The sequence below is a fragment of the Cryptomeria japonica genome, chromosome 5 (assembly GCF_030272615.1).
Source record: "Cryptomeria japonica chromosome 5, Sugi_1.0, whole genome shotgun sequence".
Taxonomy (NCBI): Eukaryota; Viridiplantae; Streptophyta; class Pinopsida; order Cupressales; family Cupressaceae; genus Cryptomeria; species Cryptomeria japonica.
In genome coordinates, this window is record NC_081409.1 from 477,775,322 (window position 1) to 477,919,500 (window position 144,179).

Here is a 144,179-nt window from a genome sequence, read left to right on the forward strand (position 1 = left end):
CCAAGTTGTTAGTCCAGCTCAGTCAAGCTCAAATTGTAGTGACAAGTGTGCATTAGAATTTCCTCTTCAATTATGTACTTTGTGTCTCAGTTTCAGTTTTGTATTTCTCTCCAATTGTAGTTTACATAGTCAGTTCCATTCATTTCACTAGCTTAGTTCATCATTATTGCATATTTAATGAACTTCCCTTTCATAGCAGCAAAGGAATAGAAACCCTAAGAATATTCCTTGACTCTCTTTCACAAGAGTTAGTCAAAGTGAATCACTTCCTTAGGCTCTTTTATATTCAAATGTGTGGAGGAAAGTGGGGTTAGGTCCTAAAACCACCCGATCCCATTTTTCACCATCACAACACCAAAATCCCCCTTTTGGTGTAAATTAGGTTTATAAACCCGAATTGCACCAAAGTCATCCTTTTTGTGTAAATCAGGTTTATAAACCCGAATTGCACCAAAGTCACCCTTCTCGGTGTAAATCGGGTTTATAAACCCGAATGGCATCAAAATCCCCCTTTTAGTGTAAATCGGGTTTATAAACCCAAATTTTTACCAAAGTCATCCTTTTTGGTGTAAATTGGGTTTCTAAACTAGAATTGCACCAAAGTCACCCTTTTTGGTGTAAATCAGGTTTATAAACCCAAATTGCACCAAAATCCCCATCCTTGGTGTAAATTGGGTTTATAAACCCAAATTGCACCAAAGTCATCATTTTGGTGTAAATCGAGCTTATAAACCTGAATTACACCAAAGTAACCCCTATTTGCAATTTTTGGTATTTTTTGTCCAACTCTGGGAATTCTTCAAATCAGTATTGCACTCCACTCCACTCAAGATGCCAGATTCCAAACACTGCGACTAGATGACTCTAAAATACAGGCTACCTTGCAACAATATGAAGATTTCCTAAAGAAAAATGGAGATCCAAAAACTTAGTCCTTTTTATGCATTCCTAGTTTAATGTCCATTTGTAATTCCAATTGACACTTCAGGTGTCATTTTGTATATACAATTTTGCATGTAGGATTGCACAAGTCCTAAGTCAAATAGAACTCTAATTTTGACTCACTCATAATTAGTTGAGTTTTTTCCTAATTTTACTCATTGCCCCTCTCCTGTATATATGATGTTGCTCATTGTAATTTTTATCTTTAATCTTATGCAAAGAAACTCTGTCGAAGTGAAGAGAAAAGTGAAACTTTGAGTTCATATTGTTATTTTGCAAATTTAATCAAATAAGAAGGAAGCTTTGGTGTTAATACTTTGTGTTGAATACATTGCAGTTTATGGTGAAAGTGTTCTTATGTCATTCTTCTTATAAAGTCTTGTTTTTATATCAAGTAAAAGCATTGTGGAAAGATATTATTAAGATTAGAGAAAGTTTTGTTTTGTAAACTTTATGTTACATTTCAGCGCTTGTTAAATAGAATTAGCAATTAGTACAAGAAGTAGTGATTTGAAGACTTTGAGCTTCATTTTGTTAATTTTGAGAAAAGATTATCAAAATTGCAATTAGATATCAATACAAAGACTTTGTGCTTTGCTTTGTTATCTTGGTCAAATATCGTGGGTTACAGAAGTTATTTGTAGAAGGTAGATAAGATTATAGTGATTGTAAGACTTTGTGCTTGAAAACTATTTTCTCGTCCCAGAGAAACAATGGAGGACTTTGCACCTTTATGGAAACTTTGTTTCTCTTTATTTGTATTGTTCATCAGTATGCTTGGATTTATTTTTTAGTAACTTCGAAGTTGTATTAATGATTACTGCTCCAGATTGAAACTTCTTTTTTGAAAAAAAAAAAAAAAAAAGAACAACATATATTCTAAAAGAGAGAATAAGATGATGTAACACCCAAATTTAGATAAGGATTCATAGATTAATTCTGTTTTCTAATAATAAAGAGTAGTAAGCAAAAGGGGGAGAGTTCTCTTATAATTAAGAGAGATTTAATCTTGCATATTGTGGTTGAAACCACAATTTTGTAAACTTCCCAAGTTTACAAAATTTTCACCCAGCACATCTTATAATAGATAGGTCCTTATTAACCATTACTCATTAAGTAAAATAAATAATTAAAAAATTACACAATTAAAACATAATAATCTATCGAATAATTTAAGATTTACACACATATTGTAGCAATTAGATCAAACAATGATGACATTGATAAGCACACACACACTGAAAGGGGGTGAGTTGGTATAAAATAAGCTTGCACTTATTTTAAAATCCAATAACCATGAAAAGAAATCACATAAGATCTACCAACAGATACAAGATTTATGTGAAATCCCTTTCAAGAGAAAATCAAAGAGTAATGACTTCTTGGATCTACTATCCAAATCCAGCCAATAATAAACTTCTATTTATAAATATTCATAGACACCAACCCACTAGAGACACCAATCCTCACCACTAAGCACCAACTTAAGAAGAGAAACCAATCTCTTCTATTGAGGGGCACAAACCTCCAAAATTTTGCCTTCTAGATAGAGATTCTTCAATGAGTGACCTTAATGAAATATGCTTTAAATCCGCTCCAAAAATCTAATTATCACTTGCTTAAATCTGCTCCATAATTTTGATTAAAACTTTTTCAAATATGCTACATAAATCTAATTACAATCTTCTTCAAATTTTCTCCATAACTATGATTACAATCTTCAAATCTGTTGGTAAAATGGTTCGTCTACTCTCAAAATCTTCTATTATATGGAATGATATTGCATTAATTTATTACTTTTCATATCTCCCTTTATACCTCACCAATATGCCCCTTCTCAATTTGTTCCTTTTTGGAAATGTACTCCAATTATTCTCTTTTGTTATATGTTCTCTTAAGAAATGATATTTGATAGGAATATGCTTTGTTCTAGAGTGCATAATAGGATCGTTTAAAATATTGATTGCACTAGTGTTGTCATGAAGTATGAAGATGGGATGATCATATTCAACCTTGATGTTCCTCAACATCTACTCTATCTTAAGAACTTGTGTGAAGCAAGATGTTGTCACTATATACCCAACCCTATTATGGATAGTGAAACTGAAGGATGTTTCTTGCTTAGCCAAGACACCAAACTATTACCAAAAATAATATCTCCTCCACTTGTACTTATCATCAATATTGCCTACCCATTCTATATATATATATATATATATATATATATATATATATATTGATATATATATATATATTGATATTGTTGGGAAGAAATATTCATCTCTCAAATGCCATATAATGTCCCTTTTCTAAAATAGGATTTAATAATAATAGAATTAAAACATTAATAAATAAATAAAATATAATTACAAGTTAATTAAGTTTAATGAAAGGTCAAGAGGCATGCCATGAAGAGTTATAACTCCCCCAAACATGAGATATAAAAGGGGGAAGAATTCATTTGATAAAGGGATAAGGAGGAAGGAGAAAAAAGAGTGAAGCACAAGAATTAAGAAAAGATAAATGGAAGAAGGAATGGGAAGGAAATGAGAAAATGACTCTCTCAAAGGGCAGAAATAATGAAGGGTTCTGACCCTCTCAAAGGGTAGAAATGATGAAAGGTTGTGACTCTTTCAAAGGGTGATAAATATGAAAGGTTGTGACTCTTTCGAAGAGTAACAATTATGAAAGGTTGTAACCCTTGCAAAGGGAAAACATGATGAATAGGTGTGAATCTCTCTCACAATGGAAGTTATAAGGGGGATAAGGTTTCATTTGAGGAGGACATCCAAGGGAGATCAACTTTCGGAATGATATATTATTCTCAAAGGTAGCAACGAAGGGTGGTGACTCAAGACTTATGAAAGGTGGTGACCCTTTCACCAATGAAGTTTAAAAGAGAACATTCCAAATCATTCAAGGATTATTCTATCTCTAGAACTTGTGTGAAGCAAGATGTTGTCACTATATACTCAACCCTATTATGGATAATGAAACTAAAGGATTTTTCTTGCTTATCCAAGACACCAAACTATTACCAAAAATAATAACTCCTCCACTTGTACTTATCATCAATATTGCCTACCCATTCTACATCTGTATATATCATTGGGAAGAAATCTTCATCTCTCAAATGCCATATAACATCCCTTTTCTGAAATAGGATTTAGTAATAATAAAATTAAAACATAAATAAATAAATATAATATAATATAATTACAAGTTAATTAAGTTTAATGAAAGGTCAAGAGGCATGCCATGAAGAGTTATAACTCCCTCAAACATGAGATATAAAAGGGGGAAGAATTAATTTGAGAAAGGGATAAGGAGGAAGGGGAAAAAAGAGTGAAGCACAAGAATTAAGAAAAGATGAATGGAAGAAGGAATGGGAAGGAAATGAGAAAAAGACTCTCTCAAAGGGCAGAAATAATGAAGGGTTTTGACACTCTCAAAGGGCAGAAATGATGAAGGGTTATGACACTTTCAAAGGGTGATAAATATGAAAGGTTGTGACTCTTTCAAAGAGTGATAATTATGAAAGGTTGTAACCCTTACAAAGGGTACACATGATGAATAGGTGTGACTCTCTCACACATTGGAAGTTATAAGGGGGATAAGGTTTCATTTGAGGAGGACATCCAAGGGAGATCAACTTTGGGAATGATATATTATTCTCAAAGGTAGCAATGAAGGGTAGTGACTCAAGCCTTACGAAAGGTGGTGACCCTTTCACCAATGAAGTTTAAAAGAGATCATTCCAAATCATTCAAGGATTACTCTATCTTAAGAACTTGTGTGAAACAAGATGTTGTCGCTATATACTCAATCATATTATGGATAATGAAACTAAAGGATGTTTCTTGATTAGCCAAGACACCAAACTATTACCAAAAATAATAACTCCTCCACTTGTACTAATTATCATCAATATTGCCTACTCATTCTACATCTATATATATTGTTGGGAAGAAATCTTCATCTCTCAAATGCCATATAACGTCCCTTTTCTGAAATAGGATTTTTAAAACATAAATAAATTAATATAATATAATTACAAGTTAATTAAGTTTAATAAAAGGTCAAGACGCATGGCATGAAGAGTTATAACTCCCTCAAACATGAGATATAAAAGGGGGAAGAATTCATTTGAGAAAGGGATGAGGAGGAAGGGGAAAAAAGAGTAAAGCACAAGAATTAAGAAAAGATAAATGGAAGAAGGAATGGGAACGAAATGAGAAAAAGACTCTCTCAAATGGCGGAAATAATGAAGGGTTTTGACACTATCCAAGGGCAGAAATAATGAAGGGTTATGACTCTTTCAAAGGGTGATAAATATGAAAGGTTGTGACTCTTTTGAAGAGTGATAATTATGAAAGGTTGCAACCCTTACAAAGGCAAGACATGATGAATAGGTGTGACTCTCTCACACATTGCAAGTTATAAGGGGGATAAGGTTTCATTTCAAGAGGACATCCAAGGGAGATCAACTTTGGGAATGATATATTATTCTCAAAGGTAGCAACAAAGGGTAGCCACTCAAGCCATATGAAAGGTGGTGACCCTTTCACCAATGAAGTTTAAAAGAGATCATTCCAAATCATTCAAGATTACTCTATCTTAAGAACTTGTGTGAAGCAAGATGTTGTCGCTATATACTCAACCATATTCTGGATAATGAAACTAAAGGATGTTTCTTGATTAGCCAAGACACCAAACTATTACCAAAAATAATAACTCATCCACTTGTACTTATCATCAATATTGCCTACCCATTCTACATATATATATATATATATATATATATATATATATATATATATATATATATATATATATATATATATATATATATATATATATATATATATATATTGATATATATATATATTGATATATATATATATATATATTGATATATATATATATATATATATATATATATATATATATATATATATATATATTGTTGGGAATAAATCTTCGTCTCTCAAATGCCATATAATGTCCCTTTTTCTGAAATAGGATTTAATAATAACAGAATTAAAACATAAATAAATAAATATAATATAATGACAATTTAATTAAGTTTAATGAAAGGTCAAGAGGTATGCCATGAAGAGTTATAACTCCCTCAAACATGAGATATAAAAGGGGGAAGAATTCATTTGAGAAAGGGATGAGGAGGAAGTGGAAAAAAGAGTGAAGCACAAGAATTAAGAAAAGATAAATGGAAGAAAGGAATGGGAAGGAAATGAGAAAATGACTCTCTCAAAGGGCAGAAATAATGAAAGGTTTTGACCCTCTCAAAGGGCAGAAATGATGAATGGTTATGACTCTTTCAAAGGGTGATAAATATGAAAGGTTGTGACACTTTCGAAGAGTGATAATTATGAAAGGTTGTAACCCTTGCAAAGGGAAGACATGATGAATAGGTGTGACTCTCTCACATTGGAAGTTATAAGGGGGATAAGGTTTCATTTGAGGAGGACATCCAAGGGAGGTCAACTTTGGGAATGATATGTTATTCTCAAAGGTAGCAATGAAGGGTAGTGACTCAAGCCTTATGAAAGTTGGTGACCCTTTCACCAATAAAGTTTAAAAGAGATCATTCCAAATCATTCAAGGATTACTCTATCTTAAGAACTTGTGTGAAGAAAGGTTATGTCGCTATGTACTCAACCCTATTATAGATAATGAAACTAAAGTATGTTTCTTGCTTAGCCAAGACACCAAACTATTACCAAAAATAATAACTCCTCCACTTGTACTTATCATCAATATTTCCTACCCATTCTACATCTATATAAATTTTTGGGAAGAAATATTCATCTCTCAAATGTCATATAACGTCCCTTTTTCTGAAATAGGATTTAATAATAATAAAATTAAAACAGAAATAAATAAATATAATATAATTACAAGTTAATTAATTTTAATGAAAGTTCAAGAGGCATGCCATGAAGAGCTATAACTCCCTCAAACATGAGATATAAAAGGGGGAAGAATTCATTTGAGAAAGAAATAAGGAGGAAGGGGGGAACAAAGTGAAGCACAAGAATTAAGAAAAAATAAATGGAAGAAGGAACGGGAAGGAAATGAGAAAATGACTCTCTCAAAGGGCAGAAATAATGAAGGGTTTTGACCCTCTCAAAGAGCAAAAATGATGAAGGGTTGTGACTCTTTCAAAGGGTGATAAATATGAAAGGTTGTGACTCTTTTGAAGAATGATAATTATGAAAGGTTGTAACCCTTAAAAAAGGGCAGACATAATGAATATGTGTGACTCTCTCTCACAATGGAAGTGATAAGGGGGATAAGGTTTCATTTGAGGAGGACATCCAAGGGAGATCAACTTTGGGAATGATATATTATTCTCAAAGGTAGCAACAAAGGGTAGTGAATCAAGCCTTATGAAAGGTGGCGACCCTTTCACCAATGAAATTTAAAAGAGATCATTCCAAATCATTAAAGGATTACTCTATCTTAAGAACTTGTGTGAAGAAAGATGTTGTTGCTATATACTCAACCCTATTATGGATAATGAAACTAAAGGATGTTTCTTGCTTAGCCAAGACACCAAAATTTTACCAAAAATAATAACTCCTCCACTTGTACTTATCATCAATATTGCCTACCCATTCTACATCTATATATATTATTGGGAAGAAATCTTCGTCTCTTAAATGCCATATAATGTCCCTTTATTGAAATAGGATTTAATAATAATAAGATTAAAACATAAATAAATATAATATAATATAATTACAAGTTAATTAAGTTTAATGAAGGTTCAAGAGGCATGCCATGAAGAGTTATAACTCCCTCAAACATGAGATATAAAAGGGGGAAGAATTAATTTGAGAAAGGGATAAGGAGGAAGGGGAAAAAAGAGTGAAGCGCAAGAATTAAGAAAAGATAAATGGAAGAAGGAATGGGAAGGAAATGAGAAAATGACTCTCTCAAAGAGCAGAAATAATGAAGGGTTTTCACCCTCTCAAAGGGCAGAAATGATGAAGGGTTATGACTCTTTCAAAGGGTGATAAATATTAAAGGTTTTGACTCTTTCGAAGAGTGATAATTATGAAAGGTTGTAACCCTTGCAAAGGGAAGACATGATGAATAGGTGTGACTCTCTCTCACATTGGAATTTATAAGAGGGATAAGGTTTCATTTGAGAAGGACATCTAAGGGAGATCAACTTTGGGAATGATATATTATTCTCAAAGGTAGTAACAAAGGATAGTGACTCAAGCCTTATGAAAGGTGGTGACCCTTTCACCAATGAAGTTTAAAAGAGATCATTCCAAATCATTCAAGGATTACTTATCAATCATCATTCCAATCAATAAAATAATCAATCAGCAAATCATTCTATCAGATCAACATTCATTCCATCACCATTCTCCAATATATCAAACCAATGTGTCATTACATTATCACTCACCAATACCTCAAATCATCCAACCAAAGGAATTCATTCAATTGAACCTAGCATTGAATATATTTGATAAGGCAATGAATATACAACATAGGAATTAACTACGACAACTTGGTTCTCTATATGTACAAAGCAAGTACTATGACTGCATATTTATGTAATGCCCACCAAAATACCCAAGAGAAATAAAGCAACTAACACACTAATGGAGAAAAAAAATTAAAATTAGCATCTAATACAACACATAACATCATCTATAAATTACATCCATTAACATCTAATCATAACACATAAAATTAATTACGCAAGTGGAATAACATAGCATCACTTATCATCTCCCCAGGGTATCTCAACGTCACTACTTATATAACCGGCACGACAATAATAATCTACTCATTTCCATTACAACCCTTTAGATATGCATTACCAATGAAATACGCTTAATTCCTATATTTCATGATATGCAACTAATTAACATGATATGCTATACCATTAATGCAATCCCAATCCATATTCCTTAAGTTCATTTTATTATCCAATTCCAAAAGTTCCTAATCCCTTAACCATTTCTTCTACTATCATGAACATAAATATAAATGACATCTACATAAACATAATATCGTTTACCAACCATAATTCTTAAAATATGACAATTCCATCTACATGAATTCCTTTTAACATTAGTCCTACAACTCTTCCATTATTCAAAGATTCCTTTCTAGCCATTACATTTATCCAATAACACAAATCTACTTCTTTTCAAGATAAATCCATCATAAACATCTCATGACATGAGTATATTTCTTACGTAAATGTATAATACATCTCAATATTTATCTCTACAATCATATACCAAGTCCTAAGGCAATGTCCACTATGGCAAATACATGAACTATACATCAAGAGCACAACTCTCCTAATTCATAATCTCATCTACTTATTTTACTAGATACTTACATTACAAATGTCATGATATCAAATACATCCATCTGCTACAATAATCATCCATAAGCTAAAATGAAGAAGAATCCACATCCATGCATGAAGAATCCAAGAAGACATCCCAATGGAAGAAGGCATCAACCACCCAACCATGTGGAACCAAAGGAACCACCCCCCGTGCTAGGAGATGACACAAGGTCCCAACATACACTCTAGACCTAAGTTGGCACCTAACAACCAAAGAGACTCAACAACTCAAGCACTACAACAATACATAAACATACACCAATCACAAGGCAATCACAAATATAAACTCCCAGAGGTGTACCAACCAATCAAGATAGAAATGTAAACCAAACAAAGGACACATGAAGAAGTGGAGTGTCATCACATGTTATCCTCCAAAAACATAAGAGCACTTCCCTAAAAGGCATAATCTTGATAGACATGTGGAGCCATCTCAACCTATGAGAGAATCAAGGGAGATTGACTTGCCATCGCAATGGCCTTCCCAAGCTTATCCTAAAACATCCTCCCTAAGATCAAGTCTTGGGGCTCACAACTATTAATTATCTTGATTAGATGAATCCTAATTACCCAAGCCATGTAATTAATTATTAATTTTATCACTTGATTACAATAAGAAAAACTTGTCAGTGTTCCCTAGCAGTCTATACTATAAGCATCCTTACAAGGAACCTCTTAGTAGCCTATCTCTCATGACCCCGGTCATCACATGATATCCCACTCCCCCTAACATGTTCCCAAAAAAATAATAACACATGGAGGCTCAACAAAAATCCAAAGGAATCCATAACAACACATAAGAATCCATAGCCATCAATGTCAATCAAGAGCCTGAATGCAAAAAATCCATTGCATGAGCAAACAAATCTGCCAAAAACATGAAGCAAACCTAAACAACAAGGCTTATCAACTAGCTGGAGAAAAAGCAATAAATAAACCTCACAACACGGCTTATCAACATGTTGGAGAAGCATAAAACCTCTACGGAAAGGCATATCAACTCACCAAAGCATAAAACCAAATCAAATAACCAAATAAGTTAAAATACAATGCCGAAAAACATCAAAAAACCTCAACATAAGCCTTTGGTACAAGAATAGATTCGGAAAAACCATAATTGAATAACAAAACTAAGCGAACACTTAAACTGCACATATTAGCGCATATGATGGGCAGAGTAGCGCATTTGACTATCACCACAGTGCATATAATAATTCATTCAGTGCATATGATAGATAATTTAACATATACAAATAACAGAATACCGCATACGTAAAACAAACTAGCACATGTGATACAATAAGTAGCGCATATAACTCAGACATAAAAATTGCATGGAAAAGACCAGAATACGACTTCAAATTAAAATTCATGGAAAAATAGTTAAGTCCCAAAATCATACTCGCAAGAAACACCCAGATAAGACGAAGCAAATGGAACAAACGGAGTGTAAATCCATAGCCAAATAAGAGAGAAAAATGTAAAACATAACTTAATGGCTTCTGATTGAACTCCTACAGAAAACAACTCATAGAGCTCTATTCAAGGCCCGATAACTCAATTAGAGTAACAACAACTCCAATAAAGACTTCGGGAAAACAAACCCCAAGCAATATACACTCAAGGAAAAATCTCTGATATAGCAAAGCCACACCAATTACATTCTTGACTTCACAAAAACAATAAGGATCACAAGGAAAATCCCAGCCAAAGCAACCCAAACCTCACACAAACCATGGACAGAATCCACACACTATAAAATTCACACACATTTGCAGAGCTGTCCGTTCACGGCTACAATATCTCAAAACAATAAATCTCTTCCCAGAACTATAATAAGAACTATATGATATAAATTATTTCATGAAATATTTCAACCTCGACTATATAAAAACTATACAAATATTTTCCCATGTACGTAAGACAATCTTATTTGCAGACACGGAGAAGATAAAATCTGAAAATAAAATACAAAGGGCAAAATCCTCCAACCTGGAAATTTAAAAGTGATGGAAATGAAGCCCAACAATCCAAGCAAGCTCAAGCCAAAATCTTCAAGCTCCAAAATCCAAAATGTGGAAGAAATCAATCCAAATGGTAACCCAGCAAAATGCACAGGCTGCCATTCAAATAGAAAATCATTCAAATCATAGCCCCAAAACCGACCAATCAAAATAATCCAAAAACCAGTAAATCTTACCTACCCGTCCTCATATAATATTTTATTTTCCCAATACATGTTTAACCAATAACGATTAGCGGTAGGTAGAAAATATAATAAAACTATTTACCAAGAAACAAGTGAATATTAATAAAATAATATAAAGTATTATTCACCATGTGAATAAATAATAACCATTAAATAACCAAGGCTATTAATTAAAATAAAGCCGATTAAATAAATAAATACAAATAACCAAAGCATAAATAAATAAAAGCCATTAATAAAATATTAATCAACACTAAAATATAAAAGCACTAATAAAATTCAAAAGCGCTAATAAACAATATTTTTTTGCTATAGTAGAAATTCGACGGTGCCTTCAGCGGATTTTGGCATTTTTTGATTGGCCAGCTTCTGAAAGTTTTTTGCAACTAATATTTGTCGGCATCAATTGGGCTTACTTGGTATTCTATGATAATGACTGATTATCATCTTTGTAAAAGGGCCATTGGCCTTGTTTTGGGAATGACCCTTCATTTTATCTAGCCTCGATTTATAGATATTAGAATTTAGGCTTTAGTCTTTAGTTTTTTTAGGTCTTTGTTTTGTCGAGTCGAGCTATAACCAGAGGTTTTCTCCCTTGGCTCTTTCCTGCAGGTATGCTCGTCGAGCCAGGATTTTTTGTAACATATTTATTATTATATTAATATATAAGTGGTCTTCCACTTTTGCCAAAAAAATAAATAAATACCCAATAAACAATAAATCAATAATAATTAAATAAACATTAAATCCCAAATAAATAAATAATCAAATTAAACTATAACAATCCATCAATTAAATTAAATAAATAAATAAATGATTACATACTCACAACCAACAAGGAACCACACCTCACTGACTGACATGGCGAATCATGCCAAGACATCTGACAACCCAAGTAGACATCTTAAGCCTAGAGTATATGAAGGGAACTCGTGCCATCTCCGACAACTTGTCATTGGGATTTAAAGACACATTCCGACCTGTGAAGCCAGGTGGATTCGATGTCTGGTACCTACAAATCCTGCATCCACAAAGCCATGATACAACACATACAAATATATCATATACAAGCAAGTGACAGAGAATAGCAATGCCAAATCATGCTCGCAACGAGTGATGTGGCATTGTCCCTATCACGAAGATAGGCATAGAATGTATATACACAGCATAATACCATTCGTCACATACAATCATGAAATAGGGTTAGTATAACCAAAATGCCATCAAATCCATAAGCAATATAATCCATCCAACATAGCAAAACATATAGGATCCATCAACATATGTTCATCATATAGCATGATCATAAATAGCAAATATTATCATCCACGTAGGTTTTCAAGTAGCATATGTCCATATAGTGTCTAGCATCATCATAAACATCTGAAATATAAAATAGAGTCATAGTCCTAATCCAAAACATCATAAATAATTCTAGAGAAGTCTATCATGCATGAAACAAAAGATAAGTCGAGGAGGGACACTACAATTTATATTTTTTTATATCATTATTATTAGTGACTACTAGCATGATTGCTTATATACATGTCCAAATAATAGCCTGATTTAATGATATTTTGTAGTTAATATTATGTTACATTTTCTTTTATATTTTCTTAGTGCTACCAACCATGGTGGAAGGAGTGTGGGTCTACAAGAGGTGTATGGTGATGGGACACTAATCTATAGTACACCACCTCTATAAGGAGCTAGATGGTTCTATGAGGCCAAGGGGGTACAGAGGGTATTTCCCTTGGGCCTAGAGGAGGTGACATTCTAGGGAACCCTGTTGCAACCTCATTCCCCTACCATGGTGCAAGAATACCAATCATAGAGAGAGGGAAATGTTTGGCAAGATGAGGAATAATGGAAAAGTGGAAACCTCACTAGGTAGACCACCTCATATGGATGGCATGGGCCACATGAGGCCAAGAGGGATAGTATATCCACTCTTGGGCCTAGGCTATATCCCTTGTTCTCCAATGGTTGAGTACTCCAAAGATAAAATATTTTATGACTAAACTAATAATTCTGCTATGAATTTATTGATTATGATAGTCTAATTATTATTGTAATTTGATTTTTGGAATCATTGTTGTAAGGGGCTTCTAATTTGTTTGTAGGGTTCAAATTAGGGGAAAGGTATCCTCTAAACCTACCTAATTACTTAGAAATTGAGAATTAGGGTGTTCCCAATCAGGGGACATTACATGCCATAAACCAAAGTCCAAATTCCCTTTAAACTAATCGTAATTTTTTTTATATTGCTTACATGTAATTTTCTTTTGGTGCTACTTAAAATTATGCTACCATGTATATTTCTTCCATAATGTCTCGCCTTGATGTTGTCACACATACTAAGCACCCAATCATTGACCTATATACTATCTAATTTTCTTTAGGAGATTCATCATCCTTGCTTAATTTGCAACCAATCACCATGGGTGTGCTTAATTTTCAACATTTTCTTGATATACTTGGTTTATGAGATAAATATATATTTGTTGGATTGAGAAATTTGTAAACCAAGGAAAAATGATAATTCACCAAGCATAGACATCTCAAAATCCTTTTGCATGTCCCTTGCAAATTCTTCGAACAGTATTGTATTGTTGCCTCAAAATATAATGTCACCATTAACCAAAACAATCAACTGGTCCTCACCTTCAACTGTCTTAGTGTAGGCTATCCACAATTCCTCTTTTGAAGCCTTATTATTGTAGACATTTGTTGAATCTTGAATACTAGACTTTGGGGGTTTGCATTAGCCCATAAAGTGCTTTATTCAACCTGGACACATATTCCTCATTTTTTTTATAATAGAAATCCTTCTAGTTGTTCAATGTATACTTCTTCATTTAAACTGTCATTAAGAAATGTTGACTTGACATCCATTTGATAAAATTTGAAGTTGTTGAAACAAGCAAATGTCAAAACTTTTTGATAGCTTTAATCTTGCAACATGAGCAAAGGTTTCTTCAAAATCAATACCTTCAATTTGAGCATATGCTTTACAAACTAGTCTTCCTTTGTTCCTTACTTCTTAATTGTCTTCATTCAGCTTCTTTCTAAAGACCCACATGGTACATGTTACATTCTTGTCTTTTGGTCTTGGAACAAGTTCTCGTGTCTCAATCTTTTCAAATTAATTCAACTTTTCTTCCATAGCATCAATCCAATGCTTGTCCTTTCTATCTTCTACAAAGTCCTTAGGCTCTATTTTTTATAGCAAGGAGAAATTTGCATTTTTTTATGCACTTGCTAGTCTTATTCTATTCTATATCCCAATATCTTTCTCATCGAGAATTCAATTTTCTAAATCATGCTTCTGAAAAAAACTAGATGGTGTCTTTATATATCGTCCTATTCCTTCTTTGTAAACTTCTTCTTTGTAGATTGAGCCTTCACATTCTTCTTCCTTGTAGCTTGAATCTTCACATTATTCTTCCTTGTAGCTTGTACTTTATCCTTTTGATATATTTCTTCATCAACTATTGCATTGGCACTTTCTGCAATCTTTTACAAACTTTTATTATAACATCTATAAAACTTTCCTTTTGAAGAATAACCAAAAGAAAATTTCTTCTTCAAATTTTGAGGTAATTTTTTACAAATCTTCATTCATCTCTTCTTGTGTAGCACGCACTTCCAAAAAAATTGAAGTATTTCACTGTCATTGGTATTCCCTTTCATATTTCATAAGTTGTCTTTCTATCATTGACTTTGATTTTCCCTATGTTTAGAATGTACACTATTGTATTAATGTTTCTCTCCAAAACATGTCTGGTAGAGTAAATTCATTCATCATTGTTCTAGCCATCTCTTGCATAGTTCAATTCTTTCTTTCCACAACTCCATTCTATTGTGGAGTCCTTGCAACTAAAAAATGTTCTTTTATTCCATGATGCCAACAAAAATTCTCCAAATTTATTTGAGGTAAACTCGCCTCCTTCATCTAATCTGAAACACTTGATCTTTAACCCAATTTCATTTTCAACCAAAGCTTTGAAAGCTTTGAACTACTCGAATGCTTCATTTTTTTTCTTTTAGGAAGGTAACCCACGCCATCCTTGAGTAGTCATCAATAAGCAACATAAAATAACTCTCATCTTATAAACTATGTCCTTGTTGGCTCACAATGACCTATATGAACAAATTCCAAATGCTTTGTCATTGAGTACTACGTTGACTTGAAGCTAGCTCTTGTTTGTTTCTCATGTTGACATTGCTTGCAAAGAGTATTTGAGGGCTTAGTAATATTCTTGATATCTCTTACAGCTTCTTTGGTGTTGAACTTCACTAGATTATAAAAGTTCATATGGCTCATTCTTCTATGACATAACAAGATCTCATATGTTTGTCCCATGTAGCATTTTTCTCCCTTGATCTCATTAAGGATGTATATACATATTGTTTGTTGTTATATTTTCATCAGCATCAACTTTTCTTGTACTTGTTTTCCTTATCTCACAACCTCGGCATGAAAAGTAAGAGAGGATCCTTGATCACACATTTGACTCACACTAAGAAAGTTATGCTTTGAACCTTCAACATATAAGACATTTTTTGTCTTTATCTTCCCATTATCAAGACTAAGAGTTTATTTTCTTGTTATCCTTGTAGCAATGTCTCTAAATTTTACCATACCTCTACTCACTTCCTTCCAAGAGAGCAACTTACTCTTTCCCTTTATCATATGACTTGAGCATCCACTATCAATATGCATGTGACTGTAATTCCCTACTCTACAGGCTCTTCTAAACCTAGGCGGGTGTACCTTCCAATTAAACAGATTTAATCTTCCTTTAGTCTATCTTCTATCTTCTATCTCTATCTCAGAATGGCATGAACTTTTGTAATAGATTAATTTAACTCCTAACCCTACTCCTATCTCCTACTTGCATAAAACTAAAAATGAAATATAATTAACTATTTTTCTTGAGATTATAAATTTATGATTTTGACCAGTGACTTCTTTACCTATTGGGCTCAAAGTCTCATGAATTTCTTCCCCTATATTCTCCTTGTTAGACAATTTTTTTTTTAAAAACATCCACTATTATCTTCCTACACTCGGTGATTGAATTTCAATCCAATAACAACAATATTTCTTGATCATTCCACACAATTCAATGTGGTAGACTGAAAATAACAAAATAACCACTGTATGCAAAAATAGCTTAAACAGCCTTTGATTTCTCAACATCAAAATAACAAGCTCAAAATGAAAAGTACCCACAATAATATTTAACACAAGATAGAAATTAAATAGGCTAATGGCATTGCTTATACAGGATATTAAGTGTTGAAACCCTAAAAATATAGACACGGTCTTATGGAATATATTACAATGTTTTTATATAATCTTATTCTCTATCCCCCTAATGTTATCTTATATACACACTACAATTTTAGGGTTGTGACCTTTCACATTGTCTAGTGTAGCTTCACATCTAATTAACTATGATTAAAATATTTAATTTTAATCACTTTAGTCTTCACACTACAAAATAATAATACTCCTTTGGTGTTGGCAATCTTTGTGTTTGTATTTTTACCAAGAATAAATCTTTTTGATGAAAACGGCTTCAAAATTTTGATACTTCTTTAATCACTATGGTGAAAATGTTACAACTATTCGTTTGCATCTCCATAAGTGAAAATGTTACAAATATTCGTTTGCATCTCCATAAAATATTTTATTTGTTCTATCTCTTGATTCTCATGAGATAATTTTTATAACATATGTAGCTCCTTGTCCACATTATTGTTAAAATGATTTTCATGCAAAGTTTCTTGAAATGAAATAATTCTACTTGGATGAATTCAACTTCTTCCATCATAAAATAAAATAGGAATGAAATTTTCCCCTTTTGATTTTGATAGTTCTAAGTGTTGCACTTTTCTCTTTGAGAAAATAATTCATTTTTTTAATCATTTTTCCTTTCCCTATTGTCATCATTTTTCCCTTTGTGATTTACGAATCTTTACAAATCCTTTTTGCCTCTTTTTCCATAATAATTGGTGGATTAACAATCTCTCTTAATTTTGTGCTCTTATCTTGTACCTTACCTTGGAAACCCTAAAGCTAATATGAAGAAATCGCATTGTGTGAATCCTTTTGGACTATGAGGTTGGTATCTTGTTAAAAATCCTAGTTATATTTGTAGCACGTGGTCGAGCAGTCCATCATCCATGTTAGTTACCTCGCCATCATCGTCGTCATCATTTTCTTATACATTCCAACAATAATGTCTGACACAAATACACCTATCGATTTCATTTGTTTGGCAGCTTTGAATGTCTTCTCACAAAATCCATTTATGCATATTGTGTAATCAAACATTTCATTTGCCCACATTTCGGCTTGAGTATACTCAACTATATTTGCATAATCTGAGAAATGCCCTCTATTGAGAAGTAAACATACTTTCATTTTTGTAATACATTATTATTATGCTTTGATGAATGTGTAATACATTGCTCCAACGTTCTGCTAAGATTTGTGGAATTTAATTTTACACTACTCCATTGCACTCGTTTGAAACTTCAAAAGCCTTTACAAATTTATTATCGGTGTAGCATCGTCTTTCGCTCTTACAGATATCCAATGCTACATCGAAAACAATAAATTTTACTTTCACTTTCACTTATGATCATAATCATTTTACTTTTGTAACTTTCGCAATCCTTGTGATTGTTAATTTAAATTATTTTGACCTGGTCCAAATCTTGACTTATCCCAAATGATACCTCTTTATATGCATCTATCACATATATAGAGAGAGAGAAAGAGAGTGCTTTTTATGACACACATCAGTTTCCTTTCGAAACTATATGTTGGGCTCTACTCTTATGGGAACCGCATTTACTCCACATATAGTGCAAAAATTTGAAATATCATTCGAATTTATAGTTTCAATAGTATTCATCTCTGTATGTAAACATGTCTTCATAATTGATGCAATTTTAAGGTTTTTATCAATAATTGCTTATTTTAGATGTCTCTTGGTTTGCTCCAACAAAGTAATATCAGTGATTCTGATTGTCTTTCTATTTATGTCTTCCATTAATAAACTTGTAACAATAGTTACCTCGTCTGATGACTAAATAAACCACTCTTCGCAAGCCAGTATCCATAGATTGGAAAAGCTTAGTGTCGGTAAAGAAAACTTTGGTAAAGAGCTCTCTCCCCGGTTAATCAAACACAAAAACTTGGTGATAACGCATGTACAAAGTCCCGAAAAGTGGCCTTTTGAAGGACTTTCAATGTTTTTTACATTTTAAGAAACACTAAATTTTGCCAAAAAATTAGGGTCCCCACAATATCATTAATTTCCTTCATTCTAGTCATGAAAAGTTGTTTAACAAGCATAATTTTTCAATCTTTTGTTTCTCTTGCTTCTTTTTCCAAAAAAAATTAGGTTCCTCCTTTTTCTTGCCACAAGTACCCTTCTTTTTCCAAACTAATTGTGAAAAAAATAATAAACATTGGAGTTTTGTAACCTAATCATGTGGGACTACCTTGGAGGGAATGATATTCTGATTTTTAACTTGTTGTCCATGTGAGGGACGATGATTTTTTATGGGATGTCACTTCCTTACATCACTATTGATGGAGCTCTTAGGCGCATCTCATAGCCTTTGGGCTTTTCTTCATTCATTTCTTGGGTAGTCTTTTGATTTTCCTCAAAGCCAAGACTAATCTTGATGAATGGTAATCTTTAAGAATTTGATAATATTTTTCAATATTTTGGTGCTTTTTCCAAATTTCATCATTCTATTCAATTGGGTGGCTACTTTATCTAGTTCCTTTCTCAAAGAAACAATTTCATATTCTATTTTTTTGGTCTTATTCCTTTGCCTTTAAGTGAAATCTCACTTCCTCTTGTATCACTTTTGTCTCTTTAAGTTGAATCATTAGAATGATAATAGCTTCTTTTGCTTCCTCAAGCCTTTGTGACACTTTTATACTTGAGTTACAATCCTCTTCATATTTATGTAGCTACAACTTTTTATTCAAATTCCTTTTCTTGAGCTTTTTTATCTTGCTTAAGGCACAAATCAATTCTTCAAGATCCACTTCCCCATCCATTTTGATAATTCCTTCCTCTTTAGAATCCATCTTCTATTTTCCTTTTTCTTCATTTTCCAAAGGTTTCACTCTTTTCTTATATTGCCATGAAGAGAATTTATTCTTTATCACTATCAAAGTTACCTTCATCGCTCTCCTCGAATGAGCTACAATCTTCTTTGGAGTAGAGGCTTTTCTTGTACTTACGAAATTTCTTTTCATGTTTAGTTTGTGAAACTTTTTGTATTGATGATGTCTATTTCTTTTCTTTATGCTATGATCTTCAATGTCACTATTTTCACTTTTTTTATCTTCAACAAAACAATCTATTTTACCACAATCAAAACTTTTGAAAGGTAACTTCACTTTGTACTTACTAGATCATTTCTTGAAGTTCTCTTGAAGCAAGCTTCCTTTCTATCAAAATCGTCAATGGAACTATCACTTGATTCAGGCTCTTTATTCTTCGAAAACTTCTTTGAAGCTTTAAGGGTTGCTTCTCATTTTGATGACTTTTTTGTCATCCTCATTTCATATGTGGCAATCCCCTACAACTCATCCATAGTTAATTTATATAGATCCTTCATTTCTTCGATGGCAAAAATCTTGACATTAAATCTCAAAGTAAGAGACTTTAGCACCTATTGCACGATCACAAAATCTTCAAAATTTTAGCCAAGTCCTTGAATAGTGTTGACAATTTCATCCACACAAAGGAGATAAGCTACAATATTTTTAGCTTTCAGTTTTAAACTTTCTAATTGTCTTGTATGGATGTGGAGTTTAGCCTTCTTAGCTTTGTCGTTACCTTTATAAATGTTCTTAAGTTTGTCCCAAATTTATTTTGTCAAATCACAACACATTAATTTGACAAGCTCAAATTCAGATAGAACACACAAAATAACACTCATGACATTTGCATTGTTTTCACTTGTATTCTTCCCAACAAGATCTGTATAACCATTCGCCACTAATTGCCAAATATCAAAGCCAAGAGTCATTAGATAAGTTTGTTCCATCAAACAATAGAACTCTATTTAAAGAAAATCTTTCTTGACTCACCCTATGTCCTTTCAATATATACCTTCAAGTGGTTACACTATTCTTGAAGGAACCTACTTTGATGCCATTGATGAGCACACACACTTATACTAAGCAAAGGGGTGAATATATATAAGATAAACTTCTACTTATTCTAAAGTCCAGTAACCATGAAAAAGCGATCACACAAGATTTAAGTAGAAGCCCTTTCAAGAGAAAACCACAAAAAAATGATTGCTTGAATCTACTATCCAAATCCAATCAGCAATAGATTTCTCTTTACAAATCTTCATGGGCACCAACATTAAAATTACCAATCCCCACCACTAAGAACCAACTTAACAAGAGACCAATCTCTTTTATTAAAAAACACCATCCTCCAAATATAGCTTCTTCAATGAGTGAATCTGCTCCAAAAATCTTATTATCAGTTTAAATATACTCCATAATTCTAATTACAATTTCTTTGAATCTACTCAAAGAATCTGATTACAATCTTCTTCAAATCTGCTCCATAAATCTGAATACACTCTTCTTCATATCTGCTACTAAAATATTTCCTCTGCTCTAAAAATTTGCTAATATATGGGAGGCTGTTGCATTAATTTCTTACTTCTCACATCTCCCTCTCACCTTGTCATACCACAAAAGTTAGCGGGTGATCCATCCAATAGGGATCGGCTCAATTAAAAGCAATCAACTTAAATTTAAGTCCTCCAAGAGGGGCAATTACACAAGCATGATCAGCAAGCCCGAAAGGGCCCTAAAAAATATAATAATTTTATTTTTAAAATATGAGTGCCAAAATCTACGGAGAATGATAAGCAATATAGGCCCCCAAAAAAATAGCATTCAATCATAAAGGTCGATCAAGGTTGTACATAAATTATCTTATGATCAATGATCTTTTTTAGAAAAGCTATATAATGGTAATTATTCGTGTTTTCTCTTTGACGTCAATAACAACTATATAATTTCATTTATATTGAATTCTAACCTAATATAATAAATTGTTTTTGATTAAATGAAAACAAGTTTTGAAGGGGCCCCGAAACCCTTTATAAATCAGATTAAAAGAAAAATAAAGCTTTGAAAGCCCGGCTAGATAGAACAACCGAAAACAAAGACAAGGACTGCCCCAAAAGACAACAGAGCCAATAAAACCAACCCAGACAACCAACTACAAAGGCCCTCATTTGGCCTTGTGGGAACGAAGAGTCATTTCAAAAGAGGGTTGGACGTCTTTGAATGCTTTCCCTTAACAGTAGTCCAACCATCTTCAACTTTAGCTGAAGCAACAGACCAATTCGAAGGGCCCAGCACCAATCTTTCCGGAGTGGAAAAAAGGGTGCCAGAAGAGGGAGCAACAACCGTCGCGGGCACAGAGTCACAACCAACAGAAGTTGTGCCAACACCCTGTGAAGCAATCAGCAAGGTAAGAGGTACCACTGTCACAGACACAGGATCGCCACTAACAAGAGGGACGAAAATTGTATCAACGCACAAAGAAATCGACAAGGTAAGAGGTAGCAATCTATTTTCAGTAGAGGGGACAGCAGCATTCAATAACACAGCAACATGAATCATAGAAGCATCCTTAGTGGCAACCGAAGAATCTTTCATTGTCACTAAAGAGTTTGATCCAACCAAAGTAGAAACCCCAACATCAATAGGAGATTTCCTAACCGTATAATGTTGGTGAGAGGCCCCCGACCACCAAGAAGCCGAAATTTTTTTCTTCTCAATCCCACAATTCCTTGTCGCATGACGAGTTTTGAAACATCTACAACACCAAAAAGGAATACCCTCATAATCCAAGGTCTGGACCCAGCTGCCAAAAGAGGAGTTAATAACACTTTTTGCTGGTAGAACCTTAGAAACATCTAGCTCAACTAGAATGCGAGCAAATGTAGTATGATAAAGCCCATACGATACATTATCCACCATAATGAAGCTCTCAATAGCATCACTAATATCCTCAAAGAGAGAATCAGCCCACAAGTGTAGAGGAAGGTAAGGAAGCCTAACCCAAATCGGAATTTTGTTGAACGTCTCTGAAAAGGGGTTAAAAACAAAGTACCAAGGTTTGGCCAATAGCGGCATATTATCTTTCTCATAGAAAAAACTTTCACACAAGATTTTTCTCGTCATTAGCATCCTCAAATTTAGTAACAAAGAAACCTTAAGCCATAGGGAAAATGTGAACTATACCAGAAATGAGGGGATCCCAGTGCTGGGAAATCCATTTGTGCAGCTCTGGGAGGCTTGGCCAGATACCCTTGAATCTACAAATAGCACTATGCTTCATGAAGACCTTCACGTTGTTCACAATTTCTTGTTCAAACTCCTTATTCGCGTTAACGGAAGCGACATAGGAGACAAGGATAAACCCTCTCCCAACCCCTCTATGTGAAGAAGGAACCCTACCAGAACAATGTTCAACTTCATGGCGAGGGCCCCCTGTGGCCACTGTGGCCACAGACGATGAGGGACCAGTATCCCTGTCCAAACCAGCGAGGCGATCGCCAACAGGGTGCATGCAGGGGAACAGGCGGGAGAACCAAGCGCGGGCTGTTTCAAACTCTCCATCGCGCGAGTAGGCCAAAAAACCTCGTAAAATGATATGTGATTTGATTGTTCCAAGGAAGACATATAAATAATATAATAAGTTGTTATAATATCCATTAATATAATTTGATCAATTGCTTTTATTGTATATCGAATTTACAAGTATTTAGAAACTTGTTAAATTTTGACTTTAATTGAATAACTATTATTTATGAAAAAAATTACATCCACATTTAAAGAGCCCACATCAGGTTCAAAGCTAAATAGATAAGCCAGCAAATATGAAAAATGAGCCATACAATGGTCCATCAAAAGGGTGTTAAAGAGAGGCCAGGGCAGGTCATTTGAAGCTCTCCGGGAGAGTTCATTTTGAGAGGTCCGGTTCACCTAGGCTAGAAGACTAATAGTCATATGCGAGGCTCTTTTAGTGGTCTGAAAGCAGCAAAATAACGTGTTACGAAAAATCTTTATACAACGTTGAAAAGCAAAGATATTAGAGATTGGGAGCTGTTGCAAGCCCTTGTTAAGTATGATAAACCACCTTGGACGTGCTGTATAGTGCTTTGCATCGTATGGAAACGACGAGTATTAAGGCCTCATATGTATCAAGTACTTTTGTCTTAATTGTTCATGTTTTAAAGTGGTTAGTTGTGGGCAGAGTTTTTAAGAAGTTTATATGGCATTAGTTCTTTGTTTTTGAGATTTGTTGTGCTATTAGAGCGTATAGGTTTCTTACAAATGGCATGTCGAAGGGAATTGGTGCTTACTGTTGCTCTTTTGTGTACTTTGTCATAAGCTCAGGCTCCGATTGGAGGTCGATGGTGGTGTTTGTATGATTTTTTAATGTTTGCCTGCTGTAGTGACTGCTGTATGTCTGTTTCTTTTAGTTTTGTAACGTGTGCTTATTCCAGAAATAAGCTTTAGATGTTACATATGTAAGCTTGGATCTCTGATCAGTAGCAGAGTGCCCCTTAAGAGAAACCCTTCCAAAAATCAAATAGATAAAAACATGACATTTAAGACCACTCCTTGATCCACCAGCATCAAGACGAAATAATGATTTGTGAGGACAACCAATGAGACTCCCAAAACATGGCACAAATAATACATCAAATAATTGTTTCCAAATTCACAAAAGTAACGACGACTTAATAAACTACTATGTAATAGATTGTACATCCATCATTGTAAAGGGAAAGGTAGCTTTTTAGGTCACACTATGTGAGATGCTAATCTGTGGAGGAGACCTCCCATGCAAAGCATTGGGAAAGGAGGTTATTTTTTCCGTTTGGCCATTATTGTTTTGAGGTGTACAACCCTTATGCCCCTCCAGAATCAAACAAGTCTTCCATTATACAGTGCATATGCTTTCATGAACGATTTCTATAAAACAAAAGCTAACTCTCATAAGAATGAGCAATTCAGTAAGCATTAAAGTGCTCTATAAGAAGATAGAGAGTTATTACAAAAGCGAATACTAAGATTAGCCCCACTCAAATCGTTCCATCACCTTTCTTCAATGCTATGGTAAATTTTCCCACTCAAATCATTCCATCAACTTTATTCAATGCTATAGTAAATTTAGTTCATAACTAAAGCCAAATTTTACATAGTTCAACAGTGAATTCTCTTCCTAGAATGAAACAGGGCTCATCAGATATTCCTTAGCTAGAAATTTCCTCCAAATCAAGTTTCAAAATATTAGAGTACTTTTAATAGAATTTCATTTTCTGCAATAATTAAATACATATAGGCTAGCCACCTTTAGTTTTTATTTATGTACAATTCTATTAAGCTCTGGAAGGCCTGCACATAAAGAGGCGCACCAGTAGACAAAAATAAATATCAATGCATATAGATAGTGATTTTAATCCATCTAATCAAACTTGCCCTCACTTCATAGCATCCTCATGCAAAGCCAATTTTGAGTTTTCTTAGAAGATTAAAAAGAAATTAGTTTACATGTAAAAGGATCTTCAACACTTAAAGATTACTTACAAATAAACCTTTAACATGAACATGAAAGCACTACGAATCCCTTCAAGATTCTCATTGTGTGAGTGCAAATGTCAAATTTTAAAATACAATATTGCTGCTAGCCATTTGCAGGGTCTCAATCCCCAGATTATACTTTTGTCAGTGAATTGCAATTCATTTCCATATACAACAATATCAGTATCCCATGGATAAGTGAGGATGAGGGAAAAGTATCAGCAACCACCAGATTCAGGCCATCAAAATTCTTTCTGCAGTCTCCAATGTGACATGTACTTTGAAAGTTATCAACACTTTTGAAAGACTACGAAAACCCTTGAATAAAGAAAAGTAGCAAGAATAAGCATCTCTCTTCTAGATTGTACCCACCCAAATTCCCCCTTAATTCTTACAAACTAATAGCCGATCGAGATGCAACCTAATGAAATTGCCTTTAGCATTATCAGAAGCTAAAGATTGGAGACTTTGAACATCTGCAACTCACAATTTACATATATCTTGCTAATACAGATCGGAAATTTTCATTGGTAAGAAAACATGTCACTAATAACATATGCACAACGTTTAATTGCAGCAAATAAAACATCTTAATAACATCTGTAGCAATTTATTGAGTCCTTGTTAATTTCTTGAAACAAGTAGAGATTTTCTGAATACTTTAGCTATCAATTTGAGCTGAAAGGTTGCTCTTACACAATTCCCCAGGGAATTGACAACACTTTATTAAAACCTTGAATTGTTCAGGAATCTAACCCTCTCACGTCCTCTGAATTCAGAATGAATTCTCAACATAGCTTTTACTATGTATCGAAATGAGCCGTAAAAACTACAAATCCGAACATAGAAAATGTTTAGTGCCATGGAATGAAAACAACAAATCCGAACATACAAAATGTTTAGTGCCATTGAAATTTGATTCCATGCAGAAGAACAATAAATCACTAAAAAACCTTTAAATTTCAAAAATAATATGGTAATCCCCCAAAATTCAGGCTTCAATGCACTACATATTACCAAGTAAACATACAAAGTTTCCAACAAAACTTGGGAAAAAGCTGAACTAACATGTCAGCAAAGAATTTAATGGGGCATCACATCCTCTGAGTTCAGAATGAATTCTCAACATAATTTTTACTATGTTTCAAAATGAGCTGTAAAAAATACAAATCCGAAGCATACAAAATGTTTAGTTCCAGTCAAATTTCATTCCATGCAGATGAACAACAAATCACTAAAAACATTAAAAAATCAAAAGTAATATGGTAATTCCCCAGCATTCCACGGGGACGGGTCCCCCCCCTTTTTGGGCACGTCCCCCCGTCAGAAACGTCTCGGGGACGGGGGGACGGGGACGCGATGTCCCCCGCCGTCCCGCCACCGCCACCCAAGCGCCGCTGGGACGCGGAGACGTCCCCGCGTCTCCCAGGGAGACGGGGAGAGGTGGAGACGTCTCCTTGGGAGACGTCTGGGCGTCTCCCAGAGAGACATGGAGACGCCTCCACGTCTCCTTGGGAGACGTTTGGGCGTCTCCCCGTCCTTTGAGAGACGTGCAAATGTCTCTCCAAGGACGGGGAGACGCCCAGACGTCTCCTGTCGCCCCCACGTATATGCAATATTTAATATTAAAAATTTTTTAAAAAGTGACTTTTTAAGTTTTTTGAGGGTTAAGGGGTAACTCTAATTGGACGTGGGCCAAAAGAAAAATAACACCCGATGCCTTAAGAAAATAATAAAAGTATTTTTGGCCTCGTGGGGCGCTGCCCCTCGACCCCGCCCTGTATCGCGACAGGGACGCGCAAGGGGCGCTGCCCCTTGACCCCAACTTGGGGGCGCTGCCCCCAAACCCCCGTTGAAAAATATAGGGGTAAACTGCGCCGATAGAAGTAGGGAAAATCTAACCTCCGAGTTTGATTAGGCTCCATATAACAACACAACTTAGAAATCTTGGTATTTAGATTTAGTATTTCAAATTTCCTAGAGTCTCATTTGAAATATAATTCTTACACTGTAATACTGTCATACATCTTTTCAAAACTAGTTTTTCAAGTACTATATGTATATGTATAACTATATCAGCACCACCACCCCACCACCCCCCCGCCGCCGTCCCCCCGCCGTCCCCAAACTTAGGCCCTTGGTCCCCCCGTCCCGAAAACCCGTACCCCGTCCCCAACGCCCGTGGAACACTGTAATTCCCCCAATAGTCGGGCTTCAATACACTACATATTACAAATTAAACATACAAAGTTTCCAACAAAACTTGGGAGAAAGATGATCTAACATGTCAGCAAAGAATTTGATGAAGTATAGGTTGCTTAAATTGTTTTGTATGACAAAGTCAAGAGATGAATCATTGTAAAAGGTACAACTGTTTGAATACAGGACTGGCTCGCGCCAATTCAACTTAAGGAAATATTATCCTTCATTCCCTCTACAAAACAAAACACCCAGCCTTTGTGCTTAATTATTTTTCAGATTTCAATTTCTCTTTCTATGTTCATTGTCTACAGGCAAAGAGAGCAGCAGTCCAAGGGCATTAAAACTCAAGTAGCTTGTCAAAATTTAGTTCTCTTGCAACAAAAGAGATGTTCCTGAAATAAAAGTCAAGGTACTGTCTCAAACCCTGTCAATAAAGCCCTGGAATCTTTCAGCAGGCTTCAACTAACTTCTCTATTGTTATCGAACACAACTTTTCCCAAAAAAAGCTATCAAACTAATGGATTATAAATCATAACATTTCAAGGTTACATTCAAGTTTCATCCTTGTCTGTATATAATTCTAGTCGGTATTCTTGTAGCATTACTACTGAAATTTGTAGCATTATCTGATAAACATTCCTTCTGGAATTTAGATGTTTATAGCTCTTTAAGCAAATTCATATTCTGTCACTAATTGCACTTTCTTTGGAATAACTGATTTACAGTATGAAAAAATATGATAAAACTTATTAACAATTCACATGTGATTGATTTATTTAATGTTCTCATCATAATTGTTCCTATCATAGTAGCATTACTTTTGAAAATTTTGTGATTAACCCACCACATTTGTCATGTCATGTCCCAAGTTCTTCCAGAGAAAGCAGTTCTAAAATCTTTAGATATATATTCGCCAGAGCTGCTGCCCAAATACATGTATCCACATATCAGATATCATATGCAATATGCCCTGGATATGTTATGGATACATATCCATATACATGCCTGTATTTGGGCCATATCTGACATGTGGAATACAGTACCACATATTCTAGTGTCATATTCAATATAAGGATATGAAAAAACATTCAAAACTGCCCACATATATGATATATATGATGCTATATCAAATGCAATGAGCCCAGATATGCAATGGATACCATGTCCCAACGCATCCATACAACAGCCTGTATTTAAGCCATATTGATCAAGGAGTATCCAGGTCCACACACAATCCTGTCTCACCCGAAAAGAATGGTTGTTCAATTTTGGTTTGTCTTAAATTGTGTGCTTGTGGTTGCTTGTCCTATTTTGTTTGCAGCTGATTGATTTGAAATAACTTGTTGAGTCCACATAAGGCCTAGCTGGGTGAAATTGGTCCTTATTTCCTTTGGCCACTCATCCATTAAAAAATTGACAAAAATAACTAGCACCAATGCTGGAGTGATTGAGCTTGGCAATTTCATACATTGGAGCATTTCCCAATTTTTTGGCTGGGGCATATACGGGCAGGATTCCAGCACTTTCCTTGCAGTTGCATTTGGGATGTGATATTGACTTGAAGTGTGCGTCATCTTTAGCTGTTTGAAAATCTTTGCTGGTGCAACACACCTAAGGTTTTTTTTAATTGGCTGTTAGACATTATCATAATTCCCTGCTGGATGTAGGATAAAGGATGGTCAGTTACCATTTGAAGTCAATGCTGACACAGCATTCTTCTGTCAGCAATCAATTCCCACACTCACAAAATTAAAGCGAGTCATGCCTCACGGTGGCAGACCAGATACTTGATGGGTGAAAAGTCTCTTTAAAGGAAAAGGGAACAAACAGAAATAGAGCGAAGGAGAAACAGGTACGTGAAGATATATATACAGATGACACTATCCAGGCCGAGGTTTCTGAGAATTCTGAATTTACCCTACTATCCTGTTGCAAGGCTGTGTACCTGAAAGAATTGTAACATGAAATTACTGACTTTTATTGTTCCTTGCTACTGTTGTGAATTATTGTGAACTGTTTCTGGCTTGGAGCTGTAAGACCTTAGCTGCCTTTCAGTGGGCACCAAATCTTAACTGCATCACATATCCGATATGTTGGATATGGTACCATGTAGTCTAGTGTATATTCAGTTTAGGGATATTGCCAGATTTTACTAAGTTACCAAACAGGAAATTGGCTATGGGCATGGCTACGAGGCTAAGATATGACAGTATATAGCAGAAATAATTTGGGGGTTGGATACATCCATTAAAAAAAATTACAAAAATCATAAATATGTATATTTGCAGCCTAAAAACAGGAATTAAGTTCAGAATATGGGAATACCATATATCATGCATATGCTAAACAAAACTATTGCAAGAATTAAAAAACATAATACTAATTCAATAACATTTCATCCAACTCAAATGTCGTGATCGATATTCATTGTTCAATACTAAAATAATAAAATCAATAATCTGCATCATATGGGTCTTCATCAAGACCAACATCATCATCACTATCTAAGTCACCAGGTTCGAATTCGAATTCGAAGTTTGACAGCTTTGAAATTCGAATGAAGTTCGACAAGGAAAAAATTCGAAATGTATAAAATTTGAATTGAATTCACCTTATGTAATTTTTTTTAAAATTTAATAAATATATGTAATATATCTTTTTAAATTGCCTAAATAGTTTAACATTGATAAATAGAATTGAAATCCTTACAAAAAGATAACACATTTATAAAATATAAACCATGGGAAACATATGCTTTCACGATTGCAAAGATGTTCTTTTGTCAAAAAAGTACAATAACAGTCAGACTTTAGAACTTTAAAATAACTGATGCGTCCGCGCGACCTAAATGCAACTCGCCACCTCAATGCAACTTGCAACTGCAGAAAAAACGACTGCAAATCGAGCAACTGATGTGTGTTTCTATGTTTGCTGCTGTATTTATTAAAAAAAATCAATGAAACCCTAAAAAACGCAAGGAAAAAAAACCTTTTCTACAAACACGTCATCCCTATTTTTCCATAGGAATTTGATGCGAATTTGACCAAATTTTTGGCGAATTTTATAGATTGTTTTAAGTTCAGCGAATTTCGAACTTCAAGGAAGAAATTCGGCCAAACCTGGTGACTTAGATCACTATCATTGATATAAGATATGTAGATAGATTAGAAAAACCACATGCAGCCATGCCACAACTCCAAGTAGAAGTTTGAAGGTTATGTACATGAATTGTTTATTTTGAGTTCTACTTGAAAAAAATATTCTTGAAAAATTGATTAATAGAAACAGCAGGAATGAAATATACCCACAAACAGCAAGGTTGTCTTCTAGTGGCAATCAACAAATCAGTAATATATTCCAGCAGTATAGTTGGAAGTCATGGCAGAAAATTTCAAGCAGCCAAAAATATGCTTTTGTTTGGTATTCATATTACTTATGAATGTTGGTTTGGGGTTTAGAGCATCTTTTTTATAGTTAAAAAATTAGTTCAAAAGCATTATGTCCACCACCTGGAATTGCCCCGGAATCACTCTGACACAACTGGAATCACCTGAGTACACACAGGCACAATTCCAAACAAATCCAACTGAAAACAAACGTCCCTTATTCAAATCCACAAGTCAATTGTTTTCAATTCTGATACTGAAAAATGTCTTGCACAGAATCATCTAGGTTTTTGGCCAATCTGGTAACTTAAGGATTTTATCATAGAAATTAAACATCCAGTAAACATTTAAAAAACCATAATATTCATGTATAACCACCAGTAAAATAGTCTGTACACAGTCGTACAGTTTGCAGGTGTGTTCAATGGTCTTGCAGTCAGAATTTTTTAAGAGAAAAGATATGTTGGTCATGGTCAACACAGCACTGCAGGGAAGTTGTGGCCCTTCCAGAGCCTGATGCAGTCCTTGCAGGGCCAACATAACACTACAAGTCCGTTTTTTGTTTTTCATTTTAATTTATTTATTAGTTTCAACCTTTCAGGTTTCTAAATTTAGTAAAGCTTTTAATTTTATGAACTGTTATTAATATTTAATATATTTAAATTAGACTTTAACTTTAGATTTTATTTTTTTAGATTTATTCAGCTTCAAACATTTTCAAATCAATTAAAATTCATTTAAATTTTAGTATTTTAAAATTTATTTAACTTATGTATTTTAAATTTTATTAAACTTTTTAATATTTTTACATTTTAAAATTCACAAATATTTTAAAATAAATAAAAGTGCAGCATTATACTATTTGATTTTAATCACAATTTTTTTTTTCCTGAAATCGGTTGATTGTCACACTTTTCTCAAGTTTCTCTTCACCAAACTTGAATATGAACATTGTCACCTACTCTGTGTGTGTGTACATGCATGAATATGCACATATATGTATGCATGTTATATGTTTGTATATAGACATGTAATATTCACTCACATTCACACCAAAAACACAAATATAGTATAACAAAATAATTATCTTTAATGTTATTTTCAATACCTTTAGTCTTTTAGATGTATAAATAACTGAAGATATGAGAACCTTCTGACTCTGTGTGTGTGTGTGCATGCATGAATATACACACATATATGTAGGCATGTTATATGTTTGTATATAGACATGTAATATTCACTCGCATTCACAGTAAAAACACAAATATAGTATAACAAAATAGTTGTCTTTAATGTTATTTTCAATGCCTTTAGGCGTATAAATAACTGAATATGTGTATCTGTATCAATTGGCTGTGAAAATTCACTGTACTTGTATCTGATACCTTATCAATTTCAATGCAACACAGTTGAATTTAACAAGGGTCCAAGGCAATGGAATAATGATTTCCCATGGGAAATTATACGGTTGAATTTAAATGATCATGTTAATCATCACTAGTTACACTACATAAGAGTATTACTCCTCGCACAATGCAATGTCACATCAAAACTGTTGTCTTAAGGTGTGAATTTAATTGATGCACCATTTTATCAATGAATTGGAAGTGAACGAGGATATTTGAGAGAAAGCGGGCACTGAGGTTTGGTGGGGCAATATTTTCTACAATTCTATGAAGATGGGAGGTGAAAGGAAAAGGATTTAGCTGTTGAGTCATAGCAATCTCAAGCAAAACTCAAAAATTTGGAGAATCATTAAAAAAAGTGAGCTAAATCATTTCCTTGAAAATCTAAATGGTTATGATAGCCCTTTGGCATTTGAGTTTGTCAAGGTGTGGGAGAATCAGAGGGTCGATCTCCATGGAATGGCATTAAAAGTTACTAAAGACTTGATAGTGGAGGCTACAATTTTATCTACAGAGAGAACAAAGATTTTCAAAAACCAAAGAGTTGAGATTAATGGCATCTCTGAGCTCTTAAAGCCGGGAGAGGAATTGAAGAAGCTTTATTCTGATCACACATGAAGCTCACTGAGCCACCTATTGGGAATAAATTGCTATGTGCTTAATGAGGTACATCACCCTAGAGGGAATATTGAAGTCTCTGTAGTCGTACCATTTTGTTCTTTTCAATCATTTTAGAGAAAGGAAATTGGTCTCATTTGCCTTTTATCTTCCGTCTTTACTAGAAAATTTGATTGATGAATGTATGAAGGCTCCCCCATATGATTCCCCTTCACCACGGGGCTTATTATGTTAATAAATAATTATGTGAAATCTAAACAAAAGACCCATGTCCAATCTGTTAAGCTTAAGGGCTTCAAAACTGTAGGACCTATGGAGTCACATGACACCATGGTCAGCCCCTCAAACTCACCCTTCCAACCAGCCAACTCATGGATGGATACCAAGTAAGATTCTGACTCAAAATGACTCCTGTGCCTCAATGGACACTGGTGTGAGATCTCAAGGTTTGGGAAGTAAGGGTGACCACAGTAGAGAAGCAATACGTATCAAAGGGAATAGGAATGAGAACAGCACAATGGAAAGATACTAGAGAAGATAAAGCTACTACTTCAAGAAGGGGAAAGGTATTGTGTTCCCAGTTCTAAAACCTGCTAAACACCAAGATACACAACATGAGAGTGCTTCAAGAAGCATTTGCAACTCAAAACACCCTTATAAAATGTTTTCTTGCGGAAATTATGGAATATAAAAATGCATATACAGGAAAATAATCAAAAGATAGGAGGGCAAGGTAATCCTAAGGCCGACAGGCTTTTATTTCAGAACTAGAACTGCCCTTCTAAAGTCGTTAGACTAGAGGCTAAGCACCTGGAAGGAGAAGAAAATTAGACTCCATGGAAGACAATAGCAGCAGGGAGAGAGATAAACACAATCAGATTATACATCCTATAGAAGAAGATGATGAAAATAAATGGAAAACTAAAGAGAGTTTTGAAGTTCACTAAATGCACTATCAATGATGGTGGGGCTGAAAATATTGAGTAAATGACTGACAAAGATGTATGGGAAACCTTATTCACCTCTACAAGTTGAAAAAAATGATAAGGCCAAAACCAGTATTAGGAAAAAGGGAAGCAAGCTGAAAAAGGCGAGAACTGAAGAGAAGGATCTGCGAGATTTCATCAAATAAATCTATAATGAAAAGCTGGAGGCTAGAGAAGCCTTAAGGAAGTCATAATGGGTCCATATGTCTGTGGGGTTTTCTTTGTTCTGTCGGTTATCTTTACATTAACTTTGGTTTAGTATGCATTGTTTTTCTTATGGTCAACTGCTCTTTTGCTAATGTTTTGTTGTAACTAAGTTTTAGAATTCCAGTAAAACCTATTTTCCCTTAAATCAAAAACATCGATTTTCCTCCTCTATTTTTATGAAATATTACATCATTTTTTTATCTTCCAAGTTCTTCCCATTTTAAAAGCTCAGTAATTGAATTACATTTACAATAATGCAATGTCACTATTGTAAAATTAAATGCTATTATGGTTGCTATCAGCACTCTAGGTTTGGCTTTTATATTTCTTTGTGTAATGCTCTCCAAACACCAAGAAGCATTTGAAATAGCATCTTGTGAGGTGATAATTAGTAGTTGTAAGAAGGTAGGTAAGGGCAAAACTATTGAAGCCACATGTCACAATATTAATTTGAGTCTACTATTGGTAGGGCACTTCCATGCACCTTGAGGAGGCCATGGCTTGATCCCACTGCACCAAACACATAGTTAGTTCAGTTTAAACTTAAAATGGCATAACATTTCCAGAAAGGTACCATATTGAACTTCTATCTAGATAAAACAAACATATTTATAGATGCTAGGACACTAATTTTTCCAAAAGGAAAAATTGAGCAGAAATTTCACAAGATGGTGCAGAATTAAGAAAGATTGAAGCAAACCACCTTTGGAAATTGACAAGCTAAAATCATTTTAAACAATAAAAGTGAACTCAAGCTCCGCTGCTTTGTATGTATTGTTTTGTTCAATAGTAAATTCAGCTTCTTGTATTTTAATCTGATCAGCATAAGGAAGTTTGTATTATGAAAAAAGAAATTACGCAAAGGCTGAGAATGGAAAACTCCTAAAAGTAAACAAGCAACTTTTGACTTAGAAGCTATATAGATATTATAGTATCAGTTATGTTGTCTTCAATACAGAAAACTGAAAAATAATAATATATATTATTCATATATTAATTTATTTTATTTTTATTTAGTAAAAATTGGGTTTTGAAAGGGCCCAAACTCTTACAAGAAAGCAAGAAAAGCTAGGAGCACTAGCATCATGAAACCATATAGTTAATTAATAAGATTAACCATATTATACTATATATTATTTCTGTCACTGTCCCCCGTCATCCCTAAATTTTGGGAAACAAAAAAAAAATTGACATCACTAAAACCTGCCCCCGCATTCCAAAACTCTTTCTATTTCTAAAGACTTCAAAAAAAGGTCCCAAATATGTGCTACCCAAGTTTGTTTGGAAACCAAACTCTAAATGGAGTAAAAACAAGCACTTTTTCTTCCTGTACCAATGTTTCTGAGGACCCCTGAAGCTTGGTAGATGCTCACATACTCTGTCTCTGGAACTTAGTGAACTTGGTGGAACAAGATAAATAAAGAGGATAGTTACTATTACTACTGAATGATGAGCTTCTATCTTGGCAAACACAATTGCATCTTGCCTTTGGTTTCACTTCCTTGAACAAGGCGAATGTATGGCTAAGAAAAGTACACACATGTCAACTAAGCTATGTTTATCACAGCTCATGCTGAACATAAATAAGCATCATCATTATCCTTTAAAATGTAGTACTACGGAAGGAGAAGAAATGTATATTGAACCTCACATTAAGTCCCGGAGCATCACACCCTCATCCATGGCTTGTTGCCTATTCCAAACATTCATAATGCAATAACATCAATTGTGAACCCAAAATATGGGATAAAACACAAATAAAATGCTCTATAGCTAGACTTGATTAGGGTGAACATGTAACCTGTGTAATTGGTCTTCTTGTTCCCTTCTTCACCAATAACCTTCTGCTTCTTGGAAGTTCATGTCTAAAGCTTAAACTTGCCAAACTATGAGGTGGGTAATTGGGTGGGAGAAAAAGCTGACTACCTGAGCTGAAGGTCGACCTCATTTTCGAACTCTTGGAGAGCTCATCAACCTGGGGGATTCTCTAGATTCTGTAGAGCTAATCCTCCCAAACAATGTCATCTGATATGACTCAAGAAGAAGAAATGTGAAAGCCTAAAATATCACACAAGATTGAATGCAAATACAAAACCTTAACAGTGAAACAGACCAAACTAGTTATTGCCTCAATAATCCAATCTAGTTGTAATGAAATAACTAAAAATAAAATGTGCTAAAACAAGAAAGTTACTTTACTTAAAGCAAAACAACTTATCTGCTTATATTTTTGTCTTTTATGTTTACAAAAAGAGATAACACTTACCATAAAAAATGTTATAATAAATGCAAAAGATAACCAAGCACATTCAATACACTCTTATGCAACACAAAAATATAATTTGAAAAAAAAAACTGAAAATGAAGAAAATAGTAAAGAGCAATTTTGTCAAATTGTCTAACAAGAATTTGACGAATGTGGAATTAAAACATGGAAAGTCTCCACTTGCAAGATACTTCAAACAGCAATAAAAAGGATTGCAACAGTGCTAAAGATGACTGAAAACAGCATTAAAATGGCAACAACAACAAAAAGGCAAAAATTAGAAACATGACATACAAAAGAACGATTGAAAACTCACTTTGACATTTGCATTGGGTTCAAGCTCAATTGTTAACAGGATAATATATGTTAAAGAACCTTAAGTCCTCATAACTCCAGGATATAACAACATCATATTAATAATTAAGTTGAATGACTTGTGCCTTTAAGTGCTCACACTTAATCCATTCATCCCCAAGCCCCTTTATTAGATTGATCTGAGAGAACAAGAGGCCCACCAAGGGAAGCTCAGACTGTCCTGTAATCTTTGGGCATGTCCGTCGGTTATCTGTCAAAAGAAAAGGTGGATAACTGAGAAAATTTAAACAGCTCCCCAAATAACCAGAAACAACAACAAAGACAACCCTAGTTTGAGATTAGAATTGGTGGTACGACATTTAGGGATAATTCTAAAACAGTAAAACCTGACTGGGAATAAAAAAGAATAAAATAAAAACTTGAAAAGACTCAACAATCCTCAAACACAAAAAAATAAGAGAAAAAGCAAAAAGATAACAAGACAGGAACAACAAACTGAACATAACTTGCAACCTATGTTCCACAGTATTTACGGGATGAGGACAGCAAGATGGCAGGGGGCATATTTCAGGAGTAGCATGTAATGCGTTTCAGGAACAGCAGTCCAAGGGCCATTTTTCGGGGACAGCAGGGGGTAATGGACAACAGGATGATAGCAGCAATATAACATGACATTGTTAAAATGATGTTGGATGATGTCTGCAAAAGCCTGCATACCAACCACATTCCAAAAAAGAGATCGTTTGTCTCACACAATACCAAACTTTACCAGACCATGGCAATGCACCTTTAACCTCTTTTGCAACTGACAATAATAACTGACTCTAATAGCATGTTTAAAAAATTTGCAAATGACTCTAATAACAAACATGGCTAAGAAGAGGAACCTTCTAGGCTGGGAATCTTCAATTGACAAATTCTCAGATTTTACCATTGATAATGGTCTAGATATAAAGGATCAAAGCTTGAGATTGAGCATGTAATGTCCCCTACTAAGGGAGTGCCAATTCCCAACGATTAACATACATCACTATGCATTTAAATCAGTTTAAATTAAGAAATAACTAATGGTTCATAATACATTTGACAGTTAACATACTTAAGCCCCAATTCCTTACTTCTCTCCTAATCATCAACCCTAAGGAGAATGGGGAATTACTTGTCATAGGGCGCTTGGAAACCAATCTACAAGTAGGCTATACTCAAGGCTTCAGGACCCCGTCCATATCCCATCTTGGGTATCACCTACCTTGTGAGGAATTATTCCGCCTCTCCCTAACAAAACCAACTTATCCTCGTAAGGAGCAATAGCAAGTAAGGAATGGGCTAGGAGTAAGGGTGTGTGTGTAGCCGAGTTGGTGTGAAGGCAAGTCATGAGGCATACTGTTAGGCTAATGATCCCAGCGCTACGCATCAACTCCAGTTCGACTCCCACCTGGGTACCACAAACCCTTTTAGAAACCTATGGAGTCGTTGTCGGGCATTGTGGGAGCTAGGGCTTGGTGGAAGGATGGACGTGGAGGAGCAATGCAGGGTGTGCGGAGAAAAGTTTGGGCGTCTATTCCTAGTATGCCACCATCCCAAAAAAATACAATCCTTGGTTGGGTGGACGCACAAGGGGGAAGCGTGTTTGGACGGGGCTCTTTGAGGGTCAGCGGCTGGGGCTCCCTTTCTGGATGTGGATGAGACCAATTCCCTCCCCTTTCGATGAAAGTTTGGCTTGTCAATGAGGCCATGAGGTCCTATCCTTTGGCCGCAGATCTTGGTGCCCAAATGAAAGAGCTGCACATTCTAGTCCGGTTGAGGGGCGGAGAGGTGAAAAACATTAAAACGTTGTGCTTCCCCCAACAAAGGCAGTTTCAGTGGTGCTTGTTGGAGGGATTCAAGAGGAGTTGGTGCACAATGTTATAGTTTTCTCTAGGTTAGGATTGATTGGGCATTTCAAAGGTGTTAAGCCGAGTTTAAAAGATCTCCACATGTGGATTTCAGAGCAGTGGAAACCAATTTTGAATGGGTGTGTTAAAATCTATCCATGTGCTCGTGGCTTCTTCATTGCAGTTTTTGAAAATGAGGAGGATAGGAACAAGGTGCTTTGTGACCATCTATGGTGTTGGGAGGGTAAACAAATGTTGATGTTGAAGCCATGGCACCCAGATTTCAATCCCATCTATAAATCTTTTGATCGGATTCCCCTTTGGGTAAGGCTCTCAAATTTTCCTCTTCATTTTTGGTTTGATTCCTGCTTTGAAGTGTTGGGGAACTCTATTGGCAGTTTCTTAATGGTGGATGAGGGTTCGTCAAATCTTATACATTCTACGTATGCACAGATTTTGGTGGAGGTGGATGTTTTTGAGGAGTTACCAGAAGTTATTTCTATAAAATCATCGAAAGGGTGCTCGAAGAAATCAGTTGACTATGAGGGGATCCCTTTTAGATGCAGGAGATGCTTCCAGACAGGACATGTCGCTACACAATGTGCCAAACGGAGAGTGGAGAAGACTACTTCCTAGTGGAAAGAGGTTTTTGCTTTCCATTACTCGATGGGAAAAGAAATTGAGTGTGCTGAGAACTGCTCACTTGCCCCAGGCAGAAAGGATATTGGTTCCAAGGAACCAGCTATGGACCCCTCTTCTTCTGGGATCTCTGATGGGAAGGTCAATCATGATTTGATCAGTGTTAATGCTGGTCATGAAAGGAAGATGATGCATAGAAACTACACCCTGGGATTTGGAGACAGGGGAATGGATGCCAGAAACTCTAAAGGGCAGGGTATGCTTGTTGGGGAGGAGATGGAAGAGGGTTGGTGTGTGGTGAAAGGGAAGAAAGAGGTGGCAACATGATTATTGTCATATGATTCTTCGCTCTAATTCTAAAGATACAGCTACTTAACTTTGTTTTAGCTTGACTTGTTAATGGGTCTTTTTTAACTTAGAGTTGTATGCACAAGGAGGTGGCTCCTCGTTTGTAGCCCCACCTGGTTCGGACCAGGCCAAAACCCTGACATTAATAAAATCTAAATCTTATTATCGACCAGAAAAAAAGGAATGGGCTAGGAGTGTACTAACTTCAAATGGATTATGAATAATTATGTAATTAATTAGAAAAAGCCAACTATTATATAAACTTGAATTACCAATGTAAATCTTGTTATTTCTGTGATAATGTATAAGATAAAAATAATTATAATATCTATATTATAGGCCCTATAGCTGCCTTAACTCTAGTAATATTCAGACAATCATAATTGTAAATAAGTTTTTAATTTATAATCAACATCGTCATTCCAAACTGATACTTTCAACAATGGCTGCAATAATCTGCCAGCTAAGAAATTTGGTCTGACAATTTAGAGATTCGAACTTGCAGGAATTCTCCTTTATAATCTTTCAATGGGTGCAGATTATATATAATGCTTATGATCCCTTTTTGATTGGTGAGTTGCATCTCCTTGTAGGATTGTGACCTTTGGCGTGAGTATGCTCCTTCATTATTAATTTGATAATCACACCCCTTCATCCTAATATTATTTGTATTATTTGTTATTACATACTTGTCTCCTCTTGGGTCATTTGGAGGAATGATTATTGCTAAGCACCCGATCATTATTAATTATACTTGGGTTCCTTCTTCTGCGATCTGTATTTATGCTAGCCAAGGGTCTGACTGATATGATAGCCAATAGGAAGAAATTGTGAAGTCTCACAGACGTGAGACAATTTCTTATATGTATCAGATTGGGTTTATGACAAAGCAGTAACTTCATATTTGAATGGATGATTAAGTTGATGAGTATCTCTCCACTTCATATAATGATAACCTAAAATACTAATTGCATGAAATTTCATGGATCTAAAATATTTTTTATCGCTGACTATTGTTTTGTTTTGAAACTTATTTGTTGTTTGATTCATGAACAACAAACTACATTTTTGCCATATATCATATTGTGAAACATTGAGTCGGCAAGTGGGCAGAGGGAAAAAAAGAGACCAAGAGGGCAGGTGGGTTTCAGACAAAAGCATTCAACAATCGATAATTGTATCACTTTGATGCATATTACTAAAAAAAGATTGGGATGACAAAGAAACACTTTTGTTGTTTTGCTGACTTCAAGAATGCTTTCAACACAATTCCTAGACACAAGTTATGATATAGAATTAATGATCTTGGCATTCCAGAGTAATTTAGAACAGTTGTACATAGGCTTTATAAGGAGGTTTAGGTAAAAATCAGAAATCAGGCAAGTATTTCAGAAAGCTTCAAGAATAGCATTGAGGTTAAACAAGGATGCCCTCTATCCCCTACTCTCTTTGGCCTCTATATCAACAAACATGAGGAATACTTTAATATGAAAGGTGGGGACGGTGCTCCCTTGGGAGAGTATGCTGTCAAACTTCTCTTGTACATTGACAGTCTCATTTTGATTGGTAAATCTGCACAAGGGTTGCAAGCACATTTGGCAGCTTTTGAGTACTTTTGCAAAGAGGTGGGTATGCAATTCAATATTTCAATATTAGCAAGACCAAGATCATGATCTTCTCCAATAAAAGGAAAAAGAATCAGTTTAACTTTTAATTTGAAGGAAGTATGCTAGAGGAAATAACGAAGTATAAATTCTGGGAGATTGACTTCAACAACAAGCCCATCTGGGAAACTTCTAGAAGGAAAAGAACCTTTGGGTGAATGGAGAGCACTTTTTTCCCTTCAAAATAGATGCAGAGAGACAGAGTTAGGGATTGGAAAACTATCCACATTCTATTTGATCTATTAGTAATTCCAGTGGTGATTTATGGGTGCAAAATTCAGGCTATTAGTACTTATAATGCCAAGTAGTCAAAGATAGAGAGAATTCAAAAACGCTTGATTATAAGCAAATTCAAGCTAAAAGCATCGGTTCCCTATGAGATTCTTCTAGCTGAAACAGGTAAATTCCTATTGAAGCCATTGCTACAATGCATCTTTTTATAAGATATTTGAAAAAAGTTGAGCAGATGGAAACAAATCGCTGGCCCAATGTTGTTTTTAAAGATGTCTTGGGTGAAAGAAAGAAGACTTGGATGATGCAAAATTGTAGGTGAATGAACAAGTGGCACATTTATTCAAGTGTTCATCCTAATAATAATGAAGAAATTAAGACTTTTATTATTGAGAAATATCACAAGGCTATGTAGTAAAGGACGGTTGGGATAAAGAAAAAGTATTACCATGAAGTATTTGACCACAGCATGGATTATCAGCAGAAGGTCTTTATAGTGGCCAATATCCCATGGAGATCAAAGATTCTCATTGTGCAGCTGAGGACTTACTTGAGTCATCTTTGATATAAAATGAGGTGGAAAAGACCAAAAAAAGTCTGCAAAGGAAGGGTTTTTTATTAAGCACAGCATAGTCTGTGGAAATGGGAAAACACTTTATTTTAGACTGCAAAACATACAATGACATCAGAATCAACTACAGAAACAGTTTAACAATGACTTCTTTTCAAGATTTATTCCATGAAGATTGGGTGGACAGAATGGTTGAGCTCATTACTAAACTAAATCTCAGAAGGTCGCACTTCACAATGCTAAAACAAAGGGTTCTGCTGTCCCATAATAAACAAAGGGTTCTTCTGTCCCATATGCTATTCTTGGCCTCATGGAGGTTAAAAGTCTTTTATTCTATTCTATTAGATATATATATGCAACTCTGCATACATAGCATACACACATGGAGCTAAGCATCAATGCAGTATCAATGGGTATGATGTACCAGAGATAATCATCAACACTGCATTAGTACCATATTTGTCCAAAATGCTAGGTTTCCTTCTTTACCTCATCGAGTCTCTCTTTGAGCACATCAATTGTTATCTTAAGGGCCTCCTAATAAATAATTGGCATGTTGGTCTCAAGTAAAAGCTCAAAACTTGTGTGCCTGTATGTCAGTGACAATTCGTAGTTTCTGAATTTTATACAATAATAGAATCTCATAACACGCTAGAAATATTCAATCACTATCAATAAAAAGATAAAAAGGCGAACACGCTATGCTTGTGCACCGCATTAAAATCTAGGACCCTTTTGCTATTTTTTTACTTATTTCAGACAAAATGACCAGTGCACCATTTTTTTACTTATTACAGAGCAGCCCTTGCCATGCCCACTTGTACAGATGGGGAACACATGACACAACATGCAACACCTAAAATAATTTTCTTTAAAGACATAATAGTGATTCACAAATTAACGCTAGATCCAAATTTAATAAATATAAAAGTTCCTAAATACTATTGTGTGCCCCTAGTAACACAATCTTCGTGTCACCAACAGCACATCCCCCCGAAGGCTGGGCAAATATCATGTGGGTGTAATGTGTCTCAACCTCACACTCTAGCGGTGATAGGTAAGCCTAACCAGGAAAAATAACATTAAGTCACCTATAAGGCGAATAACTTTAATTTTTAATTCCCAAGGTCATCTATATGAATTGGGTTTTCGATCACCATGATGAGATCAACATTATAAATCAAACAATAAATACACTATGATTAATATTAAATAATGCTATAGACTCACTTCTTAATCTTTTTTCTTTTAAAACAAATATTGTTTTATTATAATTCATTTGTACCAATTTTATAGCTTTAAACATATAGACATAAATGGGATATTGCAAGAATCCCATCATTCACATGCGGATACATAAGCCTAGAATGGGTATAATATAGTCACAGAGCTCACTGATTCCAGGCAAATGACAAAAAACAAGCTAAAGCTCCTCGGAGTTGTCTTCAGAATGTTTCCAAAATGACATTTGCTTTCACTTGCATAAAGATACACAAGGTTGGCAACAGTGAATACGCAACATAGTCTTACTATTTTTGACTTATTTCTGAAGAGCCCTTCTGTATCTATTTGATTTTCTTTTCCTTTCTATCATTTATTTTATTATTAATCGTTTGTATCAATTTTATAGACTTGACCATATAGGCAAATGGAATATTGCAAGAATCCAATCAATAACATGTGGATACATAACCTAGAATGGGTACGAAATGGTCAGATAATTCACTGATTCCAGGCAAATGACAAAAAAAAAAAACCTAAAGCTCCTTGGAGTTCTCTTCATAAAGTTTTTGAAATGACATTTGCTTTCACTTACATAAAGATACACAAGGTTGGCAATGGTGAATTTGCAGTATATACTTGCTATGATATAGATTTTAGCTTGTAGTTTTTGTAATTGATAACTAAACTAGTTAGATATATGAAACATACTAAGGCTACGTACAATATCTCATCTGGTCCAAAAAGGTGTCTACGTGAACAGTTGGCTCCTTATTTTGGATATCATGTTTGTACAGCAAAGTCACTGGAAAAAAAAAGTGTTGCTTTAAAAAATCTATATATAATAAATTATACATAGATTTTGAATATATGACACCATTGATCAATAAAATATAATCCAATTAGAATAACCTTTTTTGAGGCAACCGAACAATAAAAACAAAAGGTTAAGAATGATATACCACCACAAAACTCTTATAAATATCATTGTAACAATGAAACCAGGACAGGAGGTAGAGCAATGTACAGTGATCATGCAAATGAAATTATATAAAAGTACACAAAAATTATCCTGGTTGCTTTATTTTACAGGTTACACAGAAGCTTAGCACTCAATTAAGTGAATCGTCATCCCAACTATATCAATAGAAAGCAAAATTTCCACACACATGATAGAAAGTCGAGTTTACGAAATACTTACATGTTAAAAGAATCAATTTCCATGTGTATATATGCCAAAAATGCTTGCCCAGTATCTGGACATGTGAACACAATAAAATTAGAATTTTAATCTCTTTAAAGAAGATATGTAAAGCCCGCTGTTTCTACAACTATTCAGAAAACAATGAAACATGGAATAGGAAGATAGGAATGTTATTGTTACTATTACACAGCTCTGTGCACCTAAATAAATGGATACTTACGTGTGTTGTGAGCAAAGCACTCTCTCAAGGACATGGCAATGTGCCGTCCACCTTCAGCCCGCATTAAAACCATTAAAAAGGTAGCTATTGTAAAGGCTTTCTAATGCTTGATAATTTTTGAATAAGATAGCATAAACACAAGTGTTCTGTTTGACAATGAAAATCAATGTCCTGAGTCTGATCTGGTGATTTCAAACTGAAATTGCACATATGGTCAGCAACAAAAAATTCTAGGTTTCCTTCCAGCCAATAAGCATCTGGGTCATGTTTCCACCTTACATTCTTTTTCCTCAGACTTGCATGGCATTTACATCCTCTTCTGAAAATTTCCTCTGCACTGTCATGTCTCTCCCCTATAGATGGTATACATTTAATTTGATTTTCAGTCATATCCTTACAAGAGCAAGATAATTGACCAAAAACCTCAGCTAAACTTTTTCTATTGCCTGGCTCATCTCTGCTCCCCAATATGCAAAACTGAGCAACAACTGCAAGTATGTTTACTGTACATGAAGTGACTAGATCATGAGCACTATCTATGCTGGATCTATTTCCTTCTGCATTCCAGCAATTCTTCAAAAACTGTTTCACCAATAAAAGTACTGAATGAATGCACTCCAAGCAACAATGATATACACACTGCACCTGAGACCTGGAAAGGATATCACTCTTATCTGTTTTGTTTATAGACTCTATGTTAACACCTTGTATGTCTCCTAAACCAGTATGGGACTGTGACCCAGCATTTTTAGAGTCATGAAAACAATGGTTGGTTGATGTTGGCTTTGTCAAACTCTCATTTGTTCCGATTTCAGAATAATCACAGAAGGTATCTTTCAGAATTATCCCATTCGCTGGCATATTCAAACTTATTGACTTCTCCAATATTTTCTCTTTCACATCATGCTTTACAACAGCTTCCCTTGGAAAGACTGGCAAACTATCCTCCGGTAAAGCAACACCCTTTGTGAAAGATCCTTGACTTGATAGCCCTTCCATACAAATGTTTCTCGAGGCAGGAACAGAACTACCTGGCATTAGAGGTATTGGAAGTGGTGGAACATTTGGACCTGAAGAGTCACCTGGGAGAACATTTTTGTAATTCGCATCAGACACTGGACAAGCATCAGCAAATGTTTGTGAATTTGCTTTTTCAGCATCGACTGCGGTAACACCATTTGATGTACGCAAAGTTAGATCCTGATTTTCCTCTTTAGAGTGTGACATACCTCCTATGGAAGTACATGAATTGACTTCCAAGCTAGACACAGACAGAAACAACCAAGCACAGTGAAAAAATATCATAAGAAACCTGTTGCAATATAATTATACATCAAAATTATTCATTTAAATACAAAAGTAAAGGGCAGAGATACCTCTGTATGCTATATGCCCAGCTATTCATCATATCCTCCAGTGAAGCTGCTTGTGATAATAGATGGGAAAACTTGTATTTATCTTTACCGTTTTGGATTTTTGTTTTGATATTTCTCAAAAGAACTTCCAAAACCTTTCTTACATCATTTGCAACTTCCTTTCCTGTTTTGTACAAACCTTTATATGCAAGCAGACCCACCGCAACCAGACCTGTCACTAAAGAGGCACATACTCTATCCTTAAGTTCACCACAGTTGTCTCCAGCTGGAGTTTCTCCTAGTGAGCTATTTGTATCAAGAATACAGGAGTTAAATGGCCAACCCTTCCAAGGCCCATCTATTGTTGTACAGGGACCACCTTTCAACATTGAAGTAACCCAGCAAAGTTCAGCAAACTGTGGATAGCATAGTAGTTGGTACCCACATGTTGCGATCGCTAGCTGAAGAGCTGTTCTTCCTTTTCCAGATCCATGGTAAGATGCCTTATGTAGAATATGATTTGACCACTGTTGCTGCCACTCATGTCCATCATTCATAGTAAAATGGTGGGTATCAACATCCAATAGCGAACTGCAATGCTTACCACTACTTGAATGATCTTGACTTCCTTTATAAAAACAATTGACAGTGTCAGCATTATGACAGTTATTTGGTTCATGTACTGAAGCATTCTCCCTTTCAGTGCCTTCCTTTGACAAGCATTCGATTACATTTTCCTGAGGTCTTTCATTCATATTTCCATCACACAATGCAGGAATAGCTTTGCAAATTGGTGTGGAGTAACAATGAGAAATATCATGAATAAACTCAATATATCTTCTGATGGCAAGACGGGTTATGTTCTTGGCAGCTTGATCAATAAACAACTTACAATCAAAGGTAGCAGGTAGCTGAACATAAAAACGTGGTGCATTTTTATTTAATGCTGGTGAAGGTACAATTCCAGGTTTGTTCATGAAGAAGTTCCTGATCTTGAGAGGAAGTGTAAGTGCTGGTAGCTCACAAGTAGCCTGGAATAAACCATAAAAAATTGGAAAAATCTCAAAACCATGGATTTGCAATATCAACCAATTTATCCTTACATTCTAACATATTAATGTTCACTAGCCATACATTTATTGTTTCCTTACAAGCCATTCATAAACATATGAACTACAAAATGCAACTAGAATACAACATCAAAGTACAAAACTTGACCATGTGCACAATGTGTTCAAATATGCAGGTAAACCATAAGCGCAAAAAGTTATTAACCCATTATGAATTGTATCTTAAATAGAAGCATAATCCACAACAACAATGACAACCTTTCTTATTAGAGTAAACAGAACAAAAACAGGCTTTGGATTCAGGTAATTTATGTAAACCAAATAAGTACAAAAGTGACAAAGTAATCAAGACAGGAAAAAGAACACTCGTCATGCAACAAACAGCCACACCATTGAGTATGCATCAAAACAAGTTAACAATTCCTTGAGAAAATTTTAGAAAATCATTTTTCAGTATAACGTAATTCAAGATAACATCCTCTTGACAGGGAGCTTATTAGGTTGATTCAGCCTCAGGTGGGAACAACAATCCAAAAAATAGAGTACCCAAACCCTAGTAAACCCTAGTGGTGCCTTCTGCAACTCCAATTCTCCCCCTAGCTGCTCACCTGGTTCCACATGCCCTTCTATGGAGCCATCCCTGTCAATTCTTAACACAACTCTGCTTCAGTTTAAGATGCCTTTGGAAGCCCTATAAGACATGTCATTTTACTTTGTTCAGGGTTTTAATTTGCACGTTTTATGACCTTTGGCCTAGCCTAGTGGAGCTTCATGCATGTAACACAAAGTTTTGGCAGCCTTTGTTGTCAGACAATTTAGTTCTATATCCATATGCTAATATGGCAGTCCCATGTGACTGCATATCTAGGTTTGATGCTTAAATTTTAGCAACACAGATGATCCAATGTAAAATAAGCTGCGGAAAAATGGGGAAAGAGGGGATACAAAAATTATGCAGCCACTGCATAATGGAAAACATGTCATATGGCTGCACTCATCTCCTTCCCTCCTAATATTTTTCTCAAAATTTTACCTCCAAAACTTCTCTTATCAACACAAATATACTCCTATCATGTCATGTCCACAGTGTTAATGCATGATAGCCTCGGTAAGATAAATGATTGAATGAGAGATAAATGAAGTCTCTCATTCAAACATTTATTATCATGAGGGGGCACGATCAAGTGATGTCTTGATCGGCCATGTCCAAAGGACATGGCCGGTCAAGGCATCGCTTGACCGTACCCAGCCCACTACATATACCAAATGAAATGTGTGAGAATGGACATTTAAATAAAAATGCTCCTCCTCTCCTGCAACATAAAAGAAGACAATCAGATTTATACAACAATTCAGTGATAGATAATACATAGAACAAGATAAATTTTAATTCTGATCCACAAAATTTACATGGTATCAGAGCCAGGTTTCCTTCTATAAAGCCTAACCACCTGAAGGAAGATCCGATTAAGATCAGATTGATATCTCCTTGAAAGTCTCGAATATGGCCACATTGCAAGAACTTGTCCTCTCAAACTTAAACTATAAGCGTCCCTTGCTGAAGTCAGAAATTCAAACGTATGTTCAGAATTTTATGTTCTCTAGAAGAAACTCAAGATACCTTGTGATTGGGAGGGAGCTTACTAATCAAGATTGAGCACTTTTGAGGTAAAAATTGTAAATATTGATTATTATTATTAATACTAATAATTATTTTATGTGCCCTATGTAAATCATAAGGATGTGACGACTTCCAAATGATTTCCACTTGTATTTTTGAGGTTATTGGAAGGTGACGATCTTACAATAACTCAAGATTGTGGATAGAATCGCCGACTGAGGCAATCCACGTAAAAGCTTGTGGATAGAATCGCCGACAAAGGCAATCCACACGAGTTCATGGATAGAATCGCCGACTGAGGCAATCCACGTAAGAGCTTGTGGATAGAATCGCCGACTGAGGTAATCCACATAAGAGCTTGTGGATAGAATCGCCGACTGAGGCAATCCACGTAAGAGCTTGTGGATAGAATCGCCGACTGAGGCAATCCACACAAAAGCTCATGGATAGAATCGCCGACTGAGGCAATCCACTTAAGAGCTCATGGATATAATCGCCGACTGAGGCAATCCACACAAGAGCTTGTGGATAGAATCGCTGACTGAGGCAATCCACACAAGAGCTTATGGATAGAATCGCCAACAGAGGCAATCCACTCAAGAGTTTGTGAATAGAATCGCCGACAGAGGCAATACACATCTTGAAACTATGGTCCCAAGATAAGCATCATACGATTTATGAATATTGCTCCCAATACCTTTTACATTTATCTTACCTAGCTAAGAGGGAGTGTTAATGCATGATAGCCTCGCTAAGATAAATGAAGTCTCTCATTCAAACATTTATCATCGTGAGGGGGCACGATCAAGTGATGTCTTGATCGGCCATGTCCAAAAGACATGGCCGGTCAAGGCATCGCTTGACCGTACCCAGCCCACTACATATACCAAATGAAATGTGTGAGAATGGACATTGAAATAAAAAATGCTCCTCCTCTCCTGCAACATAAATGAAGACAATCAGATTTATACAACAATTCAGTGATAGATAATACATAGAACAAGATAAATTTTAATTCTGATCCACAAAATTAACACCCAGATCATTGAAGCCAACTTGCAAATATATGCTAAACAAAAGTGTTTTTGAACACTACCCATTAGCGGTAGCTATTTAATATAATTTTTAATTTTTGATAATTGTGTTTTTGGAGCCCAAGTTGTGCGTCAGCCCCATGTTGTTGCTTGCACACCATAGGAAGAAACGTTTATGTATACTCTTTGGCCAGTCACTGAAATGGATGTTGTTGGACTAACTTCTTGGTGCCATATCTGCAGGACGAAACCCCTGCTGAATGCACAAGGAGGTTAGGATGGAAACTCTAACCCTCCATAATTCTTCTGATTCTTTCAGATTTATCATTCTATTTTTAGTTGCAGGTTTTTCATGAGTAAAATTATCCCTATGCTGATGTCTCAAAAGGGGATGCATAAGGGAAAAAGCAAGGAATTTCAGGCTAATGTGAGGGACACCATGGTTGCAGCTCCTATGAGGGCTAAACCAGCAGCTGAGTGCTGGTAAGCTTGTACAAAATGGTATTAAATGGTATTGAATGGAGCAGCTCCAATGGTGATAGGGGCTCAGCTAACCTAAATCCAAGAACCTTTAGAGAAAATTTCTGGGAAAGGAGGGAGTAACACCCTTGGAGGAAGAGCAGCCTACTCAAGGAGATGAAATGACAAGACTTCATGATGAGTACAATGCCCTAAGCACTGCCATACAAAGAGACATGTCTTTTACAAAATACTATGAGATGAAAACAAGAAATGGGCATAGGATAAGGTATGATGAGCAGCCCCAAAAGAACATACAACACCACTTGGGAAAGATCACCACCCCAACTTTTGACATTTACTTCTTGAATCTGATGCTTGAAGAAAAGGCCATAAAATTTGCCACCTTGCATCTTGAAGGAGTGACGCACAAATGGTGGAATCATGGCACAATGACCAAAGGGCCCGATTCGATCACTACCTAAGAAGAATTCAGCTAGAGATTCACAGAAAGGTTTGATGGGAAGGATCCAAAGATTCATTTCATAGAACTAGCAAAGCTGAAGCAAAAAGGCACAATAGAACACTATGTAGCAGAATTTCAAAGGATTTTGGTGATGGTTCTAGATGTGATAGAACGGAGACTCATAGTCCTCTTTGCAGAGGGCCTATCTGAACCCCTCAAAGGGTTGGTAAGTGCCTTTGATCTGAATTCTTTGCAAGAATGTAATGTCCCCATTTTCTGGTTCTCTTGTAGTGCATCTAGTGTTGGCTTTCTGGGTTGGTGTCAGCAAGATCAGAAGGGTATTTTGATGTTGCAGTTTGTTCAGGCGGATTAATGGAGATGAACAACACTTTCTAGAATGATTTCAAACAACTTGTCCGAGACTTACTATTTAGTAAGTTACTATTTTTACCAAGGCCATTTTTAGCACTTACAATTTATCGCATGTTTCAATGTATCTCAGATTGGGCCAGTTTGGTGTTTGAACACACTATTTTTAGCAGTTGCTATTTTTGGTAAGTGTCTATTTTTAGCAATTGGGCCGGCTTCTATTTCGCCAATTGTGTAACATTTCATACTTGGATGTTGGGTGAAATTTAATTATGTTCAAAGAAATATATTTTGACTTTTGTCACATAGGTATTTAATATTGTTGCTTTCTGACTTAAGTGATTTGTACCCCTTGGCCTAGTTGCACAACTTGGTTTTTAAAAAAGGGGGCCTTTTATGTCTTAATGGGATGCCAAGGATTAAGAGATTTATCTTTTTATAATGCTATATTTTAGCCTCCAAAAGTTAACACCTAAGGAGGAGGAAATTAATATTTTAAAAAGGTTTATTATATGTTTCAAAAAGGGGGATGTCTAGGGGATATAAGGAGACAAAAGTAATTTAAAATGTTTTATTTGAAAACTCTTTAAAAACTGGAACTTTTCTGGGAATCTGAACTTTCGGTTTTGGAGGGAAAAGGGTTGGAACCAAAAAAGAGGCTTATTCATTCATGTTTGAGCTCTAATTTATGTATGTATATTTTGACAACATAACAGGATACTGCTGGATTGCTTCCAATGTTTATCTTCTGCTAGTTGAGGATGAAAACCCTCATCTTTGCTTGGTGGTTTCGGTGGTGAGAGATCCACCCTAGCCGGAAGGAGAGATTCTACTTCAGGGGTCACATTGGTATTCACAGAGTTCCTGATTTCTATCATTTTGGTAAAGTTAGAATGAAGATCTTCAAAGCTTTTTGAAGTGGGTTTGCAGATTTTGGTGTGTGGTGTGTCTTTTTGAAGTGCTGTTTGTGATTGGTAGAGTTTCTGTGATTTTCCTGAGTGCTGGTATGCTTTTTCAGAGATATTGCTCTTCATATTCCTTCTCATAACTCAGAGGAGTTGAAAGAAACCAATTTGGGTATTGATTCAATGCATTGCTTACAACAGGGCACTCCTCTATGATTACTCATATGTGATTTATGGAGGTCTGAATACTTTTTGTGGTGTCTAGTGTGGGTAAAGAGGTTACAAGAGTTTGAAGACATTTGCTGGTGATTAGAGAGAGTTTGGAGGTGTTATGAAGATATCCGTCCAAGGAAAAGTGCAGCGAACTGCTACAGCAGAGAATCTTGCAGGTTCTCTGAGTTGTTGACAATCATAACAGGAGTATTTCTTGCTGCTGTTCTTTTCTGGGTGGTTTTAGAGGGCCTGATTGCAAGTTTAGGGGGTGATATTGGCATCATAGGAACCACTTGGAACTATATTTCAGTCAGAATTTGCTTAGTCTTTGTTGGTAATTGTTCCATTTCTGCCTCTATATCAGACCTGAGATTGACAAATTTGACTTCCAATAAGAGGTATTTTAATGATATAATGTTCCATAGATGCTAAGTCACAAGGTTCGAATTCGAATTCGAATTCGACAGCCATGAAATTCGGATGAAATTCGACAAGGGAAAAATTCGAAAAAAAATTCGGATAAAATTTGCCTTCTATAATTTTGTTTATTTTTAAATATATGTATACTTCTAATAAATTATCAGAATAGCGACCCTTGTTGGAGAAAATCCGAGGGCGACCCAGCAGTTGCAGACACCCATGACCCAATAGATACAAAACATATACAAAGAATACCCATGATCAACTGAGTTGTGTTTAGAGGCGGATAGCAGTGCTTTATAGAGGAAATTCGATTAAATTCGATTTGTTTTAATAGAAGTTTGAAATTCGATTAAATTCGAACCTCATCCATGAAAATCGCCATATCCTGTGACTTAGCATAGATGTAATGCTTAATGTCAAGGAGTTTATTACTGCAAACTAAAGCAAATTCCAGAGAGTCCATTTTCAGGTCTGAACTTTATTTAATCTGATTTCAGTTTATTGAATGAGGTTGATAAAAAATGGTGAACTAGTTGACTAAATGCACTTGTTTCTACCTTATTTGCAACCATTATATTCTATGTATGTTCTTCATTGTGAATGAAGTCTGAAAGCAAACAATCAGCAAACCATTTCACATTGTTTACAAATTTGCAAACACCTATTTCAAAAAAAGAAATCAGGGGTGAACACTACAAAGAAGCTATCAAGAGAGCTCTAAACTTAGAGGATTCAGTGGCTAAGGACAGATTCTATGCCAAAAAGGCACCTCCTATTTTGCCAAAGAGGCCTCCTTAGAAGAGGACGTGTCCCCCCAAGGCATCAATCCCAAAGCCAAACCAAATTGAGGTATCCAAGAAAGAACTCGGAAGGAGAAGCTGTTTCACATGTGGAGAGCCATGGCAGCCAGACCACATGTGCTTGGGAAAGGGCCAAATACACCATATAGAGGTGGTCTCCAATGAAGATACAGAGGATGATGAACCTGACCCTAAGGTAGTTGTGGATGAGGTTGAGCATGAGGGCAAAGGAGGAGGGCATCCAGGAGGTACACTTGCAGCACTATCAAGGGCACCTAGATATCATGTCTTCCTTGTTAGAGGGTCTTGCAAGGACAAAGGGTGACAGTTCTAATTGATGGTGGAGCCAGCCCACCCACAATTTCCACAAAAGGGCAATCAAAAACTGCTACTCCATACCCAAGATCGATGAGTTGATTGATGGGCTTCAGGGTGCAGTGTACTTATTATGCATGAATCAAATATTCACTACAATTGAGGAAATTTCTATTGGTTTTCTTTGATGATATTTTGATTTACAGTAAGACATGGGAGAACCATCTGAAGCATATAGATGAGATGCTTGGCATACTTGAGAAACACAAGAACCATCCTGTTGACGTGTATTTTGTACACAATCATACACAGAATAAAATACCCAAGGGTACCTTATCCTCTCTTGAAAGAAGTCTCTGATTGCTGAAGATGTCGCAAAAAGGATCAATCAGGGTGACTCCAATGTTCTTTTATGTAGGGTCTCTACGTGTGGATAAGCACCAGTGGTCGTTGTGATTGCTGTTTCATCAAGGGGACTTACGTATCCGAATTGCAGGAACAAGATTTCCTAATACTAATGAATTCCAAAAAAGATCAAAAGGGTAAGGCTTGCAAGAGATAAACTCTAATCTAATCCTAAGAATGACTCAATGTAGGCTAGACTTGGCAAGATTCTACCAACTTCAGTATTGCCAAGGAATTACAACTTTACTGAAACTGATGCGATCTTCTAAGGTGAATAATGATTTTCAAATCATCAAGAATCATAGGCACTACCATGAAGGTACATATCAATGACTCAATAATGAATGAAGGTTTATGCAATCCAAATATTTCCAGTCGACCACACAAGGCGTCCTTACAATCAGTAAGAAGCTAGTGGTTTGGAATGTGAATCTCACCAAAGATCAAGCCCAACACTTAGTCCTTCAAACTTAAATACTACTTTGACTGAAAATGATTCAAGAGAATAAACAACCATGAAGATAACCACAAGAATTGCAATAAAACACCATAACTTCAATATTTTATTGATCTCAAAGCCATCATAAACAACAATTGTTTGAAATTCCTTCTTCAAAGCTCAATCTTGCTACAAAATAACTTGTTTCTCAAAAACTCTAACTATTTCCTATTTCTCTCTCTTAATTCTAATTTCTCCCATCTATCTATCTCAAAATGAAAATGAATGAGGGTATAAATAGCATCCTCAATTACAATGAACGGTCCAGATCAAAAGAAGATCAATGGCCAAGATTATGACACCTAAACCCTAATTACGGTTGTATTACAAAAGTTCCCTTTTTATTGCACAACATTAAATGCATAGCCAAATATTAAATTTGGCACAAAAATCTAGGAAACATAGACCAATGACAATTAAGGTGCCACATCATCTATAACAACCTTTCTTCTAGAATCTTATTCCCTTTCCAATGCTCCTTTTTAGCATATGCAATGAATCTAGACACGATTCCTTCGATCTCAGCAATTGGAATCTCGGGAAGATTCTTCATTCGTTCCTCCAAGTGTATGACCCGATTGAAAGCCTTGAGCAGAGCAGTGTCCCATCCAGGTTCAAGTTCTTTGATCTTCTCAATCAGGAGCATGGTGGCAAACATCCGATCCCGTTGCTCATCTGTAATAACATTCTCATCTTTGCAAAAGATGACCTTGACTCTTTCTTCTAATTCTTGCAAATCCACATCTGTCTCAACTGCAATCCTCCTGCCAAGAATAGTACATAATACTTCAAACACTTTGTCCTGGATCGGATGGATAATCTCTTCAACCTGATTGCATTTGTTACTGATATCCTCAAAAAGAACTTCCTTCATCTAGAGTAAAGTTGACCATTGGAGTAAACTATGAGGTCCTCCATCTATTATCTTTTCTTGTGCTAAGACCTTCCTTGATGTTTGTCTGATTACTTGCAGGACAGGAATGATAACATCCTTAGTATGAGCAAAAGCAGCTACAGTTATCATTAGGTTGTGGATGACCTCAAGAACCTGAATAGCTCGGTGAATGGTCTGCATCATCCTTGTTGCAAATTCAATAGCAACTGTATGGGATTTGTCAATCCAAGAGCTCATAAGTTGAACCAAACTCCTGACTCTCTCTGCCTCGCCAACTGATTCAAGGGGAAGTGCCTGTGCAGGAGATACTGCTGGATCCTGACGTCTCAAAGGCTGATTGAGATGACTAAAGTAGCCTCTCCAAGCACGGACCTCTCGCTCAAGCTTCCTATTCTTTTCCATTTCTTCTCTAAGCTTGTCCTTAAGTGCCTCAAATGAATCAGTGGCATCATCCAACGTCTGCTCGGCTGTGAGTGGACCAAGCTCAAATGTCTCTACATCATATTCCTCTGCGAGGATCTCACCTTCATACTTGTCCACTGCTGGTGTAGCTATCTGCAATTTCCTGGATCCTGTCTCATCTCTGATCACCTTGGACATCTTAGTAGACTTCCTCTTTTCTGTCACTTCCTCAAAATTTCCAACAAGGCTCTCTAAATCAATCACATTATCCTCGTCCTCGATCACAATCACTCTTGTTAGTCTCTCTTTTAACCAATCTGGAATGGCAGATCTTGTTTCTCTAACCTGTATCTCCTTAAGCAATGTTTCTCCTTCTCTGAGAGGAGATATCACTTCGTCATCGTTCTTGTCTTCATGTAACTCATTAACTCGGAGAGATTAGCTTGATGAACGTTGAGGTGCCCGTCCTTCTTCCTGTTTATTGTTCTGTACCATTGATTCCATAGATTCCTCCATTTCAAGTGTCCTCTTCTCTTGTTGAGAAGATGTGCCGAATGAACGATCTCTGTTGGCTTCTTGCTTCTTCTTGGAGGATTCTCTTTTCTCGGGTCTCTCTTTTCTCTTTTAGCCTCTAGGATGGGGGTTGCCTTCACTTACGCTTCGAAGGTTGCCTTCACTTGTGTTTCTAGGATTAGGATTACCTTCACTTACACTTGCTCCTCCTTCGGATGGCCTTTCCTCCAAAGTAAAAGTCATAGATATGCCTTGCTCTCTCAACTTTTGATGTTGCACATCAACCCATCTGCGAGTACAAGACAAAACTGGAGCCATCAAGGCATCTAGATCCAAAATTTCAGGTTCATTCCAATCTAGCTTCACTGCTTTGCTCTCTCGATCATAAGATGATTGGAGATGTCTGCCACTGTCCTGAGCTTGGTCGGCCACTCTGTAAATTTTGCATTTCCTGATAAAGTCTAAAGGCAATCTGGAATGCATCTTTCTTTTCACTTCAAGATCATCTGAGAGATTCATCACAAAGTCCTCTACCTGAGGTTCATGTCTGTATTTCCTTCCGACTGTCTCTTCTATATACCCATAAGGATCAAAATTCTCTCTCATGGCAAAGAATGAAAATGAATATAAAGCTAACTCCTTTTCTGCATCATCCATGGCTAGAGCATTAGGACATACCTCAACTGAATTTCCTAGTATGATAGGAACAGGAACTCCATTTCCATGCCTGTGTCTGAATGCCTTTGCATACGCTGCCAATTGTCTAGTTACCTCAAGTAACACTATTCTGTCTGTCGGATATCTCAGCAACATGTAGGGAGGTGAAGGACATCCATGAACTCTAATATATGTAAACTTCTGAAATTGGATGAACCAAGCACCGTACCTCTTTACAAGCTCTTGTGCATCTTGAGATAGCCGATTGTGAATCCCGCCTTGCAATGTCCTGGTGATGTTCATCGTGAAGGTATCATTGACTAACTTGTAGTCACTTCCTGGAGGATGATGCAAATGAACATAGGAATCACAAACTCTGACTTCCCTGGGCCCTCTCCCGATCACTCCTTTGTGAGGTAATCCTGCATATTCAAAACTCCTGATCAAGGCATATATGATGTATGAACTCATGTGGAAGGACTTGGTAGCCTTCAGTCTCCTTAACTGCACGTCCAAGCAATGGCTAATCATTCTAGCCCAATGAATTGTTCCTTTTCCTTGAACTATCACTTGGATGAAGTAGAACATCCACTTCTCAAAATAGAAGGCTTGAGGAGCCCCTGTAACTCGATTGAGTAATGTTATCAAATCTCTGTACTCCTCCTGGAAGTCGATCCTATGTGGTGTGTTCGGAATCTTGCTCAGGCGACGACGACTCTTGAGTAACCAATTCTTGTTGATGATGCTCAAGCAAGTGTCTGGATCATCTTCATACATGGACCTGGCTCCTTCTAAGCTTTTATAAATCATATCTTTATGTTCTGGCAGGTGAAGAGCTTCACTGATAGCCTCCTCTGAAAGATAAGCAAAAGTGTCTCCCTCCTTGGACACTATCGATCTGGACTGTGGATCATAATGGCGAGCACACTCGATCATCAACTCATGGCACTGGACTGCTGGAGGGAAGCCGGCCGCCTTGATAATGCCACTTTCAATTATTCTCCTTGCGACAGGTGATGGCTTGCCAATGTAAGGGACCTCTCGAAACTTCTTCACACTGAAGTTTCCCAAGTTAGTATCTCCAATGTTGCTCCACTTAGACACGATCTTGGTCTCCAATTCTTCATTCTTTTGATCTTCCTTCATGAGGGCTGGACGACTGGTAGATGCTCCTACCTTCAGGGTCGCCATCGTGACACCTACACAACATTTCATAATGAGTAACAGATTTTGCAATATAGAAATATAGATTAGATTAAAGATAGAATTTAGGAAACTTCATGATAAGTCTTTGAGTTATCATTTCCTAAATACGATTGAGCTACTGGAAATTCAAAATTTCAAAATTCAAAATTCGAGACTGAGACTAGGACGATTAAAATTCAAAATTTGAACAAGGGAATTTCGCCATACCTCACTTTGAGAGCTAACTCTAACAAAAGGATGCAAAATTAGGAAATTCGCCTAGGCAAAATGAAGATTGAAGTCTTCAACATGAGCTTCCTCTAGCAAATGCGTCTCCTTTATTAACTTCACCACCTTGAGGGCAAATTCGCTCCACCATAAACAAAGTTCGCACTCCTCTTGATGAGATCTCGCACTTCCTTATTCGCCTCTCCAAATCGCATATGAACAATGATTGAATGATGGTTAAAACATGCTCACATACCTTCATTATATAGGCGCTCACCTCTTTGCAATCCCTATCGGCCGACTTGGAAATAAGGCAAATAATAACAAAATTTAAATAAAAAGAGGAGGCCGACTTTTGTAAAAACATTAAAATAAAACCCAAGCGCCCTCTTTTTATTTAATTTAATAATTAATTAATTTTAATGCCTTTGTATTTAATAATTTCGATTTTTAAAAAGGCTAAATTAATCATTAAATGCCTCATGCGCTATTTTTAAATGCTAATTCAATTAAATATTTCAAGTTTTATCGATTTTTAGCATTTAATGCATTTCGAAAATATTGGCGCCTAATCATGGGAGGATTTTGGAATATTAACAATATCGCTCTGGTCCCTGGGAGAGGGACAGGAGCGAACTTTGTGTTTGAGCTCAAAATTGTTGACTTTCGACGTTAACCCCTTGTTCATCATCTTCCTAAAGACATTTTCGATCTTGCATGTCCTTGCCTTGACGTGGTCTAGGAAGGAAATGATTGTTTCAATGAATATCGCCCTGGTCCTCCAGTGAAGGACAGGAGCGAACTTTTGTTCCTTGTGCTAATCCTTGATCATATCAACTTTCAATTGCTTTCAAAATGTAAAATAGTGTCTCTTACTCCTTCTTGAACGTTTGAAACGGAAGTGACACCTCAAAATTGGACACACTTGCATATTTCGCTCTAGTCCCTTGGAGAGGGATAGGAGCGCCTTAGTCATTTCTCATCACTTTTCGTGGTCTCTGTAACCTTGCTTTCCTTCGAAGCACCTCCAACATCTTCACCACCTTGTGCCTTGGCTTGGATCCGACCAAACTTGGAAGGGACGACTTGATAATCTATATTTCGCCCTGGTCCCTGGCAGAGGGACAGGAGTGATTTTACCTCTATAGGCTAAGTCATTCATTGCCAACGTTTAAAACTATCTTCAATGGATTCATTATGCTCCCCTTCACTCGTCTCCAACATGAAACTTGTTCTAACTTTGTGGGAAATTTGCTTCATGAGGAAATCGTTTTGGTCCCTTGGAGAGGGACAGGAGCGCCTAGGACAAAATATGTTTCACTTTGCGTCTTGCAACCTTCAAAATTATCTTCAATGGAACGACTACGCCTTCTTTTATTTGCCTCAAACTTAAAACTTTCTTCCTCTTCGCCAAAAACTTGTCCTCTAAGAAAATCGCTCTGGTCCCTTAGAGAGGGACAGGAGCGCCTTGGGCAATTTCATCAAGTTCTCGAGTTATTTACAACTTCGTTCTTTTTTGAGGCATTCCAAACATCTTTACCATCCTGCCCTTTGGCCTGGACTTAACCAAATTCGGAAGGGAATGCTAGATAATGTATATTTCGCCCTGGTCCTTGACTAAAGGACAGGAGCGATTTTGTATTTATTAGCTCAATTGTGTTTCGCCAACTTTCAAAATTCATCTTTGACGGATTGGTTGGGTCGCCCTTCATTCATCTCTAGCTTGAAATTCGCTTTTCCTTGGTCCAAAACTTGTCCTTTGAGAAAATCGCTCTGGTCCCTTGGAGAGGGACAGGAGCTATCTTTAAAATTCGCCTTGGTCCCTGACAGAGGGACAGGAGCGAACTTGACTTTTTGGGTAAATTTTCTCCTTCGGGGTCCATTCAAGTTATATTCAATAGGCAAAACGTACCTTCCTTGATCTCTTCCAAATCGCGAAAATCATTTAATCCTGCAAAAATAAGGCAAACTTGGTGTTCAAGCTCCGGTCCTTCAGTGAGGGACAGGAGCGATTTTGTCATTTTAGCACATTTCCTTGTTTGCAAATTACTTCAAATTATCTTCAATGGATGAAACATGTCCTCCTTGATCTCCTCGAATCAAAAAATTGTCTTGGCCCTGCAAGGACAGTGCAACTTTGAGAAACAAGCTCCGGTCCTTCAGTGAGGGACAGGAGCGATTTGTGTCCTTAAGGTCAAATGTTCAACTTTTCATTGCAAACGACTAAGTCTAAATACTCCATCATGTTGATTTCACCCCTTATTGCGTCCTTGACACTTCAATTTGATCAAGTAAGGCCAAAAAGGCCCTAAGTAAGCTATTTCGCCCTGGTCCCTGGGAGAGGGACAGGAGCGATTTGGACTTAAACTTAAAAAAATTTGCCATTTTGAGTCTCAAAAAATCTTCAAAACCTTCAATTTATGCTCGATTGCATCTCCTGGCGACCCTGCACAAGACAAATGAAACAAGTCAATAACCAAGATGCATAAAATACCAATTTCGCCCTGGTCCTTGACTGAAGGACAGGAGCGATTTTGCCTCTATAGGCCAAAATATCAAGAATTTAGGCTTTCAGTCACTTCACAAGGCATAATTAAGTCATCTCCAAGGCCAGGGGTCACTTATCAAACTTTCCAAAATTTGGTCAAAAATTCACCCGGACAAGATTGCACAATTCCATCATTTAACACTTAGGTAAAACTTGAACTGGCTTTCAAAATTCCTACTGGACCTAGTCAGACACACCTGACACCCTGACAGACTCATCCTATTTCAAAATTGCAATTCACGCGAGGATGCTCAATAATCTTCAAAATTTGACTGGACTTCGGCTTGAAAATATCAACAGGAAACCCTAAGGCTTAGCCCTAGTCCAGACGACTCACTCACTTACTCAAAACCCTAAAAGCAGAGAGAAGAACAGGCAAAACCGAGCAAAATGAGGGGGTCCCCATTTCAATGGGGCGATGTGTGAAATGGTCACAACACATCCCAAAAACGAGAGGAGACAACTGGCCATCCTCACAACAGTCAGGGACGGCCAGGCATCCCCCACAGCTGAAAGACGTTTTGTCAATTAAAAAATTTTTAAAAAAAACATTTTTTAAAACTGATCGGGTTCTAAAGTGTCATGGGGGTCCACAATCAGGAATGGTCAAGCTAACATTGGATGATCCAATTCAAAGAGAGAGTGATAGTGATGCAAATGGTTCTGAATCTTTGGATATTGATAGCTCGAATGAGGCTTAGTCTCATAGATTGTTGTATTTTAATGTTTGGGACTTTGAGTTACTTTAACAATCAAACATCTTTTTTGCTTCATCTTTTCAATCAACGTTGGGCTACTTATCATTTCTGCCCCTCAAACCCATTAGGGTCTGCACTCTCAAACCCCCACTAATTGTTGGGATCTCTTGTCATATAAGAAATTTGATAACAATGAGAGGATTTGGGAGTGGAGACCAGAATTGAGAACTTAGACAACTAATTTTGTCACTGTCATAATATTATTGATCAATGATAAAGTATCATACTATCAATACCAAAGATTCAAATGCGATTATTACGACCTCTCCTCGGTTTCACTAGACCAGATACGAGTTAGATGTAAAATCAAAATGTTGTAATATGCATTAATTTATTATTTGGTATAACTCTACGGGATTTTTTTTTTTGGGGAGCCCCGAGACTGAGTCAAAATATGCTGAGTCTTATTTGTCAAACTTTGGTTAATACTACTGTCATGGATCTCATGATTATTTTGTTGTTTTTTTATAGTTTATACTGTTGTTATACTACTCTATTGAAGTTTATTATGCTGTTATACTACTGCTGTTGTGATTTATTAATATATTGATATTGCTGCTATCAGTTATTGTCATCTCTCTCTCTCTCTCTCTCTCTCTCTCTCTCTCTCTCTCTCTCTATATATATATATATATATATTGCCATCCCTGAAACACCGTGCAATGTAAGATTATTATTATTACTGGTTAGTTCCATGATGTGTAGTGCCTGAGCTTTCACTGTTTGATGGTTAAGTTTAAATTCAGTTTGCAATTCTATCACATTCAACCAATTTTTGGATTAAAAACAGAAAAAGGAAAATTAAGTAATTTGAATTTCAGATTTCATACTCTCTGTTTCTTTTCCTGTCTATATACTTTGCTCATATGTCACTCTATGTATTCTTAATCTTATGAGTTCATTTGGGTATGTATGTATGTCACTCTATGTATTCTTAATCTTATGAGTTCATTTGGGAAGTATGTAACTTAATCACAGAATATGCAGAGTTAAACAAAACTTGATTGGCATAAAAGAATTTTAAACAAATTTGAAGTTATAAACATGCTTTTCTAGATGAACAAATTTTATGTTAAAATTTATTTACATTGTGTCTTGACTATTAACCAACAAACTCTGAACTCCAGATTACACAACTCATTGCAGCCTAAACACGGCCTTACAGTGCTGCATGGGCACAACTATGTGCAGCAGAATTCAACTCACATAACCAAAGGTCCAAAACTTTAAGTCAGCCTTATATGATCACTTGGTTCTTTGGAATACATGGAGAATAGATTGCTTATAGTGTCAGTAGTTTTGGATTGATCAGTGTTATGCATTACTAGTTTTGAGTTCGATCCACTAAACTTTTTATAATTGAAAATATAAATTAATCACAGCACGTTTTTGTTTTTGTAAATATGTTATGACTGAAACAAGAGTGAAAACTATTCAGGAAGCTCCTAAATTGTCTACATGTTTTAATGTTCTTTGTTTCAAATATGAATAAAGAGTCAAAGTAATTTTAGAATGCCTACCAGTGTTCTTTCATGATAAAAATGACATGTCTTTTGATTCTTTTGGGGAGTTGATTGCAAGAAAAGGACTAAAACTTCACAACCTTTTCCATGAATCTTCCATACCTAAACAAGGTAAAGGCACAAAATCAATTTAATCTCTTGTACCTTATTTGTTGCTGGATATGACCAAATCAGGCCAGCTTGTGATCAACCTACTTATATATATTACCAAATACACGTTTGTTTCACACCTTTCGGATGACTGTTGGCACACAACCAGATGACAGAAGAGCACCTGCATTTTATGTAGTCGAGCTTAGTGAATATTGATGCCCACTTATGTGTCTAGGGTTTTACAGTTTTACTTGATATTTTGATGAAAATGTGAATAAATAAGCCACATTCTAACAAATCTTAACTAGGATTTTTTCTATCCCACTGTTTTTGCTTTGATTGCTATCTGAAAGTGCCAGCCAGTTATCAGGTCGGGGATATCACTGATCCTGGTGGAATTAGTACATATTTAAGTTTGTTTTAATATTCAAGTGATCATAGTTTAATAGTCACTGGGAACACAATGTTCAAGGTCTTTCTAGAATATTAGCAGCATTTTTATGAGCAGTAGACATTACTTCAATCTTTCATGAGCAGTCTTGAAAGGGATTTAATAACAAAATTTATTTGCTTTGCTGTACATGCATTTGTAACAGAATATATTTCCTTTGCTGTAATTGATCAAGAAAAACAGGGAGAATTTTGTTAATTGCTTCTGTGTTTGCAACCTACAGCATTGATTTGATGCAGTATTCAAATATGTTAAATATGCAGCTGATAAAAGAGGCATGATTATTGGTTACTCCAACACCAAAAAACTTGAAGCTGCAGAGAAAACTAAAAAGAAAAATCTCTGTATGACAACATGAAAATGGAGAGCTGTTGCTTAGTCAAGCAGATGAATGGTGAATGGCTTATAAATAATTTGTTTTTTTCTTTAATTTATATGGTAAAAAACTTGTAATTTAAAACAAATGATGAGATAAGCAAAAAAATACAAACGTCATGGAACAACTAGCTCCACAAAAGGCTCCTAGAAAATTTGAGCAGTGTCTGCCAAACAAAATAAGCTATGCAAAAACATGGGACCTTGCTCTAAGCTTTAGTTTGTTCCAGTGTATGATTAAGAGGACCCTGATTTTGTGGCTCTTTGTTAAGCCATGGTTCCCTGATTTTTCCCCTAGCTTGCTTCATTTGCCCTTCCTCCTGTTTGGGTGTGTATGCCTAGTCTCTCACTTCACTTTTAGATTCTTAATAGTATTCTTATGGTTGGAAATGCCCTGGGTATGCTCATTTATTGGTAGCAATGAATTGGTCAAACTGTCTCCTATGGGAGGTTATGCTCCAAGTAGAAGATAGATTCTAAGAGCATCCTCTGGACTGTGAAAAGATGGCTTTTCATTGTCAATCTTGCTTCAACTATGGGCATTTGACTAAAGATTGTCTGAGTGTGAGGGCAATGAGGGGCTCTTCCTTTAATTGGTGGAATGGAGATTCCAGATACCAACTGGTTGAAGTTACTGTTAATGGTGATTCTTCAAATAAGGTTTTGGTTGCTCTTCCAGATACCAACTGGTTGAAGTTACTGTTAACGGTGATTCTTCAAATATGGTTTTGGTTGCTCCAATTCAAACTTCTCCAGGGAAGTCTCCGACTACTTCTCCTCCAAGTTCTCCTTCAGAGAGCCTTCCTTTAAAGGCACCCTTCATCCACTTCTGTGCAGGTTCCTCCAGCATGATCCCTGCCTCTTTTCTCCAAAGTGGTATGATTGACCCCAACTTCTAGAGCAAGACTTGTTTCGTCTAGTTTGGCTTCTTTTCCCGTGGAAGCTATAGCTTATGAGATCCAGATTACATGACCTTCAATCCAACTTTGTTGATACAGTGCATCAACAATTCTATGAGATTCAGAATGTGGTTTACTCTCCTCAAAAATCTCCATTATCTTAGGATTATTTGTCAGGTTTTGTTGAGGATAAAACCTTTGTTGATTAGACTCCTATTTTGGGAAAGAAAGCTTCTCAAAAAAGCTCAAGAAAGCATATGGTTCTTATAGATCTCATAAGAAAAAATGATTGTATTGTTTCTTTCGTTTGGAGTCTTTTATTTTGAGGATAAATTTTATAGGTTTCTCCTTGTTCTTTGCTGAAAGAATACTATTCCTCGGGGTTTTTACTGTGCTTTTGTTGCTCTGTGTTTTTACCTACCTTGTGAGGAATTACTCCTATGAATAAATATGAGTACACTAACTTCTAATGTATTATGAATAAATATGTAATTAAGTATGACTGTCATACGTATTGCAGTCTATATTAATATTACTACTAAATTCTGCATAAGAACATTATCAGGCTTCATATATTAAGCATACATATTAAGCACATCCCCATGCATACCAACCAATAACAAGGATGTTACTGCCTGTAACTTGATAACAGTTCTGATCTGATCTGATCAATGGTGATGTCGCTGGATGCTTTTGATTCCTTTCCTTTGTATCTCTCAATGTGAGGGAGAGGTCACACCTCTTTATCATGTATGCCCTTTGGCAAGAGACACCCTTACACCATTAGCACCTTTTGAAAGAGTGCAACTCTTCACTATTTCTGCCCTTTGAAAGGGGCACAACCTTTCACAATCAGATCTGCACTTAGTATTTAAATCAGATCTACACTTCTGATTCCCAAATTATCCCCCCTTCAAATGAGTTCTCTTCTCCCTTTTATACCTCATATTTGGGGGACTATCAACTTATCATTTAATGCATTTTGACCATTCAAAAACTTTAATCAAATTTTAATTATATTATTTTATATTTTTATTTTTATTCTTTTGTATTTTAATTTTTTTATTATTATTTATTATTAAAATATATTTCCAAATGGGCACATTACAATGTACAATACTCTACACACAATAATTACTAGAATATACATAACATATATTAATATAGCACAAACGCCCGCATGCACACACACACACACACACACACCTGTTAATACTGTTATCCCATGTTGAAGGATTAGGAGGTTTCATTAAGAAAGAAACAAGAATTCTACATTCTTTTCTGAGTACATGCAGCCCTCTTCCCAAAAACCAGCATGCAGACTATTCAATGGTCATTATTCTCTAAGGTAGCAAAACATGGGTTTTAATTTCCCTTTGTGCAAATCATGTCAAGCACCTCCATCATGTTAGATGATACGTAGGGGAAGCAGATCTTAGAATTGCTTGAGTGGAATACTTTTTGTGTTATGTTGGATCAGTAAATCCCTGTTGTTTGGCTCTAGGTTACTAGGTGTGTGTTTTGGGTGCTGGTTGGGTGCTTGTTTAATTTCAGAATGACATTTTGTAGGCGATCTCATAAGGTTCACAACCCTTACATGCATGGCAATGTACCTCAAAACTGTCTTGAGTGCAATTTTTAACTGTCAAGTCCACTTTAAAATTCGTTAAAGCATTACATGGTGAAAATGGTCTATGAGTTGCAGGTTCCTCCCTACCCCCTTCACTCCCTCAAAAGCTAAAATTCACAAGTACTTTATTGCTAATTTGGCAAATGTAATGCCAAATGTTGTGCAGACTAGCTTGTATGCCTCCTACCGTCAAGGCAGTTTGAGGATATGGTTGTGCTCAGTGTTGCACCAGAAATGCCTTTAAAAGAGGAAAATTTTGGTTCCCCTATAGGAGAGCGAAGGATGAACCAATACTTCCCCTATAGGTTGCATAGGCGTAAATGGCAATCCAATGATGATCCAACGATTCAGCACACAACACTTGACATGAGTAACCTTCCTTCAGCTAGCCATTTACCATGCTTGTGTGCATTATCACCTTATGAAAGCTGGTGGTTTGTGAAAAATAATTGAATGATCTTGAATAATCGGATAAATAATTATGAATATACAACCATATATAAAGGAATTACAAAGCGGTGTTCTAAAAAGACGAACCGTTAATCTAAAGCCTCAACATGAAGCTAAAACGCTAACTAAAAGCCTAAACACTAAAAAGCAAACTATGCGTTCTTATAAAAGAAGCAATAGTTGCACTTAAAAGACTAAACAAAAGTTAAATAAGTCAACAACTAAGATAACGAACTAAAAAGCTAAATGACTAACTAAATGACCATTAATAGAACAAAAAGGTAACTGACTAAAAGAATTAATTATTCTAATAGTTTGCATTTTAAGTTACAAAACCGCCCCCTTTCCTAAGTTGAACTACCCCATTCATGAAATTAAACAAATTAAAATTTAAAACTAACTTTTAAAAACACAAAAATGAATCTTATTAACAATTGATACCTAGCTACCCTATTCATTGGGTTTCCAGAGTTAATTCTAAACCGAATTTACAAGAAGGAATTAGTTGGTCCCCACCTCCTTCAAGATGGATGAAGACAAATTTTGACAGGCCAGCTGGAAGTAACCCTGGCAAACCAGGTGCTGGTTATTTAGTTTGAGATGCCTTAGGAAGCTTATCAAAGTCATGCCAAAGAAACTAAATGTCAGCTCTAATAAACTCTAAACCAAATTTCCAAGAAGGAATTAATTGATCTCCAAATTTATCAGTAACCTTGGCAAGTCAGGTGCTGGTTATTTAGTTCATATTCTCTTAGAAAAGCTTATCAGAGCAATGCCAAGGAAATTAAATGTCAGCTCTAATAATGAAGCAAAGCACAGGCACGAACACGCTTTCCTTCTCGACCTTCAAGTATGTAAATTTTATGGGGCTTGTAATGTGAAAATAGGAGATTCTACAGTCATTATTAATGCCATCCACAAACAAAATTCACCAAATTGGAAAATAGACAATATACAGTAAAAAGCATAGCCAATGTTGGATTCATTAGTAGCATTAACTATGCAGCACATCTTCAAGGAAATTAAAAGAGAGGTCAATTTCGTAGCAAACTATGGCATTGACCAGAAAGAAAACCATTTAATTCATAACATGGTTGAGGCATGAGAGTAATTTGACTCCATGTTTGACTTATATAACTGACCAATTTGTTGGGGTGTATAAAAGATTGCAAATTGATGGATGGGCACCTCCCATTTATGATTACAGCCGCTTTAGGCATGCAAGCATGACTACAATTAGGGCTTTGAAAGTACCACACACAATCAGTGACTATATTCAAGAACGAGGTGAGAATATTACAACCTCCCACCCTCTTAGTTTCTTATTTTAATCCCTGAAACTTTGAATATTTTTACAGTTCATATGAAGCGAATACCTCTATGTGAAATATTCTTTGCCAATCATAAACAATCAAGATCCTACTCTAAAACATGCAACAATATTTTTTAGTTTATTTGCAAACCTTCAAATTGAATCGAACAAGAATAAACAGAGCCATTAAAGAACTTATTGTTTGAAAAGGCTATTTCCCTTATTTCATACATCAAGGGTTTCCAAACACTAGTTGCGTAAAGTAGAATACCCGTGATAGGCTAACTGAAATTAAAGTGCTTTCTTGAAATAATAGAACCTGACGGCTTCTCATATATCACAGACTGAGCCACAATCCATGCAGTTCTGAGTATAAATCTGGAATACCGTGAGAAATGATGCTGTCTGGTTCACTTGTCTGAGACTCCGTGCTGTTACTGTGCAGATCCGTTTGACAATCAGACCTTGGATGGCCGTCCAAGCTGGTTATCATGGGGTTTTCGTCCCAGGGCAGGCAGAGAGAAATGATAAAAATCAGAATCATAAAACATAATGCACCTTAACTCTTTCTCCAACCTTAAGAAGGCAACCAAACCTAAAATCCACGCCACCCTAATTCCTATAAATCAGGCAACTCTCTGAATTAATTCCAGCGATTATACTTTTCCTTAAAAGTATTCATCAATTATGTATTTAGCGCCCCTTCCATAAAGCATAAGGAATTTAAAGAAAATGGTTGGATATCGAATTGCAATGGCCCCATCCTCATGACTGAAAATCAGGAGTCACTTAAGTGAACATGGACCCCACCACCTTATTGAACACAACCTCCTCTTTATTCACTAAAATCGACTAAGTGTTGGAGGAAAACTTATACTTAGTGAGTTGTTTACTGAGCTACAGCAACGCTAGAGAGGAGACATGACAGTCCTCCCTTCCCAAGATTGCTGGTCCACAAGCAATCGTAAGTTTGGATGTTGTAGTATCTCCTCACCTTCCCAAGAAGCATCATCCAATGGTAACCCTTTCCACTTAATTAGATATTCACGTACAGTCTTATTCCTTAACTTCTTTTCCCTCCAATCTGCAACACCTTCAGGTTCCAAAACCAATTTCACCTCTTCGTCCAATGGTGGCAATTCAAGAGAGACAACCGTCTGTTGTCCTAATGCTTTCTTTAGGCAAGCAAGATACATGAAAAATATTATGGATCCTACTACCTCTCGGTAGTTCAATTTCATATGCAACTTCTCCAATTTTCCTGAGTACCTTTTAAGGCCCATAAACCTTGGTTTCAACTTCTCCGCTCCGTTGCTTTTTAATGATGATTGCCTGTAAGGTTGTAAACGTAGGAAGACCAAGTCCCCTACTTGAAACGTTCTCTCAACTCTATGTCTGTCTACATACATTTTTTGTTGGTTTTGTGCTCGTGAAATATTGTCTTTCAAAGCTTTAAGAATGTCTTGGTAACTCTATATGGTTTCTTTTGCTCGCGGCACTTTGCTGTCATCAAAAGCTAAATCTATAAATGACAAAGCTTCATATCCATACAATGCCTTAAACAGAGACATCCCAATAGATGTGATAGGTAGTATTGTAACAACACTCACCTAAATGCAACCATTTGACCCAGACACGCTGCTGTCTTGAAACATAGTTTCTGAGATAACCCTCAACCCACTTGTTCACAATTTCGGTCTGCCTATCCGTCTGAGGATGATAACTGGTACTGGGTGTCAGTTATGTCCCTGCCAAATGGAATAATTCCTGCCAAAATATACTGATAGACCTACTGTCCCTATCACTGACAATGGTCTTAGGGAGACCATGCAACTTGAACACTTCTCGGAAAAACAAATCAGCGACCTGTGAAGCCAAGTAATCTGTAGCAATGGCAAAGAAATGAGAGTATTTAGTCAGCCTATCCACCACTACAAATATGCAATCCTTTCCTTGTACTCGTGGAAGTCCTGTGATGAAATCCATAGATATACCTTCCCACTTCTATTCAGGAATGGGTAATGGTTGTAAAAGGCCAGTCGGAAAGGTATGCTCCGCCTTATTTTGCTGGCATGTCAAACATTCACGAGCATGTTGTAACACATCATCCTTAAGTCCCTTCCAAGAGAATCTCTCCCTTACTTGCCTGTAAGTTTTGAAGAACCCCTGATGACCAGCTAAAGGTGTGTCATGTAACGCTTTCATAATACTCTACTTTAGTTTAGACCCAGGTACAAGGTAGATTATGTTTTTGTAATATATCACCTCTTCTATTACGGTATATCTATCATCTTGTACTTTCCATCCACTAGATCACAAGCAAATGAGTCTTTAGTGTATTCGGACAGCAGTTCCGATTTCCAATCAGCGGAAATTTCTGTAAGTGAGCAAGGAGTGGGTCTTCTAGAAAGTGCATCAGCAACCACATTCTTCTTACCTTTGATATATTCCACATCAAAGTCATATGCCTGTATCTTACTCACCCACTTTTGTTGTCGTTCATTAAGATCCTTCTGTTCTAAAAAATATTTCAGACTAATATGATCAATCCTAACAGTAAATTTTGCACCCACCAAATACTGTCTAAATTTGGCAAGGCATGCATGGTAGCCAACATTTCTTTGTCATACGTGGAATACAATTTCTTTGGATCTTTGAGTTTCCTTCTTTCGAACGCAAAAGGGTGTCTTTCCTGCATTAGTACCGCTCCAATTCCCTGCCCCGAAGCATCACAATCCACAATGAAAGGCTTAGTGAAGTCAAGAAGTGCCAATACTGGACATGTGCTCATGATGTCCTTGAGCTTTTCAAAAATAGCTTGTGCCTCTATAGACCACTGGAAAGCTCCCTTCTTTGTAAGATCAGTCAAGGGAGAAGCTAATTGGGAAAAGCCTCGTACGAATCTTCTGTAATAACAGCATAACCCCAAGAACCCTCTCAAATCAGAAATGCTCTTAGGTAGTGGCCAATCCAGGTAGTGGCCAACCCAAGATTGCTTGTATCTTCTCCTGATGAACTTTTACCCCTTCAACACCAATCGCATGTCCTAGATAAAAAATCTCTGACATTCTGAACTCACACTTGGAAGCTTTAGCAAGCAATGACTGTTGTTCCATGATACTTAGAACAGTATCTAAATGCTGCAAATGTTCTTCCCAAGTTTTACTATATATTAGTATATCATCAAAAAATACTAATACAAACTTCCTCAACTACTCACGAAAAACGTGATACATAGAAGATTGAAAAGTTGCTGGTGCATTTGTGAGTCCAAAGGGCATAACAAGGAATTCAAAGTGCCCATAATGACAACAGAATGTTGTTTTCTAAATGTCTTCTTCCCTTAATACTTATCTGATGATAACCAGACCGTATGTCAATTTTGGAAAAGAAAATTGAACCATGCAGCTCATCCAAAAGTTCATCTATCCTGGGTATATGATATCTATTCTTAATAGTTCTTTTGTTCAGTGCCCTGTAATCAATACACATACGTAATGTGCCATCTTTTTTCTTGACCAACACTATTGAAGATGCAAAAGGGCTAGAACTTGGGCGTATGTGTCCCATTTTCAGCAACTCCTTAATTGTCTTTTCAATCTCCTCTTTGAAGTGATGAGGATGCTTGTAAGGAGTGGTTATAACTGGTTTTGAGCCTTCTTCCAGCTCAATCACATGTTCAAATCCCCTATCAGGAGGACATCCTGGAGGAATATCTAACATAGATTGTATATCAACATGGTAAGAGGGTTCCTTATTTGTGGAAGCATTGTTAGAAACAAAGCAGTGGGCTGCCCACTCAATATCATCATGGCGGAAGAGGGCTTCAATTCGTTTTGCTGAGACCACTCTTGGTCCTCCATCAGCCATAACCTTCAGTATGGTTTTCTTACCTTTAACCATAAACTCTAATTGCATTTGTTTGAAGTCTTGAACATACCTCTCTAATGATTCAAGCCACTGTAGACCCAAAATAGCATCCACATTACTGAGACCAAGAACCCATGTTAAGGTATAGTCTCCCATTTGAATTTCAGTTGTGGTATGACACGGGTACGACTCAAGGGAAAACCATCTCTACCACAATCACATTAAATCCCAGAAATTCTTCTGCTTGTAGTCCTTGTCTACTGACTAAGCCCTCATCAATAAAGTTATGAGTGGCACCGTTGTCCACTAAACATACCATTCGCTGCCCCTTAAGAACTCCTTCTAGCCGGAATGGTCTACCTCTCGGAATGCCTAAAAGAGTAGCTATATGAGGGTTTTCTCTAACAATAGTGTCTTCCAACTCAATCTGTTCTCTCTGATCTCCTTGTGTGTTATTTACTTCATAACTGTCCTCTACTTCACCTTGACTTTCCTCCTCTGGATGTACTTCAATCAAATGAAGTTTACTTTTTCCAAGGCAGCGGTGTCCTCATCGGAGAAACATAGATTCTTCCTCCGTAGTTCATTTCGTGATTCTTGGTCAGCCTTTGAAGGTGTGCTTTTGGGCTGATTAAAACTTGTGTTTTTCTGCTGATTTGTGCCCCTTTTATCATTTTTCCAAGAGCTGAACTCTTTCTTTGGAGGCTGATATGGTGTTGTAACCTCCAAATTCATTGCTAATCCAATAGCATCATCAAGCGAACTAGACCTATGAGCTTTCACTAGGCCTTTTAGTTTGTCATTGAGACCTTCCACAAAGAGCATTGTGACCCTCTTCTGAGGCATATCCAAAACCATTACTCCCTATAATATACCTCTATATCCTTCCTATCAAAATGGGTGATCGGCCTATTAACAAATTCTTCATATGATTGAATCACGGCATGGTCCTGGGAAATGAGTCCGTGATGCCACCAGTCATATGCTACCCCTTCCAAGTGCATGGTAGCAAACTAGATTGTTTTTTCCTCTTCCATAGGTTTGAGTGTCAAGAAGGTATCCAGCTTGTGAACCCATGATCTGGATGATAATTCTCCAGTTCCATCAAAAGTTGGTATATTTATGTTATTCAGGGCATCTTTGTATTCCAACAGCTGGAAGGCTTGTCTCGCTGGTCCTCTAGGCCTCCTGTCTAGTCTTTCCAAACGACTCCTAGCCTTGTCCCTACGCTAGTTCATGAACTGATTTAAGTTCATTAGCTGCCTTACATCAGCTGTCAGCTGCATATATTCATTTTGTGTTGTCAATACATCATCTATGATTTGAGTGTCTCTTTCTTCTTCAAGAATGGGCTCCATTTCATTTTGTCGAGGTAAGAAATTGGGACGAAATGGTCAATCAAACCTTGTGTCTGCAGACCTTACGACATTGGAAGTTGTCTTGTTTTTGTTTCCTAGTCCTGTCTCGCCACGGCTATGTCGACTACCTTCACGGTTATGAGGACCACTTTCACGGCTGTGATGTCTACTATTACGGCTATGATGACTACTAGACCTCCTTGATCGAGAGCGATCAGTTCTTAGTCGTCCCGTGGCTGCAATCATTCTGTCTTGAAACTGCTGCATTGTCTGTTGTTGGTGAGCAAACATTGTCAAGAAATTGTTCAACTGATTATTTAAATCTCTAGGCGAGCTTGCTTCCCTTCTGTCACCCATCTTTGATTCAACTGGGTTAATTTCAGCTTCTTCTCGTTGCCCAGTCTACTCCTTGTATTGTATTTGTGAGTTTCGAATCCTCTGGAGTGCATAGAACCCTATAACAAGGACATGCAACGAAAAAGCAAATTGAAACCCCACAGGCTGGCAGGGTTGGTGGCTCTGATACCACTGAAATATTCTTTTGCCAGTCATAAACAATCAAGATCCTACTCTAAAATATGCAACAATATTTTTTAGTTTATTTGCAAACCTTCAAATTGAATCGAACAAGAATAAACAGAGCCATTAAAGAACTTATTGTTTGAAAAGGCTATTTCCCTTATTTCATACATCAAGGGTTTCCAAACACTAGTTGCGTAAAGTAGAATACCTGTGATAGGCTAACTGAAATTAAAGTGCTTTCTTGAAATACTAGAACCTGACGGCTTCCCATATATCACAGACCGAGTCACAATCCATGCAGTTCTGAGTATAAATCTGGAATACCGTGAGAAATGATGCTGTCTGGTTCACTTGTCTGAGACTCCGTGCTATTACTGTGCAGATCCGTTTGACAATCAGACCTTGGATGGCCATCCAAGCTGGTTATCATGGGGTTTTCGTCCCAGGGCAGGCAGAGAGAAATGATAAAAATCAGAATCATAAAGCATAATACACCTTAACTCTTTCTCCAACCTTAAGAAGGCAACCAAACCTAAAATCCACGCCCACCCTAATTCCTATAAATCAGGCGACTCTCTTAATTAATTCCAGCAATAATACTTTTCCTTAAAAGTATTCATCAATTATGTATTTAGCGCCCCTTCCATACAGCATAAGGAATTTAAAGAAAATGTTTGGATATCGAATTGCAATGGCCCCATCCTCATGACTGAAAATCAGGAATCACTTAAGTGAACATGGACCCCGCCACCTTATTGAACACAACCTCCTCTTTATTCACTAAAATCGACTGTGTTGGAGGAAAACTTACACTTAGCGAGTTGTTTACTTAGCTACAGCAGCGCTAGAGAGGGGACATGACACTATGCCACTAATCTCAAAAAGGAGACAAGTGACAATATTGGGAGGAGTAACAAATTTATGATTGAAGAAAGTCTTCAAGCCAAATGCAATGATCAGCATGCAATCATGGTGACTTTGAAAGAAATTTTTCTGGTTGCAAAACCATAGATACAGGGTTAGCATAGACATGGCCTCCATGTTCATTAGGATGCTTTTAAATGCAACAAAATCAAAGTACGCAATAAAAAAACTTACCATGCCTCTGACAAGAACACAGCAGCATCAAGGATTGAAGACAATGATGGAGGAGGCGATCCCAGGTCTAGATTTTCCCCCAAAGAACAAAGCATGGCAGATCAACACCAGGGTCTTCTTATGTCTGTGGACACCTGTCGTTACACCTGTTGAAGGTCTTCCTAAGACTACACAAACGAAGAATAGGGCCTGACCTTAATTGTCTAAAACATTCCATGGGTATCCCTCCCACCTCTACTATTGATTGGTCATTTGCAATGTTAAAAAGAAGATGAGGAAGATGGACCGGATCCGCTTGGGGTGGTGACTACTGATAGACACAGTGAGGCCAATTTTTGTCACATTTGATATACATACTAATAGTTTAGTATATGTATGTTGTTTTGTAGATAGAGAGGACTGTTTGTTCCTCTTGTAATTCAGAAATTAATGTGACTGCTTTGTTAAGATTCTCATCCAGTTAAGGAGCACCATATACATAAATTTCTACACCTTTCATAATACAAAGAGTGTGGTCCCCCTCACCACATTTGAAAGACCAAATTTAAATTAAAACCTAACTATAAATTAAAATATAAAGTTTGAAACCTAAATATTATATTCTGTGGCAAGACAATAAATCTGAACATTGGACAGCAAATACCTGCAGCTGGCAAACACATGAACCAAACAACAAAAAATTGTGTGATTCAAGTCCTGTGTGTGATTGGCATTGTTACAAAGAATAGCAGCAGCAGCAGCAGAAGAGTGAAACACGCTGGCAGGAAGGAGGATGCGAAGATAGATGTGACTAGAGGAAAAAAGAAAGGACGAGAAAGCACCAAAAAAACAGAGGAAATTTGAAGGAGACTTAAACATAAGACAATGACTGTTAAAAAAGTTAAAACCCTCCCTCTGCTCACAACTCTAAAATCTCTTCAAAATGCTGAAAGATTCTTCAACACTGGTACTTGCGATTTTACATGCCTGGGCTACTTGAGTTATACAAAAATGTTGGGTGTTTTGAACTTGTTAGGGTTAATTTTTTAGATTTTTTATAAATTTATTTGGAATGGCTCATATGACAAGGTGACATTCCAATACCTATCTGGCAAGCTAAAATTTTGCAGTTGTTTTGGCCCTTTGGATACAGGCTATACCCAAGCATATCTAGGCCATACTGTACCCATACCTGTATCTGGTATGGTGGTACACATGCATGTGGTGGGGCAGGCATATCCTGCAACAATGTTGCTCATTTTGCATTGAGATTTTCTGTTGGTGATTCAGGTTTACCCACACAAAATATGTTGCTCATTTTGCATCAGGTATAATTTGTGTGTATGTTGATCATTTATTATATTTCAGATTATATGTGTGTATGTTGGCTTAAAATGGAATCATCAATTAGTTCCATGTACCTAACACACCCATAGGTCTGATGAGAAGACAGCCTTCTCATGATTGGTTTGGAATACACAGACCTAAAGAAGCCAAAATTTCAATATTGAATGATAACCTTGAGAAGTGTCACTGGAGGGACAAACCAACCCAAATGTGCGTTACAAATTAAAATGAGTCCAGTGCAGAACCAGGACTGTGGTGCTTGCTTTAACACTTCAGGCAAAGTATGTATCCTTTTGGTAGATGGAATATACTTCACCAAGTATGCATCCTTTTGGTAGATGGAAGATACTTTATCATCATAGGGCCACAATGTCCATACACATTTTTTAAGGAGAAAGAGCCTCTCTTGACCCTCACAAGCAAATTATATATAAGTAACCACGAAGAGGGCTCCAGTAATTTAGATCCTTTCTTACCTGTAAATTGGATTCTCCAAACAAGCAACAACCCTTGCACATCATATCTCTTTGCCCACCAATAATACAATTTTTTGAAATTCTTTATTCACAGAAATTCAAGCAATTAAATTTGTTCTCATATACAAAGGTGGACACTACCCAAGAGAATCACATAGGATGGACCTCTAAATTTGTTCTAAACTTATTGTCTCACAAAGAGATTCCTAAAACAATGAACAAAATTTCTGTACTGTCAATAAGAACTTTCACAACAGATATTGAATAGATAAAATGTTCTCTTACTAGGCTTCCAATAACCAAAAAACTGGATCACTCATTCAAGCAGTAAATCCCAGAAGCTTGATAAACTAAATTTTCAGTCCCGTGGACTGAGATACTGCTTTAGAACATCTACAACTGAAGCTTTGTATGGCCTGTTTATAATCATGACTAAATCAAAAACCAGACATCTCAATAGTCATTTGTAGTTTATGGGTGTGCATATATCTTTCTTCCCATTTACCAAAAGCATACTCATATTTGTGTTTCCCCCTTAATTGAAATTAGTTAACCTGCAAAGTTCTACATTAGTGTACTAAATCACATCAAGAGTCGCAATAGTTCAAACTGTTAGAATATGAGAAAAATGCATCGACTTATACTGCTACCTTATATTAAGTTTATTTGTGTCATTAGTTAGCTTATGCATATATTAAGATGCACACTTCATATGCTTTCAAGCAAAAATAGGCATCAGTTACTTCTATTGCTTATCTTTCTCAAACAACATATAATTAAACAGCCAAATAGCAGCTAGTATAACAGAAAAATGGATAAATTCCTGGAAATATCGACAAGCATCTGGCTTTCTCCAAACAAGATTTGACCATTTTCATATAATTGTTAAAACTTACCAGAAATATCAACGGCAAATCTGCAGGCAATGAATCCACTTGCTGAACCAGAATATCCCATGCCTGAGATGCCATATCTACATCCATGTCACCCTCTGCCTTTGCCAGTGCCCAAACCTCAATTTTAGGCATAAAAAATACACATGAACCAATGTTTCTACAGGCTCCTGTTACACGAAACACAATCATCTAATGATTAACAAAACCAAAGGTTACATAAAAAGAAATGACTTTGTTTGTCATACTGGAGAGGATTTCAAAGCTCTACATCTAGAGCTATGTCTCTTGCATGCTTCCTTCCATTCATTTATAGAATAATTAGCCATTGTCAAAATTCATAAGCATAAGTAATGCCATATAACCACTGAGATAAAAGGATATGTACACAAAATCACAAATTAGATTAGTGAATAGAAGAACTAACAATAAAAGGTTATCAAGTACAATCTGTAACTTAAGAGGAAACTAGGTTAGCACAAGGATCATCATCAAGTGGAAGTATGTAGAAAAGCAAAAGCAACAACCTATTCAACTACATGGAAGTCCAAAACAGTACAAAGCAAATTCCATAAGTAAATCACCTATACCATTATATGTGGCCATTTAAAATCATTTTTGATATACCTCAGTCAACGAAGTAAATGGAATTGCCTAGGACTAGCTGAAAACACAATGCGATTCATGAAATTCTTGTGGATAGCAGAGTTCTATGAAACAACAAATGTGTTTCACTATGATAAGCGAAGGTCATCACAACCTCAGATGAACTATTAGTTTATGGTTGTGAAAACATTTGAACAAGCCCGGCAGTATTTTCCAACCATCAACAACAAGCATTGAAATTGACATACCAATTCATGGTTTGCTACAGCTTCTCCAACATTTCAATGATCTATAAGGAACTAACAATAAACAATAAGATAAATAATCACCTAGAATATGTGTTAGCCCCTGGATTAAATCTCCATGCCCTTCCTGGAACATTGTTGCTAAACTCAGTTTACGAATTTCTACATATCCTTCAAAGCCATGGAGAATACATGAAGCTAAATACTTTTGTCCAGATTTAGGATCCCCACAAATCAAAACCCGAAACCCAATTCCTCTCCCCTTGTTCCCCCACACATTTAGTTTCTGCATGTCTTTAAAATTATTTTCAGCAGTTTTCAAACAAGAATCTTCAATATTTTGTGTAATTTCTTCATCAAGTGAGATTGACACCAAATCAGAAGACAGAGACTCACACCCATCACATATAAGTCCAACTGAAGACAAGCTATTCTCAATGTCCCTGGCAACTTTAGATCCCACTGGCAATGACTTTAGAGAAGACCACCAAGGAATGATAATATGATTCTTCTCTTGCAAATCCATTGTTACAATACCTTGTATTAACCTACAGGCTTTCCAAAGGATAGGAGGCAAGGCAATCCTCCCATCTAGATAAAGGGAAACAAGTAATTCCACTAGCGGTTGGAGAAGAGTTGAAACCATGTGTTTCTGAAGAGGCAGAGCACTAACATCGTCGACTGCCATGCTCGATACCCTTCGAGAACAAGGTGGAGGAGCCTGTGCAAGAGCAGCAGCCCAATCACTTTCCTTCACTGTTACCCGGGGAAGTGTAGGCAAATGAATGAGCTCCACCTTTTTCTCAGCAAAACTGAAGAGATCTTTCAAAGATAAGTTCCTCTTCAAAGAAATAATTGCTGCCTGAGTACATAAAGCCTGTAAATCTGCTCCAGCATATCCAGGTGTTTGTTGTGCAATTCTGGAAAGAACTTCTCCAGATGGAGGTTTTGGCCACTTCCTGGTATGAAGATCCAAAATGGCTGCCCTTTCCTCAACAGAAGGTAAAGGAAAATAGATTTCTCTATCAAATCTCCCAGGACGTCTCAATGCTGGATCAAGGTGCTCAGGACAATTTGTTGCACCAATTACAACCACTGATCCCCTTGACTTCAAACCATCCATAAGTGCAAGCAATGTAGATACTACTGAGCTGTGGGTCTGATCTTGCTGACGTGAACGCTTTGGTGCAAGACCATCCATTTCATCAAAGAAAATGACCGAAGGCTGGCATTGTTCTGCTACCTGGAATAATAATCTCAATTGTCGTTCTGCATCCCCAACATACTTCCCCAAACAATCTGCTCCCTTGCGAAAAAAGTAAGCTATTTGCCTATCACCACGGGAACATGCACCAACTAAGGCTCGCACAGCAAGTGTCTTACCAGTGCCAGGGTAACCATGTAGAAGAACACCCCTAGGTGGTGTGATACCAAGATTATCAAAATACTGTGGGTATAAGAGAGGTAAAATCACTACTTCTTTCATACACCTTACAACATTTTGCAGGCCAGCCACACTTTCCCAACCCTCTGCAAAACTAGCATTGCCAGATGATGACCCCCCAATATAGACAGGGGCTATTCTTTCCAAATCTCGATGGAGCCGCTTCCGTTCACGTCGCGAAAATTCCTCATCCTCACCATAATTTTCTAGCCATTTCTCTTCTGCCTCTAAGTCTTTCCGAAGGGCAGCTGCATTTTCTTTTCTTGTTTCAATTACCATCTTCTGTAACCGCATCTTTTGCATCTCACGGCAAGATCGAACTCTTGGGTGGAACAGATACAGATGATCGGTGCAAGCCATAAGATATTTTTTATGGTCAAACACACAACCTTCGGCTCTACCACAAGCCTGCAAAGAAAATATGACTCCAAAAAATAAGATTGGATATGCATTTGATATTGCAGATATTAGACTGTCAGAAATACCATCCAGAATTTAATTCTCAAAACAAAGTAAATGATAATTAGGAAATATTCACATTGATGGAAAAAAAACTGAATACGAGGGTAGATAGTCAAACAAACAAGGTGATAAGTCCGTGGGCATCGGTCAACTCGACATCCAATTGTTGCTCCTGGTCGATCGCAACGACTGCACTTGAGAGCACGGCCTCTAGCAAGTGCTGCACGAACATTTTTGAGACAGCCCAAACCTGAGAAATAGACCTGCATGCCCATGAGTTATGCACCAAATTACATCTATGGAGAATTTTAACTACTTACATTAACACTTTTTCTGGATTTCAAAATTAGAACGTTTATTCATGATATTGCCAAATTAAGTTACATTTATGATATTAGGTAATGCAATGTAGTAGTTGCATCCGAAAGAAATAAGCAGACAACAGGAATGCAATAGAAAAATGGGATCTAAGAGGCCAGATATCTTTACTGGACTTTATTTCATGGTACAAAAATTGTTGATAATTGGACAGAATAGCTGAGACCCATAAGCCTGAGCACGTTTACATTATCAAAGAATGATGGCCTTAGGAATAAAACTCAATAAGCTAGTTCTCTCCAACATATAGGTCGAGGATTACATTTATGAAGGTAAGGGTAGAACAAACTAGGATATGACAAAAATCCCAAACATAAAGACCAGAGCTCCAGCATATAAAATTAGAGATATATTCTGAATGATATTTGAATATAATGAAGTAGAAGTGAAAAGGCACACCAATAGCACGCTGAACGAGTCGTGAGCTTTAAATACCATTGAAGAGAAAACAATAGGCAATTTAACCAACAAACATTTCGTTTTAACGTGCACAGAGAAAATTATGCTAGAATACCTCAGGGCTCCATACAGCACATTGTTTGTGAACCCACACTCCAGTAATGCCATGGCGATCATTGAGGGGACCCAAAAGGCGTCCAAGCCAACCTGGATCATCTCCAAACCCATCCCCTTCCTGATATTTAGACTCCTCCGTAGTTGCCTGCAACTCACCACAAATTTCATTATCACTATCTGTGATCTCTTGAGACAGCTTCTTTGGAGGCTTCCCATCATTGCCCACACCACATAGACCACATTTGCGCCCTTCAATAATTGCAGACCTCTGAAATTTGAAATTCAGAACACTACTGCCCTTTTGCATTGACTCGTTAACAGGTTCTAAACTCTCTCCTACATCAAAAGCCCTTGTGTTTACTGTTTCCCTGTCTGCTTCCTGTTGCACAATAGCATGTTTACAATGCTTGCTATTGGATTCTCTTATATCGTTCCCATCTTCAGATTGGTTGTCTTCACAGAGTCTAGCACCAGACTCTACAATACCATTCACAACATTACAAAGAGCAATCCCTTGATGCGCAACACTAGGATGCATCGCTGATTGTTCTAATGTTGCTTCATCAACATCCATCTCTTCCACATGTATATTTGCACCTGAATATACACCACTTCGCTCAATCTTGCCTGTATCAGCAGTTTCCGCACCTGATCCATTCTCATTGCTTGACTTACAAACCGGGTGAGAACCAGCAGTTGGACTCTGATGTTTTGCTGGCACACCAAGATCTCTGTTACCATTTTCAGAATCTGCAAGTTTCGATTTGCAATCAAGACCCCTGCTAGAACCTTTAGAAGGTTGAGGTCCAGCTTCTTCACCAAGTTCCCTGCTACAATCAGAATCTTGATATTTTGCTTCACTGCCGAGATCCCTCCTAGAACATTCGGAATTAGAGTTGGTGTTTTCGCAAGCAATGCCCTCTTCATCGATCATGCAAGCTTCAGAGGTTTCGATGCCAATGAAGTCAGCTTTAAGGTTTTCCGGTCGGTGCACTAGAGAATGGCTTTTGTGTTGTTGCTCCTGGACTGAATTTCCAGCCAATGTGAGTTGTAGATGAATTTGTGCATTGCAGGGAACTGTGATGTCAATTTGCAGAGCGTCAGACCCTGCAGTCTTTAGCATTGATTGCTTATTAGCATGATTTTTGCCATCTAACGATGAAGAGCGTCCATTAATATCTTTACAGAGTGCATTTCCATCCTTCGCTGCTAAAGAGGTTGGTTGTTGCCTGACATTTGCATTCAAATCCAATAAAGATGACTTCTTCCATTGTTGTATATGCAAATCGGGGAATTGCGGGGAAGCAATTGCATCCTTCCCTATCCCTAATGCTGCCTGCAATCGGGGTTTCCTTCTTGATTTTGTCGCCCAACAGGGTAATGCGAACGTTTCAGTTTCAGAATCATCAGGTTTCTCTATTAAGTGACCAGGGCCATTGCAGTCGCTCAGGTCCCGCTCTCGTTTTCTCTTCCTTGTATGCTGATTTTGCTCAATATCCTTATCTATCTGGGGCTTGGAGGAATCTCTAGCCCTGTGTCTGAGCCTGGTGTCCCAGCTTTCAATCCCATTCTGCTGCTTAACCGATTTTTCGTCTGCCGCTTTGCTTTCAGGTTTCACTTTTTTCTCCTTTTCAGCTTTGACAGAGGGAGGCTCGTCATTGACATCTGAAAGCCCACGGTTTATAGAACTTTCCTTGATTCTGAGGCTCCTACGGCGCCCAGTATTGATGTGATTTTGGTTGTCCTCCAGTGTGGTGATTGTCCTTTGCTTCTTACACGCGTGTGCCCCAGCTGCGATGTGTGCTTCGCAGCCGCATGCTCGAGGGTGCGACCTCCTCCTCTTCCGAAAAATTTCCAGCGAATCACGAGAGGCCCGCTGCTGCTGCTGCGATAAGCGCATGACCAGACACCAAATTTGCACCCCTCCCCCCACTCCCAAACTTGAGCCTTTCAAACGCTAGGGTTTCAAATTTGTAGGGTTTCAACCTTGTAGGGTTCCACACTTGCAATCTTGTACTACGAGAGGAGACTGTAACCTGTAGCCTGTTGATGTTGCTAAATACATTTGAATCCGATGAAATTTAGCCTTTTTCCTCTTGTTTTTCCTAAATCACAAGACAAAGAAGAGGAATAAAGCAAGCTACTTAGCTATACATGATGGCGTCCAAAAGTCTGCCCGGCCCGTCTATATTTCTCACTTCTCCCCCATCTTATAATTTGGAGAAGATGCCAAGGATTCTAAAACCGCAAATGGAGTTGGATAAATTTGGAGAAGATGCCAAGGATTCTAAAACCGCAAATGGAGTTGGATAAATTTGGAGAAGATGCCTGTGTGAATGCGGTAAAAAGGAGGACTCAATGTTAGTGCCTTCAAAATTTCCACACCGCCCTACACGCCTATAAGCCTCTCCCCTTAGCAAAGGATATTTTTAACTTTATTGTATTTCAAATTATGCCACTGCTTTTTTTTTAAATTATTATTATTATTATTATTATTAATTTATTTATGTCCCAGCCTACTAGAAATTGTTTTAAATACGCTTGCGCGCCAAATTTTCGGTGCCTATGGTTTATGGTGCCCCACGCTCATTGTCAAATTTTCTTTTTCTTAATAGAAACTCAATTACACGTGGAACATTTCAATCAATACAATAACTTGAAACCATGCAGGGGGATAGTGGTGAAAAGTGCATAATCGTTTATATTTTTATTATCTATTTTATATTATTTAATTTAATTTCTTAGTATTTAATTTATCATATAATTTTGAGTATTTTAATGTTTTCTTTAATCTACATTTAATTATTAGAAATATGATCTAATATTTTTTCTACGAATCTTTATTTTTTATTTAGTTATGTATTTGTCTAAATAAAATTTTGATTTTAAATCAATCAATTGATTTGAATTTGATTAGATAATCGAATCATTACTCATGTCCAAATTTCGTTGTTATCAAATGTACAAGTGTTGCAATCACCCTTGCATTTATAGTTTGCCTTACTACACAAGTCAACGATTGTTAACAAAGTTGACTATTGCTACAAATGATTCGAATTCCGAATTTGGAGTACAATACGTGGTGAACAACCTGCAATATTGTAAACCTTACACAATAAAATTGAGAATGGCAGACTCAAAAAGAGATGTATGTAGCTCGTAAGGTAGTTTATTAGCTTTCAAAAATAAATTTATACAATTTGCAAATTATTCAAAGAGTCACAACATCCCTCTGGAATTCAAAATGAACAATTTAGGTGTGGATAGATAATTACAACAAAATCTAAATTTATAAAAAAATGCTATATATTTTATTACTTCAACTTTGCAAGGTCATAAAAACTCAATGCTCGAAATCTAAAACCCCTTACATCGTTATCACTTGTGTCAACACCATCTAAGTGCTCCTAAATTGCTATCTAACCATTCCTCCCCCTTGAAAGCAATGAGCCCCATTGCATCAACATGTTGCAGCAGATGAGGAAAACGTATCTAAATTTGTTCACTAGTAAGCATATTACCCTTATGAGCAAACTAACTAGCCTTAACCACATATTAAAGAAGGAATTGTTGCTTCTTTAGGTTTTTCACAGTAGCCTCCATGACATGATCACTCTATAATGGTGTAGTAGCCTCTAGAATCAATTATGTGTTTTGAATGTGTTTAACAACTTCTAAAATGTCTAACAAGGGTGGAAAATAAGACCGCAACAACTCAACATTGAAAACTGGATGAAGACCCAAAAATGGTGACAAGTTAAGCTCAAATGCATTTCCACCAACTTGTTTGATGATTGTGTATGGACCATAACAAAGGGGATGGAGCTTCTTGTTGGGCCACTAAAGTCACTCATTTTGAAGATGCAATCATACCTAATCCCCAACTGAAAATGATAAGGAATCTAATGATAATCATGCTTCTCCTTGTATTTTTTATTGTTGTGCTCTAGGATTTCATGAACCTATTGTTATAGGTGATGAATCTTGTAAATAAATCTTGTTGGTCTATATTTCTCCTTATCATGACATGTTGCCAACTCAAGTTTAATGATTGGAAATGCTACATCCATGGGGCGCATTGGTTGGTAGCCAACGCAAACTTTAAATGGTTTATGGCCTGTCAAGCTATGAAGTGTGTGGTTGTAGCTATGTTGGACATATAGGAGGCTTTCATCCCATGTGTGATGATGTTTGGAATGAGATGATGTTTGGAATGATACATTCACAATATTTGAATGATCATTATATTGACCACCTCTACTTGGCCATTTGTTTGAGGATGGAATGCAATAGATTTTGTTAATCTTGTGTCCATCTTAGCCCATAATGAAGACCAAAATTTGTTGATGAATCTATTATCTCTATCTGAAATGATGATGTGTGGCAGAGCAAAATGAACCCAAACACGCTCAAAAATAGTTTTGGTCTCCTCTGCAAATATCACCTTTTTTTCAAGACACTATGATAGCCTTTTTTTTGAATCTATCTACCACAACATACACACTATCATTCCCGTGTCTAGTGGTAGGAAGACCAAAAATGAAATGTATGGAAATCAAGTGTCATGGTTTATCCAAAATAGGATGAGGTAAATACAAGACTAACTTACGATTTGCAAGCTTTGCAATAGCACATGCTATTCCAAAATGACTTACAACCTTGTTGTAGTTGGCAAAGGATTCCATCTCATAGCTAGAAATCATGTACATGTTTACCTTCCACATGTTGGTTGTAGATCTCAGCAAATTTAGTATCATTAATATATAAATGAATCCAACTTTTTGTTAACCACATGAATCCAACACCATGGTCAAAGCTACAATTGGAGGCCTGCTCAAACAATCTGCCACTTTATTAATGCTCCCTTTCTTATGATAAATGTTGAGATAAAATTGTTGAAGATATGTTGAATATCTTCAATTCCTATCATTTTTTAATTTTCCTTACATTTGCAAAAATTGAAGAGGATCGTGATCTATGTGTATGATAATTTCCTTGCCCAATATATAATGTTTTCATTATTTGTAGGCTTGAACAATAGCATATAACTCCTTGTCACAAGTGGGATAGCTATGCACCGTATCGGAAAAAGTCTCACTGTGGTATGCAACTAGATGTCCATGTTGCATGAGTATTGCTCCAAGGGCATATTTAGATGCATCAGTTTATATTTCAAAAGATTGTTGCAATTTTGGAAGAGATAAAGTTAGTTTTGAGGATAACCTTTGTTTCAACTCCTCAAATGTTTGTTGTTGTGCACCTGTCCACCTAAACTTTTCTTGTGCTCCTCCTCTCGATGATTGGTTTAAGGACCAAGCCAAATGTGAAAATCCAAGCACAAACCTATGGTAGAAATTTGTCAGTCCCAAGAAGCTACGTAGTTCGATGAGATTTTTGGGAGAGGGCCAATCTTTAATAACTTTTATCTTTTTCAGAATCAACATGAACACCTTCACTATAAATAGCATATCCCAAATACTGAACACTTTGCATACCAAAAGAGCACTTTTTGTTTGTTTGCATAGAGACTATGGTATTGCAAATTTGAGAGCACTTGTTCCACATATTGTGAATACTCATCTAAAGCTTTGCTAAAAATGAGTATGCCATCCAAATATACAAGGATTGAGCACGTCATTCATCAAACACATAAAAGTGGTTGGAGCATTGGTTAGGCCAAAAGGCATGCCATCCAAATATACAACTATAAAAAGAATCAATAAATGGCTTGAGTGCATCATTCATCAATCTCATAAAAGTGGTTGGAGCATTGGTTAGGCCAAAAGGCATGACTAACCATTCAAACAAACCTTCCTCAGATTTGAAAGAAGTCTTTCAAGCATTTGATGGATCAATTGGTACTTGATGGTGTCTAGATTTCATGTCAATTTTATAGTGATTTTATAAATTTGAGGAATTGGATATCTATTTTTTATAGTGATTTTATTTAGTGCTCGATAGTCAATACAAAGTCACCATGATCCATCCTTTTTCTTTGCAAGAGCAATCAATTTTCCACATAGTGAATCATGTGGACGAATATGTCCTTTCTGAATTAACTCTTAAATCTGCCTCTTGATTTCATCATTTTCTAAATATGATCTCATATACACTTGCTCATTAGCAATTGTGTTCCTAAAATCAAATCAATGGAGTGCTTAACTTGGTAGTGTGATTATACTCGAATTGGTAACTTAAATACATTTTGATATCTTTTCAAAATTTGGTCCATCTACCTTTGTTGATATGTTATAGTAGCTATCTCAGCATGTGCATCACACAACCAATTTCTTTTTTCTCAAGTTGAACCATGAGTAGCATAAAAGCTCTAGTTCAAGCAATCAACCACCTACATTGTTTTGCACTTATTAAGGATAGAGATTGTGTAGTACTTACCTCAAGTATCTAGTGAATATGCTCACCAAGTTTGATGTCACACTACATTGGTGGGGTCCATATACACCATGATGCTTGTACATGTGTGGTTGTCCCAACAAAAATGTCATAAACATCCAAAGGATCTACATCTCAAATTACTTCATCCTTGAATGGTTTTATGGAATATGGAAGATGGCATTGCTTGTTTACTTGTATATCTTGCCCTTGGCTTACCCATCCCAAAGAGTGGGGTTGTGGGTGTTTTATTGTCTTCATATTCAACCTTTTCACAATCTTAGCAAAAATTAAATTCTTTTGGTTGTCACTGTCAACAATGAAGTGTAGAGCTTTTCCCCCAACCCATATATACAAATGAAAAAATTATTTCTCATCTTCATGGGGAAATATCTTTATAGTAGCAACTGCAACATATGGGTCTTTTTGGCATTTACACCCTGGATGCTCCCACATCAATTCATTTAAGTGAGGCTTTAGTACAAACCTAAATATCACCTAGCGTGCTTACAACCTTTGCACCCTTCATATTAGTAAATGGAGATGCGAAAAACTTCCCTATTGATTCTTTCAACCATTGGTCTCCTCTTGCCTATGTGTGTGCAATTGAGTTTATTATGACTCTTGTGATCATGCGAGAACCTTATAATCCTATTGTAGTCACATAAATCTGTCCAGCTTAATTAAATGAATATTTGCTATTTATTTGATTAAAAATACACTAGCCATGAGTTAATTAAATTAACATTTAATTAATTCATCTTCAAACCACAGCAGTTACTCCAGCAACCACTAATCACGCCAGCATGTGCTTTGACGCCTTTCATCCTTGGAAAGAGTCAAGAAGAAGAAACCTAAGATGAGGACTTAATGGAATGGGTCTATAAAGATCCCATCACCACTGATATACCGCGAGTTAAGCTTCCCACAAATCAATATGGCAAAGGTCTTCTCATTATGCAAAGAATGGGGTATGATGGTTAGAGTGCTTTGGGATATTGCAAACAAGGACGACATGAACCTCTGCTGCCGGAATTAAAGCCCAAAGGTAATACAGGCCTAGGCTTTGAAAAAGAGATCTTTCCTAAACTCAAATTCAAAGGAAAACCCAGCAAACCATTATGTCAACCTATTGCAAAGAGGACACCTTTCATTATCAAAGCAGCATCAAACACCATCGCAACTGCCCCACCAAGGCTCAAAATCCCAACACAACCATCTATGATGCCAACCATCCCACCAATCAAACCAGTAATCCCATCCGCAGCAGCCATAACATCAATGGCACCATTAACAACAGCCACTGTATCAGAACCCATAGCAGTATCTACAACACCCACAATTACAGCAGAAACAACTGAATCAATAACATCAGTACTTCCTATGTCAAAGTCAGCAATCTCCATAAATCTTCCAGCAGCACCGATCACTACAAAGGTACATCAACCAATCACACCTGCAGTATTTAACTCAAAGGACATCCCAGTATGGTATAGTAATCGGATGCTGGAAAGTGACTCAGAGACTGACTCACATGAGTGGGAATTTGACTCTGTCCAACTTAATACTTCAGATGAGGAAGACACATCACTACCTCCACCACGCAAAGACATCCTTGTTTACGGAGAAGCACAGATAAAGACCTCTTGGGTTACTGAGCTGGAAACATCTTCCACAAACCCTACGTCTCATCCTACGCCTGATTCTGACAGGGAGAGTACCATCAACGACCTTACCACAACGTCTTAACCCTCCCTGATACATCTAACACACTTAACCTAATCAATGAAGTAATGCCCATTATCCACCTTGAACTCATCAAATGGAACCAACCAAATCCCCCATGTCTTGACTTCTTCCAAAACGATGAGGCCATCATTGACTTTTTGGAATTAAGGGATAACCTACCAAGTGGGGATCACAAAGCTGGATTCGCCATAAAACTAAATAGCGCAACATACTTTGAGGCGGATGCCAAACCTTTCAGTTGCAAAAATATAACAATAAAACATGGATCTTCCAGTGAAAACCACACTGTGGCACTATTTGATTCAACAAAAGTAAAAAGAAAGAGCGTATCCAATGGTGAAAACCTCTCTGAGGCGCCTGAGGATGAAGGGTTTGACATTCTCCCTGCTAGTACACAACAGGAATGATCAACGATTCTCGTCGAGGAAACCAAAGAATACAATGTGGGGACTCCTGAAAATCCTCACCTCATACATCTAGCATCTCTTCTCACTCCAGAAGAACAACCTAAATTTATAGAGTTCTTTCAAAAGCGTCAGATCAACTTTGCATGGTCATATGCAGACATGCCTGGGCTTGATCCTGATTTAGTCATGCATCACCTCACCATAGCAGAAGGAGCCAAACCTGTCAAGCAGAAGCTTCGTAAGATGCATCCTCAGATTGTAGTGCTAGTCAAAACAGAACTCAAGAAACTCCTAGATGTTGGTTTCATTAGACCAATTGATTATGCAGAATGGATCTCCAACATTGTGCCTGTTAGCAAACCAAAAGGGGGCATCCGCATTTGTACTAACTTCAGAGATCTGAATAAGGCATGTCCTAAGGATGACTTCCCCCTACCAAATATCGACATCATAGTAGATCTGACAGCAGGACATGCCATGCTTTCACTCGTGGATGGCTTTTCAGGATACAATCAGATAAAGATCGCACCAGAGGATCAACATAAGATAGCCTTCACATGTCCATGGGGCACATATTGCTGGAATGTAATGCCTTTCATTCTAAAGAATGCAGGAGCAACCTATCAACGAGCAATGACCACCATCTTCCATGACATGATGCATACTATGATGGAAGATTCTGTTGATGACTTACTAGCAAAATCACTCACCAGAGAAGGACATCTCAACATATTAGATAAAATCTTTGATAGACTGGAACAATACCATGTTCGACTCAACCCAAAGAAATGTGTCTTTGGAGTAACCTCCGGGAAGCTTCTAGGATACATTGTCTCAAGCAAAGGTATGGAGGTCGACCCAGCAAAGGTAAAAGCAATCATGGACATGCCACCACCAAAGAATATCAGTCAGCTAAGGACATTACAAGGGCGGCTTCAATCCATCCGAAGATTCATTGCACAATTGGCTGATAAGTGTCACCCATTCACACACCTGCTACACAAGGACATCCGCTTTCAATGGGATGCCAGATGCCAGCAAGCATTCCAGATGCTCAAAGACTATCTCATGAATACACCGTTGTTGATCCCACTAGATCCAAGTAGGCCTCTACTACTCTATATATCAGCAACAAGTACAATGTTGGGGGTACTACTGGCACAGCATAATGTAGAAGGCAAAGAATGTGTCGTTTACTACATCTCTCGCACATTGGTTGGTTATGAACTCAATTACACGCCTATTGAGCGAGCTTGCTTAGCAGTAATCTTAGCAGCCACTAAACTAAGGCACTATCTATTAACACACAAGGTACAACTCATTGCAAAAATTGATCCACTCAAGTATTTACTCAGCAAAGCAGCCTTGACAGGCCGCTTGGCCAAATGGGTGATGATTCTAAGTGAATTTGACATCGAGTATGTAGATCGTAAGGCTATCAAAGGGCAAGTTATTGCAGATCAGTTGGTTGATGTACCCCTCATAGGTGATCATCCTCTCATTTCCAATTTTCCAAATGAAGAGATATTCATGATCACAACAACACAACCATGGAAACTATACTTTGATGGTTCATACACTAGGCATGGCTCGGGGGCAGGCATTTTGTTTATCACACCTCAAGGTGACAGCATCCCGAAGTCTTACAGGCTCACATTTCCATGCACTAACAACATGGCAGAGTATGAGGCCTTGATTACAGGACTCAAGCTAGCCGTACAATTGAAATTACAAGAACTACAAGTATATGGCAACTCACAACTGGTCATTCGACAAGCAACAGATGAATATCAGACCAAGGATGATAAACTCATGCCATACAAGCAAATGGTGGACATTTTAAAAGCATCATTTCTTACTATCACCTTTGAGTAGATACCAAGAGATCAAAATCGAGCCGCTGATGCTATGGCTACTATTGCATCTCTCTTAGATCTTCCACAAAATTCAACACGCTATGAGTTCTTGGTCGAACAGCTTTGGATCCCTGCTTATGATATCCCCAAATTTGAGATGATATGTCGTCTTGTCGGTTCCGAATCCCATGGTATGGTGAGTTTTACACCTATCTCTGCGTTCACACCCTTCCTCCTAACCAATCGAATAACCAACGTAAAACCTTCATTCGCCAAACTGCTCGATATACCATTATTGTTGAAACCCTATACCGACGCAGTCTTGATGGTACTCTTCTTCGATGTCTGGAACTAGATGAGATAACAAAGGCCTTGGAAGAGGTACATGAAGGAATTTGTGGGACTCACTCAAGTGGTCCATCACTAGCCAAGAAACTCCTGCGCAATGGATACTATTGGCCATCTATGGAAAAAGACTCCTACTACTTTATCAGAAAATGCAAGAAATGTCAAGTTCATGGAGACCTGATACAGTTCATGGAGACCTGATACATGCACCGGCACAGGAATTGCAACCAATCACGAAACCATGGCCTTTTTGTCAATGGGGACTTGACCTTGTGGGTAAAATCCATCCTTCTTCATCCAATGGCCATAGATTCATTATTACCGCCACTGAATATTTCACAAAGTGGATCGAAGTCGTTCCACTTACACAAATGACCGGCAAGCAGATCACCTCATTCATCCTCAATTACATCATCTGCCGATATGGTGTACCCATGTCCATCATCATAGATAATGGGCTTCCTTTCAAAAATCAAGATGTCCGTGAGCTCTGTGAGAAGTTTCACATCCAACACTGCTTTTCCACCCCCTATTACCCACAAGGCAATGGTCAGGCCGAAGCATCAAACAAAAACATATTGAGAATCCTTAAGAAGATAGTTAATGATGCTGGTCGTGATTGGCATGTTCAACTGAATCCAGCACTATGGGCATATCGAAGTAGAATTCGAACCCCTACAGGCGCAACTCCTTACTCACTGGTCTATGGTGCAGAAGCTATCTTACCTATTGAGGTCGAAATACCATCCCTACGAGTTTCCTTACATAACCTCATTGATGACGAAGCCTATAGAGTATCCTGTCTTCAAGACTTAGAGTTACTTGATGAGAAGTGACAAGCTGCATACAACCATCTCAAAGCCTATCAATAGTGCATGAGCAAAAGCTACAATCACCGAGTTAGACCTCGTACATTTGAGGTAGGCGATCTTGTTCTCCAAGAGAATCCTCGCAACCAACCAAACAGAGAACATCAGGGAAAGTTTGAATCAAACTGGTTGGGTCCATATGTTATCACTACTGTATTTGGGTCTGGGGCATATCAGTTGGCTACTTCAGAAGGAGAACCGCTCGCAGATCCAATCAACAGCATGCACCTCAAACAGTTTTATACCTAAGCTGTATAGAGCATCAGGCTCCCCTGCATACTAGAAAAACAATCCAAAAACATTCAAATTAGTCCTGAAGAAAATATTAAAACATCAAAATAGTAAAGAAAAATCATGCATCCAAACGGTGAACAAACACTCTGGTGGCACCTTGGGTAAGTGCAATGGTGAAAACCTGGCAAACAGGTGCCACTCGTAAAGGCTATGGCTCCATTATCTTTCAGGCTCGTTGCGATCACATTCATTACATACACACATCCATCCATCCAAACCATGGCTTGTTATTTGATCTGCAATCAAAGAAAGTACTTCATGCGTCTTGCATCCCGCTTTTTCATAGTCATGTCTAACTTGGGGGCAATGCCCTTAATCTAGTTGATGGAAGTGGATTCTACATTACTTGTGATTCATTGGGTTCAACATTCAAAACTGTCTCACAAAATCCAAAAACATTCAAAACTATCTCCCAAAAACCAAAAACATTCAAAATCACAAAATCCAAAAACAACGGAAAACATCAAAAAACAAACAAAAACATGGCACCACATTGTACATACTCATCTGAGCAGATACCAAACAAGCATTAAAAAATACTCGCACGATGATCATTTCTCAAATCGACCAAACAATCAACATCAATAATCAAACTATCTTCAACAAGGATGCATCCTTCCTTATCTAAACAAAGACAAGATGACATTTTTTCTTTGACAAGAAAATTTTGTTTAAGCTATCAAATACTTGGTTGATTTGTGGGTTATTTATATAAGGTTCTTACAGCATTGTTTGTATGTCTTCTGCGTTTTTATCCCGATGAAGTTATGGGGCATGTCCTAATGGTGTCTACGTGGGAAGTTCACTAAGCTATGTGATCTTATGCAAAATGCAGTCATAGATCATTACGGCTTGCTGACTACAGCGTATACCTCGACCATATGAGCATGAACCATTACCAAGGATCCATATTCTTTATTCTTTATGTATATATTGTTTATTTGCAGGTACAATGCTCTTCCTTTGGTTCCTCCTACCTCATCCAAATTGGATAAAGGTTTTATCTCTTATTACGGTATGAACTTGTCTCAGGATATGATCAGCCTAAGATCAAGGAGGACAATCCAAGTCATGCCTAAACGGAGATGATCCTTGTCTGTTCCGCAAGCAATACTCAGGTCAACTTGACCCATTATATCAAGTTGTTTGTATTCACTTGCTATATCAAAATCCATGTAAGGAATACTCAGGTCATCTTGAATCATTAAGTCAAGATTCTTGTATTCTCTTCCAACATTTTAAAGCTCAATGATGAAAATAGAGCACCATGGATCATCCTTCCATCTCATCTGTGTATATTGCATTCTGTTGCATTCCATCCATCCATACATTCATAATAGATGCATATCATTCATACATAGTAATGACAATGGGTGCATACTCTATTTTCCTCTTCTTCCATAGGAATGCATCATAGGTCCTCCATTTCTTCTATCTAACGTCGAACCCCCCCTCACCCTCCCCATCTCGATAATCAACATCACCATAATCCCTTCATTGTGTCCCATCAACCTAATCAAGCTACGTTCATCACCATCCATCTCTAAATAGGAGGGACTATGTTTCCTATCCTAAATCAACCCAATCAAGCAAGTTACTCTATCTGCATAGGTACATCGACTCACACACACCTAGACTATCAACAGATACTCTGATCAAGTATCTTCGGGTCTCAACAGGTAATCAATCATGGCAAACCTAGACTACATCAAACATTTATCATAAACGACCTAGTCTCAACGGGGCTGCTATGATTCACCACAATCATCCATCCCATGCACACACTATCAATTGATCAACCAATCAAACACAATCACAACAGACAATTACATCAATTGTCTAAGTCTCGATGATTTGTTTGCTTCATATACCTTGACTTCATCAGGCAATTACATCAATTGTCTAAGTCACATCAGGTCACTTTGATTCACTTACTTAGACTTTATCCTGTCCAAGCGACCAACTGACATCAACTGTCACGCTTTGACTTGACCGGGGCAATTAAATCGATTGCACCAGATTGTCCAACCAAATTTTGATCAATTGTATAGCATCAATTGAAAACACAACCACCACATTTTCACCGTATCTCCTGCATGACCTAAGGGTACTCACTGGCTTGATGTTTCTTCGTATTCACTCTGATTTCTTCTATTTTTTCACTAGTATTGCTAAATTCTTCTCTTCTATCACCCTGCCAATTTTCATTCTTTTTCGAGAGATTGCCCGATTTTTCAAAAAAAATCGGCCCATCTCTCGAGGGGGCATACCACCCATTAAATCAACATTTTATGGGGCATTTCTTCACACCTATTTTTCTTTCTTTGAAACGACGCGATAAACCGCACCGTCTCAAAGAGGGGCAAATGTAGTCACACAAATCTGTCCAACTTAATTAAATGAATAATTGCTATTTATTTGATTAAAAATCCACTAGCCAACAATTAATTAAATTAATATTTAATTAATTATTCTTCAAACGTTCTCCTATTAATTAAATAAATTATTCAATTTATTTTAATTAATTCATTATACCAAATTAACAATCAATTAAATGAATAAAATCTATTTATTTAATTAAATCCCCCTATTCATCTTTTAAATAAATTAAATTAAACATTTATTTAAATCATTATCCTCCCCCCACTTGCATTCTCCTAAAAATGCAACTTGCACACATTTAATGAAATAAATTAATTTATTTTAATTAAAAATCCTATTTTCCCTCACCCACCAAACCCACTTGCAATTCTAATCTCCTTCTAGATTCTTCTAAACCCTTCCTAATTAGCCTATTCCATTCCCTAATTATTGTCACATTCCTAAGCAACTTGGAGTCACTTCTCAAAGACTTCAAAGTCTTTGAAAAAACATTTAATGCTTTGTGTGTTCAACAATTTAACCTCCAAAAGTCTTCCAAAACCACTAATGGCTCTTACATGACCATTTATGGTTAATTCAACTTGTCTCCTCAAGCATTTATTGCTTTAACCATGTTTATCCCCTTTTGCCTTTGCACAAAAGTTTATCCATTGGATAAAAGCTTTATTCTTTAAATAAAGAGTTTATTCATTCAACTAACCTTGACCTTAACTCCCAAGGTCATGTCAAGCATTTAATGCTTATTCCCTCTCCTCTCAACCTATCTCACATTGACACATGTCATCTTGGGATTGGGTTGAAAGCCCTCACATGGATCTTAAACCATTCAATCCTGACCCTTGTTGAGATTGCTCAATCTCAACCATCCATTGCTCCATTTTTCCTATAAATAGAGCTCATTTCTTCATAATTCAGATCCTGAAAACTTGTATGCATTTAAGCTATAGTGAATTCTAGAGAGCATTTAGCATAAACCACTAAATATCTTGTCATCTTGGATAAAATAAATCATTTTAGCATCAATAGCATTTAGTATTAGCTTTTTTATTCACATTTAGAGCAAAATACTTCAATCTCAATCCTCCATAAGCATCCATAGTGCAAAAAGCTGCTGAGAGCTACACTATTTTGGAACTTGGAGAGGAGAGGAACAAAGGAGAAGAAACCAAGAGCATGTTAGGAGGCATTTGGAGATGCATCATCATATTTATCTTCTTAGTTAGATATTTTGTCATGCTTTTGATATCTCTTTTGATATGCCTATTTAGATTAGTTTTTGATTGATTAACACTAACGGTTTCTTGTGTGTTGTGTGTTATTTATCATTGACTAACCTTCCTTTTTGCAGAGCATCACCTATATGACTAGCTACATGAGTTATCCTAAATTCAAAAGCATCCTAAATAGAGCCTCACTGCCAGCAAGCATCTATAGCCCCGACAAGGTTATCATTGTAATCTCTCGAATATTGGTTATCATTGTAATCTCTCGAATATTACTCCATTGCCAGTAGGCATCCATAGCCCTGACGGAGTTACTCGCATGTTCCCATAGCCAAGATCTTGATGCACCTTTATGCATGATATTTCTTGTATATTTCTTAGCTCTTTTGCCTTGATATTTTGATATGTAACTAGGCATAGCTCTTTTTTCTTTCTTTTTTTATTCTTGCATTGGCTTCTAAGTAATGAAACCTACATAGGTGTGACAATTATAGCGGCATTGAAGCATGATTTTGGATTTTTCACTAATCATATGATCAACTAGGTATCTATAATGATTTAGAGAAAATGATTAATGTGCAAGATATAGCTAGTGATAGACCTAGGTGAAAAAGAACAATAGTGAAGCTTCTACCCAACCCAAGGCAAAGCTTAACTACAAGATGATGTTGAAGATGGGTGACCTTAGGATTTAAAACTTTGTGAACGAGTATCTAAGAAATGAGACAACCCTTGCTCCATTCAAGTGCAAACAGGTGATCAACTAAGACAATCACCTTGATTTATTAATGCAACCTACATGTGAATGCAATGCTTAAATTTATGAAGAATGAAACTACAATGTATCTTGAAAGGAATTTTATGCAATGCAGTGCGAAGGAAATGATATGCGAATGCAGTAAAAATAAAACCTAACCTAAACTATCGAACCATTAGATATAGTATCTTTTAAGATGCATGTTGTTCATGGGATTAGGGAGTGGATCCCCCTCTATTGTGGTCAAATTATAAGCTCTGTCACCAATGACCCTTGTTATTACGAAAGGACCCAACCAGTTAGGTTCAAATTTGCCTAGTCATTCTCATTCTACTAGATTTATTTGGTTTTCTTTGAGAACTAGGTCTCCTATTTCAAAGCATTGTGGTCTTACCCTCTTGTTATAGCTCCTTTTTAGTCTATTTTGGTAACCTTTCAAGTGATTCAATGCACTTTGTCACTTCTCATATATCAGTTCTAATTTTTGTAGTCTTGCAACTCTGTAATCTTCCTCATATATGATGTGTTTCAAGAAAACTTTGACAAACGACAACTCTACCTCAATAGGAAAAATAGCTTATGTGCATATACTAAAGAGTATGGTGTAGTTCCTGTAGCTGTGTGCACACCTATTATGTAAGCCCAGAGTACAGGATTTAACTGAAGGTGCCAGTCTCATCCTGCTCGATTGACAACTTTCTTCAAGCTTTTTAGGATTGTTTTATTGGTTTCCTCTGCTTGACCATTACTTTGAGGATAATAGGGAGTTGCAAATCAATGTTGGATTTGAAATCTATCACAAAGTTTGCGCATCTCTTGATTTTTGAATGGGTGCCCATTATTAGTAACTGTGCACATTGGGACTCCATATCAGCAGATGATATAATTAAGAATGAACTTCACTATCTGCTTACCAATGGTATAAGTGAGAGGGATTTCCTCAACCCACTTTGTAAAACACCCGATGGATGTCAAAATGAACTTGTGTCCATTAGAGGAGGTAGGATTAATTTTCCCTACAAGATCTAGTCCCCATTGTGAAAATGACCAAGGTGATGTGATTGGTTGGAGATATTGAGCATGTGCGTGAATCAGGTCCCCATTTATCTAGAACTATCTACATTTTTGCACATATTTATAAGCATCTTTCTCTATGGTCGAACAATAATATCCAATCCTTAACAGTTTCTTTGCTAATGTGGGGCCACTGGAATGGGATCCACAAATCCCATCATGTACCTCTTTCAAGGCTAATTGTGCTTCTTCTGAATTCAGACATCGAAGAAGGGTTTCATCTAAACTCTTTTTGTACAAAGTGTCTGCAATGATAGCATGTCTAGATGCCTGACGTATGAGAGTTTTTCATTGATTTCTTGAAAGATAAGGAGATACGTATTGGTCATGTAGGTATGTATATACATCATTTTACCATGGTGAATCGGGTCCTATTATCACACACACATATTTAGAAGATGAAATTTCATATGCTGGTACCATTAATTGCTCTACTATGAACTCAAACCGTGTTTCATTATTTGTCATGTCCAAAAGGGATCCTACAGTTGCCATTGCATCTGCTGCCCTATTTTGCAGTCTAGGAATTTGCTTAAAGGTTATATGACTGAAATGTTGCTTGAATTATTCAACCATCTATTTATAGGGTGTCAACTTGTCATCGTTTGTATTATAATCATCATTAACTTGATTGACAATGAGCTGTGAGTCTCCATAGACATGTAATTATATTATTTTCCATTGTACTGCAATGCGAAGTCCAATGATTAGGGTTTCATATTCAGCTATGTCATTTGTGCATGGGAAGCTGATTCTAAATGATTTTGGAATTGAGTCACCTTGAGGAGTGATAAAGAGAATTCCAACACCTACTCCATGGCTAGTGTAGGAGCCATCAAAGTATAACTTCCAACTAGGGGATGTTAAGAGTGTGAATAGAGACTCATTAGGAAAGTCTACTGACAACGGATGATTGTCTTGTACTGGAGCTTCCACCAACTAATCTACTATGATTTGGCCTTTGATTGCCTTTATATCCACATACTTAATACAAACTCACTTAAGATCATGACCCATTTGGCCAATCTTCTTATTAGTGCAGCTCTTCTAAAGAGATATTTGAGTGGGTCAAAGCATGCAATGAGTTGAATCTTATGACTAAGCATGTAGTATGCAAGCCTTTGAGATGCAAATATCACTACTAAACATGCTCTCTTGATGGGAGTGTAGTTGATTTCATACCCTACAAGTGTTCTACTAATGTATTAGAGAACTCTTTCTTTCCATTGGTCATCATGTTGTGCCAAGAGTGCTCCCAAAGAAGAATTTGTTGCTGAGATGTATAGTAGCAAAGGTTTGCTTGGTGTTGGTGGGACTGAGATTGGTGTTGATAACAGATAATCTATCAGTTCTTGGAATGCTTCTTGGCATTGATCTGTCTATTTAAAGGTTACACCTTTCTTGAGAAGGTGTTTAAATGGTTGGCACTTGTCTTCCAATTGCGCAATGAAGCGTCTTATGGACTGTAACCTCCCTTGCAAACTTCTCAATTATTTGAGTGTTGATGGTGATGACATCTCTAGAATGGTCTTACTTTTGCAGGATCCACCTCAATAATTCAGTTGGAGACAATGAAGCCTAAGAGCTTGTCGGTTGTCACACCGAACACAATTTTTTTTGGATTCAGCCTAACTTCAAATACTATTCAAGTCTGTCAAAGATCTTGGCAAGAACATTAAGGTGACCATCTCTAGTTCTTGATTTTTCTAATACATCATCAACATAATCCTCCATGATATCATGTATCATGTCATGGAACAACATTGCCATAGCCCTTTGATAAGTGGCACCAACGTTCTTTAGACCAAATGGCATCATGTTCCAACAATATGTCCCCATGGACAAGTGAATGTTGTTTTGTGTTGATCCTTTGGTCCAATTTTGATTTGGTTATAGCCAGAGAAACCATCCATGAGTGACAATTTTTCATTTCTAATAGTTAAGTCTACAATCATGTCTATGTTGGGGAGTGAGAAGTCATCCTTGGGACAAGCCTTATTCAAGTCCCTGAAATCTGTACATATTCTTATGCCCCCAACGGGTTTAGTCACTTGTACTAAGTTTGATATACATTCTGCATAATCTATAGACCTTATGAAGCCCACATCTAACAAATTTTGTAACTCCACCTTTACTTGTAAAGCAAATATGTGGATGCATCTTATAGAGTTTTTGCTTATACGACTTTATCCCTGGAAATAGTAGCAAATGATGTAATACTAATTCTGGATCCAATCCTTGCATGTTAGCATATGACTAGGCAAATTTTATTGGTCTTTGTTTGAAGAACTGAATAAACATTTTTTTTTCATGAGGGTTCAAAGACTCAACCAGGTGTATTTTATGTACAATTTCGACATCTCCAATGTTGACTTCTTCAGTTTTCTCTACTAGCAATGCCAATCGTTCCTAATCTATTAGACGATCATCTAGTTTGCTTTTGTTGGTGTTTTTTATTTCATCAAACTCTTATGGATTAGATGAGGAGATTGCTTCTCCAAAATATGTTGTTCTATCTAGGTCTATTGCAAAACCAGTTTTATGATCATCATATAGGAATCCATCTCTGGCACCCAGAAACTCTGCTATAGCTTCATCATTTTTAAACCAATCCAGATGTGGTTGTTCCTATTGCCCCCAATCTATCAAGTGTGGATATATGAGGCAAATATCTCTGCCCTCGTCAGAAGAAGGTGTCATTGACATCATGCAAGCTCGAGTGTCGTGATAGAACTTTCAAGAGTTTGGATCTAGTTCCTTGTCCTCATAAGTAATGTCGTCATGTACAAGTGGATGATGATCATAAAATCTATCTACTGCATCTGTGCTACTGTTGTGAAGAGACATCCATTCATATTCATGGGAGTCAGTTATTATTTCCACATATGTGAATATGTCTAGTTCTTCTTCAATTGGAGCAAGAGAAAACTTTGCAGTATTTATGATTAGTGGAAGATTCTCATAACTTTTTGTCCCTTGTTCTGTTATTGAGACATCATTCATCCCTTGGATGAGAGATTCTAGTCTTCTGATATTTGCATCACTAGCTAGTGCTATACTGGTTTCCATTGATGGACTTATAAAGGATGATAATGTGAACCAGGTACTAGATTCATTTGCTAGTGCTATTATAGTTTCAGTTACCACATTGGAATGTGACGATGGTGGATGCACAATCATTGACAAGTTGTTCTGTGTAGAAGAAACAAGGTTGGTAGTTACATTGTTAGATTATTGTGTTGTTGAAATTGGCATATTTAGTATTATTGGGTTATTTGGTTAGATTTTCAATCTTCTTATCATGCTTCTATACATTAAGCCTTGATTTCTTAGGTTCTCTAAAGGTAATATGGGCTTTATGATGCCTTGAGTGTGTGCCCCCAATCTTGTTGTACCATTGTAACCGTGTCTCTGCAACATTCTAAAGCCATTTCCATACTGATCTAAAGGGAGTTTAATTGTAAGATGATCCTCCTCATCCTTGTATAACCATTTATTCACATCTTCATCTAAGGGTTCTTCTTGTAAGTCTCCCCATCAAACAAATGAACAAGAAACTGAATACCTGATTATTTCTTTCCCTTTGTCTTGACTTGTCGAATTTAATGGCACTCTCCCGAAAGACCTAGGAGATAAACATAACTGCCCAACATATAATGTTGGACTGAACATGAGTATTGTCCACAACCTTCATCCTTGATCTATAACAAAGGTGTAGTAGGTGTATGTGATGGAGATGCACGTGTATCTGTAATTGTTAGCGATTCCAATTGTGCGATGAGAGGAGTTGCCCAATTGATAGGAATTTGGTTATCAATGCTTTCTCTCAAGTAATTACAATGCTGGAAAGGGTTAGGATCACCTTAGATCATGATTTTGATGTCGTTATAAGGAAATTTAACACATTGATGAAGATTTGAAAGCACAACCTACATGGCATGTATCCATGTGCGGCCTAGTAGCATGTTGTACCCTAGTTCTTTATCCAGCACTTGGAATGCGATATCTGTGATTATGGATCCTATTTGTACAAGCAAAATAACCACACCTTTTGATGGTTTATTCATGATCATCATATGCTTTGATATTTATCCTTTTTGTTGGATCTATGTGGAGATGTACATATATCGAGGCTAGATCCACCATCTATCAATACCCTTCTAATACTTTTCTTATGTACAAAAGCTTCTAGATGCAAGGGGTCATTATGTCTAAGTTTGTCTGTCAACACATCTTGCTCTATAAATGCAACACGAGGAGTAGCAGCTAGACTCCCAACCATATCTTGGAATGTAATATCATCAATGCCTCTAGAAACAACAAAGTCCTGAAGTGCTTTATCTAAGATTTCTCTTTGATTTGGAGAAATACGAAGCAATTCAAAGAGTGATATTTGTGTCGGAGTTTTCTTTAACTAGTCAACAACATTGTAGTTTCTTGTTGGCAGAGGTGGATTAGAAGGTACTCCTTGCAATGTGACCTTTGATCGACGAGTAACAACTGAAAAATCTATGTTTCTTGGATTGACAGTGATTGTAGTAACTACTGCATCTCCTATGCTGATAATGTTGATTGCGTAATCATAAGCCACATTAGTGTAGTTTGCAACATTGACTTGTGTGCTGGAAGTAGAAGCTTTTCCTTTATCATGTTTGATGAAGGGATCTTTGAAAATAATTTGATTGGTATTGGAAGGTCCTTTTATTAGTATCAATAGTGATATCACCCTAATATATGAGATCCTAAATCAAGTTCTTTGGTTTATAACAGCTGGATGTCTTATGACCTTTGGTGCGATGATAATTACAAAAATCATTGTCATTCCACCAAGTTGGTTTAAAGGGACCTGGTTCATATGGTCGAACCTCAATTAGTGTTATGATATTTGTTTGTATCAATTTCTTCAATGTTGACTCAATTGGTTCTCCAAGTGGTGTGTAAATTCTCCTTGGTGTATTAACCCTTGGAGGCCTAAAGTTATTGGATTGTACTACATTTGCATTTGTCGATGTTGTATTGTTGTCTTGGGACTGATTTGTTATTCTGTATAAAGGAATTAACTAGTCTTTGCAGTGACACTACCGGTTGAGCTTTGTTGACCACACGAGCATCTACAACCCCATCATTTGTCACATTTTGTTTTTCAACCAAAATTTCAATTTCTCGTTGTGTGTATTACTAGTCATGCCACCTTCCTTACCATTCTTTAGGATTCATTGTTCTACAAGCCCGTTCTCACATTTAAAGCCTTTCTTTGTAATCTATTTGAAAGTGTTGAGGCACTGCATTTGTAGCAGGGATTTGACTTGAGGAACAAGATTTTTAGTGAAGATGTCTACTTGTTCTACCTCTGGAATATGACTAGGGCATTTGTGGTAAAGAGATCTTTAATGTTGTAGAAATGAGGCAAAAGTTTCCCCTTCTCTATGTGTAGCAACACACAAATCCATCAAAGTTATTGGATTATCTATATTGTGAGAGAAGTTTGTTATGAATTGCTTGGCTAATTCTTCCCATGGAGTGATATTTAGTGGCAGGTGTGAGAACCATTCTAATGTTGATCCACCTAGATTCTTAGCAAATAGATGCATCAAGTACGTGTCTTCATTAGCTACCTCAATGCAAGCAGTGAATAATTCCTTGATGTGATCTCTGGGGTCACCTTTTCCTCTATATTTGTCAAAATTGGGAGTTTCAAAATATGAGGGAAAAGTTGGCATGTATAAAATATGATCAAATCGGTAAGGACACAGATCCTCCATTGTATAGCTCTTCTTTTTATTTCCAGATTGCATGGTTATCATTTGCTTATGTAGATTTTGTAGTTGTTGAGCCAAGATCTTTGTTTGTGTCAATGATGCACTTTGTTGCATAGTTGTTCCCCAAAAAAGGATTGTTGTTTGTGTAATTCGGGGATTGTTGAAACATTGATTGTTTATGGGGTTGTGTGCTATGACTTCAACTGGGTGTTGTGAAGTAGGCAAACTGTGTCCTGACATTGGGTTGACTTGACCCAGGTAGATTGGTGTATCCTTGATTCATCGCTTGACTATTGTAGGTAGATCATGTGGAGACTGCTATTGCATGTGGGAGGTACTTATAGGAATCACATTCTGAGCAGTGCTTGTTTGACTTTATGTTGAGGTTCTCGAGACATTCAATTTGGATTACTAGGTGACATTAGTAGTAGTTTTCCCGATGTGACATTAGTTGATGATATGGTACCTGATTGCGAGCTTTGAGTAGAAGCCACAGTAGCTTGAGTTACCGCTACTTGTGTATTTGAGTTGTAGTGTGGCTTGAGATTGAAGATGCAACCTGTGTTTGTGAAGAGTTTGGTGTTTGATTTACACTTTGATTCAAAGTTACCCTTGATGGCAAGATTGTTGTAATGTCAAAGTTTGAGGGCAACTTAGCTCCATTTTGTATTAAAAGGGAAATTATCTATCCCTGTTGTGATTAAGAAGGGCATTTAGGACCGTGAGAACTTGTGGGTCTTGTTGGGCAAAATCTAGCTCTTTTGTCATTAAGTTGTGCTGGATTTCTTCTATTGATGGTGTGTGATTTGTGTATGTTGGCAATGTTACTCCTCTTCAGGGTTGTGAATGTGAATAAGTCGACATATCCATGTTTTAGGTGGGGTTAAACAATGGATCACTATTCGGATCTATCTGACTCTTATCCTTTAGTGATCTTGTTATGGGCATTAAGAACCTTTGTGACACTTAAGCAATGCAAGACCTAAACCTAATGATGACTTGCTAAGGAACTGAGTGAGGAATGTGAACTTGAGGGCAGACTATGTATCCAAACTAAGATAATGTGAGGATGCTTTACTAAGGATTTGGACGCGAAAGTTATTGTTGTAGCCTAAGCCTAGCAAGCCTTTGTTGAATGATTTCTTGTGAGGCTTCTCTTTCAATTCTGTGAGCTTTCCTAAGTTCTACTTCTATAAGAAATTCAACTCCCTGATATTGGGGAATTCTTCTTCTTACTCTCCAAGTAAGGTTGGCTAGACCATCAATGACTTCTTCTTGATCATTGTTTAGCCCTAGATGAGGTTGCACAAACGGGAAGAAACCATCACTTGGTAAGCCCATTTTAAAACATGATCTATGACTCTTTCTAAAAGAGGAATAATTTCTAGGATGAATATGCAACTAATGAGATGTAAAGCCATAGGACTAAATGAGGACTATGCAAGGACTATTGAAAGGAGACTAAATGACAAGTTTGGATCAGATTCTGAGTGGAAAATGAGGATTATTTATAGACCATGCAAAGACTATGTGATAGGAGAACCATGAAAGGACTATTCAATACGAGGACTGTGTAAGGACTATGAGACTTATGGACTATGAACAAACCTATGATCGCAAAGGATTTGAAAAAGATGTTTTGTTTTAAATTTAGGACTGTGTCTACAATTGATTGAGCTGTGTTGTTTCTATGGTCTTGTTTGAGGATAAATCTTTGTTTCAAGAGATTTTGAAAACACAACATGTAGATAGGAAAGATGGTATGGCCAAAAGGACTTGTCTTGACACACTCTAAGAGCCTACAGTTATGTGAGGAAGGGCCTGAATTAGCCCAAATTTGATTGATCTTTTACTGGTCCAAAATATGAGCGATTAACATTGAAATTACATGCCTAGGCAAGAAAGTGGAAACCATTCAATGGGGCCCCTACAACAAAATACCCAAGCAAAATGGGTAGATAGAGATTCTGGTAGCACTGGCTCCACTCCACGACACACACTTCTCGGTCATACCAAATTCTCTTACCCCGAAGATTTAAAGATCTTATCACTGAGGAATTTTTGTCTCATTATGAAGGGTACATGAGGGGTATATATGGGGTATGATCCACACACCTGAAACCATTAAATGTAAGGATTTTTGCATACTAAATTAGTTCATAGTAAAATTTCAAGGGATCCCGATCCAATGATGGATTCTCGAAGTAAGCCACTTAAGGATTTAGTTGAACTTATCGGTGCAAAGAAGGCCTCCACATATGCTGAATTCACTCAACACTTCAACCGCCTGACCAACATATTTATATAATGGATTGAAAAAACCACTCAAGAGTATGTTGGGAGAGATGATATCCCCAACGAATCCCAATTCAAAATACCTTTGTGAGGTGATGAAATCCCCAATCAAAGATATCCCTCAACTACTAAAAGAAAAAGCAGGTGTCGTTATCCCCTTTCCCTTTCTCCCAAGACCCTGAAGGTGGGTGGAAAGGTACTCAATGCAACAGTGGGTGCACCCTATAGATTAAGCAAGTGCTCCAAACATAGTGAATAGTAATTCATTCCTTTTAAATATCGCAATGTGTGAGCTAAGCTAACATAAGATAGTTTCATGCCCAATTTTAAGCCCAAATTGAAGTGTGAATTGAATGATGTCCATTTTAAAGCACCAAAGATGAAGTGTGAATTGTATGCATGTCCATTTTAAAGCACTAAATTGAAGTGTGATTTAGAAACTAAAGGATCATGAAATCACACATGTTAGTAGTTTTAATGTCTTGGATAGATCAAATCTTCTCTATTTTCCTTGCCATAGGCTATAGACAGAATATTAGAAGCATCAGAATGAAAAAACTGAATCAAAATGAAAAATTATTTTTACCAGTCTTATGCGAACTCAAACCAAATGAATGCAAAATGAAGAAAAAATGCATGCAAAATAATATCAATACCAATGCAAAATTTTGTCATAACAGATGCAAAGCAAATTCAGAACGTATGTGAAACTGAAAACAGTGACAAAAAAAAAAAAAAGAAAGCTTGCAAAAACATAAAGTTGTTGCCATATTAGATCATTAGTCTAGTTCCTTTTTGTTAGGTGAATATTTTTTCACCAACTTACTTGGTATTTCAACAACTTGAAAGTAAATTCGAGGGGTAAGATAAGGGTGTATAATTCTCTTTTTTTAGAATTAACATGTATATCACTTCACTTGATGAAATTTCTTACAAACTAACAAACTAACTGCACTTGCTTACAATGATTAAAATATATTCCTAAATCAGCATAAGCGCAAAGTCTTATGTGAGTACAATCCAATTTCCAATCTAATAACTATTATAACTTGCAGCTCAAAGTCTTCAAGTTATAGGTGAAACTTTCATTAACCAAAAGCAATCAACAATAGTACAAAGCCTCCTGCTTAATCACCATATCACAATAAGATTTTCCAAATATGAAAAATAGCTCAAAGTCTACAATCACAATTTGAGCTCTCCTTTAACAACATAAACCAAACACCAATACCATCAAGGAATTAAAGAACATATATAAGCAATGAACGAAAGAACATTCACTCGTATACACAATTTCTTGCCCAACTAAAAGTTTGGAAACAAAGAGAATTGTCCTCTTTATTTACTTGATTAATTCTTGCCACAAAAAGAGCTCAAAGTCTCACTTGAGGCAACAATTTGGTAGAGTTTTGCTAAGCATATATAAGAAATATTAATAAATGAGGTTACCCCTTTTATATGAAGGAGCTGAGAAAAATGTGGGCACAGTTGACTAATTCAACTGCAGAGTCCCACTTAACTACAACTAATTGTAATGGTGGGAAAATGGTGAATGATAAATCAAGAAGGAAAACTACCCTTTCCCTCAAAGAGAGATGAGAGTTTTGCTATCGATTACCATTCAAGCACTTTTCACCATTACATTAGAAAGGGGAGAGGATAATTCACTATATTCAATCTCTCCATATGAAGATGGTAGATTGAATTTTGAATGAATTGAGAATGCTAAGTTGATCCCCTCTTTCTTTTTTAAAATGGAAAGGAAATTGATTGAATTATGTAGTGCAAAAGTGACAAAGAATCGATTATAACTTGAGATCGGAATATGGGATGAAGCCATGCACTTGGATCTGGAAGTAAAATGTCGAGACAAAGTCGCCCTGCAAATTTGAGGAAAATTTGCCCGAACTGTGGCGGGAATGTACACGGTCCTCCAAAAAATCCGTGAAACGAAAAGGGTTTTTCAACCTCTACAAATGAAGCTTGAATCCGAAAGTACAACTGCACACCTGCAACTTCAAGGGAGGTTGTAGTAGCAATGTTGATAGAAGTGCTCGTGTGGAATTGAATGTTGAAATTGTTGGTGCCCAAAACCACAGATTGGAAAACCAAAGACTTGCCTAATCCTCAGTTGATCCAATCGGCCTTGGCCAATGAACAGGGATGGTCAAAGACCAAATCCCTTTGCACTTTAGGCTCCACTAAACCCAGGTGGGTGTACCTTACACTCTCAAGCACAAAAGAGGTTTGTTTTGAGTGAATTTAAACTATGGGAATTAGCAATTGTAGTGATGACAAAAGGTTTTCCTGCAACTATGCTAACATAAGTGCTCTTTATTGAATGCCTTTAAATTTGATAAAATAAGTGTGAGTATAGTTGTACTATGCAAAAGATTACTGTTAGGACTTTAAGCAATTATGAAAAAGAGCAGTACGTATAGAAATTAGAAGATTTGTTTCTTTGATAAGGACCTAGTGCATACAAACTTATTCGACAAAGATTAATAATATACCAGTGCCTTTATTTGATAGTTAATGAATAAATTTGTGGACAAGAATCACTATCAACTCAAGAGACAATTATAAGACCATCATTGTGAAGGTTTCATTATGTGTTGCATGAACAATAAAAACCCAATTTTACATTTGATACAACACCATGTGATGGCACGTCACAACAAATCCAAAAGATTTATCAAGAGGACAGATGATTTCATCAAACACAAAATTACACACAATGATATGAAGATAAAAACATGAAATCTTGTATATTAACTTTTGGACTAAGAATGTACACAAAAAATGCACTTACAAATACTCCAATACATTCAGTTTACACTGAATAAACTTCTCATTCCTACTAGACCTTTCTAAAACATAACACTTGCAGCCAAGCCAGCGGCAAAATTATCTATATCTTCATGATACAAAAATGACTCACTACATATATGTGATCCAAAGGATTCGAATGAAAGGACACACCCTTTCATCTTGCTAAACTAAACTTAACTAAAACCTAACACCTAACTGCTTAACTATTAGACACAACATATAATAAAAAATCAGCTATGGTCGTCCAATATTGTGTCACACTTTTGTATGTGCTCCAAATACTTGTTGTCCTTGTGAGTGCTAGTGTTGAATATAGTATCTCTGACAACAATCTCCATGGTAACCAATCTCTCCATCTGCTCACATGTATCCTTCATATCCAAAACATCTGCTCGGGCAACATTAAGGGATGTGTTAAGTACATTCAGGCATTCTGCAATCCAAATTTCTTTGTCCTTTAGCTGCTCTACATCATCCACAATATCTGGTAAACCATACCTAACAATATATTTGCAATCGGTAACTTCCTGTTTAATGTCCACACCAAACCCTTTATGCTTATTTAACCTTCTCTGGATCTTCTCAACCACCTTCTCATCGACACTCTTATCTTTCAACAATGCCTTCAACCATATTATCCAGGGTCTTCTGACAGTTCGTCCAGAATTCTCTGAGAACTTCCAACAAATGTTCAAACCTGTTTGTTAACAAAACACAAGCAGCATCTACCCTGGCAGTCCTGATTTGCCTCTTTAACTTAATGTTTTCCTTCATCTGGTCTTCATATTTCTTCTTCCATTGAACACCAGTATCAACTATCTGTGGTACTTCATGAACATGACTTCTCAACAGATCTTCATATTTTTTTATATTTTTGACCCTCTTTGACCACCCACTACATTTGGGCCTTATTTAATTTTGCAATGTCAATCCCCAAATCTGTTATGACAATTGGATTAACCTCTCCCACTTTTAGCTTCATCATGTGCCCAAATGCCTTATCTACATCTATGATCTTGGGTCTCTTATTTGGAGGGTATAGGGACCAAAGCAACATTTCTTCTTCATTTGGATCATACCTTGATCCAATAAAGATATCATCAACACCCTGTATGTCCAATTTTACATCCTTTCTGTTAGAATGCAACAAGTTGTCAAAGATAAAAGAGGCACTTCAGTCCCACCCTAGGAACAAAATGATGCCTGCCTCACTGAGAAGTTGGCTCCCTCTCCGTGGTGTCATTGTGGCCACTTTTGCATCAATATCTTCTTTTAATTTTTTAAGCATCTCTGCTTCATTTTCTGGAGTAACATTTGGGATGTTCTCCCTCAACTTTTTCCTTTTATAATGGTACAAAAATGACTTGAACTCCTTTGACTATACAAAAACCTCATTTGCAACAAAAGTTGCATGCTCTTCAAGTCTTACATCTGCATTGGCATTTATTCTCACCATGATTTGCTCCTGGCTCTCTACCACTTCTTCTAATTCAGGTACATGGAGGGTTGATACAACTACATTCTCATCAGACCCACTCTCAGAATCTCCTTATTCTCTTAGTTCCTGAAGCCTCTTCTTCCTCTCTTCTAATTTAAGGTTCAATTCCCATAAAAGTGGATCAACCTCATCTCAACCCTTATTTCTAAATAAATCTTCAGCCTCCATGGGTATATGCAAATACTCTCCCAGATTCTATCTCTTCCTGCAATGGTGGATATACCCCTGTGGATCATAATTTTTTTGATCCTAGTGTCCATACAAATTGTACTCCTCTACCAGCTTCTTTTCTATCATCTCATAAGCCTTGGTAGATACAATGGTGAAGTCTCCAAAATGCAAAGTGCCAGGCATAAATGTTTGCTTGTGTGCACCACCCAAATGACATACTAAGTTGCCAAACAATCTCTAAATAGACAATCCTGTCAGGAACTAATGTAGGCAACATATACAAAAGACCCTCAAAACCATAAACCCTGAAAAAAGTGAAATTCTGACATACAAACCAGTCACCCCAATTGTGGCTGACCTTGGTGTCTCCAAAAGCATGGGGTCTCAAGAATCTCTTAATCTCAGGTGAGATAGACCCACCACATTCCACTCCAAACAACCTATACAAAGGCTTAACAAAATATTCTTCAAACAACACATAATGTGATTTATCAAACCTCGAGTCCCATAGGGTTACCCATAATCGAACTGGTTGGTTTTGTCCATCTTTGTTCCTGGGAGTCACCCTTAATTTCTCTGGCCACAAACCTTTCATCTGCCCATGAAACAAAACCATATGCATTAGCAATGAGTAAAATTTAAAAGTAGGGTTAGGTTCCATCTGCAAACTTAGGAACCCTTCATGCATCTTCTTTGTCAAGTAAGTTGCATAATCAAATGACCTTGGCTCATGCATTTGAATATCTGCAGCCAACACCAATGGGCCTATCCTTGTGACATCAAGGATTTCTTCCCTGCAGACTTAGCCACATGCCTAGTATGTGTATTGCAAGTATTGTCTGAACAAAGTAATTTTGAAAGGAGGACCATCCTGCTTTGTGAGTCATCCTTTCTCCTTCTTATGCATCACTAACTTCCACATTGTGTGAGTAGTGTCCATTCGGGTATACTCTTCTTCCAAGTCTGTAAAAGACAGGGGCATGTAAGGCTCATAAGACATACCAAAAACCTCTTGAATGGTCCCGACAGATATCCAGATGAATGGATCCCCATTGGGAAATTGAATGCACCTTTTTTCTTTATTGTACTTCCTGGTAAGCAATTCCAATAATCTAAGATTCAGAAAAATATTTGGGACCACTAGTTTGCCCAAATTTGTCATCCAAGGGTTCGATAGTGGCATCTCCTCGTTCCACTTTGGGTAATGATATAGAAACAATTTGTGGCCCCTTATGGCTGTCCAGGTATCTCCAACCTCTTTGTACTTGTCTTCCAATTGATCCTTGGGCAGCAAATAGGTTTTAGACCTCCTCGACTTAGTGCCAGATGACTTCATTTAGTCAATCATGTCCTGGTTCAATTTTCGCTTTTGCACACCCTCCACAGACTTTGTCCTTTTTGATTTAGCAGGTTGTGTGTCTGAAATTTCTATGTCCTTTCTTTTCCCTTGTGAACTAGAAGCCTCCATGATTAAATTCTTAAACTTTCAAATTACCTGCACTTCTTGTCTGCAACTTCAATGTTGATGGCTGAAAACACTGTGAATTATTCTGCAACGAAAACTCTTTCTTTATGCTGGATAGGCAATGGCTAGAGTCTGTAACAATCATAAACTCATCGGATTTGCTTCATGTGGATCCAATCCATCTGATCGTGGACATTAAATAATGGTTGTCGCATCAGATATTCCAACGACTAATCGACGTAACCCTACTCGATAATTCAATTACTTGGTGCCACTCGCATTTTGCATTCCTTCAATTACCTTTTTGTCTTTCTGATAGGCATAGGTCACTCCAATCAGTCCATCAGATCTCACCCCAGTTGTTTCTCTTTCTTCCTCAAGGCTTGGCTTATCCTGATGGATCCTCCTTTCCTTTCTATTAGTCAAATTTACTTTACGTTAAATCGGGGTAAGTTTCTCTGATGAAACCTCCTTCCATTTATCCCTATGTGGCATTCTGCCCATCAGGCATCGACACAACTCTGAAAATGTTTCTCTACTATTGTAAGTTACCCCGATGAGTCTTTTATTTCAATTTGGACTTTACTCTCCTTATCGGGTTACTTCGGTCTATCACCGTAGGTTTTCTCAATGTAATCTCTTCATTTGTGATGATCTTGTCTTCCTCATCGAGTATCGGGATAACTCAAAACACAGCTTCCTGATAGTGTATGTTACTTCGGTGGCCTAGCTCCCCTTTTTGCTTGGTACCGCTTTATCGGAGAAAGTCTCTCCGATAGAGTCGCCTTCTCCCCTTAGTCTGTCGGGTATTGGGGTAACATAAATTAGGACTTCCCGATGACCCAATGACATCGCTATGAACACATCGCTCCATCTGTTGTCGACAAGAGTTCCACCGATAACCCCATCGGGTATCGGGATAACATTTTTTCTTTGTTCCCGATAGTGTATGTTACTTCGATGACTCTGACTTCTTATCATATCATCACCGTAACTCTCCTCGATGGATTACCACTAAGTCGCACTTCTTCACGCCGCTCATGCCATTTAGGAAACACCTTCAGCATGAGTTACTCTGATCAACAGGCGATCTCATCGAGATGACTTATGCTGATAAGCAGAATTTTATATTTTTTACAAAAGAAGCCCTTCTCCATGGATGCAACTTTTAATAATCATACTCAAAGGTTTCTCCCACACCATTGACATCTCTAAACATGCTCAAAACCCTGCTCTATGCTGATCTTCCAAAAGTTCTCTTGCAATGAAACTAATTGTGAGGATGAGGATTACCAGACTGCCATCACACTCAACACTTCCCTTGAATATTCCCAAGTGATGCCTTTTTATGAAGACACTACAACATATCACCTGCACATACAATCCAACAATAAATTCTCTTATGATGAAACTATATGCAAAAAGCATCCATATATAGCACAAAAATATTTTGTAAAAAAATGTGCTAACAAAAATCAATCTCCTCTTCAATGGTTGAATCCTTGACTTGAATGCAACACATAGCGTTGAAGGGAGACTTAAGAATGCTCAATGCTGGAAAATAATGCTTGAATGCATGAATGCTTGATCGCTTGTGAATTTACCACTCATCCAACTTATGAAAATGAGAGAGCCAATACCTCCTTAAATACATGTTGGTGGATTTGAGTTTCGTCATGGGCCGACATCAGGAGAGTTTCCCGCTTGAGGCACAACCAACAATGCAACCATAGGAAGGGTCATGCCCCAAAATAGGGCAAGGATAGGGGTGCCACGCCCCTATCCTGGGAGGAAAAGGGTGCCACACCCCTATCCAAGGGGGGACAGTGGCGCCATGCCCCTATCCTACCCCTTTCTCCAGGGCAGAGTGCGGACAGGGTGATGCAGAGGCCAAGGAAGAAGTTGTTTCTGCAAGCCGAGCAATCTTCGGTCTCTGATAAGGCTAGAGGGTTCAAAATTGCATGCGTGAGGACCCTAATGCAGTCGAAAATTGCTAGGGTCAATTTTATGACACTACATTTAGCCCCCACTTTAGCGGGAATATAAGCATATGCCAATATTGGCGATAAAGTTCAAGGAAACAAGATTAAAAAACTTTCACCATGTCAAGGAGGCAAGATGCGCCAAGCCCCCAATGGACTTAGGATCTTAGGACTTTGATTGACAAAGTAAAAGGGAAGATCAAGAAGGGGAGAGCCACGACTGCAAGTAGCAAAGTTCCCTTCACTATGAGTCATGAAAGCAAGGATAAAAAGATTACAAAGCAAAACAAAGTTTGCTAAGTAATTGTAAGTATCACAAGAAGGAAAATATGAGCGGAGTGTATGCCCCCATGTTAAAGTGATCGCATGCACCTTATCAGGAGTGATTTATTTAAGGTAGGATACACGCAAGAGAGAGAAGAAAGGGAGCATGCTATTGCAAGGATTTAGCCCCCAATCGAGGTATAAACCCAAGGATAATGAACACAAAACATGAGGTAGTGTCGCTTTCCTCGGGGTCAGTATGTTGTATGATAACTGATGTATATCATGTATATATGTGCATATAATAATCTTTATTCCCCAATGAAGGACACCACCTTATAAGAAAGGGAAGAGAGGATGTCTTTTGAGTCAACATGAAAGAGACCAAGAAAAGATCTCAATGCTTTGCATCACCCCCAAGTAGACATTAAGGGAACAATAGAAGAATAGGGATACACATAGAAGAATGGTCACAAAAGAAAAAGAAAGGAGAGGGAGAAATATTTGTAGTGCTAATATTGCTAATCTAGCATGACATCCACCTCTCGATCTTGCTTATCACCATTTTGGGAAGGCGAGCAACATGCCAGAGGAGCAATATCAAGCACAACAAATGGAGCTATCACAAGATCCAAACAAGGACTATGCTCGTGTTGTAAGTCACTTTGTCCAATTCTAGGAGCTAGGTTTAGGGTTTGTGAAAACTCATCTGATAAATGTTTGTCCACATCAACATACTCATACTCACTGTCAGAAGCATTAGGAGTTGTATTGCCATTATGAATAACATTTTCACCCATTTCTTCATCAAAGTTTAGAGAAAGAGGAGCAAGAACATGAATAGAAGTAAAACCATCACATGTTTTATGCAACTTATGATTTGGAGATGTTGGTTGAACATCTTGCTTAGGATAAAAGGGAATCATGTCAACTATTGGAGTCTAAGGAGATTGAGTATTTTGAGGGATAGCTTCACGAGCTCAAACACGATGTCTTTGTCGGTGTTCTCTCGCACAACAATTTCGTCGAGTCTTAGTGGAAGGCTGAGAAGGAGGAAGAACACTTGAAAAAGTAGGAGTGTTCCTCTCTATAATAGTGGAAGGTTTAGGTTGAGGTCTTTTTGGTTGAACAATAGGAGAAGTAGGCCTCTTCTCTTGATAAGATTAAGGAGGTGGAACTGCACCATAGAAAGGAGGAATATTAGGTATAGGAAGGAGACCAAGTCCATCATGAGGAGGAGGTATAGGTCTAACCTTAGGAGGAATATTGTTGTTCTCCTTAAGAGAAGGTAAAGTCACATCCATAGGAGTAGGTGGAAAATTTTCCTTAGGAGGGAGATTAGTTCTATCCGACAGGGGAAGAACCTCATCTTGAAGAATAATAGGAATGTCAAGTGTTGGCGATCTAGGTTGAGTTATGGATAATATCATATCATTCTTCCATTTTTGATAAGATTGAAAAAGTGCATCGCTCCTTGATGGAAGAGATTGAAATTATTTAGGCCAAAATAAATCAATAGCAAAAAGTCACACGAATAAGCTATGGTTCACAGTTATGATTTCTCCCTTGTGAGGAAATTTTAGACACTTGTGGATTAGAGAAGCAATAGCCTTCATGGAAGATAGACATGGATAGCCCAACTTCACACAGAATTGCTCAGAAGAAGGTATGATAACAAAGTCAAAATCCATGGATTTAGCATGAACTTCAATAGGAAGGGTGATATAACCAATGGTAGGACAAAAGAAGCCATCAAATAACTTCACAACCACATTAGAAGATCATAGATTGGTTTATGCAATCGTAAAGTGAAAAGATACTCTTCAGTTATGATATTAACCATGCAAGAGGGATCAATCAGGGCACCACGGCAAGGGATATCCTTAACCTTTGCCACTATGTATAAAGGGCCATCAGGTGCTCTAATGGTCTCACTAGGGTCAAATGTAATACAAGGATTATTAGGCGTATCTTGCGTTTCTACCATATTAACCAAGTTTGGAGCCATAGAGGTGAATTCTTCAGAAGTGAGAGAATTAGGCACAACCTCAATAATGTTAGAGGTATGAGATGGCAAGGGATCAGTGAAAATATTAAGATTTTTATTAGGAGGAGCAACTAATTTATTCCCTTTATCATTCACACCTTCCACAAATATATTATTATTATCAATCAAGTCTTGAACCTTATTTTTCAATGCAATACATTTCTCAGTATCCTGACCAAGTTGATGATAAAATTGGCAAAATGAATTGTTATCAAAATAAGGAGATGCAAGTTTGGAAGGATCAATTTGTTTTATAGGAGGAAATTTGATAACATTTCCGTGCAACAACTGAGACATAATACTATGTAAAGATTCATTCAAAGGAGTAAACTGTCTTTCTCTTTGGAAAAATTTAGAAATAGAAGGCACACTTGTTGTAGCATTCACATGGTTATTGTTGATTGGATCATTGAACTCGATGAAGCTTTTTGTTGGTTTGAACTTCACAAATGGTTGTTGAACACTCTCCGCCTTATCACTCAAAGCCATAGGAGTGGATTGCTCCATTTGACTCACAACTAGTTGATAATTATGGAGTGTTGCACACAACTGCAGAAAGGAATTAAACTCAAACAAAAGAAGCTTTTCCCTGATATCTTTTTGTAAATTAGAAATAAAAATTCTTTGAATATGATTATCAGGTACATGAAAAGAAATTTGAGCACACAAATGCTTATATCTACTAATAAAATTTTTCACTTTTTCTTTAACACCTTGTTTACAATGCATTAAATCAGTCAAAGTGATTTTAGGACCAATGTTGTTTTGAAATTGTTGGATGAAAGCATTTGCCAATTGTTGAAAGGAAGTGATAGAATAAGAAGGAAGAGAGTATACCATTGTATGACCTTATCTCTTAGTGTTCTTTTAAACAATTTTTCAAGCAATCGTTGATCATAAGCAAAATCAGTACACAAGGTTTGAAATGTTTTGACATGCGTAAGAGGATCACCTTTTTCATTATAGAGTTCTAATTGAGGGATCTCAACATGTTTAGCTGGCATGACTTTAACAATATAAAGAGAAAGTGGGCTCGCAACATCAAAGGTGGGCACACTAAACTTGGATTGACTCATGGAATCAATTTGTTGTTGTAAGGAAGACACAGTTTGAGCAAGATTGTTGATTGTCATTTCGGTGGAAGAATTGATGTTAGACATAGGTGATTGAGAAGTGGTGTAATGTTGTTGAAAGAAGGAATGGACTGAGAATAAGGTGGTGGAACATTATGATAAGTAGGCATTGGTGATGATTGGGTAGGAAAAGGGACACTTAAAGGAGGAATAAAGTTGTTGAAGGAATTGCCCCCTTGTGTCACACTGATTGATACTCTCATGGAAGACATAGGTAACAATGGATGATTAAATGAAGAAGAGGGATTTCCCCCATGACCTATGGTTGTAGGAATGACATTTCGAGTTGAAGTAGCCATGATGTTTGATGTGAAAGTAGGCATACTAGTCAAAGGATTAGTCAAAGGAATAGAGGAATTGACTTGTGTTGACGGTTGGGAGTAACCTAGGGTTTCGACACAACTCTTGATAGGCATGACATTAGAATCAACAATATGTGCAATGCCACACAATATATCAATTTCATTCTTATCACTTTGAAGCATGCTCTTAAGACCCTCAATTAATGGAAGAGCCTCACTATTAGGGTATTCTTGGGACATCCATTGTTGAAATCTATCAAATTGATTGTCCAATGTGGAAAGTTGATCTAAAGAAACCCTAGTTAAGGCTTCTTCTTCATCATGGGATCCATCAATGGGGTGAATAGGCACATGATTAGGATGGGAATAATTAGCATGATCCTCATTAAAGAAGTCACCCAAATTAGGCTCCATCTCCTCGGTAATTAAACCTTGGGAAGCCTTAATTCCAATGCTTCGTCTAACGGGGATGGGATAGGTAGGACTAATAGTGTTAAAACTCATGCACTAGAGGGAAAATTTGAATTTTGGATTGTGGAACAAAGCTTACAAAATTGAGTAATGCAAAATTCAAGAAAATAATGATTACACAATTTGAACTTTGTTGGAGGAAGAGGATGACACAATTTTCAAAAATGAAACGAAATTGGAATTTTAAAATTAGGGCCAAGGGAATACCACTTAATTTCAAAATTAGAATTTTTAAAATCAGGGCAGACTATAATTAACCTCTTAATTTTAAAAAAAATCATGAAATTTGAAATGTTGAATTTTGAAGGTATTTTCGATTCTAGAGGGATAAAAAATAGATTAAATTAGCCAATCTTCTGGATTTAGGCTAGTAAATACAGTCATAACAGTCTCCCGAAATTTCGGGAAAAAAGCCGAGGACCATGACGAGAGCGCACATGGTCCGACCAACTTTTTTCAAAATTTTCAAGGATGGATATTACGATGATTTTAAAGCTAACCCCCCAAAATTGGTGAATTTTACGATCTCTAGATGGGCGAAATGAAGGCGCAAATGTGAAAATAAGACCCTATTAGGGTTTTGAAAAAAAAGAGGAATTGAATTGCAATTTTGAAAAGGGTCAAACCTAATGAACAGGGACACCTTGGAAAATGTTTAGAAATTTGAATGTAAATGAAATTGATTTGAAATTCACACAAAATCCAATTAATTTTAAAAATTAGGGTTTGATGACCTAACCACTTAATTTTGAAATTTGAATTTTGGGAAAAAGGGGATTGAAGACAAATCTGAGAACAATCAGAAATCTGAAAATTAAATTGAAATCCAATTTTTGCACAAGTTCAAAATGACATTTGAAAATTAGGGTTTTAACAAGTAACCTCTCAATTTTGTAAATTTTAATTGCAAATTGAACAAGACAATGAGGAAATTGAATTTGACAATCAAAACAATTTTTAGATCTCAGATAACCACAAGCAATTTTTACAAATCACAAGTTCAATTTTAATTTAAAAAACTAGGGTTTTTAATGAATTAACCACTAAGTTTGCAGAAAGTTGAAACTTGTAAATAAAAAATATGCACTTTTGTTCAAAGGAAAGCATGCAAGATGTCAGGTTCACCAAAATGTAATGGTGGGAAAATGGTGAATGATAAATCAAGAAGGAAAACTACCCTTTCCCTCAAAGAGAGATGAGAGTTTCGCTATCGATTACCATTCAAGCACTTTTCACCATTACATTAGAAAGGGGAGAGGATAATTCACTAGATTCAATCTCTCCATATGGAGATGGTAGATTGAATTCTGAATGAATTGGGAATGCTAAGTTGATCCCCTCTTTCTTTTTTAAAATGGAAAGGAAATCAATTGAATTATGTAGTGCAAAAGTGGCAAAGAATCGATTATAACTTGAGATCGGAATATAGGATGAAGCTGTGCACTTGGATCTGGAAGTAAAATTTCAAGACAAAGTTGCCCTACAAATTTGAGGAAAATTTGCCTATATTGTGACGGGAATGTATACGATCCTCCAAAAAATCCGCAAAACAAAAAGGGTTTTTCCGCCTCTACAAATGAAGCCCGAATTTGAAAGTACAGCTTCACACCTGCAACCTCAAGGGAGGTTGTAGTAGCAATGTTGATAGAAGTGCTTGTGTGGAATTGAATGTTGAAATCAATCTCCTCTTCAATGGTTGAATCCTTGACTTGAATGCAACACCTAACTTTGAAGGAAGACTTGAGAATGCTCAATGCTGGAAAAGAATGCTCGAATGCTCTTGAATGTTTGATCGCTTGTGAATTTCCCACTCATCCAAATTATGAAAATGAGAGAGAGAATTCCCCCTTAAATACATGTTAGTGGATTTGAATTCCTTCACAGGCCAACATCGAGAGAGTTTCTCGCTCAAGGCACAACCAACAATGCAACCCTAGGAAGGGTCCTGCCCCAAAATAGGGTAGGGACAGGGGAACCACGACCCTGTCCTGGGAGGACATGGGCACCACGCCCCTTTCCTACCCCTTTCTGCAAGGTAGAGTGCAGATGGGGTGATGCAAAGGCCAAGGAAGAAGTTGTTTCCGCAAGACGAGCAATCTCTAGTCTCCGATCAGGCTAGAGGATTTGAAATCGCATGCATGAGGACCCTAATGCAGTCGAAAATTTCTAGGGTCACAATTTTATGACACTATACTATTGCATAAAATAAAAATGCAAGTACAAGAAAATTTGCAGTAAGAAAAGATGCAACTACATGAATTCTACTTAGTGTTAGTGACACTTTATTCTTCTTCTCATCCTAATTAGTCTTCTGAAATTCCTGAAATCTAGCCAGCGTGGTTTGCATCTCGGACTCATCTGGTCCTGAAGTCGCACTGGAAATGGCATGAACACGGGAGGTTGAATCTTCAAATTCCACATAATCTCTTCTAGCATTCTTCAAAACTGATGCAAGATCATCTAAGTTGACTTGAATTTCAATCAACTTATCAAATGATGTCAAAGAAAATTCATCATTTACTAGCTAGTCCACCATGGCAAGGAATTCCTGTTTAATTGTCTCACGGAGTAAAACCTTATGTTCTTTGTCAAATAACTAGTAAGGTAATTCAACTATCCTGGATGAAATTTTTGCAACCCTATCAAGGCATGCTTTCTTATCCTAATCCAAATACTTTACCAACATTTTCATCAACTCATCTTTGTGTGCCTGTATTGCTTGGGTTTGGATGTACTCACCCCAAGATAATACCACATTGTTTTCAACGAGGATGTCTATTCTATATTGTCTCATCTTATCCCAGAGCACTAAATCCTTTTCAAGTTTTGTTATCTCTTGGGATAATAAAGATTGCACACCCTGGACTTGCACCTGTGCATTATTAAAATCCATCAAAATCTTGATGACAAAATAGAGGACATGTGACCCTTCTGACTTCAAGCAATCAATCCATTCCTCCATTATTCTACCCCTTGTACCCACCTGCTCTACTTTCTTGAGTGAGTCTATGTCAACTGAATAAACTATTGGTTGGGCTTCTTTTGATGATTGCGTAACTTTAAGAAGTATGCCAGTCAGTTGTTCACATTTTTGCTTCCATTCAATCTTCTCAGCCCTTTCCTGATCAAGCCTGTGCATGAGGGAATTCAAGGTAGATTGAGAGTCTTGCTTAACACTCTCATGCGTTTCTACACCAAGTTCCATAGTTTGCACAATATAATCTGTAGATTGAATCTGATCCTTGTTTTTATATAAGGATGGCACCAAGACTTCGACATATTTTCTTTTGCTCACTGGATCAACCATGACTCTAGAAACAACCTTGGGCTTCTTGGTGACTTTCTGTTTCACAAGCCCTAATTGACCAAAAATCAAAATCATCTGACGAGATTACCTATTTATTTCTCTAAGGTGCCATAATATTCAACCATGGAGGAAGATCTGATTTTGTTGTTGGAGTTGTGGTACTAACCTGTGTAGTTATTGGCACTTGTGATGTGGTCTGACTTGTAGTTACAACAATTTTAGATGATGGTACAAGGGCAGTTGTAATGGCAATATTAGGGGCTTGAGATGAAGTTTCTATTGTAATAATAGTGGAAACTAGTACCGGAGCTTCTATAGCGATAATAGTTGAAACAAGTGGTGGAGCTTGTATAGTAACAAGTACTGAAGGAAGTGTCATTGTTTTTTGTTCTTGAGAAACTTGAGCCATTGCTTCTGTAAAGTCTAAGATTGAATATTCAATCATAGACATAGGTACATCATCAAAACTAGGAAGACTTGATAGTGTCACAAACTCTTGATCATTTTTTCTTGTGACCCGACAATGTCCAATCCCTCATATTCCTGTTCTTCATCTTCCTCTTCTGAGTCAGACTCAATAGAATGAGTGGTTACCTGAGTTGAAGCAAGAATCTGTGTTATTGCTGATGTGGTAGAAATTAACGATGGAATTAATTCCCCTGCATCCTGCATCTCTTCCTCATGTGATATTTCTCCCTCTTCCTGATCTTTTTTCTGGTTCTTGTAATGTTGCTTCCTTAGAAAGATCTTCCTGTGTAGCTTGAGAAGATTCTCCTTTCTTTGGTCCTTTAATAGTAAAATTGTATTTTGGCCCTTTCCCTTTTGACTTGGGAGATGAAATTGGTGGTGGCTCCTGTAAGTCCTGTTTATTATTGGTTCTCATTTATGAAATCTTACCCATAATAACTTCATCATCTTCCTCATCGCTAGAACTCGCAGGGAGTTTCTTCATTCTTGTACCTTTCTTCAGTAGGGATGCATTGGTATTTGCCATGATGAGAGCAAATCTCGTAGAAATAGATTTGTTTTCTTTCTGTGATCACTGAATAAGAGGAAGGGGAGTATTAGCAATATTTTTCTTGAAATAGATGGGATCCACAATATCATCAGTACTATCTTCCCATGTATCTGGAATCTTGGCCAAATTCAAATTTTCAATATGCTCAAGTGTGAGATGACTGAAATTGATTCTCCTCACATCTTCCTCATCTCTACAATCCACCCAAACATCTTCTAATCAGTGTACATGTACATAATTCCTATGGATCTTATTCTTTATTCCATGGAAATTAAAGTTATTTCGGTCTTTGAATCTTTTCATTGTAACCCACTACATTTCCTCTTCCATGTTTTTGGCTTTGGGGGTAGTTGTCACTGAATATCTACCAATGGACTGAGAGGACTTGAGACCAGTATTGTGTGAGGAAGACTGTCTCTCATGTACATATACCAATTGACAACACAACTCCATTACAATGACCTTGTTAGTTGGATACCTTGGTAGCATAAAGGGTTCACCAGTGAAACAACCTAGATGGATGTATGTGAATGTAGAGATTGCAAGAAAACACATACTCACAAACTTTATTATATGTTGCATCTGAAAGTCTCTTTTTCTACAATTCCTTATCAGATAAGCACTTCCATACAACAAAGAAAGAGTCATTAACCCTTCGAAAATGACTTCTCCAATTGGTGATAGTCAGCTTAGAGTAATAATCCTACATTGGGGTTTGTCTTCTATCAGCCTTTGTAGGCAATCTTGGAATTTGCCTCACTGAGGTGGTTGCATACACTAGGTAGGAAAATGTGTAGAATTTCAAGGTAGTTCTGACTTCCTTTCTTTGTTTGCAAATCGCATCACTAATTTGCTCACCCTAGTCTATCATGTCATTCTCTTTTTTGATGATGTTCATGTACCACCACATCCACGTCTGAAAATAATGAGAATATGGAAGCCCCTTTATTCATGACAACAAAGTGATAATGTCATTATATTCCTTAGTGAAATCACTTCGATGAAAGAAATTTGGCCATCGAGATGTTGTAGAGTTTTGAGCACTTTGCAAGAAAACATTGTTGATTGTTTTCTTACACTAGTCTTCATTCTCCTCATAATATTTTTGTGCACTAGCAAGAGTAATATCTACAACCTCCTATGTGTAGGAACCCTTGAAAACACTATTCAAATACTCATTGTCTAAACGGATGACCACATTCCTGTCTGCATCTTTGACTTATCTTTCATGTCTGCATCTTTGACTTGTCTTGTGTTAGGATCAAAGTGTTCTGCTATTGCCAATACAAAATCAGGATCATGCGCCACCATTGGAAAAGATGCATATTTGTGTAGCTCACTTGCTATAAGATGGGTCATCTTGGAGGGAGCCTTCTTAACTCATTTCAGAATTTCCTTCATATCAACATGCCCTATTTTAGTGTCTCAGATCTGCTCCACATTTGATTTGATGGAGCTCTCTGGGAACATATTCAAGTACTTATCGTACTTGTACTTCATCTTCTTCCATGTTGATTTGCTGGAAGAGGGTTCAGACATTTGCCAAAAGACTGCATTTTAACACCAAAGATCAGTGTTTAGAGAATCAATATCATCAGAGTTACATTCTTGTTGATCAAAACGAAAACTAGAAGACAAAAATGCCTTAGGAAGAAAAAAACAGGAAAATCAGTAGGTCAGGTTTTAAAACCGACCCGCACTTGGAAGGTCTTAACCTACATATCATGTTTTCAAATTCGATATGCATGTTATCTCAAGTGGGAGAGCATATTCGATTTTAAAACCTGATATGCACTTGGGGTAAGACATGCAACTGTGGGTCGAGTTTTAAAACCCGACTTGCAGTTGGACAAAATAATGGTTGCAGGTCGGAAAATAAAACCCGACTTGTGTCAATATGGGTAGGTCGACTTGCAGGTCGGGTTTTATTTTTCAACTTGCATATTTAGGCAAGCAAAAGACATGTCGGGTTTTAAAACCCAACATGCCTAAAGGGTAGGGCAAACCTTCATGTCAGGATTTAGATCCCGACATGTTAGACAAGTCAAAGAAATATCCAAGGCATGTCGAGTCTGAAACTCAACATGCCCTGTGGGTAGGCTTCAGTTTCATTTCGGGCTTTAAAGTGCGTTGTGTGACTTGGGAAAAATATGATATGCATGTCTGGTTTAAAACCTGACATGCATATGGACAAAACACACATCATCAAGCCAAAATGATGACTAGAGAATAATGAAAAACAAAAACATGTCGATAATAAACCCTAGCCCATGAAAAACACAAAGAAATGACGAATAAATACCTGATTCGACAAGAAATCAAAGAAAACGCAAGCTAAAGTGAGATCTGGGAAGTCAAACGTGCCTCTTCAATCAAACCCCGCCTATAGAGATTAGAATGCAAAGTATCGATTTAAAAATGCCAAATGAAAACCTAAAATTGCATTTTAAAAGGCAATTTGAAGTGCAATTAATGCACTTAAGGTTAGCCGACGTGTTCTGCAGGTCAAAAAATAAAACCTGACTTGCACTTGAAAGGATTTGTAGGTCAGGTTTTAAAACCCGATCTGCAGCTTTAGTGGGAAGGACCTATAGGTCGGGTTTCTAAAACCTGACCGACACACAAGGCAGACTTGCAGGTCGGGTTTTAAAAACTGACCTACACTTAAAAAAGGCAAAGATATTTCACTTCGGGTTTTAAAACCCGATGTGAAAGACAAACAAATCAAATATGTAGTTCGGATTTTAAAACCCAACCTGCATGAAAAAGTTAAAATAAAAGCTAACTCCAAAAAGCAAAAAGACACCTAACTAAAACACAAAAAAGACATGACTTACAAGGTAAGTTGGCCAATCTCAAAGTACGTGAGATATGAAATAGACAAGTTTCGTAGGGCTATCTCACGAATTCAGTCCCATGAAATTGATGACAACAACTGGCTTTGACTAGGGAACAACCTTCACCAATTGAAGGTTGTAGAATCTATAGCTCCAAGTGCCTTTATCCATTGGGCTATAGAGTCAGGTGACAAAAGATGACGCAAAAAAGAAATATGTACAAAAATTTACACATTTACAAAAACTTTACAAGGATCCTCATTGAGTGAAAAGATTGAGATGTTCTCCATTGTGAGAAAGTGAGGATGGAGTTCCATCAGCATATGTGAGCAAATAACTACGCTCCCACAAACTTGGTGAATGGTGAAGGGATTGGTCCATAAGGAATCAAATTTCCTGTGCATTCCTTTTGGTTCTCTCCTCTTGTCCCAAAGCAAGATTTGATCACCTATAGTGAACTCATGAGATGTTGCCTTCTTGTCAAATAGCACTTTTACTTGACTTTGATGAGCAGAAATACGATCCACCACCTCACCCCTTTCTTCCAACTGAGAAAGAAACATGATCCGCTTATCAAGTGAACTTTGACAGGTCTCATCTTCAATAGCCTTGGAAAGCTTCAAAGCTAGAAGTTCCAATGTGATAGGAATTTCAACACTCATCCCATTCAAAAGTTGGAAAGGAGACATATTGATTGCCCTCTTCGACATGATATGATTTGCCCAAAGTGCATCAAAAAGAGCTTTGTGCCAAGTCCTTTGTTTCTCATCAACAAGCTTTTTGATAATGGTAACCAAGTTATTGTTTGCTTGATTCAGCCTGACCATTTCCTTGTGGATAATAGTCAAATGAATGTGAAAGGGTAATACCGCGATCAAAACAAAATTCAATGATCTCATAAGATGAAAAGAAAGAAGCATTATCAATAACTATCTTACGAGGAACACCAAACCTTGAAAAAATGTTCTCTTTCAAGAACTGACAAACCACTGTTGAAGTAGCTTGCTTAGTGGGAATTGCCTCTATATATGGTGAAAATGGATGCAACAATGTTGAAAGGCTATAATGAATTCAACCACAAAACCCTAGCCTAACAACAACAAAGATCCACCATAACATATGAAGATTACCTAAGACAATGCAAATCAAATGAAATCACAAAGATTATACCATCACATGTCCACTAGGGTTTGGATCTCCATTCTTCCTATCTCCATTGATCTTGCTTGATATATTTGCTCTCAGATTTTATATGTGCACAAGAGCTCAACAAAGAATGGAAATGTGGTTGCAAGTAGGTTTGATTGCATATGCAAGTTCAAAAGCGTAGTCGGGTAGTTGGAATGCATAGTGAGTTATTTAGGGTTTGATAATGAAGGAAGCATCTCCTTATATAGAAGACACTATATGAAATGGAGGGATAAGATTGAGAGGTGTAAAAGAGGTCGGCTATGATTAGAGGGTAGGTAGAGGAAATAAGAAAATAATAAGAGGGTAGGTAGTGTAGGAATTAAGAGATGAATGACATGTGTCATATGTGGAAAAGGCTAATGAATTAATTAAATAAATAAAGATTCATTTAATTAATAGAGGAAGTGGGATCAATTAAATAAATAAGATATTTATTTAATTTAGGAAAAGGATAATTTAAATAAATAAATTTATTTATTTAAATGAGAAATAAGGCTAGAAGAGGATAAATGAATTAATTAAATAAATAAAGATTTATTTAATTAATAGAAGAATTAGGCTAAAGTAATTAAATAAATAAAGATATTTATTTAATTAGACATGACAATTTTAGGTGTCTACATTTTGCCCCTCTTTGAGACAATGCAACTTGTTGTGTTGTTTCAAAGAAGATAAGATGAACTGATACCAAGTTGCCCCAAGATGGGAATGATATGCCCCCTTGAGATATTGGATGAAAATGTCTAGAAAGATCGCAGACCATCTCTCTCGATAAGAAAGACGGGATAGAATGGACTGACCAGATAGAATAGAGTGACAGAGTCATAGGATAATGAAGACTGACACGGGAGACCTGGGTTAGGGGTAGGGCTAGGGCTGGGGTAGTCTATAAGATAGACCACGAGGGGAATACATCCTCATTATCATCCACACCTTCAAGAGATCAGAGTGCAGAGAGAGAATAGAGCAACAACAGTCAACAGCGATGGCATTGATGCATAGATTCGATCGCGTTCGCCGATTTCAGAGGCTAGCAGAGGCAGGAGAGCCGATAAGTACCACAAAACCTCCTTGTACTTTGTCTCATGAAATGTTGTCATTAATGCATCTTAGGTAGTGCAATAAATGTGCTTTAGGTATGTCAAACAAGGTCAAAAAATGCTTAGGCGCGTTTGTGTTTGTGCCAGGCGCATCTGTGCAATATGTAAGCGCGTGTATGTCTTCAAGGTCGAATCGACAGTTCTATGATGAACATACGTTGTCGATTGGATAACCTGCTGAGAGGATACACTCAAGCAGGCCTTCTAGGGAAGACTAAAATAGCATAGGGCTAGGATTAACAATTCTGTGATAGAACATACGTTGCCAATTAGGAAACTACTTAAGAGGATACACTCAAGCAGAGGCCCTAGGATAAGATAGATCGAGGCACTTTGTGATGAACAGTGAGTACCAAGACATAGTACTTTGTGATGAACAGGGAGTACTAATATGAGCAGTACTTGGTGATGAACAGGGAGTGCAAATATGAGCAACACTTTGTGATGAACAGGGAGTGCTAAAACATAGTACTTTGTGATGAACAGGGAGTACCACTAGGATAAAAGTAACACTTTGTGATGAACAATGAGTGTCACTAGGATAGAAGCAACACTTTGTGATGAACAGTGAGTGTCACTAGGATAGAGTATCATATGATAGATATAAGCACTAGGATAATAAGCAGGATTTTGTGATGAACAGTGAATGCCACTTTAACTGACACAGTTGATTTGCTTCACTGCAGGAGTACTTGCCTATGGTGGAGTCACGAGAGAGATTCCCATTGACTCAGAGGTTACGACCAGAGCTAATATTTGAGGACCGAGTTGCCATTGAGGTTATGGGTTTGAGATTTATTCTGTATGTGCCTGAGTTTTGGGTGAACATGGGTTTGCTGACTGCACTTGCTGAGAGATGGAATTCTGAGACATGCACATTCCATTTGCCGTTGGGTGAGATGACAGTCACCTTAGAAGATGTATATAGGATACTATGGATAATGATCGATGGGGAGTTGATACCCTATGATCGAGATGGAGATAGAGATGCTCTGAGACGAGTGTTTCAGGATCCAGGACTAGAGATGAGGGTTGGACACGTGGCATGGGACACGATGACAACGACCGGACTGGCACTACGATCAATACTGGCAGGAGTGATCAGTGGGTTCCTCTGTCTGGATAGGGCGGCACAAGGGTTGGCAGTGTAGCCATATGTATTTTGACATCATTATATCATGACACTTATGATTTTGATATATATATATGACATGATTCATCTTTGCGGCAGCTATATGCATGTGTACCTATGTGATGCTTATGTTTCTATGCATGATGCATGATTTCTATGTTATGCTTATTATATGGATGCAAATATGTACATGAGGAAATGCAATATTTTTGTTCTTTTATGTTTTTAATATGTTATATATGATGCAAATGTGAATGTATGAAATTATTATATGTGGTAATGCAGGTGCAACTACATGAAATGCAAATGTTTTTGGTGTGTCATTATACTCAGTCATGTGATAGCAGGCTACACGGACTCAAGAAGGATGATGGAAGTCAATTAAGAAAGGGGGATGGAAGATAGAAGATATGAAAGTGAAAGAGCTTCTTGTGCGTTATCATCATTGAGCTTTATTATGGCAAAATAGGTTATGACAATCGAGGCATATGTTTGACCCAGAAAGTCATTGTACCTGTTTGCATGTAGATAAGACAGTCTCAAATAAGGAATGCCCCAGTTCACACTAGACTCTTAGTGTCCTCATATCCTTGGACAAGTCATAGCATTACTAAGAGACAATCCACAGAGAGAAAAGAAAAATAGGTGATGATACCCCAACCTTTCCTTTCTAGTCAAAGACATCCTGGAGATAGAATCTCTAGTCAGAGACATCCTAGAAAAGTTAAAAGACATGTCACCAAAAAGATAAAATCAAAAGAAAACCAAGACTCGACATCAACATCCACTGTAGTCCTCAAGTTTAGTGTCTCTTGTCACTTGTATAAGTCTTATTTGATTGTGGTCATAATGTTTACTTTCACAAAAATGATAGATCGCACTGAACCATAATGTTGTTTGAGTCTGTTGAAAGATTTGATTTGTTGAAGCCCATTGTTGCTGTTGTACCTCATCTGAAACTGATTGAATCCATGCAACTGATACTTTATTGCGGAGAAGATGAAACTTTATTGTGGATTAGCGATGCAAATGTTACTTTATTGTGGATTGTGCGTAGATAGACTGAAGAAGGCTGGAAGAAACTGTACTCCTCGGAACGTGTGATGCTCTCAGTTCCACACCCATTACTAGATGTAGGATTTGCCTTAGCCACAGATAGGAGTTGATTTATTATGGATGGAAAGGGGTGAAAAGGGAGTTATTATGAATGACTAACCAATATTAGGTAGATCAATAACAAGCCATGATGAGAATGGGTAAGTTTATTATGAATGGATAGGCTGTGAGTGTGTGCAAAGTGAAAGGATGAGATGGAATCCTGAAGGAGGGAGGAGCAATGTCTCTACACATGGCACCAGTGACCCAATTTTCACCATGGTACTTGCCCAGGGTGCCACCGAAGTGGTTTTCACCATTGGACAAAAATGTTTTTCTTTACTTTTTTTTTTTGTGTGCCATAAGGCACATGTTTGCTAGGTTTTCACCAAGTAACAATTTTTTAATTTGTTTTATGATTTTTTTTGTATTTTTAAATTTTTTGATTTTTTTTGTATTTTAAATTAGGATACTCTGAAGAGCTATGTGTAAAACTTGCGAAGGTGCATGCTGTTGATAGGATCCTCCAAGGGTTTACCCTCTGTGGTTGAGAGTTGATATGTACCAGATCCATAGATTGTTGTAATGATGTAAGGACCAAGCCAATTTGGTTCGAACTTGCCCTTCTTCTCTCTGCCTTGCTGATTTTTAGGATTTTCTTTGAAAACTAAGTCACCAACCTCAAATGTGTGAGGCTTAACTTTATGATTGTAGTTGTGTCACTCCTTGAATGAATGATGTGTTTCTCCCTTGATTATCTTCCTTGATAAAAGAACTGAGATAGAATTACTATTGTGTGGACTACATAGGCCTGTATGCATGTCACCTAAAGAAGTTTGGGCATCCATGATAACAAAGTCCTTCAAGGAAGTTCCATTAAAGGTCCATGATGTATCGCCAGAAGGGAAAGGATGTGTGGAACAAGTAGATGAGTGATGAAGGATTATGATTGTGAAAAGAAGTGAAAGTAGGATAGCATGATGGAGACTTAGGATCAACAAGTATGCTTTTTGACTTGAAATTTTAGAACTTTTGCCCCCAGTTTATTTTGATATTAGGGGAGATCAACTCTTGCTCTTTTTCTTTCATAGGATTTTTATCCTTGACTTTGATTTTGACTTTTAGATTTTTCTTTTCAAAGCTTGATTTTTGATCCCCAATGAGTAAGGGCTTTTGTAATTCTTGTTGATCCAAGTCTGGGAGAGGAGTGGAAATGGGAGGAGTGGATGATATGGTAAAGCTATGTGAGTTATCAAGAGGGCTGGCGATATGCTCCATAGATTCTTTGTTGGAACCACTCTTAGGACTATTGATATCAAGAGCTGCTTGCACCACTAGAGGAGATTTGCATTCAGACTTAGTAGACACAACACTAGGTGGTTCATACCCAATTCCTTGGTGTTGCAAATTGTTTGTAGATTGTTCTTGTTGACTGAATACCTCAGGAGATAGTGGGAGTTGATCAACATGAAAGATATACTCACCACATCCAAGGTCTTTAATCTTGATCTTTTCTTTCAGCTCTGATTGTTTGGATGTAGAAGCTTTCAATGATTCAAGATCAACATATGCTGATGAAGGAATAGCTTGTCGATTGACTGGAATTGTTATTTCTGATCTAGGTTGTAGGTTATTGTAATATATGAATGGATTTGGGTCAGCTTTGACAGTCACTTCAATTCCATTGTGTGGAAACTTGATACATCGATGATATGTAGATGGTACTGCGTTCATCTCATGAATCCATGGATGTCCTAGCAATATGTTGTATGTGAGATCCAGGTCTAGGACTTGACAAACGACATCTTTTGTAACTGGCCCAACTCTGAGAGGCAAGGTGACTGTGCCTTTGGATGAACATTCTTCATCATCATATGCTTTGATGGTAATTTTATTTGTAGAATTCATAGCTTTATCTGAATATCCCAATTGTTTAATAGTGCTCAATGTACAAATGTTTAGACCTGCTCCTCCATCTATCATGACTCATTTTATTCTATGTTTATGTATGAAGGCTTCAATGTGTAGTGGTACATTATGTGGTTGACTTACGGAGGCGTCATCGGCTTCTGTGAATGTAAGAGAGTGTGGAATGGAAAGGTATCCCACCATGGCTTGAAACTGGTCACGTTTAGATCAGTAGGAACGTTAGTGTCTCTCAAAGTTTTGTCAAGAATGGCTTTATGTGCCGGGGATATGTGTAAGAGCTCAAGGATGGAGATAAGCGCGAGTGTCTTCCCTAACTATTCTACAAGATCGTACTCAAGCTTGGTTGATGAGGAAGCGATATTTTTAGCTGGAGCACCTTGCAAAGTGAATTTACCTCGACGAGTTGTGATAGTACATTCAGAGGTAGGTTCGGAAGAAGATCCAATGCCTTTTAGGACAATCTTGGGTCTTTGGGTAGAATTCTCAGGTGTTTTGTCCTTGATGATAATGGTAGAGACATAATTGTCCATCGAGATGTGATTGATAGTCGAATCATAGTTATAGGATGCTTTGGTACAGTTGGTTTGATCATCTGTGGCTTTGCCTTTTCCCTTGTCATGCTTTGGGAATGGTTCCTTAAACATCTCATGTTCTTGATTGGATGAGTGTCCTTCAATCTCAATGTCACCTCTATCAATGAGATCTTGTATGATGTTCTTCAATCGATGGCAGTTTCCTATTTTATGTCCTTTGCTCTTATGAAATTCACAATATTCATCGTCATTCCACCAATTTGGTTTGACCTTTGGCTCATATGGAGGTAGATCTGGAATTGTGATTATTTTGTTTGCCACTAGCTTTTTGAAAACTAATTCGAGTGGTTCTCCCAATGGGGTGTACTTCCTTCACGACTTTGAAGTTGTTTGAGTATTCACTTGATTGTTTGTAGAGCTTGATCCTGAAAAAATGATTTTGGGTCGCACTGTATTGGCATCAACAACACCATCATTGACTATGTTCTTGTTTTTATTCCAAAATCTTGGCTTATCGTTTCCTTTAAAATCATCTTTGTTTTCCTTGAATATCTTAATGACTCCTTGCTCAGTTAGGACCTTTTCTGTCGCTAAGCCTTTTTCAATGACGTCCTTGAAGGTGGACAAACAAGCTTTTCTTAGGTCATAACCAATGTCCTTGTTAACATTTTGGGTGAACATCTCTACCATTTGTTTTTGTGGAATTTCACAAGAGCATCTGCTGGCTAGATTTCTCCATCTTTACAAAAATGATGAAAAAGATTCTCCATCCTTTTGCTTGGTGTTGCACAAAGTAGTCACTGATATGTCTGTCTCTATGTTGTATGAGAAATGTTGAATAAATGCCTCTGCTAAGTCACCCCATGACTTAATACTAGGTGGAAGTTGGGAGAACCATTCCATAGCTTGATCACCTAAGCTTTGTGGGAATAATCTCATCAAATATGTCTCTTTTGCTGCTACCTCAATGCAAGCTGTGAAAAATTGTCTTATGTGTGCCTTAGGATCTCCTTTGCCTCTATACTTATCAAACTTAGGTGTCACAAAGTGTGTAGGAAATGGAGGCATCAGAATGCTCTTGTCAAATGGATAGGGACATATGTCTCTCATTGTGTAAGTTGGCTTCAGTGTATTTATGTCCTCCATTTTCTTTTGTAAGTCCTTAATTTGCTGCTCCAAATTGTTCTTAGGTGGAGACCTACTTCTTGGACCATATCCCATGCATGCAACATTGTGTGGAGGAGGAGCATGTTGCATATATGGATGGTACTGATCATACACATGTTCATATGGAGGAGGTCTATAGTGATACTGCATATAAGGACCACTTGGTATAGAGTCATGACGAGGAATGGAATATCTGTTTTGTCCATGTATACCATACTCTACAGGAATGTCATGAGTTTGTTCTAGTGTGTTGCCCCTAAATTTGACATGGGGTTTCCTTGTGTTTAAATTTTGAGCATGCCTTTGAATATCCAATTGCCTTGGTGGTTGATCCTTAACATTGGTATGTGATTGAGCATATTTTTCTGCATAAGACTTCCATAATGGTCTGTGAAGGTGAGTATCATATGCTTGACCATGTGTGTATGGGACCTCTGGTTTTTGAAACAAAGATGATGATGATTCAGGCACAAGATGTGGTCCTCTATTGCCTCCACTATTAGGCCTCTTGTGATCCATATTGAGGTGAGGTTGTTGCAAAGGTCGATTTTTCATTATTTGAGACATGTCAAAATCATGAGATATCTTGGCTCCACTTTGTGCCATCACTTGTAACAAATATTGTCTATCTCTCCTCATTATTTCCTCAACCAATCTATTGAAGCGGGGATCCATAATGGAGTCTTCCACTTCTGCTAAATGTACTGAAATGTTGTCCATATTGTCATTGTGTGTATCATTGTTGTTTATAGTGTCCATGTGCTCAACATTTGGAATGTTTCTATAGGCATCCATGACAGGTAATGTAGTATGATCAGAATTGAAAAAGACATCATTGTCATACTCATAGGAACTCATGTTTACGGACTCTTGAGCCTCTTTAGCTTTTCTCCTAGATTTTTGGGAACGAGTTTCAACCATGAACTAGGTATTGACCAAGATGTGTGAGACTAGATGAAAATGGAAAGAGTATGGAAGACCAAGAGTTGGATGGAATGTAAATGAATCTAAGGTGTATTTGCAATGTCCAAAGTGTAAGACCAAGTATGTATGTAGTAGAGTAGGTGTGGCTTCCAAAGAGATGATAGTTTCTCTTGATGAGGTAAGTTGACCTTGACTCTAAGTAAGACCAAATGATACCCAAGGGTGATAGACCTTGATGAGGGACCACTTAGCAAAATGTTGTTGTATGTAGTATGTTGACAAAGCAAGATGAGGACAAGAAAGTGACCTTTTGACTCAAGTTTAGACAATTGTGAATGCAATGTAAGGTGTAAAGCAATGATGGACTTTGTGAGACCCAAAGACATGTTGAATTCTAGATGAAAACCTGAAAAGATAACCTAGGAAGCTCAAGAATGCTGAAACTGATTGCTCTTGTTTGTTGGACTGTAAATTTTTCCAATTTGTGAAGTTGTTTTGTTGTGACCAAAAATTTGAATTTTTGACTTTTTTTTTTGTGACAAGAGGACACAATGTTGATGAGGACTCAATGTTTGCAAGTGTTTAGACTCAAAATGACTCAAAAGAAAGTGTGTTGTTTGATGTAAAATTATTTTGCATACACTTGAAGACACAACAGACACAATGTTTTAATGTTTGGTCTTGAATGTTTGATTGTTCAAAATAAGACAAGCACAATTCTTATGGTTGGCCAAGACAATAGTTGTTGATCCCACATGGAGTTTCCCTCAAGGCTACGCTATTCAGAGTGGATACTTAGATGCTTGACCCCACTAGCTCCACCCTCGGCACTCACTTCTCAGGGCAACCAAGCATCAGTCCCCACGAAAACTCCCCGTGGTGAACTTTGTATCTCTACTAAGAGCCGTATGTGTGTGGGTCACTACCAGAGGTTCGACCTCCTACCCCAACAACTAGAAGGATTTTGGCTTCTAAAACAAAAAGGTGCTAGTAAGGGCATCCGCTCGTGTGGCCATACATGCGACACTTTTAGCTCTGTAAATACAAAAGGCTCCCAGCTGGTAGGGGTTACGCCCTACAACTGATCAAATAAATTTGATGAAATGGGTTTATGGGGAGACATAGTGTCGATATGAACTAATCAGCACACTTTATCCATAGTTTTCACCATGAATACAATTGTTTATAGTGGTTCGGAAGAGGTGGGTTTTCCTCGCTGCCACTTGGGTTGTTCTCTCCTCACTAGTAGTCCTAATGACCACACGGGGAGACAGACCCTCTAAATATGAAACAAAAAGAGCCTATTGTTCAAGACACAAAAGACAATGGTTCAATTTTAGTGCACCAATTGAAGTGTTTGCTAGTCTATGAGAACAAGGCACACAATAAAGATCAAAAACCCTTGCCAAGGTCCTGCAACAAAGATTTGTTAGTAGTTTGGATTGTTTCAAATGATCACCTCTTCCTGCAAGCACACAAGTTAGGTAAACTTTAGATCCAAAAGACTTTGTGAAATATGGGCCGTCAACAATGCATTTTGTTGACCAATTCAAAGATCTGATTCATCATAAAAAAAGACCACTTGTTAAATTTCAAGAGATTTCCAGAAATGTAAGAAATCCAAAAAATTTGCTAATTTGCTCCAAAAATAATTTTTTTATGAAAAATCATAAAAAAATCATATAAAATGCAAAATTGATCCAAAAAATTTGAAATTTTTACTGGAGAGTCCTGATGGTCTTCCAAACCTACATAAAAAAATTTCTGCAACAAATCTAAGCAGTTTGTGAGATATGAGTAAAATAATGCAAAACCCTAATTTTCAAAGATCCGATTTTTGAGGAATGATTTTGCATCAAATTTAAAATCACAAAAAATAGATCCTATGTATAATTCTGAGAGATTTCCAAAATGTAAGAAAATCCGAAAAATTCGCTAATTTGCTCTCAAAATTAATTTTTTATGAACAATCATAAAAAATTCATATAAAATGCAAATTTGATCCAAAAAATCTTAAATTTTTATTGAACACTTCTGATAAGTTTTCTGACCTGCAAAAACAATTTGATGCCAAAATTCAAAGTTGTTTGTGAGATCTGATCAAAATAAGGAAAAACCCTAATTTTTAAAAATCCGATTATTAGGGAAATATTTTGCATCAAAATTAAAATCACAAAGAATAGATCCTATGTATAATTATGGGAGATTTCCAAAAATGTAAGAAAATCCAAAAAATGCGCTCATTTGCTCTCAAAATTAAATTTTTATGAAAATTCATAAAAAAGTCATAGAAAATTAAAATATGCTCCAATATATCTGAATTTTTCTTTGGGAGCTCTTGATATTATTTTGAACCTGCAAAAAAAATTTTGTGCAAAATTTCCAAGCCGTTTGTGAGATATGATCAAATCTCTCCAAGATTTTGATTTTGTGTTCAAAACCCTAGCTGCACAAGGTTATTCTCCAAATTGTTTTACAAAACAACAATATAGGGTTAGAAAAATCTACAAAAAATATAGATCCAATAAAAATCCATGTCCCACAGGGCGTGCCAAAATGTATATGGTGAAAATGGATTCAACAATGTTGAAAGACTATAATGAATTCAACCACAAAACCCTAGCCTAACAACAACAAAGATCCACCATAACATATGAAGATTACCTAAGACAATGCAAATCAAATGAAATCACAAAGATTATACCATCACATGTCCACTAGGGTTTGGATCTCCATTCTTCCTATCTCCATTGATCTTGCTTGATATATTTGCTCTCAAATTTTATATGTGCACAAGAGCTCAACAAAGAATGGAAATGTGGTTGCAAGTACGCTTGATTGCATATGCAAGTTCGAAAGCGTAGTCGGGTAGTTGGAATGCATAGTGAGTTATTTAGGGTTTGATAATGAAGGAAGCATCTCCTTATATAGAAGACACTATATGAAATGGAGGGATAAGATTGAGAGGTGTAAAAGAGGTCGGCTATGATTAGAAGGTAGGTAGAGGAAATAAGAAAATAATAAGAGGGTAGGTAGTGTAGGAATTAAGAGATGAATGACATGTGTCATATGTGGAAAAGGCTAATGAATTAATTAAATAAATAAAGATTCATTTAATCAATAGAGGAAGTGGGATCAATTAAATAAATAAGATATTTATTTAATTTAGGAAAAGGATAATTTAAATAAATAAATGTATAATTTGGACATACCAAGACCAGAGCGTGAGCAATAGCCTCCTTAATTTCATTAAAAGCTCTCTTCCCTTCAGGACTCCATTTGAAAAGAGATTTTCCTTTCATCATGTCAACTATGCGACAAGTCTATTCGACAAAGTCTGGAATGAAGGAATGCACATCAGTTTTACTTGCAGACAAGGAAGGAATACAAATTGTATACACTTAAAAATGGTCTGAAGATAGTTAATTAAATACATAGTTATTTGATTAATTTCTCTTCTCAATTAATTGAATTCACAAGCAATTTAATTAATTTTTCTATTCATCTACTAGTAAATAAATCTACATGATTTATTTAAATAGTTCATTTCATATCCCCCTTTGATTAATTAATTCTAAATTAATTAATGTCCCCCCAAATAAATCAATTCTTCTAATCCCTAATTAAGATTAACAAACTCAAGTTTGTTGAGACTAATTATCATTTTTCAATTATTTGAATTTCTAAATTCAAATGAGCACATGGCTTCTAACTTTTAACCACCTAACCTAACCATCCCCTAACCTAGCCCATTCCACCTAATCCTGGGTCTAACTAACCCTATCTTATCTTGCATATTGTAACCTCCTTATCCTAACCTCTCATGGTGTGGATATTTTCTCCTTGAGACACATGGCACTTTTGCCACATGTCTCCTCCCTTGGACACTTACTCTCTCATGAGAAAGGCTCCTTGACACTTGTCACCACAGAGATGACAAGTGTCACTTCCTCCAACCTCTTCTCCAACTTCCTCAATCTTGGCCCTTGATATCTTCAGATCAGATCTGGACCATCGATTCCTACCATGTTAGCTTTAGCCTTAGAATTCCTATAAATATCCCCCATTTTGGAGCAATAAGGATCCCTTGCATTCATACGTTTAACATCATTACTACAGGCAATTTTCATTTCAATAATCTAGTAATTAGCATTTTGGATTAATCATAGCATGTTAATCTAGTTTCTTAAATCATGCATTTCATATCATCTCCATAGTCGATCATGATCAAATAGCTACTCAACTCTTGAGTTGCCACTTTGGAGGTCATTGCTCCACTAAGAGCCCATCAATCCAACACCTTCAAGGTCCTCAAGAATAGAGGAAAATGGGACATTTCAAGGAAGGCTTATGGTTTGCATTTCTAATCTAGTTTTTAATTAACCTTTTCAATTACATTTTATTGTCTCATTATATGTGTATGCCTTCTATTTACCATATTTTTAGCATCTCATTAATTTTCGCCCACCATGGGGCCTAGCCCCTTTGATCTTGTGTGAGCTTAAATTTCATCCTTAGAATGTTACCTGTAATAAGTTAGTTTCACAAAATACAATGGAAATGCATACAGGAAATCCAAAATCCACCAATGAAACTACATGAAATACATACTAAAATAAAACATTATTTTACCTTCATGGCTTATGTCTCATTGTGTCCTAACTCCATTGTTCCTCGTTGCAAATGGTGTGCTCTCAGACAATGCACTGTTGGCTTCCAAGATGGCATATGAAGAATGAATTGATAACTTGTAGTTAACTGATAGTATGATATGCAAAGCTACATGATTATGCTAAAATGATAATGCTATATGATTATATTGCTAAAATGATATTTGCTAATTGCTTCAAAAACTCACGGATGCATAAGATTGGATTGAAAACTGTTTTTTTTAAGGACTAACTTCCTCTCAACTGAAGTTCTTGGTTTTATAGACTTTAAGAGGATAAGATGATGTGGCTCAAATCAACGGTCATGATCAGATCTACAGATTTGAATGGCTATGAGCAAAGGTGAAGGTTGAGAGAAAGGGGGAAGGAGAAGACAAGTGTCACTCATTTCACCTCGACTGGGTTGCTGACTAAGAGAATCTAGGGATGGTTGGAGGAAATTTAGGCATGAGAGGACAAGTGGACTCAAGTCCTTCCTAAGATGTAGAGGGTGTTGGAGAGAATATAGGAAATGATTATGAAATGTGTGTACGTACACAATTTCATTAAGTTTGGAAGTTGGAGATAAATGATGAATTAATATTTAAGAAATATTAATTTCCTTAGCCACATGTTGGATGAGTTGGCAAAGGGAAGATGAAGTGGAGATGGAGGGTGAGTTGGAAAAGGGATTAAATAATTTAGGAATTATTTAATATTTGAGACTATAGGATAGGAGAATAACCATTAAATATTGGATATTTAATTGATTAGAGAAGATAATTAAATATTAGATATTTAATTAACTTGGTTAGAGGAATAATTAAATATTAGATATTTAATTAATTGGAAGAATAGGATAAATGAATTAATTAATAAAATATTAATTAATAGAAAGATATGAAAATGAATCAAATTAATTAATATTTTTGAATTAACTATTTAATAGAAGAATAAATATTAAATAAATATATAATATTTATTTGATTGCTCATAGCCAATTTTTCAGGTGTATACATTTTGCTCCTCTTTGAAATGATGTCGAGACAACATTGTTTCAAAGATTAAATCAAGTCTCGATAATGCTTGATAGAAATTGAAAGTCCAGATTGTGTGCCCCCTCAAGAGATTGATCATGAGATTGTCAAAAATTTTAGTGTGAATGATTAATCTCGTGATAATGTGATAAGAAATTTAGTCAATTAAATTTATTTGTTAAAAACAAATTAAATTGCCCCATTGTTGAAATTAATTACTCTTGAAATAGTAAATATAAAATTAACCAAGGCTAATTTTAACTTCATTGTTATCCTTGTCAGCTTTTGGAGAGAATATTCTTGCTGAGGTGGCCAAAATGATGATTCTAGTGGAGTGTCATCGATTCGAGTGAGTTTGGTGATATCAACGACCAACCGAGTATGGGTATCCAGTATGTATCTTATCTCGAGCTTTGTTTTCAAGTTTTCGTTCAAAATTTCATGCTTTAGGCGCTCTTTTTTGAATTTTTGAAAATTTTGATTTTTTTCGATTTTTAGATTAGCGCATTTGCAATTTAGTTTAGTGCATATGCAATTTTAGTTAGCGCAAATGCTTGATTTAGCGCTTTTGCTTTGTATGTTAACGCGAATGCATAGATTGTTAGCGCTTTTGTGTGTTTTAGCGCGTTTGTTTGATTTGTTAGCGCAAATGCATGAAATGGTAGCGCTTTTGCATAGAATAGCGCATATGCATCATTGTTTAGCGCATATGCTTGAAAAGATAGCACTTTTGCTTATAATAGTGCATATGCATTGTTTTTTAGCACATATGCTTGAAAAGATAGTGCTTTTTCTTATAATAGCGCATATGCATTGTTGTTTAGTGCATATGCAATTTTGGTTAGCGATTTTGTTCAAAATTGGTACTTTTGATAAGTGCAAAGGTTTAAAATCACTTTTGATGATTAGATTTAACATGTGTAATACATATTATGGATGAAATAGAGTCTTGATTGAGTGATTGCATGGTTGATAGATAGTTTTGATTACTTGATCGAGTAGCTTTGAGTAGCTTGATTAATAAAGTAGTTCTGATTAGCTTGAGTGATAAATTGGATTATTGAGTAGCTGTGATTAGCTTGATTGATAAATTTGATGATTGATTAGCTTTGTTTAGCTTGATTGAGTAGCTCTAAGAAACCGATTTAGTTTCTGATGCAAGAGCTTAGCAGAGTTTTTGATCAAACTCAGTGATTGATAATAAACCATGGTTGATAGGTTTAAAATGATTTGATAGCTTAAGTTGCTTCATTTTGATTTGATTGATTGATTTGATTGGTCGATAGCTTGAATTGATTGATTGATTGATGATTGAGTCAGTTTAATTTGATTGATTGGTTGATAGCTTTGATTAGCTTGATTAAGTAGATTTGATGATTGAGTCAGTTTGATTTGATTGATTGGTTTCTCTGGAAAAACAGGAGAAACTTGATGTTCTCCAGTGTCGGGAGAAATTACTGGCCATACGTCATTTAGTTCCAGATTTCTCCCAGGCTGAGATTAGACACATAGATGCTTGTGGTTTACATCATTTATTATTTATGCCAGAGATTACGCATAACAGAGGTTTGTTGACTGCATTAGCCGAGAGATGGCATAGTGAGCATAACACTTTCCACCTACCGACGGGTGAGATTAGTGTTACCCTAGAGGATGTCTACAAGATTCTGCATATCCCAGTGACTGGGGAGCTAGTGCAGTATGATTATCAGGATCGCATTGGGACTGAAGCTTGAAGAGTCATTTTTGCTGATGAGAGCATCAGTAGAGGAGAGATCCGATGGGTAGACATGGTGATGTACTATGAGACTCTTCCTGTTATTCTTGCCGGTTTGATTGGTGGATTTACATGTCCTGATAGGCGATCTCAAGGTTTATCGGTTGGATGGGGTGAGGTTCTACTGAGTATGATGCAGCATCATACATGATATGCTTGGGGTGTTTGTATGCTAGCACATTTATATCATGATCTACACCAGGTTGTGTATGATGAGAGTGCTAGTTTATCGACATGATGTACTTTATTACAGATCTGGTGCTGGGAGCACATTGCTATTACTCGGCCTATCCATCACAGAGTTCGTGGAGAGAGGCAACCATATGTTTATTTTTATGCAGGTATCATTACTCAGCCCAAGCTAGGTAAGATGGAGTATTGGCGTTGGGTTCTTGATTCTTTAGATAGTATTATTTGGAGACCATATGTTGATTGTGATCCATGGATGGATGATGCACAAACATTACCATTTATCATGCAGAGTAGATATCTCATTGGTCGTACACCCTTCATTGTTGAGCGATAGTTGATTGGTCGGATTTTGAGACAGTTTGGTATCATTCAGCCTATGCCTATTGGTGTGACGATTTATGCTCGATGATACAGAGATAGGCGAGATTGGGGACCATCTTTGTCATTTGAGATTGCTCATGCAGAATTTGTTGCTACTCCGAGAGTGGCTTACGATATGAGATTACACATTCTTGATCCTGGGGTTACCGCATAGTATGCTCAATATTTATTAGCTCATCCATTTCCTCGGGTTACGGATCCGACAGATCCTCCTCCTAGCTCAGGAGATGACGATGATGATTCAAATGATCCTGTTAGCAGGAGACAAAGACGTAGACGAGAGCTTAGAGCTGCACATGAGGCTAGGAGACGTGGAGATGATGGTGGGGATGGAGGTGGTGGTGGTGGTGGACCTGGATGGAGAGGATGTCGATTGAGAGTCCGTGGAGAACCATTTGGACCGGCTGGCAGGATTGATAGACCTTGTCCTATGGGTGGGAGAGATGGTGGACCATTTGGATCTGCACTCCAGAACTAAGATTGAAAAACTTGCAAACAAACAAATACTTGACAAGATCATTTCCTCAACAATTGATCACTTATTGTGACACATTACGCAAGTTTTAAATCTTGCAAAAACATTCAAAACACATGTATGCCCATTCTAACCAAGGCTCAGAGATAGAAGATTGCAGAAACAGAAATAGAAATGTTTGAAATAACTAAAGACTATAGAAACATGGAACACAAAGATGAAATAC

At 36.9% G+C, this 144,179-nt stretch overlaps 1 protein-coding gene across 5 annotated transcripts; it reads right to left on the reverse strand.

Moving 5' to 3' along the window:
* Positions 1-25,212: 25,212 nt before the first annotated feature.
* On the reverse strand, positions 25,213-83,985 carry LOC131049801 (uncharacterized). 5 transcript variants are annotated; one of them, XM_057983890.2, is made up of 10 exons: positions 81,637-83,985; positions 80,867-81,007; positions 78,923-80,690; positions 77,991-78,157; positions 45,968-46,977; positions 44,592-45,852; positions 44,369-44,423; positions 35,840-36,063; positions 35,690-35,731; positions 25,213-26,062 (listed from the first exon to the last, which is right to left on the reverse strand). In XM_057983890.2, exons 1-6 carry the CDS (start codon positions 83,536-83,538, stop codon positions 44,676-44,678), a joined length of 6,165 nt encoding a protein of 2,054 aa, XP_057839873.2. In that variant the 5' UTR covers positions 83,539-83,985; the 3' UTR covers positions 25,213-26,062; positions 35,690-35,731; positions 35,840-36,063; positions 44,369-44,423; positions 44,592-44,675. The 5 variants fall into 5 exon arrangements, with proteins under 5 accessions (XP_057839873.2, XP_057839865.2, XP_057839889.2 ...); XM_057983882.2 differs by lacking the exons at positions 35,690-35,731; positions 35,840-36,063 and adding an exon at positions 36,621-36,869; XM_057983906.2 differs by lacking the exons at positions 35,690-35,731; positions 35,840-36,063 and adding an exon at positions 41,824-41,972.
* Between the last annotated feature and the right edge of the window lie 60,194 nt (positions 83,986-144,179).

Excerpts from the sequence above, each read along its gene's own strand:
- LOC131049801 (XM_057983875.2), bottom strand. The coding sequence starts at position 83,538 with ATGCGCTTATCGCAGCAGCAGCAGCGGGCCTCTCGTGATTCGCTGGAA. Across the intron at positions 78,158-78,922 it reads GGGGCTAACACATATTCTAG|GAGCCTGTAGAAACATTGGT; the intron begins GTGATTATTTAT and ends TTCGTGTAACAG. Across the intron at positions 45,853-45,967 it reads TGGGCATATAGCATACAGAG|CTTGGAAGTCAATTCATGTA; the intron begins GTATCTCTGCCC and ends GTCTGTGTCTAG.